Source organism: Siphateles boraxobius, unplaced genomic scaffold, assembly GCF_051911475.1.
Source record: "Siphateles boraxobius isolate OS27281-9 unplaced genomic scaffold, OSU_SipBor_1 130, whole genome shotgun sequence".
NCBI lineage: Eukaryota > Metazoa > Chordata > Actinopteri > Cypriniformes > Leuciscidae > Siphateles > Siphateles boraxobius.
In genome coordinates, this window is record NW_027508734.1 from 33,876,964 (window position 1) to 34,021,142 (window position 144,179).

At 42.8% G+C, this 144,179-nt stretch overlaps 1 long non-coding RNA gene across 1 annotated transcript; it reads left to right on the forward strand.

The window, feature by feature from the left end:
- The first annotated feature begins 88,779 nt into the window (after window positions 1-88,779).
- LOC143736637 (uncharacterized) lies at window positions 88,780-89,795 on the forward strand. The gene is made up of 3 exons (XR_013203522.1): window positions 88,780-88,901; window positions 88,980-89,107; window positions 89,418-89,795. It is a non-coding gene; the product is annotated as an uncharacterized LOC143736637 (long non-coding RNA).
- Window positions 89,796-144,179: the final 54,384 nt, after the last annotated feature.

Here is a 144,179-nt window from a genome sequence, read left to right on the forward strand (position 1 = left end):
TAAACCAACTCCCATGCCTCGGTGACATTTAGAATGGAAGATATCCTTCTTTGAATTTTGGTTGCTCAGGTGCTCAACAATGGTTGCTAGGGAGGGGCAAGGAAGTGTTGACATGATTCATGATTGGCTGTTTTCTGCCCAGAGTCAAACTTGTGTTAACCCCATCTCTATATGATGTTCTGATACAGACACATAGGTCTTGCAAAATGGTTGCTGGGGTGCTCTGTTTGGTTGCTAGGGAGTGGCTTGGCAGCTGCCAGTCATGAAACTGAAAAGGCTGATTGTCAGTGTGAATGATATAAACCAACTCCCATGCCTCTGTGACATTCAGAATGGAAGATATCCCTCTATGGATTTTGGTTGCTAAGGTGCTCGACAATGGTTGCTAGGGAGGGGCTACGTAGTGTTGAGGTGATTCATTATTGGTTGTTTACTGCCCCGAGTCAAACGAGTCCACCCTTGTGTTTCTATGACACTTCTATCCGGAGATATTCTTTTGACCTCTTTCAATGGAAGTCTATGGGACTTGTTGCTAACGTGCTCTAAATGGTTGCTAGGGCGTGGCTTGATAGCTTCACAATGATCCTGAGAGACTGATTGGTCATCTGAGTAAAATGATGTCCCCTTGTCTCTATGACACTGTGATCCAGAGCTATGTTCAATACAAAATCCCTATGCAATGTGTAGAACGGCCCATTTCATGGGCCGTCCTACACCATAGTAAGTCAATGGGGCAACTTTGAGCAGCTCCTGACCCCCAGGGGTAAAACTTTTACCCCATTGTGAGGAATGTTCTTACAGAGCCTGTCAGCCTCTTCAAATGTGGCAAATCACACGTTTCTGTGAAATCTGATTTCTGAGCAATGACTCGTCAAAGTTTGTTGCAATGTTAAGTCTATGGGATTTTATTGGGCGCTTTTTTGCCCCTGGGGCAATTACCGTACCCCCGATCTCTTAGAAAAGATGTAGCACACCTCTCCTCAATAAGCCGCACGATTTGACGCCTTTCTCAGGGGTCTGTGATGTCAGCATGTATTTTTTATAACATAGTAAAAGATAGTTACTATAGAGTTATTATAGAGTTCTTAAAATCTTTATTAAAAAGTGCCTTTGGTATGGCCTACGGTTGCTAGGGTGCTGTAATTGGTTGCTAGATTGAGGCTATGAAGATTTTAGACCATTACTTATTGGCTGCTTGATAATATAAATCCTCTGAGGGAGAGAGAGAGGGAGAGAAATGCAGGGGTGTCAGGCCCTTTGTGTCTGTGTGTGTGAAAAGGTCGGTTGGGATTTGAAATTCTGAACATTCCGCAATGTTAAGTCAATGGGATTTTTTTGGCCGCTTTTTCGTCCGCTGTGCGAACATCGTACACCCGATCGCTTATAAAAGTCATAGCACACCTCTCCTCAATGAGCCGCATGATTTGACGCCTCACTCGGGGGTCTGTGACAAAATTTGCGGGACGAGGTACGCGCCAGACTTTGTCCAGAATAATAATAAGAAGAATAATAAGTATGCACAATAACAATAGTGATGCCTTGCCTTTGGCAAGCACCACTAATAATAAGTATGCACAATAACAATTGTGATGCCTTGCCTTTGGCAAGCACCACTAATTACACTGCACGACTCGGCGACAGTCAAATTAACCTGATTCACTATGGCAGAATGCCGACTTATATAGAGGAATAGCCTACCCATTTCGGCGGGCTCTGGTGGGCTTTCACCCCATAGGTTCATGCAGCTCCACTGCTCAGCCATTGGTTCTAATCTTTAGTAATCTGAAAAAAGGAGATTTTCATTGTGTCTAGCAAAGCAGTACTCGTTCCCGTTATCTCAACTTACGTTATAAGTTGTAAAATACACAGGGAAACCATAAGATCGAAACCATTTTTACAAAATTTTTTTACTGTGAATTCCTGGCAACTACAGCTGATTTATTAACAATAATTTAACAGGATATATTTTTATCATTTGCAGTTCAAAGGGCAGCAGTTAACGTTTTTATTTTATAACTGTTCCCCATATTGGAACAGAGGAGGATATATGTGTGAAAGTGTGAGTCAGTTGATTTCTATTCCACATGCTCTTCAGCAAAGCTAATCACCTCAGCGGCTAGTCCCTTCACCTCAGCTCTATCGCGCTCAATCAAGACTTCCAGGTGCGGACTGATAACTTTTGTGAGAAAGATGAAGTGTAGCAGCTCATTCCAATTATCACTTAATTTCTCTTCCTTTCTCCTCATTGTCAGATTTTGACTCATGCCTCTATTAGTTCTGTGAATTATATCAGTTGTTCCCCTCTACAGTGTGTGTGTGTGTGTGTGTGTGCGTGTGTGTGTGTGTGTGTGTGTCTGTGTGTGTGTGTGTGTGTGTGTGTGTGTGTGTGTGTGTATACAAGAATACTTTTTGTGTGCAAAAACAAACCAAAAAAACAACTTTATTCAGCTATTCTTTTGCTTCTGTGTGGGCCTCTGAGTGAGTTCATGGTGTATTCTCGTCGCTTGATAAACTTAAGATTGAGCCACTGTAGTCACTTGGACGATTTTAACGATGTCTTTAATATCTTTCTGGGATGGCAGATATCGATTACTTAGAAGCCTATGGAGGAGTGATCCAGCTCTCAGATTTAATCAAAAATATCTCAATTCGTTTTCCAAAGATGAACGAAGGTCTTACGGGGTTGAAACAACATGAGGGTGAGTATGACAGCATTTTCATTTTTGGGTGAACTATCCCTTTAAATCGATTTGAGTTTAAGGCTTATTTATAAAGTCGTCTTTGTTTTTTACAATAATTGTTAAAAACTAAATTTTGTTGGGGCGTCAGTTCTGGGACCCTAATTCCATTGCCTACCACGGAATGTTTTCCACATGTTTTTTTGTTTGTTTGTTTTTGCAATTGGGATGCTGTGTTATAATAAATGGTGCTTGGTGCTACAGCAATAAAACCGATCTTGTGAATTCAGAAGTGGATCTGTACTTTACGTAACAGGTTGCTCTTTGCTTCTATGATAAATAAATTTAGTTTTAGTGAGTGTCTGGAGAAGCACTATTACTGCAAAACTAATTTTTTAGTGGGTGGTTTATTTCAGCATGTTTAGAAATGAAAGCGTAGCGTAAGTTCCGCCAGGAAGACTCAATTGTTACGTCATGTATTACCTTCTCATCTATCCAATCGCGTTCTAATACGTGAAGTATAAAATATCCTTACTTACACTCGTCTGAGTTCGCAGATGCTGACGCTTCACTTTCCACCATCCTCCCCACCTCCACCAAGACGGTCTTCGCTCCATCCTTTCACCACCACCAGGTCGGTCCCTTCCATAACGCCAGGGGGGTCGGCTGCGCCCCTGCCTTCATCTTCAGGCAGGATATGCAGAATCCGTACCCTCGGATCGCGAGTTATGGACGGGACCTACGCCAAAGAACTTTATTGTATATATGGCTTGCTGGGCTGTTAATAAAATGCATCATTGTACAGTATCTTATCTCCGAGTCTTTCTGGTAGAACTAAGAAATGCAGATTAAATGGACAGCTTGCAATGGCCGCTGTGAAAGGTGTTTGTTTTATTGACTTGTCTCACGTCAAACTCTACTTCACAGCAAGGGTTAAAACATTTTTTTTTTAATCAGTATGATTATTTTGTTCTTAACTCACTCACTGTTCACTATTTGGCCAATATGTAGGTATGATTTAGACATCAGTGTATGTGTGTGTAGCTCAGGACTCACTTTTCAACTTGGTCCCAATATGTTGGTATGATCTAGACATCAGTGTATGTGTTTATATGTCCTGAAAGGTGATGAAATTAATATTTGTCCTCATATGTATGTAAAAAATCAGGTTGTGCAAAATATGCTTTAAAGTAAAATCTCAACAGATGACTGTCATAACGAGGCCATTGGCAACCTAAAACTGTTTTCAGCTAGGCTCCAGCAGCTTTAGAAAGGCATGTCCCCAAATGTGACGTATTTTTCATACCTGCCAGTTTTTCACAAAAACGCGCGTGTGTGTGTGTGTGTGTGAGTGTGTGTGTGTGTGTGTGTGTGTGTGTGCGTGCGTGCGTGCTTGCGTGCGCGTGTGTGTGTGTGTGTTTCGATTTTCTTCAAATCTCCTTTTAAGCAGGAATTGTTAAAAACTCCTGTTGACAATGTATGAGAAATTTTCCTTTCTTTAGCAGTTTTTATTTGAGAAGGATAAATTAAGTACATGCTGCGTATCTTGTCACACAATATAAAGTTATATATCAGGTATCTTAATTGGCTTGGTGAATAAAGATCAGATGTGGAAACAACCAATGTGACATTCAATTGCTCTATTTTTACCCCCAGATTATATATAGTGCCTTTGTAATCTGTTGGATATGTATCTGTCTGGCTGTATAGCAAATGTCAAGGTCACTGTTGATATTGTCAAGACATAGATGAAATTGAGATATGCAAATGAGAAAGCATTTGCAAAAGATTAACATCTTTATATGTATATCTTCCAAAGAAATGTGTGGAAGCGGATGGTGAAAACATAAAAACAAGCATAGATGAGACTATAAATGCCCCTCAATTGACAGTCGGTTGTGATATTTGGCATTAAATTAGGAGGAAATAGTGAAAAAGCTAAAAACCCATCCCTGTAGCCAAACAAAGTGCACATTCTATTTCCTGTCATTTTGCAATTGTTTTAGGGCATGGTGGGATATTGAGCTGCTTTAAATGTCTTCATTTATTTGGCTGATTTCTACCAGTCCAGAGCAATGGAGCTCCATGAGCAGCCAAAAAAAAAAAAAACAACAACAACAAAATCCATTGAAAATGCTCCCATGTGACAGAACAACAAATGTGCTCTGCTTTTGGGTAATTGCCTCTATATTGATAAATGAACAAGTGGCAACCTCTCTAAACCATTCTCAAATTAAATATTAAAACTTTTACTGAGGTCAATTATGCAACCATGAATGCCACATCTGCTCCATTTTGAAAACAAAAAAAAATCCTGAAATCATGTCAATGCTTCATTCTCTAATGGTGCTTTTCCCAGATAAATCGTCTTGCATTTCCTCCTTGTGCTTAACTGATTCTGATTTTTCTCCAATTACATTTCTCCAAAAAAATAAACAAATGTCATTTGCATGTGCTCTTTACTGGGGGTGGTGGGGGAAGAGTGAGAAAATGTAAGCTGGGTGTTATCTACATATTGAGGAGAAACACTCTTTATTGGAAGGACACCACATTTGGACCTTATAATAAGTGCAGAGGACAGAAAATATTTGAGGAAGCACACTAACTAAATGTCACAGCACTGACAATCAGTTGCCACAGGGCCTGTTTACAAAGTGTGAGCTAAAGTCACCTTTGGCTGACATGTTGCTTGCCATGTTAACTTCTTTTGACACATTTGAATGTTTATGAGTTACCTGCTTCATTGTTATGTTTCCTTCTGTGGAGCATGTTGTGTAATCCATCTTGATTTCTCCACATTATTTAGTGCATGTTTAGTTTCACTGTTAGACCACATCTCAAAATAGCTTATATTAAGGGATGGCATTTGGCTTAATGCTGTCCCACTTTTCTTGTATTATTTCTACCTGCGTAGCTTCCATTGGGGATGTGTGCACTACAATTAAAAAACTTTAATTGAGGGTTATTTCATGTATTAGCTTGTGTCCCGTAGAGACAAATAAGCTAAAAAAAATGTTGCAGGAAAAAAAGGGAGAGATTTGAAAAGAAAAGAGTGTGCTGTGACAGAATCCTATAGGCTATAGATCACTCTGACACATCCTGATATGGAGCCTAGTCTACCGGCTTCATTAAATATTCAGTTACCCTTCAATTACACAAGGGCCAGCATGATTTATGCTTTTACGTTTTAATTTCAATTAAGCAACCTGTTTAGCCAATGTCCCGTTGTATGCTCGCGTAACAGGCAGGGGGAAAAACTCAATTACGCCCTACAACATGTTGATTCGCTATATCAGAAATTGGCTAATACATTTCTTGTCTAGACAAATACAGCTCTGGTTCTCGCTTCCACTTCCTCCAAAATTGACTTTCAGTGTCCACTGGGCTTTGTGCACACATCAAACAAACATGGAACAAAAACAATTAGATTAACCCTGAAATCAGAGGTTTTAAAACACACCATATATTGATAGTGGATAGGAATGAGCCCGTAGTAGAAAGATAACACAATTTTATCCTACAGGTGTTATCTTCAGGGCAGAAGTTAAAGAGCGGCAGATTTACTACCACAGCAGATGTCAACAGGTAAGAGAGAATGGACCTTACACATAGGCGACTTTTCTTTTTTCATATGGACAGTTCTTGGGCAGCAAATCAGCATATTAGAATGATTTCTGAATGATCACGTGACACTAAAGACAGACATGAGTATGGCTGTTGAAAATTCAGCTTTGCCATCACAGGAATTCATTCATTTTAAAAATATATTAAACTATAACTGAGTTACAAATTATACAATTATTTCACAATGTTACTGTTTATTACGGTATCTTTGATTAAATAAATGCAGCCTTGGTGAGCACAGGATATTTCTTTCTTTTATTTCTTTCATTTGAATGGTATATCAGGATTGTCACTGTAGTAAGAGGATAAAAAATAAATCGGATGAATCAAACATTTACTTGTTGACCACATAGTATTCATCAAAAAATATTTTAATCCGTTTTCAAATTATTGTAATGTGTAGATAAACTGTTTAATAATTTGCTGCAAATAAAATGTTCACAAACACAATATCCATAAGCTGCATTTAATTACAAATAACCAAAAACCACACATCAGTTCATATTTTAATACCAGGCATTCATCTGTTTCTGTTTATTGTTGCAACAGTAAACTGTAACCCTAGAATGTATATGTATGCCATAGTAAATAATCTCATAAATCATTTTAAATCATGTCTTATCCATGATATCAGCCACCCCTGACGGTGGAGACTCATACCACATCTAGCAGGGTGTCTCACTATTTAATACGATTCAGCAAATCAGCAAGAGGTAGGACAGAGTCCATCCTACCGTGTGTGTGTAGCATGTTTGGCTGAGTGCTCTTTCAAACACAAATGTTCTTGCACATAGGCTGCGCAAAATGCAGTGCAGAGGGTGTTGAGTCTTGAAAAAGCTATTTTTGTGGTGCAGATTGTGCAGGCAGGGTGGCAGATGATGAAATGCCAAAAGCTGTGGGAAAGAAAATAGGTCATATACGTCAGGTTCTTGGCATCATTCTCTGACGTGTCATCACCTAAGGTGCAAAATGAAGAAAAATTGCACATAAGACACATGCCTAAGGAGCTGATTGTTTTCCGGGGTTTTGGTTTGGGGCGTATTTCGTATTTCTACAATCCAGAAATGGCTTAACTTAATGGCTTGATGACTCCTAAGCTTATTGTGTACAAAGGGCTGCTTTAAATTTTAATCTTCTTGGGGGGAGAGGTCAGAAGTGCATTACATAATGATGTATAAGTTTCTATGAGAGCCTCACTTGGGTTTCCTCCTGCTTCTCTAAATTTTGATTTACACAATTAAAGGAGGTGCCAGACAAACGGTCTGCTGCCTCTGAGCCAGGTTACCCCAGACTTCCCTGGGTCAGGAGAATGCTCTGTATTTTTCTCCTTCACACACATGCAAAAGCCTTGTTGTTACTAAAAATGTTACTCAGCATGGCCATGAGCCAGCTTTGTAAGTCTGTTATCATATCTGCATACCAATTGAGCGTCAGCGTCAGTTCTGGCAGGCCAAGTAGAAAAGATGCTGCTAAGGCCATTGGCCAACAACACGGTCTCATCAGCGATCTGCTCAGCTGAGCTGCATCAGCGCATCAGCTGTTCATCTCCCCTCGCTGCTAATGGCTACGCTCAAAGCAGGGCGCCTTATTTAAACAGATTCAGTTCGCTCCTAACTGCTTGCTGCTCGCTCTCTGCAACCCACCAACTCCCCAGCTCCTCCTTGTCGTGTATAACGTGGCATTTGCTATTCTGTCATCGTTGCTGCTCTGTTCATATGGGGGAATAGTTCTGCTCTCCAAGTGCTAAACTGTGAGCATTCCCTAATGGTGCTGCTGTCCTCTGACTCTCTGCTATTTCATGGTACTCATGAAAGGTCAGAGGACTCCCTGAACAGAGCCATACTGCAAATTTTAATTATCAGCCGAATTGCAATTTATTCAATACAAATTTCCTAATCATTTCTATTGTCTTGTGTGTTCTTGACTTAAATGGACCTGACAGAAATGTCTTTTCTGTAAGTGATTTTCTGTAAGTGATCCCCAAAAGACTAGTTCAGGTTCTGCAGTTAGCAAAGTCATTGACTTCCAAGCTTGTGTCTGTGGCTGGAGCAAGGCGACAACGGTCAGGGGGTTGTTGATTCATCAAGGGAAAATGAAATGCTTGAGGGAGAAGGGACAAGGGCCTCGCATTGATCGGTACTTCTTACAAAGTCAGTCAAGTCAGTCGAATGAAATCCAGCGACAGGAAGCAAACCACAGTTCGCAGGATATCAGTACCCCTGTCATAGAGGAGATGAGGGTTTGCACAGTTAGTGATGAACAAATTGATACTTCTGAACCCGGTCAGACTAACCAGCATAAGAGAGAAAAGAACCTCAACGGGCATAGGCCTGGAGTTAGATGGCCAAGAGCTTGTGAGAAAACTGCATGGGACACAGTAAACACATATCTATGTTTTGCATTGGAAAGATTAACTGGTACAGTTGAAAAGAAGCTGGAAAATTTGGGGACATCATTTACGCATATGGAAGTGAGAGGTTTGGTGTGGGAAAAAGGAAGGAAAAAGTACAAACTACTCCTGCTGTATCTAGACGGCAGCAGAAAATTGAAGGGTTAGTTAGAGAAAGGAGACAGCTGAGGAAGCAATGGAAAAAAGCAGAACAAAGTCAGAAGGAGGGACTCAATCTCTTACAAAGAGATCATAAAGGATAAGCTTGCAACATTACGCAGAGCTGAGCGCCTACGGAAACGCTACAAAAAGAAGGAGCGTGCGAGGGCTAATTTCTATAAAGACCCATTCAAATTCGTAAAGAAGTTATTCACTAGTGAGAAGAATGGCACTTTAAAAGCATCAAGGGTTGAGCTACAGAGATATTTGGAGGAAACACATACAGATGCAAAAAGGCATGAGCCTATGTCAATTCCGTCAGATATCCCACCTATCAATCCACCAGAATACCAAATGGAGGTCTGTGCACCTAAGTGGAAAGAGATAGAGCAGGTTGTGAGAAAGGCAAAGGCTTCATCATCTCCAGGGCCTAATTGAGTTCCGTACAGAGTGTACAAGAGTGCCTGAGGAGTTCTACGAATTCTGTGTAAATTGATAAAAGTGGCATGGGAAAAGCAGGTTGTACGGGACAGTGGTCGGCAGGCGTCAGGGCGTGTCCACACGCCGGTATTGTAAAGATGCCACAAGCATCAGTCAGTTTCGTCCTATTTCACTATTAAACGTCAAAGGTAAGACTTTCTTCAGCATTATTGCGCAGAGATTGTCAACCTAACTATTAAGGAATGGCTTCATTGACACTTCTGTTCAAAAAGCGGGCATTCCAGGGTTCTCAGGATGCTTAGAACACATCAATGTTATCTGGCAACGAATTCAAACAGATAAAAAGGAGGGGAAGGAGCTCGATGTGACATTCCTGCATTTGGCTAATTCATATGGTTCAGTGCCACATGAGCTTCTTTGGGCAGCATTTGATTTTTTTAGAGTACCATTGTCAATAAAAAATTTAGTGAAAGCCTATTTTGGAGATTTGCAATTTAGTTTCTCTACTCCAAAATTCAGCACCGCATGGCAATGCTTAGAGGTTGGAATAATGGCAGGATGCACCATTTCTCCACTGGCCTTTACCATGGCAATGGAAGTAATCATTAGGGCATCAAGATGGGTAGTAGGAGGAGAGCGCTTGGCTTCTGGGATGCGACTACCACCAATCAGAGCATACATGGATGACATGACAACCATGACTACAACAGTAGCCTGCACTAATCGGTTATTGGGGAAGTTAACAGATAATATCGAATGGGCACGAATGCAATTTAAGCCCTCTAAATCAAGGAGCATCTCGATAGTTAAAGGAAAGGTTGTAGATAAAACATTCTTCATTAATGGTGAGGCAATACCAACAGTTTCTGAGAAGCCAGTGAAGAGTCTTGGGAGATGGTACGATGAGGATCTAAAGGACACACTTCGAGTGGGAGAAGTTAGACGACAAGCAGTGGAAGGGTTGAAGAGCATAACAAGCTGTGCTCTACCAGGCAAACAAAAACTCTGGTGCTTTCAGTTTTGTCTACTGCCAAGGTTGCTGTGGCCACTGGCTGTGTACGAGGTTTCTTTGACAACAGTGGATAAGCTGGAAGCGTTAATAAGTTCATACATCAGGAAATGGTTGGGAGTTCCATGCTGCCTCAGCAGAGTAGGCCTTTATAGTACAGGAGTATTGCAGCTGCCTGTCTCTGCTTTAACCGAGGAGTTTAAGTGTGCCAAGGTCAGACTGGAAATGACTTTAGCAGAGTCACGCGACAAATGTGTAAGGGAGGCAGCCCTGTGGTAAAAACTGGTAGAAAGTGGTCAGCAAAGAAATCTGTAGTAGAGGCAAAGGCTGACCTTCAAATTGGGGATATCGTGGTACAGGTACAGCATGGAAGAGGGGGTTTTGGGCTCAATTTAGCTCCTCCTAAATGGCACAAGGCAGGCCCAGCTCAAAAGAGGAAGCTGGTAGTCAACGAGGTGCGAAAGCAGGAGGAGAGGATGAGATGTATAAAGGCCATTTCCCAGGCCAAGCAGGGAGAGTGGATGAGATGGGAGAGTGTGGAACAACGCAAAATGGGCTGGCAAGACCTTTGGTCAATGGAAGAGAGTAGGATCAGTTTCCTTATTAGGTCAACATATGATGTTCTCCCATCACCGCAGAACCTAAACCTCTGGGTAGGAGAGGATCCCTCTTGTCCTTTGTGTTCATCACCTGCCACATTAAGGCACATTTTGACAGGATGTAAGGTGGCTCTTAGCCAAGGTCGGTTTACTTGGCGCCATGACCAAGTATGGCGATGTTTGGCTTTAGCATTGGAAGCAAAGCATAGTATGACCAATAAGTTGCCACCTGTTCTAGCAAAACATTATACGCAGAAGACAATATTCCTCCGCCCAGGCGAGCAACCACCAAGAAAAGGTGCTAACACCAATTCTCGCCCAGGACAACTGGAAGCTGCTAGGGACTGGAAGATGTTGGCTGATCTTGATCAACGGCTTATTTTTCCACCTGAGATTGCCACCATTAACCTACAACCAGATATTGGTTTGTGGTCTGGATCAGCACGCATTGTTCAACTGATAGAGTTAACAGTGCCATGGGAGGATGCGGTAGATGAGGCTTATGAGAGGAAGAAACTGCGGTATGCTCATCTGGCCACTGAAGCAGAACAGCGAGGATGGAGAATCCAGGTTTATCCAGTGGAAGTGGGTTGTCGAGGTTTTGTGGCACACTCTACAACCCGGTTCCTCAGAGATGTCGGATTCAGTGGCCAAGAGTTGCGTCGCACAGTAAAGAACTTATCTGAGGCAGCAGAGGGGAGCAGCAACTGGCTGTGTCATGGTACTATAGATCACAGGAAGCAAATGCGAGTGAAGATTTCTTTATTGTAACTCAGTCCAAAGCAGTAGCCAGAAGACACGGTGACGCAGGGACTTCAATGGTCAACCCGATGAGTGAAGACAAACGGTGTGAAGAATCCCAGGTGAACGAAGAACACACTCCAAACACGATTACACTCCACGGAACACGAGACGATCAGGAACAGGATAACCAGACAGGGACACACCAAACAAAGATCTGACAAGGATGAGAGAACAGCAGTGAGTATAAATAGTTTGGTGGTGATCGACTGCAGCTGGTGATGTGATGATGAACAGCTGGAGCGGATCAGGTAATGCCATACAGACACGCCCCTCACACACGTGCGTTCATACAACAACATAAACACGAGACAAGAAGGGACAGAGAAAACGTCTACCGTGACAGTACCCCTCCTCCTAAGAACGCCTCCTGGCGTTCTCAGACTCCCTTACCTGTCGATTGTAATCATCGATAAGAGAGTGATCCAGAATGTCTCTAGCAGGAACCCATTTTCTCTCCTCCGGACCGTAACCTTCCCAGTCCACCAAGTACTGGAATCCGCGCCCCCTCCGTCTAGAGTCCAGAATCCGATTGACCGAATAGGATGGTTCCCCATCAACAAGTCGCGGCGGTGGGGGAACCGGGACTGGCGGATTAATGCGAGCATAAAACACGGGCTTGACTTTGGATACATGGAACACGGGATGAATTCTCTTGTACGCAAGAGGAAGTTTGAGGCGGACTGCCACCGGACTAACAATCTTGGTAACAGCAAACGGGCCAATAAATTTGGGAGCAAGTTTATTCGAGACGGATCGGAGAGGAATGTTCTTGGTAGAAAGCCACACTTTGGAACCGACGACGTATACGGGAGGCCTCCGCCGGTGGCGATCGGCCTTGGCCTTGGTGCGAGCTCCCACTTGGAGTAGAGTCTCACGGGCTCTAGTCCAAGTGCGCTGACACCTCTGGATGAAGGCGTGAGCGGAGGGGACCGCGACTTCGGATTCCAGACTAGGAAAAATTGGTGGCTGGTAACCTACACTACACTCAAACGGAGATAGGCCCGTAGATGACACTGGTAACGTATTGTGGGCGTACTCCACCATTGACAGTTGCTGACTCCAAGAGGAAGGGTTCTTGGAAACCATACATCGCAACGTTCTTTCCAAATCTTGGTTGGCTCTCTCAGTTTGACCATTGCTCTGAGGGTGAAACCCAGAGGACAAACAAACCGTCGCCCCCAGTAATTTACAAAATTCTCGCCAAAATTTGGACACAAATTGGGGACCCCTGTCGGAAACCACGTCTATCGGGAGGCCATGTAACCGAAAGACGTGGTCTACGATAGTTACCGCTGTCTGCTTAGCTGAAGGTAATTTGGGTAAGGGGATGAAATGTGCTGCCTTCGAGAATCGGTCCACCACAGTTAAAACCACTGTGTTACCCTGAGAGGGTGGGAGGGCGGTAATGAAATCTAGAGTGATATGGGACCAGGGTCTCGAAGGCACCGGCAGCGGCTGAAGTAACCCATCTGGAGGTCGATTGGAAGACTTACCAATGGCACAAACTGAGCAAGCCAAAACAAAATCGTTAATGTCGCGAGCCATACGTGGCCACCAAAACCGTTGCTTGACTGAAAAACCAGTGCGATTAACTCCTGGATGACAAGCTACGTTGGAACTGTGACCCCACTGAATAACGTCCGACCGTAATCCCTCCGGCACAAACAAACGATTCGGTGGACAACCGGGCGGAGGCGTTACCCCTTCTAAGGCCCTCTTGACCTTCGCTTCGATCTCCCATGTGAGTGTTGAAACAAATATGGTCTCGGGTAAAATACACTCGGGAGTAGACGGGCGTTCGGAAAAATCAAATATGCGAGATAAAGAGTCCGGCTTGATGTTCTTAGAACCCGGACGGTAAGATAGAGTAAAATCAAATCGACCGAAAAAAAGTGCCCACCGAGCCTGCCTGGAGTTCAATCTTTTGACGCGATGTTTTTGACACGATGTAGCCTAAAAAAGGAACAGACTGTTCATGAAAATCGCATTTCTCCGCCTTGACAAAAAGCCCATTCTCTAGCAACCTCTGAAGCACTCGTCGGACGTGCTGCACATGCTCCTGGAGAGACGAAGAAAAAATCTAAATGTCATCCAGGTAGACATATATGAACTGATCGATCATGTCTCGCAGCACGTCATTAACCAGTGCCTGGAAAACTGCTGGGGAGTTGGACAGCCCGAACGGCATAACCAAATATTCAAAATGCCCCCTAGGGGTGTTAAAAGCAGTTTTCCATTCATCTCCCTCCCTAATGCGAACCAAATGATAAGCGTTACGTAAGTCCAATTTTGTGAAGATAGATGCTCCCTGCAACCTCTCGAAGGCTGAAGACATTAACGGCAAAGGATAAGTATTCTTTACCGTGATGTTATTCAACCCTCGGTAGTCAATGCAAGGTCGCAAAGATCCATCCTTCTTCCCCACAAAAAAGAATCCTGCCCCCGCTGGAGAAGAGGAAGGGCGAATGAATTTGGCTACTAGAGAATCAGAAATATATTTCTCCATAGCCTCTCTTTCAGGAATCGAAAGTGAATATAACTTGCCTTTAGGCGGAGACTTACCTGGCAGTAAATCTATAGCACAGTCATAGGGACGATGCGGAGGGAGAGAAGCAGCACGAGACTTACTGAACACTTCCTTCAGATCCAGATACTCCGCAGGCACGTTAGACAAATCCCCTGTTTCCTCCTGCAACACAGAAACAGGTACAGACGGACAAGCAGACACAAGACAAGACTTATGACATTCCTTATTCCACTCCAGCACAGCTTTATGAATCCAGTCCACACGGGGGTTGTGTTTGATCAGCCAAGGATGTCCGAGAACAACGGGTGCCACAGGTGAGTCCAAAATAAAAAAAGAAATAGTCTCGGTGCCACTGGATCGCCGGCCGTCGAAATCTCCGAGAGGGCGGGTGGAAGTTGCTCTGCGCTCGACTCTGGACAGTTGAGCGTCCACCCGCAGGGCAAGGTCGATCAAGCCATTGAGATTGGTGGGGAGATCCAGGGCATAGATCTCCTTCTGGACGTGGTCAGCCAGCCCATGCAGGAACATGTCCCACTGCGCCTCCTCGTTCCAGCCACACTCCGCCGCCAGGGTCCTGAACTCGATCGAGTAATCCGATACTGAACGTTCTCCTTGACGGAGTTCAGCCAATGTCCTGGCCGCTTCTCTTCCTGATACTGCTCGATCAAACACCTTCTTCATCTCCTCCGCGAGGGACTGGAACGAGGAACAGCATGGGTTCTGTTTCTCCCACACCGCCGTTCCCCAGAGTGCCGCTCTCCCAGTCAGCAGTGTCAGCACGAATGCCACTTTCGTTTGTTCATTGAAAAAAGTGCGTGGCTGTAAGGCAAAGTGCATGGAACAACGGGTTAAGAATGCTCTGCAATGTGAAGGCTCACCCGAATAGGCTTCTGGAACCGGTAACCGAGGCTCCGACTGGGAGGGGCTTCCAGGTGGTGCGGAGGGAACGGCAGGTGTGGGGGGCGCAGCGGGGACACGTAGGCGCTGGATCTGCTGGGTGAGCTCAGACACCTGCGTCACCAAGGCTTGAACTGCGCGACTCGTGTCGCCGATCTCTTTCTCTTGGGAATTCATTCTTTGAATGCTGTGATGTACAAAATCTTCAATGGACGGTGACGCACTCGCTGCTCCCATTTCATGGTCAGATCTTTCTGTCATGGTACTATAGATCACAGGAAGCAAATGCGAGTGAAGATTTCTTTATTGTAACTCAGTCCAAAGCAGTAGCCAGAAGACACGGTGACGCAGGGACTTCAATGGTCAACCCGATGAGTGAAGACAAATGGTGTGAAGAATCCCAGGTGAACGAAGAACACACTCCAAACACGATTACACTCCACGGAACACGAGACGATCAGGAACAGGATAACCAGACAGGGACACACCAAACAAAGATCTGACAAGGATGAGAGAACAGCAGTGAGTATAAATAGTGTGGTGGTGATCGACTGCAGCTGGTGATGTGATGATGAACAGCTGGAGCGGATCAGGTAATGCCATACAGACACGCCCCTCACACACGTGCGTTCATACAACAACATAAACACGAGACAAGAAGGGACAGAGAAAACGTCTACCGTGACAGGCTGTGGTTGAGACAGAATGATTCTAGCTGGCAGTGTACAGGCCGCCATGCTATGGTTTCGTAGAATTCTTGAAAACTTGAAGAGTCTGTTGGTTTATTTGTATAGGTTGTATAGTATTTACGGTCAGTATGTTCCTGTGTATAGCCGAGTACAAATCAGAAAGCCGAGTACAAATCAGCATGAAGTTTTAACATCTACTCTCGTGTAATGGAAATCTTGTCTTATTAGGGTTGAGTAAAGGCTTGATTTTCTGATTGATCTCAATATTGATTTTTTAAATCCCAAGATCAAACATCCTTGCACCACTTTCACTGGCAGCTCACCCCTGAAATGATTCATTAATTTCACTCCTAAACTAATCAGTGATTGTGAACGAATCAGTTGAATTAATTATTTAATGACTTGTCACTTGTTTCTTTTCTGAATGAATCATTGTTTTTGATTGAAACTGAAAAATTTTGAACAAATCAGTTGAATGATTGGTAAATTCAATGACTCAAAGACAGTCTGTGTTTCTCAATCAGAAGATTTTACGCATATCCCCTCATCAATCTCCTCCGCTGCCCTGTCATCAAGTGACGTCGAAGTTCGTCTCAATTTGAAGCATCCTTTAAAGGCAGCCTTCATTTTGTGTCCTTCATTTGGCATATTTTGAAGGATCCATCAAGTGTATCTTTCCCGTCCTTAAGTTTATCATGAAAAGCAAGACAAAAAAATAATTTCTGAGGTAATTGCATTGTTTTCTTTTGTTATATCTTAAATCAATCACATAATACTAAACTGCCCATCATGTAATTCACTGGGAGACCACAGACGGTGATCATTCATTGTAGAGCGTTAAGTGTTAAGAGAAAGCGGTAGGAGAAAAAATCCATTCTTTGTTATCAACAACATAGTTTCCCAGACTGGGGTTCATGATGGAACTGCAGGGCTTTTATGAGTTTAATGAAAACCCATTACGTAATTAAGACATAAAATAAAACTAATCAAAATAAAACAAGGTTTTCTAAAAAAAGATTTAAAAAAAAGTTTACCCGCACGTCATGTGACCATTAACCGACATCAGATTCATTTTATTATTGACCTAAATTATTAACTTAAAATCTATAGGCATACTTCAAGTAAATATATTAGGTCAAATAATTTCAGCTGACAAAAAAGTTGGGGAATCTTTGCATTGCATGTAAATATGAAATTATGTGAATTTGTACGTGTTTGAAAGACAGAAGCCTTCCAAAGACAGTAATACATGGTTAAATGTGTCATTGAGTACAATAAGTGAGTTTGTCAGGAGCTGATTAGATATGAAATGTTGCAATCTTGATGTAACAAGGTAAAAGTGGCATGGCACCTTTAAGAGCGTTTTTTCGTGGGCGGAGTGGTGCACGCGATCAGATTTCCGTGTGCTTTGTAAGACCGGAAGAGCAGATGTTTGCATGGGCTACGGCCAGAGAATGTCTAATAAGGGGAGAAATTTCAAAAGCAGTAAACTTCCGGCTTCTGAACTGGTTGCAGTTCCACTCTGGCTCCATATGAGGCCGCTCACAGGACGAGTGCAGAATGAATGGAGGTCTATGGAGCTATACCCCTCAAAATCCACTTTTCTCAGGATAAAATTTTTGAATGTTGTATTCGAAAGGAGATGCAAAGAAATTACTCATTGCTGGGTGTTAGATTTTTTAGAGTCACTTATTTGCTTTAAAAAGTATTTTAAAATGTCAATGACGTCATACACATCGTACCACCAGAGATACTGCTTTACAGCAATCCTTCAGTCACTTTGGTGCTTTCACGCTCTGCACTTTCTTTTCTCTCGAGGCATCGACAACACAGCTGACACAGGTAAATACACGTGCTAGAAGAGTTTTTGTTTTGTTGTTTTTAAACACCATGCCGAAAATACACACACACATTCTGGTCCCGCTTCGGATGCCACGAGGCCATCAAGCGGTATTTCTGGTAGTAATCAGTCCTTCACTGACCAATCAGCGTTCATTAGCAGAATGCTAGCGTGTAATGGGCAACAATAACTCAACCTGTACGAAATCGAAAGGACATAAGTACTCGTTCATTCAACATTCGACCTATAACCCATGTTGAACTTGCAAAACCTACAATCAAATCTGAGATTTCTCAACGTCAATCGGGTGAAAGAGACAAATTTAGCCGTCTAGCTCCATAGACTCCCATTCATTTTGCACTCAGGGTGATCGCCCCCTAGTGGAACTCTGGTGGAACTACAACCAAAATTCGGTACAATAGGGCTTAATAGGGAGTGAACAGACAGCCTAGACAGGCTCTGCTACAGGCTTTGTTCGCCAGTCAAGACTTCAAAGGTAATCATTGTTGCTACTTTCACTCATTCTGTATTTGTTGCCCCTAAAGTGAAGTGCACATAGGCCTTGTTTACACGAGAATGCTTGCGGGTGAAAACGTAAAAATATTTTATCAGATGTGCCTTTTTTTTTCGTGTAAACGTTTATACGACGATGGCGTTTTTGGGGCTTAAAAACGCAAAAAAGTGAAACCACCCTCTAGAGTGGAAATCTTAAAAATGCTCCACCGTCGTGTTCCCGTCTAAAGGGTGAAAACACAAATCTGCTCACGGTAGCTCTCGTCGCGTACGCATTTACGTCACAGGCAGAGATGGTCCTCACTGCAGAGCACGAAATCGAGGGGGAGGAGAACCTCCCACCTTACATATACCTAAACCTTACATATACCTAAACCTACCCATCTCCACCCCCTGATCCCTAATCTTACCCATCTCCACCCCCTGATCCCTAAACCCAGCCCTAATCCTACCCATCTCCACCCCTTAGATCTGGATCCAACTACGCCCCCCGGGATCTCGTGTACTGCAATGAGGTGCTACTGCACAGACATGCGCCAGTACAGGAAAATAACAACCAACATGTCCGATTATTTCCATACGTCGGACTAAATGCCCTAGCAGCTCTGATAAATGTACAAGAGTCTTTTTGCTGTTCGCTTCGCCATGTTTTGATTTCGCGCTACTAGGGAGGGATTTAGAAGGAAGGTTGGACTTGGTGTTGTTGTGTGGCAGTGCTTCACATTGCCACCTAGCCACCTGGAGTGCACACTACATCGAATTTCATACACTTTTGCATCACCATATGCATGCACAGATTTTCTCCCCATAACACTCGTCTAAATGCAGAATAAAAAGTGATAACACAACGCCACTTTTGCGTTTTCTATTCAGATCGTTTCCATGTAAACATAGACTTATTAACATCTTTTAAGGGGTTCTTGTTTGCAGGCTGTTTCCCCTATGCTCGTGTATAGGCTCTGTATATTGAGTGAGAGGTAGGTCAGAATGACATATTTCGTTTGAAGGTTGTGACTTGTTTAACCATGTTTACGGATTTGTTTTAGGCTGATTAGATCTCCCTGATGGTCGTGGGGCTGGTGGATGTATGTTAGTGACCATTGAAAGTGGTGCTGTTCAACCCATCAGAGCATTGGTAGGGTTTTATGTGTTTTTGGAGTGATTTAGCTGTGTCACGGTATACTAATCCAATGTTTCCTTCTCGTCTCGTGTTTAGGTTGTGGTATGAAAGCACGTGTGCAGTGGGCGTGATTGTGTTGTCATTCCTTGATCCGCTCCAGCTGATCATCATCATTCATCACCAGCTGCAGTCAATCTCCCTCACTGCTTAAATACTCACCGTTATCTCATTCCCTTTGTCAGATCGTTGTCTGATGTCCTGGGTGTTGGTGTTGAGTCTTGTTTCCTGGTTTTCCCGTCATCGTGTTCCTGTGGATTTGTCGTCTTGGTGTTGGATTGTTTCGTCTCGTCTTGGCACTTCACTTCACGAGGATTCACCGCACTCTGACCATCGAAGTCCCTGTGTTACCTGTCCACACCCGTGTCTTATCCTGAGCCTGTATTTGTTCTAATACATTCTGAGTACTGCATTTGCTTCCTGTTCTCTTTGCCGATCATGACAAGCTGGGGGAGTGGCAATATTTATTTGTGTAGTCGATGATGCTTATTTGATTTTTATATTTATTGATGTAACATTTGTCTATTTTGTTTTCTTTAGGATTTCCAGTTTCTTTGCAACTGCAGTCTTTCCTCCCCCTTGTATTTTTTTTTTTCCTTTTTGGGGGATGTAATCCTTCTCTTTTTTTTGGTTTTGCTGGTTAAGGTCGGTATATTAATTTCATATATATTGTGGCACGTCTTGTACGGCAGGGTATTGCTGCTGTTATTAGTCCGCATCGGGGCTGTTTAAACTATAATGGTCAGTTTCCTGAGCATCATTTTTACTCTGAGACCAAACAAATTGGTTTAATTCTTTTTTTTTTTTTTTTTTTTTTAAGCGGATCACTGAGGGGTGCTGGTTGGAAAGCGGGTGTGGTCTCTTTTGGGGGATACTCTCCGGGGATGCTGCATGTACACTGTGTTGTGCACATTGTGTGTGTGTGTGTGTGTGTGTGTGTGTGTGTGTATATGTGGGTGGTGTATGTATTTTCTTTTTTAGGCATTTGTACTGGTGAATGTCACGGGTAATAGTATGGGCTCACGCCAGTGGCCGGTCAGTCCTCCTCAAGTGCTTGGTGGGTTTCTTTTGGTTCAGAACAGACAGATTATATTGGGTGGGATAGGGTGGGAGGCAGTACCTCCATATCCAGGTTAATCAGCCAGTCCTCAGTGTCCACTTTTACCCATATGCCCACAGCCACTGGTCTCACAGGTTCACAACCCTGGCCAGACTGACTCTGGGACACCAGCTCCAGGGCAATGGTTGGTGCTGTCCATTCCTCTTCTGGATCTGGCTCATTGTGGTGGGCGGTCACACTCTGACTGTCTGCGAAGTCTCCACGGTCGAGGGTGGTGGTGGACTGGGCTCTGGGTCTGGCTGTAGTCTGGAAGCTCTCCAGACACCGGATAATGCCCTCCATCCAGTCTAGTTCCTGGGTGTTTGGGAAGTCCATTGGCTGGTGGTAGTTGGCCCCGATCCAAAACAACGATTTTAGGGTCTCGTCGTTGAAGGGCACACAAACGGCGAGACGACAAAACTGTTCAGTGTAACTAAAAAAATCAAGTCCCTTCTGGGCAAATCACAAAACGAATTTCGCGGCATAATCCATTACTTTGGCCTGTCGTTCTGTGACAAAGATGAAGAAGATGAATATGAGAGTCCACAGGTTCCAATACGAAATGTCTTTGATAATAAAGTAAACTCAGGCAAATACGTACGGTGTGTACATAAAACAAATGCAAACAAGTATAATGGCGACAACTGATAGTGAACAGGGAGGAACTTAAATACAAGGCAAATTAATGAAATGCTGATAAACACCCATGCAAATGCAAAGGAATCACTATGACAACTGATAGAGTGGCAGGAAACTGAACTAAGGAACACATATGACTGAAAACAACAAACGAAAAGACAATGAAAATGAAACTAAGATTAAACACAACTCAATATGTGTAACACTCTGAGGATGCAGTCACATTTGGATGCAGCCTTCCAATTGAGGCCTGTCCAAAATGTCACGCTTCACATGCACTCTCAGACTTGTGGACTTACAATGGCAGCAGACTTCTTCCCGACAGTCAAACCAGCGTTACGTCACGAAATTGCGGGCCCAAAAGAACACACGCGGACCCCGTTTTAGGGTGCCATTTGGGAATGGGTACTCATCTAGTTTGTTCCTAAATGAATCGTTTTTGAATGAATCGGCTGAATGAATCACTTAATGATTCACTCATAAAGACAGTCACTTGTCGCCACCTACTGATGTAACCAGCATCAGAATAACTGAAATATCTTCACCACTAAAAGTTTATTTGAAACATACTAATATATTGTATACTATTGTCAGGGTTTATCTGTGTTTGCTTTGGTTTTGGGTGGGTTTTGTTCATATTTTAGGGTATGTTTACACGACAACAATATGGATAAAACAGAGAAGTTTTTCCTTTTCTTTTTCCACGTAAAAGACGACTCATTGTCAAAATGATCCCCATTCACACGGATCCACAAAAAAAAAGGAATAAAAATCCCATGTATTCTGCTGCCAGGCCATTAGATGGCGATGCAACACTAGAGACTGAACACGTAATACGCAAGTGCAAGATGTCATCGTTTTCAGAGATTAGCATTTTTGTTGTTTATACAGAGACCGTTTTCAAAAACTTGCACATTGAAACCTGTTTTCAAAACGATACTCGGTTACTAACGTAACCTCGGTTCTCTCTAGAGAGGGAACGAGTATTGCGTAAGTTTAGCTTACGCTACGGGAAAGATTCATCTTCTCGAGATACTGAAGCCAAAAAATTATCCTTAATTTTGTATAACTTGTCAACGCAGTGCAGCAGCTAGCAGACCTAGAGCAGGCCATCTCGCGTGCTCATTGGCTGCCCTGCGGGCAACTGCTGCAGCCTACCAGTGCGCCCGGCGTGACGTCACGCCCAATGAAGGGCGCCCGCGCCTTTATAGCGTCACAGCCCACCAGATAGGCGTGGCTTAGCGTATAAAATAGGGGCTGTAGGCTGAATTCTCTGGTTTTTTGACGACTGAAGCGAAGTCGCTCGTGGCGTGAGCACGGCCGGTTACGCAATACTCGTTCCCTCTCTAGAGAGAACCGAGGTTACGTTAGTAACCGAGTATCGTTCTCTTACGAGAGGTTCTCTCGTATTGCATAAGTTTAGCTTACGCTACGGGAACACTTTGTCAACGCCGTGCGCGGCAAGCATCCACATGAGACCCCGAGCTTGAGGGGAACCCCATAAGTGGAAAAAATAAGGTGGCCAGCCACGCGGGCCATCACTTGTACATAAGCACACATAGGGAATACAGAGCAGCGCGCCGGTCTGTATAGTCATATGGCACATACCCTACTTAGTGCAGCTCAACCAGGAGAGCTGAGTCATGAACGTGATCTGAGCAGGAGATCTGGGCAGAATACACCTCTTTTCAGACTGACAACAGTTTAGCCTGCAAGGCAGGAACTTCTAGGTTATAAAACCTGACAAAGGTAGACGGGGAGCTCCAGCCCGCCGCTACACATATGTCATGGATAGAAATTCCACTGGACCATGCCCACGACGAGGCCACACCTCTCGTGGAATGAGCCCTGATGCCCAGAGGGCATTGCAGGCCTTTTGACGCGTAAGCTGCCGCTATAGCGTCCACTATCCATCTGGACAGGCTCTGTTTCGAGGAGGCAAGCCCCTTGGCGCGCCCACCAAACGAAACGAAAAGCTGTTCCGAACGCCTGAAGGAGGCGGAGCGCGTAATGTAAAACCTCAGCGCTCTGACAGGGCAGAGGAGATTCACATCACTTTCGCTGTCAGATGCTGGGAGAGCTGACAGCGAAATAACTTGCGCTCTGAATGGAGTGCCCATCACTTTAGGGACATAACCATGTCTAGGTCTGAGGATGACTTTAGAGTCATTCGGTCCGAACTCAAGACACGACACGCTGACAGACAGCGCGTGCAGATCCCCTACACGTTTTACTGACGACAGTGCAGTCAGAAAAACGGCTTTTAGTGATAGATATTTCAACTCCACGGAGTCTAGTGGTTCAAATGGAAAAGCTTTCAGGGCCTCGAGGACCAGTGAAAGATCCCACATGGGAACCGACGGGGGGCGCGGCGGATTCATCCTTCTAGCTCCTCTAAGGAAGCGGATGACCAACTCATGTCTTCCCAGTGACTGGCCGTGCGTCGATTCCGCGAATGCTGCTACGGCCGCCACGTAAACTTTGAGCGTGGATGGGGATCTTCCCTTATCCAACAGCTCTTGTAGGAAAGTGAGCAGATGCGCCACCCCGCATGTCCGCGGGTCCAGACCTCTGTCGGTTCACCATCCAGAGAACACCGACCATTTAGACGCGTAGAGCCTTCTCGTGGAAGGGGCTCTAGACTGCGTGATTGTGTTCATCACTCCTTCTGGCAGGGCAACGAGTACCCGTTGATCAACCATGCATGCAGAGACCAGCGCTCTGGATGGGGATGCCAGATCGTGCCGCGAGCTTGAGAGAGGAGATCTGCCCTCACCGGAATCGGCCACGGAGCTGTATGTGACAGCCGTGCCAGTTCCGGGAACCAAGTCTGATTCTCCCAACGCGGGGCTATGAGGAGCACCGAGTGGCGCGTTTCCCTGATCCTCTTGATCACCTGTGGCAACAGAGAGACCGGAGGGAAAGCATATAGCGGGAGGCTGGGCCAAACCTGGGCCAGCGCGTCCTCGTCCTTCGAGAATAACATCGGGCATTGAGCTTTGTCTTTTGACGCAAACAGGTCGACTTCCGCTCTGCCGAATAGGCGCCACAGTTTCTGGACCGTTTGGGGGTGCAGGGACCATTCCCCTGGGGGAACATTGTCCCTGGACAGTCTGTCTGGGCCGTCGTTCAAATGGCCAGGCACATGCGCCGCCCTCAGCGAGCGCAGGTTCGTCTGTGACCAAATAAGGAGGCGTTCCGTCAGATTGCAGAGATTTCTGGATCTGACACCGCCCTGACGGTTTACATAGGATACCACAGATGTGTTGTCCGAGCGGACAAGAACATGCTGGTCCTGTATAAACGGGAGGAAGCACTTCAGCGCGTTCTCGACCGCTATCATTTCCAGACAGTTTATGTGAAAACCCTTCTCCTGGTCTGACCACTGGCCAAAGGCCGGTCTGCCCTCGAACAGCGCGCCCCAACCCGAGTTGGACGCGTCTGTCGAGATGACCTTCCGATAAGAGATGGTTCCCATCATTACTCCATGCTGGTACCAATCGGCCACTAACCAGGGCTGCAGAGCTGTTATGCAGGTCTGAGTCACTCTGATTTTCTGGCCGCCAGACACCCAGGCTCGGCGAGGCGCGCGAGCGTTCAACCAGCGTTGGAGCGGGCGCATGCGCAGTAGGCCCAGCTGGAGCACCGCTGCAGCTGATGCCATACAGCCCAACATCCTTTGAAATGTTTTCAAAGGGAGAAAGCTGCCCTTCTGGAAAGATGCGGCTAGGTGGCGAACACGGCGCGCGCGCTGTGTCGATAAACGAGCCGTCATGGTCACCGAGTCCAGTTCTATTCCTAAAAAGGAAATTGACTGGCTGGGCAGTAATGAGCTCTTGGTCCAGTTGACCGTGAGACCCAAGCTTTCCAGATGACTGAGAAGCACTGTTCTGTGAGATAGTAGTTCTGTCTCTGACTGTGCCAATATCAGCCAATCGTCCAGATAGTTCATTATGCGCAGCCCCTGACTTCTCAGGGGGGCGAGCGCCGCGTCCATGCACTTTGTAAATGTACGGGGTGCTAGGGACAGGCCGAACGGCAGGACGGTGTATTGATATGCCTGACCGTCGAAGGCGAATCTCAAAAATTGCCTGTGACGGGGTACTATCTGAATCTGAAAATAGGCATCCTTCAGATCTAGAGAAATAAACCAGTCCCTCGGGCGAACGTGCGCGAGGATTTTTCTGGTCGTAAGCATTTTGAACGGTCTTTTTACAAGCACTTTGTTCAAATATCTCAGATCTAGGATAGGTCTGAAGGCTCCGTCCTTCTTGGGTACGAGAAAATATCGGCTGTAAAAGCCTGACTCGCTCAGAGAAGGCGGCACCTTTTCTATAGCCCCTTTGCACAGCAGCTTTGCTATTTCTGCGTGAAGTAGGTGTGCTACTTCCGCATTCACTATCGTCGCGGTCCGGGCTTGAAAGCGCGGAGGACGGCGAACGAATTGAAGTGCATAGCCCTGCTTTATTGTGCTCAACACCCATTCTGAAATCCCTGGGATAGTTTCCCACGCAGCTATGTGAGCCGCCCGGGGGCGAATGGCCTCCGGGTTCAGACCGCCGCCATTTGCGGGCTTGTGAAACTGAACCGGAGCCGAGAGCGCGGCGCGCGCGCTCTCGGTTCTGGGCAATGGCCGCTCGCTGACAGCCGAGACCGGCTGACTTATGTGAGATGTCCCGATCATAAGGGATGGGGAACATACTTTTGCCACACTTTGACGCGCGAGCAGCGCTCTGGGCGGGAGAGCTCTCTCTAAGCGTGAGCGCGCGCACGCGGACACGAGACTTACAACTGTATCTGACGCCCCGATCATAGTAGATGGGGAGCGTTTTATTAACGCCCTGTGTTTCATGATAACACTTAAACGCACAGACGGGACCCGGGGGAAGGTTTGTGTTAGCAAGCGTGAGCGCTCTCTGGCGGGCACGAGACTTACGTTCATAAGCTTCTTTGATCGTGTAACAGAGCGGGCAGATAGTGGGCACAGACCTGTGGACACATTTCTTACATTCAACACTCGAGCGGCTTTTCTGCGCTTTATGAGAGTGTGCTCTGTGAGTGACACGGGATTTTGAGTGCTTATGTGTAGGGGTGAACACTGGGGCGTGGGCACATTCACTACACTTAAAACACTGACGGCGTGAGCCGGACCAGACATTATACTCTTTTTGAGATTTCTCTGGGTCGCCGTGAAAACGGCGTTTGTGTGCAGGCGAGAGGGTGAATAAACCGGCTCGTTGGCTGCTAGTTGAACCACTGCAGTAGCCTGTTCGAAGGGGACTGACAGGGAAATGAACTTTGACGGCGGTCCGGCCGCAGCGGGACACGCGCGTCTTTTCTCTCCCGCTGTCCGCTGGAGGGCTTCGCGTGCTCAGACTTCAGCGTGAGCCTTTGCCGAGGCCCTCTGGGGGGCGGCGGTCTGCGACGGCTGTCTGAGCGCGATCTAGGGCGGCCGCCCTGACGTCGCTGCGAAGGCTGATGCTGAGGCTGTGCTGGACGCTGGGTGCTGGTTCGCACAGGAGGCTGGCTTTGTCTCTCGCGAGAGCGGCCTGTGGCGGAACTCGAGCGTCGCGGCAGGAAGAGGTTCATGGCCTGCGTGGTCTTTTGCACCATAGAGAAGCGTTCAACAATCCCGTTCACCGCTGGGCCGAAGAGACCAGTGGGGGAAAGCGGCGCGTTCAGAAAGGTAGCTCTCTCAGTTTCCCTCATATCCGCGAGCGTTAACCAGAGGTGCCTCTCCGTCACGGTTAACGCGGCCATGGCTCGGCCGATGGCCTGGGCTGCAGCTTTGGTGGCGCGGAGAGAAAGATCCGTCGCGCTTCTCAAATCCGTAACCGCAGCTGGGTCCCGACCCTTCTCATCCCATTCACGGAGGAGGTCGGCTTGCAGGATCTGAAGCACAGCCATCGAGTGTAGAGCAGACGCGGCCTGGCCGGAGGCGGCATAAGCGCGGCCGACCAAGGCGGAAGTGGCTCTGCAGGCTTTAGACGGGAGGGCTGACCGTGACCGCCATCTCGCGGAGGGCGGGCAAAGGTGCGCTGCGACCGCCTCTTCCACAGGGGGAATCGCTGTGTACCCTTTCTCGGCGGCGCCGTCCACTCGGGAGAGCGACGCGGAGGCCTGTGACTGAAGTCTAGCAGAAAAAGGTGAATTCCACGACTTCGTCAGCTCCGCATGAAGTTCCGGCAGGAATGGAGCGGGCCTGGTTTCTAAAACTGCGCGGCGGCGACTTTGAAGGAAGCAGCCGTCGAGCCTGTTCGGCGCGGGTTCCTTCGGCAGCGACCACTCGAGCCTGAGACGGTCGACAGTTTGCGTCAGCAGGCGCATAAGTTCCGCGTCAGCTCCAGCGCGGGTACGGGCGGATTCCTGGATTGACGAGGAGGCGGAGTGAAGCGACCATTCCTCGCTGTCTGATGCCAGGATAGAGCAGCAGTCTTTTGTGGCATGTCCCACGGACTCATCCTCCGAAGTGACGGCAGTGAGGCTCGCAAGCGGCAGCTGCGCGTCAGTGAGGAGAGGTGGGGAAGGCGAGAGCGAGGCTCGAGGGAGGTTCTCCGGCGAGCGCGTCGCTGTGGCCACAGGTTCCGGCTGTCTCAGGGAACGGCGCTTCTTTCTGCGCGGTCCCACAGGGGGCGGAGTGACTGCTGTGGTGTTGAACGCTTCGAGTCGAGCCCGCAGGGTCGACAGCGGAAGCTCCTCACAGAGCTCGCAGCCCCCGGACGCGAGGGCGAGCTCTGCATGTTCCAGGCCCAGGCAGAGAGCGCAGATCAGGTGGCGGTCTCCGGCGCTGAGCGGGGCTTTACACGAGCCGCAGGAAGTGCGAGGCATCTTTAAAAAGACGCTCGCTGCTCTTTTAGAATGATTTGCAAAAAGGATACGTCGCCGGATAGCGTAGCTCGCACGGATGGCTGAAGGTGGCGAAGACGGCCGGCTTCCTCAGCGCTGTCCTAGGCTGGCTGTTCGCTGTTCGACGGCGGCGGTGGCTTCTCTCAAATCCAGCGATGCGAAGAGCTCGCTGAAGAGTCGAAAAATCAGAGAATTCAGCCTACAGCCCCTATTTTATACGCTAAGCCACGCCTATCTGGTGGGCTGTGACGCTATAAAGGCGCGGGCGCCCTTCATTGGGCGTGACGTCACGCCGGGCGCACTGGTAGGCTGCAGCAGTTGCCCGCAGGGCAGCCAATGAGCACGCGAGATGGCCTGCTCTAGGTCTGCTAGCTGCTGCACTGCGTTGACAAGTTATACAAAATTAAGGATAATTTTTTGGCTTCAGTATCTCGAGAAGATGAATCTTTCCCGTAGCGTAAGCTAAACTTACGCAATACGAGAGAACCTCTCGTAAGAGAACTTTGCGTTTTCAGGCACCCAAAACACCGTTGTTGTTTTACTTTTAAAGTTTTACGTTTTTAGTTGAAAAAAGGTGTAGTGCAAACAGCCCCTTAATTAAGTTCCCATGGTTTTCATCTGTTTCTACGGTTATTCATTGTTTGATTAGTGAATGCACCTGTGATTAATTTCATTAATTGGTTTGGGTTGAGTAATTAAGCCCTGTGTTTGTTCTTTTTATTGTTCGTTCATTGTCCATTCTCATCACATTTTAGTGCAGTTGTTCTGTTCGTGTCTTGATTCCTGAGTACTTTGTTAAATCAACATCACTGCTGCGATTAGATCCTTTCTCCGTCATTATTTCAACCCGCTGTGACAAATATATAGTATTAATAATAATAATAATTTCATAATAATTCATTCATAATAATTTTACACACTGGTATAATAACAGTTTTACACAAGAGATGCTATTTAAATTTATTTATATCCAGCCCTACAAAGCAGCATAAAAGATAAAGTGCTCTTAACAAACTGCTCCCACTCCCCATTTTACCAGAGTCCAACTTCAATGTACTTTCTCATTCATTCCCCTCCAAACTCTAAATAAGAAAGTGGGTGAGTTCAGATGACTTAGGGCTTTGTGTTTTCTTTTTTTCTTTTCTTTTTTTTTTTTTTTTTGGTGCCAAGTACCCTTTCTTTCTCTCTGTATTTGCAGCCTTGCCTGGAATTTCATTTACCAGCTATATATTAAACTTATGAGCTCCACCATATTGAGGGAGCTTCTTCACAGGCCCATGTTGACCACTCAGAATTGCCTAAGCAGAAGGGCCCAAACTCAACAATTCAATTGAGAATTTACAAAGGGACCTGTCAGCGCAAGAGGATGGGAGGGTGTCAAAGAGAAATGCACAGTCACTAATTGGGACATGTCTCCCATCCCATATGGATCGCTCTGCAGTGACAGTTGGGTTGGGACCTCAGGTACCATGTGCTGTTTGAGATACACTGAAGCACTCTCAGTTCAAACAGACAAGCAGGAGATCCCTCACTGAATAGTGTCACACATGAGATGAATGCATATAACGTAGATTTAGAAGTTTCTCTAACGAGAATCCCATAGTGATTATGCTGGACAGTAGAAAATGCTTTGGGATTGTAGTATTACTTGAAAAACATTATGAATTGTATTAGCCTGGCTCATAAATATTAATTAGGAGCATTTATAAATATTAATTATATAGTTAGTGTTTGCCCTAGCCAGCCTATTTTTGACGTAAGAGCAGGCTTTTTGTATTTTGAATGTGAAAGGATTCTGGTGTCATCAGCTTCCAGTTAATTTTAGCTGTACAAAACAGCCCGTTATGCTGCATAATTTTGCAAACTGGTATTTTATTTCATATTATGTTAATGTATTTAATCCCACTGGTTTGTAGCGCAAATAGTGTTACCGTTTACTACACCGTGAACTTGTAGCTGTTTACATATAGTGGTTAATGAATCAGAAATCTCACAAATTTAAAGAAAATAGCTTACTTCCACATTGCAAAATAAGGTGAAGGGAATTAAATTAATTGATGAAAAGGTACAGTGGGTGGGCACTAGCCATTGCAGGGAGCTGTTAACGGCTGGAATGCAGGTGTTTTGCATCACATTTTTAATGGATTGTGTAATTTTTAGCTTGACACAGTGTCTTAAAAACATGGTGGTTATGTTAAAACTTTAAAAAAAAACTGCAAGACAGAAAAGGCCATAGGGCCCTATCATACACTTGTGCGACACAAGTGTTTTTTTCTGGTTTCAGCACGATGCAGTTCTGCAGCACGTTGTTTAAATAGCAAATGTATTTGCGCCCATTTGTGCGCCCATGGGTTTGCTGGTCTGAAAAAGAGATGTGTTCAGGCACATTGTTGGCGCTTTGTTCTTTTGAGGCATTGTTATTTTGAGGCAACTGAAATAGACTGCACCATTGACCAACTCAAACCTGGTCTAGAGTCAATGGCGATTTAGTCAATTTAAAGAGCGCATTAGTAATGTGCGCCTATAGGCGGGTCCACAACGTACGTACACTTTGTTCCATAGATGATCCATTTCCTCGCTAGAGAAGCATTCAGTTTTTCCGATTGAAAATTCCTCCATGTAAATCGCGAATCCACTATGATGCGAGCGCAACTGGCTTTTAAAGGGAATGGGAGATGAGACTCTGATTGGTTTATTGCACGTTACGCCCCAAAATACACCCATTACTCTTTAAGAGAATGGGGACAACCCTTTTAGACCATGAGCCAGGTGCACCAACCATTTTCCCTGTCGTTAAACTAGCAAAAGTGGATTCGGACATGCCCCAAGTGCACTTGCACCATGCGCTTTAGATCATGCACTTAGATTGTTAAAATAGGGCCCTTAATGTTGTTGTTGTTGTTGTTGTTGTAGTATGTGGCCAGCAAAAAAATAAATAAAAATAATTCTAGTACCATAGACAAGCAAAACTAAAATATAATAATTATCTCTGAAAAAGTGGGGCGGACTGCTAACCCCCTGCTCTATAACCGCTTGAAGAAAAACAGGTAGACTTGTTACTGCATATTGAAGCTACAATTTGAGAAATGGGTCAGTGGAGTTTGGATTCAGGGTTCAGCCCATTCCCTCTGGCTATGTCTGGGTCAGTCAGTGGCAGTGCAAATCAGACATGGCTTAATACATAACAAGGCTCAGTACATTTGTCACACTTCAAACCTCTAAAACTCATTTACTGTGTAGTGGATTTTGTAGCAAAGCAACAGTAAAGATATAGACAGTGGACAAGTTTGATGTTAATCTTTACATCACAGTACATACCACCAGAGCTACAATAACTAACATTTGAATTTAATATTATATAATTTGTGTCAGATGCAGAGTCTTGCACAACATATGCCCATCAGTACAGGAACCATATAACCAGTCTGTTTTCCAAAATTAGGCATATTGGAATACTTTGAATTCATAATAATCATACTGCCATATTTTAGTCAACAGCACATATGAACCAGGGCTAATGGATTAAGTATATTTTCAAAAGTAAAAAAAAAAAAAAAAAAAAAACATTTCATTACACTTAAGCCAGGCTCACTTAGAATTTCCATTTCAATGTTCAGTTTCAATGCCTCAATGTTGACTGTTTCTAAAATTTGAGCCTGAAAATGAGTAGAGAAGGTCATGATGATTACACATTCATTACACAAATTATGCATGGATTAAGTAATTTTACAGAGAAAGTTTCAGAGTGAAATTGTTTATTTTATTTGTGATATGTTTCAGTTTTCTGTAGCAACAGAGAACATGTTGTTTGATTTTGTTGTTTAGAAAAATCACCTTCCACCACCCAACCTTTGGCAACAATCGTCTGCTAATATTCAATTGCTATTCGTAATTGAGGTGCCTCATCCCCATATCTGCTCACCTCAGACATTTTACAGGAAAAAGAAAATTGCCTAACTGGCTTACATGTCTTTCATAATATTGAGTCAGAAATAGCAGTTTTTGTAGTTAAAGCCATACTGGGAGGAAAGCAAATTGAATGTCACCACATGCAATAGTTCCATAGTGTGACACATGAAACACCTGCAATTTGTTTGAACAGATCAGTTTGGCAAGGTGCACAGTTAGATCTCAACCACACTGAATAAGCTGTCAATAATAACTTGTACCTAATGATATACTGTGTAGCCAGCTTTACAACACAGCAGTCAAGAGGCTTATTTTGGTTAGAGGCTAAAAAGAGAGCAAAGCAAGATGGTAAAACCAACTAGTGAGTCTTAAAATAATTTTATTTCTTTTTTATTTTGTGCTTTTTCATACAATTAATGTGGACACTAGGGTTATGGGTGAATTGCACCCCACATGTGTATTTGATAAAGAATATAATGTTATCAGTACAATGACATTTAGACTTATTATGAATCATCATAGGTTTTGCCATCTCCTCAGGTATTTAGGCAATGCAAGCTTCCATTTTTGTTTCTGTCGACTTTGGTCATGTTTTGAGACCACAGAATATGCAACGTATACTATACAGTAAGGTACTGTATCTTACAATGAAGACTTTACGTATAGGCTAATATGATTTAAATTAATATGAAAATTACATAAAAACTGAAATTATTTTATCATGACTGCAGAAGCAACAGGCCCTTATAAACTACAGTAGCTGTTTGTGATGCTTTAGGCAAAATGCTAAACAGATTTAGGGATCTGGCAATTAAATATTAAAAGCTAAACTCAAGCCAGATTTGAACTGGGGTCACATTTTAAATATAATTGAGTGAACGTTTAATTAACTTATCAAACGGATACACCGAGTATGGATAGAAAAAATAATGATTGTGTTTAGGAGCACCTGTCTTGATAGATCATTATCCATTTATGCTTCAGACATGAAAGGAAAAAAAAAACAAAGAACCAAATCTCCTGACTCCCTTCCTGTCCCCTTGTAGTATCGAGAAAAGCTGTTCACAGATTCAGCAAATCATTCCACAAGCCATCTCAGTAAAAGGATATGAAACGTAAACAAACTATAAAACCGCAAACTCAACTGTGGTTTATGCAGATATAAAAAGAAAGAAGGCTGTTCCAATTAGAAAAGACATTTCTTGACCTTAAAATGATGAAGGATTTCACCAGTAAAGTTAAGTGTAAAGAAAAAAAAAAAAAAGAAGATTAATCAGCAAGTCATCTATGGCCGGCTAGTTGAGCCTATATGTGGCTTTGCCTGAACACTTATCAAATTATTCAAGTTTGAAGTTATGTACTGCATGTTTTGTTCCAAAGAATATAGAACATACTTTTTTAAAGGTTGCAATGTAATTAACATATTTAACTCTTAACCGCATACCTCCGGATGTCATTCACTACCCTCCTCCTCAATTATTTTTTAAAGTTAGACATTAACCTTTTTAATATGTATCTATCAATTCATTATAAACAATATAACTAGAAAAAATGTATAGGGTCTCTAACGACCCGAGGTGTAAACATATTTGTTTTCTGTACAACAATAATTGAATCTTTGAAAACTGAATAAGTGCGTTTCACCTTGATTCCACAAGGTGGAAATGTCTGATACACAATGATGAAGCGATGTTTCACTCATAGTTATCGCAGGCAGAAAGCAAAAGAATAGGAAGAATCAACAGCAAAACTTGAAATGGCTCAGTGATTTACTGCAGAGCAAGTACTGAACGCAATCAGATATTAGTATCACAGTCACTTGATGGTGGATCTGGTGAAGAAGCTGTCAGCAATCAAAATATTGATTTTGAAAATGTTGAAAATTATGATGTTTGAGATCACAAATGTGAGCCAGATGCTGAATGTATTGGGAAATGAGATTTGACGAGGACAGTGATGATGGTATAAAACATCTGCTTAAACGGAAGCCTTCCAAGCTTCAAAAGGTGACCAAATGAGCATAATTTATTATTCTGTAATTGTTACTTTAATATCAGGAGAATTTTATGTTATTGTGACAGGTATGTATCCATTTGTATTATATATATATATATATATATATATATATATATATATATATATATATATATATATATATATATATAGATCCGGGTTGGTAAAGATCCGGATAATGATTGGCAAACCATTCATCCATTTAAGGGTTAAAAGTAGGGCTGGGCGATATGGACCAAAAGTCATATCCCGATATATTTTGGCTGAATATCGATATACGATATATATCCCGATATTTTTTCCGCAAAGTGAGAGCAAATGTTCAGTCAAAGTCAAAGCCAAATATAGTAGATAGTTCTCCCAAAAATTTTAATTGTCATCATTTACTCTCTCAAGTTGTTTTAAACCTGAATAAGTTTCTTTGTTCTGTTGAAGTTAATTGGAAGAATGTGGGTAACCAAACAGTTGATGTACCCCAGTGATTTCCATAGTATATTTTCCCTATGGAAGTCAATGGGGACCCACATTCTTCAAAATATCTTATTTTGTGTTCAGCACAAGAAATAAATTAATACAGGTTTGGAACAACATTACAGTGAATAAATAATGACAGAATTTTTATTTTTGGGCGAACTATACCTTTAAGGACAAGCAGCTGCATGTTTACTACTAGGGCTACTGTCTCTTTAAGACCTGTACGCGACGCGTCTATACACGCATTTGGCAAGCAGATTTCTCAATTTTCTCGGTTTGCTTTCAGTTTAGACATAACCAAATTTCCTTATGTAAACTTGTGTGTTTTTGAGAGTATTAGCAAAATAAGACTCGAAATATAACTTAGTCCAGTAACCAGGCGCTGTTTGTTAGACAGGCTTTTAGTGCATGTGCGGGTGCATGTGGGTGTTCACGCTCAGTAAAGCGCATGTTAGAACAGCGCATAAGCAGTGAATGACATGTTTAACCGGCAAGGCTTTAAAGCAAATGCAAATAATGAACTTTTGTGAACTCACTGAGCTGATGTGTCCCTGTTCCTCTGTGTTAATATTTGATGTGAGTATTTGTCGCGTTGTACACTAATGCTGTTGAGACGGAGGCGTCAGAACTGTTACTGATAGAATGCACAATAGGCCTACACTATATATTTCTACAAAAGCAGTCAGCAGCTTGCTTGGAGCAAGGATCATAGCGCAAATTTGAACTATATCGATATATGCGACATGGTCTAATTCCATATCACATTTAAAAATATATAGATATATTTTTTTATATCGATATATCGCCCAGCCCTAGTTAAAAGTACTTACATAAGCCCCTTTCACACAGAGATTACGGAAAATACACAGATAACGTGTCCCAGGATTTGTCCTGGGATCGTTTGATTTTGGTTAATTCACACTGCCAGTGATTTCCCGGAATCTGTGAGTGCGTTCACACACATCCCGTTAAGATCCCGTAAAGACACGTGACGTGTAACGTACGCATCGAAAACGTTTTGTGGTACAACAGCGGAAATGTTTGCATTGCTTTGAACAACATGGCAGATGATCAGGCATTAGTTGTTGATGTTCAAACTTTTTTGTTTATGTACAACATGTTTCGTAGTCAAATCCCAACCTTTTTTTCAATTAAAATTTCAATTTATTTTCAACATGTTAATTTGATAAGCCGTCATTACGTTGTGCGTCAAGTTATCACTACCACACACCCCTTACAGCATTGGTCCTGGCTTTTGTTCACACAGTGTTCACTGATCCCGGCAATGTTACTAGGTCCCCATCGTGGCACCGATCCCGGCATCAATCCCAGGACGTGTTTGCGTTTACACAGAAGGCACTTTAGCAATTTTACGGCAATTTCCAGGGATCAACGCGCTGTGTGAAAGGGGTTATAGAGAGTTTGATATTTCAAATGTAGCCATACTCTTAATGAGTGTGTCAGTGAGTCATTCACTCAACAACACTTGCAAATCAATTCATTCATTTGCAAAACAAGTGGCTCATTGACTGATTAACAAAACCGATTTGTCCAAAAACACTGATTCATTCAGGAACACCTATTGTGTGTTGCCTAGAGAAGGTTTTTTTTGTTGTTTTTTTTTTTTAAGTCACTTAATGATTTGTTTAAAAATTATTGTAATTGGGCTAGTAGCTGAGTTGGAAAATAAAAAAAAGTTACATGCAACCATGTCAGTCAGAATAAATTAGCCAAAACTGGGTGGTTTAAACTGGCACTGATCCCAGCAATGTTACTAGGTCCCCATCGTGGCATCGATCCCGTTATCAATCCCAGGACGTGTTTGCGTTTACACAGAAGGCACTCTAGCAATTTTACGGCAATTTCCAGGGATCAAAGCGCTGTGTGAAAGGGGTTATAGAAAGTTTGATATTTCAAATGTAGCCATACTCTTAATGAGTGTGTCAGTGAGTCATTCACTCAACAACACTTGCAAAACAATTCATTCATTTGCAAAACAAGTGGCTCATCGTCTGATTAACAAAACCGATTTGTCCAAAAACACTGATTCATTCAGGAACACCATATTGTGTGTTGCTTAGAGAAGGTTATTTATTTTTTTATTTTTTTATTTTTTTTAAGTCACTTAATGATTTTTTAAAAAATGATTGTAATTGGGCTAGTAGCTCAGTTATTGGAAAATAAAAAAGTTACATGTAACCATGTCAGTCAGAATGAATTAGCCAAACTGGGTGGTTTAAACTGTAATGTTACAAATTTATTAAATGTTTTAATTTAGGTTCCAATACAATAGTATTTTAACTGAGAAAGTTCTCCACACTGTTTTCCATTTTGAGGCATAGGACATTAACCTTTTGTTTCTTCTCAAGAACAGCTGGACTTTAGTCTCTATGATAATGTTAAGGTTTGAGTGATCTAATCAGGCTGATTGGATTAGCATCTGATGTCACAAACCTGCCTGTTCCTGTCTGTCCAGAAGCTCTCAATTGTAAGTTAAATTGATCTGAGCACTGAGAATATCACCTTTTGTCTTTATGCACTGCCTGACCATTAAGCTCTATGATAATGTGAAGGTAGGTGATACAATCAGGCTGATTGGATACATGACACTGTTATGCTGATTGGATTAGAACCGGTAACGGGGTGACTTCTGTACTACATTTACATGCTTTGTTCACCTCTATGTAACTCCTCCCCCTTTAAAGTTATAAACACTGTGTTTTTAGCTATTGAGTGAGACTTGGGTAAGATTTTGGATGAACCAGACTACAGAAAATAAAGAATCCTGCCTTAAAGATACAACCCCGAGTCTCCTGGTCTTCACTTCTGAGTTCCTAAACTTTAGAAGAAAATAGTTCACAAAAAAACCTATAAATTGTAAACACTTGATTGGATTAAAAAATGAAACTGGAATGTTCTGCTTATATGCAATGACGTAGAAATGCCGTAATGACTGTGTCAATCTAAAATTATCCTTCCACTTATCATTTGTGAAGTGGTGCAGAACAACATTGTCACACCACCATTTGCTGTGGTCATCCACAGTTTCGTTGTTTTGGGTGCAGGAAGGGACATTATTACTGCTTGAAAAAAATAAGCAGCACGGCACGAAGCTGTATGTGCTTGTTGTCTACAGTTTGTATGTTTCTCAGACAAGCACAATGGTTAATGCTGCTGCGTTTTTGTTTGGAACTATTTTTTTGTTGTCAGAAGGAAAACAGAAAAATGAACTGACAATATTGTTTCTAAAATGGAAGTTAATGTACTTATTTTATAGAACTCTTGTTTGAAATCCATATCCGACTTTCAATCATGCTGTTTTTCTTTATACAGTCAAATATTACTGTAATCTTGATATTTAAAAGGGACAATTAGATTATACGCAGCTGGCTCTGGAGAAAGCTAACCTGAAATATGCTCTTTATGTTCAGTTTTAGTGACATTTCTGCCACGATTATTACGATTATTCGCAATGCATTATACATTTTGTATTATTTATGGCCCATAAAAGCAGACTGATTCTAAGGTCTATATAGTGCAGTAACCTTGCAATCCACTGAGGACGGGCAGGATGAGGCGGTTTAAATGCTGCTCCAGCTAAATCCCTGCCATCATCTGCTGATGCAGGTTGCCAAATGCAGTTTGAGTGTTGAGCTTGTAGGGGTCAGCATTCAGAGCTGTACATGCTCAGGTCAGGCTTTAGACCTCAGATGACATCTACTATATGATGAACTTCCTCTGGTCCTCAATGACAAGGGCAAAGTGGACACTGTGAAATCCTCATGCTTCTGTGAGGCTGTATAGGGCATTTGGTTTATTTGAAGTACAAGTGTAACTGAGCTCTGTATGTGTACAAACGATGTATCTGTTTATTATATCTTAATATCTAACACATTTTACATATTAGTAGCTTATACATGGATGTCCATGTTGGCCATATGTTTGTGTTTAATTTTGTATATTTAAAATTGAATCACAAAATATCCATAAAAAGTTAAAAAGTTTAATTTCAGTTTTCGTCTTGCAGATCGTCTGTCCTGATCAGAATGTCAATGACACATTTTAATTTAATTGATTAAAACTGATTCATATTTATTTCTTGATTGAAATGAGACATACAGTAAAAAAGTATTATTTGGTAAAAACATATATGACAGCCAGATAAACACATCAATATTGAATATGATATGTAATAAGTTGATCATAAATGCAACTTTAAAAGTGTTTTTGAAGTGTGTTTTACCCGAAGAATCCCTTGGATGAGACCTTCATCTGTTTCAAATATTTGTAAAATATTTAAAATTTAAAATCTAATGTTTTAAAACCAGTTACTTGAATCAAATGAGTTGCCACAAGCTGCACACATGAGCAGCATCAACATATTAAATTAATTACTGTTAACATTGCCTTAGAATCAGTGAAGTTATCCTTTAATTTGTTAATTTTTAAGCATATTATAGTTTATAAACAAAGGCTTGTGCATTACATTCACTGTCACAAAGACAAACTAAATGATGAGCAGCTGTGATAATTAACCAAGATAGATTTGATATCGGTCCACACTAGTGTTTAAGCATTTTGCAAAAAATCTCTAGAGACATCGGATGAAGGCCTCATTCATTTATTCATTTTTTATTCATTTAGATGACGCTTTTATCCAAAGCGACTTACAATTGCTATGTATGTCAGAGGTCGCACGCGTCTGGAGCAATTAGAGGTTAAGTGTCTTGCTCAGGGTGGATTCAAACCTGGGTCTCTCACACCAAAGGCATGTGTCTTATCCACTGCGCTCATTCTAGTCTAGTCCCTGGGTGTCTGGGAGGTCTACTGGCTGGTGGTAGTTGGCCCTATGAAGACAACAGAAGTTTTCGGTGAAAACGAAAAAAAATCCAGGCTCGCACGAGACAAAACAGCAAATCGTGCTGCATAATCCATATTAGGTCGGTTGATCTGTCACAAAGATGAAGAAGATGAGGATGATAACAAGTTTCAATACGAATAATAATTTTTAATAATTAAATAAGCTCAGGTACAGACAGATGGTGTAACAGTATATGCGTTCAACAACGTAAACACAAACAACAACCAACAAACACAGAGTGAACAGGGAGGGATTAAGTCCATGAAAATGAAACTAACAAACACAACCGAATACGTGTGACACTAAGCCCCCATTAAAACAAACACAATGGCATAAGTTATACCAGACAAATGCTAAAAGAATAAATTAGATGTTTTAAAAGAAAGATTCATGAGGAAAAACAAATTCTTTGAAAAGACATTACATTGCACACCAGGTGTTTTGTGTTTTTCCTTGAAACTGAATATATCTGCGGTTGAGAGGGAAACATTTGGCCCAGCCCGGGGCATGTGGTGAGACATTAACAACACCTCAAAGTGACCTTTCTTCTTAACGCCGACTTCGGTTTGGAGGGCAGCACAGTTTGAGGCCAGCTCACTAATAGAATCAGATCCAAAGTATGAACAAGTATTTCACCCACCCACATAGCACAAAACAAAACAAGGTTAAACTGAAAAGTAAAATTGACTATAAAGGTCTCTGAACTGCAGAGACAGATATCAGCAATTATCTGTCTATGAAGTAGCCAAACACTGCAGATGCAATAATAAAAAAGTAGCTATTAATAAGCCAATAGGGTCTGGCTGCAAACATGCACAGATGCACTCAGACATGTAATCACTACAGACAGGTATCAGATGAATGGCTTACACGTAATATTTTGATCTCTATGATCGTGCGGGAATGCTGTGAGTATGATATTTGTTTTATTGCTATTCATTTTCACAATTGTTCTTATGATAATGTTCCTGTGTTCATTAACAATGGTAGCCTTTCGTTACTAATTACTTAACTACACTTCAGATGAGGGATTAGTGAGCAATTTATATAAATTGCTCACGAATCCCAGATCAGGCAGGTGATCTGCTTCAGCACCAGGCCCTGAGGGAATACCGTAAAATCTGTATAAGAACTGCCCAGGAGTGGTGAAGCTACTATGGACCCTGATGAGAATCACCTGGACTAAGCAGACCATACCATCTGAGTGGCAGACGGGCAGTGGCAGTCTCTATTCCCAAACAACAGAACGCTAAGAACATCAAGCAGTTCAGGAGCATAGCTCTACTGAAGGTGGAGGGGAAAATCTTCTTCTCCATGATGGCGAGAAGAAGGACCACCTACCTCAATACCAGCTGCCAGAAAGCCGAGATTCCAGGTCTCCCTGGCTGTGTAGAGCATTCTTCCATGATCTGGGAACAGATCCAGACCACTAAGAGGGAGAAGAAAGATCTGCATGTCATATAGCTAGACCTAGCCAATGCCTATGGGTCAGTCCCACACCTGCTAATAGCCTATGCTTTGGAATTCTTCTACATCCCAGACAACATCAGGACCATTATCATGAACTACTTCCAGGACATACACATGTGCTTTGCACTGAAGAAAGTCACCACTGGCTGGCAACAACTGGAAGTAGGGATCGCAATGGGATGCTCCATTTCCCTAACCCATCCTGATCGGGGCAAGGCAGGTGGTGGGTGGGGTCCGGCTGCCTGCAGGCCAGAGGCTCCTGCCCCTGAGGAGCTATATGGACGACATCACCTGCCAGCTACGAACCACCCCATGCACATCCAGGCAACTTAAGAAACTGGATGAGCTGATCACTTGGACCAGGATGAAGTTCAAGCCACAGAAGTCAAGGAGCCTCTCATTGCGAAAGGGGAAGAGAAATGACCGAGTCACCTTCATCATCAGTGGGAAAGACATCCCCCGCATTGTGGATCAGCTCATCTGAAGCCTGGGAAGACTTTATGCATCTGGTCTCTCAGACAAGGATATGGGGAAAATCATCCTTCGGCAGCTGTCAGAAGGCCTGTTCAAGACCGACACAAGCCAGCTACCTGGAAAGTACAAGGTGTGGTGTTATCCTGTACTCAAGGGTGATGTGGCCTCTGAAGCTGTGCAAAGTCACCTCATAAGCCGTGAGCCGGATTGGAGGCAAAAGCGAACTCCTTCATCCGCAATGGCTCGGCCTACCACGCTGCTTCTCAGCTGCTTGTCTGTATGGATGGAACTCGCTCCAGCTTCCCCTGAAATCCATCACCCTGGGCTACAGAAAGTAGAAGGCAAGGCTGGTGATTGAATTAAGGGACTCCTCCGACAGGGTAGTGGCTGATGCAAATGCCAGAGTTGAGACTGGAAGGAAATGGAGGGCTAAGGAGGAGGTGCAAAAGGTGATGAGAAGACTGCAGCATCAACAAGTCGTGGCCATGGTCCAGACAGAGCGTGCAGGCCTTGAATGGAGCAAGCCACCCATCCTATGGTCCAAGGCAAGCAGGAAGGAGAGGAAGGACCTTGTTTTTGTAGAGGTCAACAGGATTGAGCAGGAGGAGCTCAGAGTGAGGTCTGTGGAACAGGGGCAGCAGGGGCGGTGGACATCTTGGGAGGGTGTTGCGAGCAGAGAAATCAGCTGGACAGAGTTCTGGAAACTGCCAGAGGCTTGGCTCAGTTTCCTCATTAGGGCAACATACGACACCCTCCCGAGCCCTAAAAACCTCCACCAATGGCTTGAAATAGAGGAATCCTGTGACCTCTGTGGGACCATCAATGCCTCACTCCAGCATGCTCTGTCGGGCTGTAAAACAGCACTGACACAGGGTCGGCTCAGATGGCGGCATGACCAAGTGCTCAGAAAATTAGCAGAGGTGCTGGAAAAAGTCGGTAGGAGGCAAACAGCCAGAATCCATCAGAGAGCCGATACAGGATCCGCTTCCTCAGGCAGGGGGAACCTGCAATGCATACCAGCAAGAGACCACCTGCCAAGCGGTTAACACCAGGGGCGGTGTGGAAGATGGAAGTAGACCTGGGAAGGCAGCTCTAGTTCCCACAGGAGATATTCAGCACCACCTTAAGACCCGACGTGGTGCTGTGGTCTGCAGCTGTGAAATCAGCGATACTGATCGAGCTGACAGTGCCATGGAAGGAGGGACTGTAAGCTGCCTACGAGAGAAAGAAGGCGAAGTATTGAGACCTGGTCGTGGAGTGCAGAGAAAGTGGATGAAGTGTGAGGCTGTACCCGGTGGAGGTTGGAGCCAGAAGCTTTGTGAGCAAGATCAACATCACGCCTGCAAAAGAACCTGGGCCTGCAGGGAGCCACACTGAGTAGATCCACCAAAGAGCTATCTGAGGAAGCTGAGAAAGCAAGCCACTGGCTCTCGCTGAAACGACGAGACAAGGCTTGGGGAGGAACATCCCGCCACCAGGAGATGTTCTGGGTTAAGGGGTGAAACGTCAATGAGCGGTGGTCCCCAGCTGAAGACCCTGCACCAAAACCGTGCGGTATGTGGTCAGGTTTAAGCCTGCCTCAGGGAAGAGGACGCCCCTGCCATGCACAGTCCACCACAGGCACCGTTGGAGGTGCGACAGTCCTAAGGCCCAGCAGAAAGACCACCTTGCTGTAATGAATAAAGCTATAATAAGTTTTTAATATCGTTTAAGCGATAAAACTGGTTTACTGGCATGTTGTTTATAGACTATTGCTACGAAAAGTGGTAGGGAATGTTTTAGGACATGTACTGTCTGTAGTCAACATTGAATGCGACATAGAGAGAACACTCTTTACATTAATGTAAATTATTATACTTTTAATATCATATTTTTGATAATTTTTAAAATGGATTTCTTAGCAGTGTTTGTTATTTTGATAACACGTTAGTATGGGGAACACACATTCACTGTTAATGCTGCCTTCACATGCTAACAAAATTATCGTAAATACTAGTTTTCTAGTAAAAAAAATGGGACATGAATGCCCTCTCAAGTCAAAAACTGAATAATATGAGCTCGAAATCACAACTTCAGAAGTGGGAGGAAGAAAATGTCCGATAGCATGTGAAGGCAGCATAATTACAACTTTTGCCTCAATAAATTCCTAATTTGCTGCTTATTAATAGTTAATAGGTACTTGTTATAGAGGTTAAGTTTAGGTATGGGGTAGAATTAGGGGATGTAGCATATGCATGATAAGGTATTAATATGTCCTTTATAAGTACCAATAAACATCCAATATGCAAGCTAATCAGCAACAAGTTAAAAATGAGAATTGTTCCCCACTCTTAAGTGTTATCATTATTTGTTTTAGTATAGATGCATCACCAATAGCAGTAGTGTATTGCCAACCAAACTATTTAATGATAACATCGATCTTTTAAAACAAAATCAAGGTCACTGTTAAAAAAACAGTTTGATCTTGAAGTCTGCATTGGAGAAGGCAGTAATAAGTTTTATTTTAGGTGTATCAATTAGCAGGCCAAAGTAATAGATTAAATATTATTTTTATTTATTCTCATTTGTGTATTGTTATTTTTTGATTTATTCTCATTAGGTGCATGTCATGGCATGACGACTGAAGAGTGTTGTGTGCATTCAGGGGACTTGAGTAAAGGTGCTAACACATTTCATTCAATGCAAAAAAAAGTGATACTCTAATTTAACACTCTTTGCTAAAACCGATAACAAGTTGACAGAAGGAAAATGCTCTCTCTCTCTCTCTCTCTCTCTCTCTCTCTCTCTCTCTCTCTCTCTCTCTCTCTCTCTCTCTCTCTCTCTCTCTTCTCTGTCATCTATCTGTATAGTTACTGGATTTACGGCATCATAAAGATCTAGTATATAAGAAACTGTTTAATGTTAATTTGGTTGAAAGAAAATCTGATTTTAACAGCTTATTAGCCTGTATAGGTGCAAACAATGCTGTTGCAGTGTATGTAATGCTGTCAATTTACACTAGAATGGAATGCTAACAAGCCTCATGCAGGCATAGTTAGTGTGCAATAATCTTGAAGGACTCAATCCTCTGTAGGACTGTATTTGTACATTTTCTTAGTGGCCTGCTGGAATACAGAGATTAATAAAATGTATACCCCCGGTTTCACAGACAAGGCTTAAGCCTAGTCCCAGACTAAAATACATGTTTGAGCAAAGCAACTTGCACTGACATATCTTAAAATATGTCAGTGATATTAGCTGCCTTAAGATGTACACCAGTAATGTTGATTTTTTTCTAAGGCACATTTATAAAAGCTACATAAATTTCCTAATTGAACTAATGCCTGATCCTGGCTTAATCTAAGCCTTGTCTGTGAAACCAGGCTATAATGTTTAACTGCACTGGGAGCTGACAGTAAGCCAGGCAAGAGGTGTGGAAGCTGAAAGCACTATGACTCTCCACCACCATTTATTTCCAGACACTCCACCAGCACTCTCTAATCAATCACATCTTTCTACCTAACAGCTTAACCACCAGTGCCTTCTTTGTCTTCGCGAAACCACAGTACAGTACTCTGAAGCACTGTAGAATGCAAACTTTTTTTTCCACATTGAATGGAGAAACTATTTCTTGCCCTTTAGAAAGACCACATAAACAGATGTTGTTTAAGTTAAGTATAGGATAAACTACAAAGTAAAAACTTGAACACGAGGCATAGTAACTTCTTGTTCACTCTGACAGAACATATTGTATAACGAATACTTTATGTGGTTGTGTGTAATTCAGAATTACATTTAGTGTAGCATGTATTTTAATTTCTGAAATAAGTCAATTTAAATTGAATTCAGGAAGCAAGCAGTATGCTAAACTGTGATTCAAATTTGAATGTGATGAATTCAAATTTAAATTCAAAGAAATTAATTTGACTTTAGTTCAATATTGTTTTTCTGGTTAAAATTAATAGTTTAACAGACAGACACAAAACTGTAGACTGTATTTCTTATCAAATTTTAATTCAGAAATTAATTCTGGGAAATAAATTGTACATCTAAATTGAATTTCTTGGAATTACAATTCAGTCTTTTTTTTTTCTTCTTATCATTAAAATTCAGTTTAAATTCCAATTCAAATATCAATTTCCTGTGTGGTGTGGCCAATTCAATTCAATTTCACACTCATGACTTGAAAGGTTATCAATACTTTTTTAACCAACCCTGATGATGATGGATTTGCATGCAAATTCTGTCATTATCTTTATGAATTGTCATCATATCATTTACTGTTTGTAACCAAGTTTTGACCATTACAGAGTAAATGGCTCTAGTGAGGTGGATTTTCTTGCCCTGATTCTTGTGTGAACAGCCTGCAGAAATTGGCAGCCATTTCAAGTATTATTTACATCCATGATTCTAAAAATTGCTTTTCAGCCATCTGCAATATCCTTTGATCCTAAACATTTGCTAACAACATGTAATCTTTACCTTAATGAGCTCATTGTTTCTGCCTTAAATGAATACATTAGCTAACTGCTATATATATATATATATATATATATATATATATATATATATATATATATATATATATATATATATATATATTTATATATATATATATATATATATATATACATATGTATATATATATATATATATATATATATATATATATATATATATATATATATATATATGTATATATATATATATATATATATATATATATATATATATATATTTCTAAAATACATAACAATTTCACCACTGATAACTTTAAATTGCACTCTAGACACATGATTTTCTTTAAAGCTGCTTTGAAACAATATGTATTGTGAAAAGCACTGTATAAATAAATTTGAATTGAACTGAACAAATCATTCATTGCACTTTTCCTTTTTGTCCTACACCTATCCCCCAAGTTCATGAATACGTGTAAAATTGATGATGACAGCATCAGACAAAACCGCAGGTATTTTGTTACAAATTCAGAACCAATATAAACCAAAAACCCAAAATAAACTATAATTATTCCTACATCAAACCATAGACCATGCTTAATCAAGATATAGATGTTTATTTTAACTTTATGAGGCCCAGCCCCATCCATTTTGCTCCAAGATGAAACGGATACTGTAAAGGCAATGTAACATCTCTGGATATGTTTATACGCATCATGCTTATATAATGTGGTCAAATGAACAAGATTATGATCATAGATGAAGTTTTTACAAGAATACATGTGTTCAATGACTTAACTAACCTAATCAATAAAGTCTGTGTGTGTGTGTTTGTGTGTATGCGTGCGTGCGTGCGTGTTTGTTTGTGTGTGTGTGTGTTTGTGTGATTTATTTCAGTGGCTTCCCTGTGTTTTTGGGTTTTGTTGAAGCACTGGGAAATGCAGCTGATCTTGCAGTTTCAGTAAGTCTATCTGGATGGATAAGAGTGGCCTTCAGACCCTTGATGAAAGCCATCCCATCATCCTGACATTCACTCTCAAATCACCAACTATTCTGCTGACTCCACTGAAGTGGTGACGGGGCACACCAGGGGGCCATCGGTGCACCTTTCCCTCCCTTCAGAGGGAAAAGATTTTTAACACCCTTATGAGGGTGAGAGTGAAGATTTTTATTTTAATGTATATATTGTTTTTTTTATTACTTACTATTTATATTATTAATTGGAATTAATTCATATTTACATTGGTAAATTGCATATTGTGGCCACAATAAAATTTATGGTGAATTGAGGAAAAGAGGTTGTATGATATACCATGTATTTTTGCCTCTTATCATTATGATAATTTGAGATGACAGTCAACTTGTCAGATTAATACCACCTGCTGAATGTTAGGCACAGATGTCTTGTTAATTTACCAGCATCTCTTCATCCTTGGCAATTATATTTTATCGCCGGCGGTGAAATCCCAACTCCTGCTATACTTGAGTTACTAGAGTGTTTGATCAACTGGCAAAAATCCAGCTGTAAGATCAACAATGATACTTCAACATTGTTACCTACACACAAGAACGAGTAATAAATGTGATAATCCCTCAACCACACATGCTTCCCTTTTCAACCCTCTAGCAGCAGATTACTAGACTGTTCCTACTATCAAGATTTGCTCTCTTTATCGTGTGAAAGACATTCTAGCCCATCTGATTGGAAACACTCACAGACAGCCATCTGTAAAATGTGTGCTATAAAATTTCATAAGCATAAATCATAGTGCCTCGCTCAATGGTTTTATGTATATTGAATTGTCTTTGTCTAAATCGATCACCATATGAGGTTCTGCTCAGGACAACAACTTGCATTATAGCTGCAGCTGTTTATACAATGGCTTCAATTTATCAGTGCTGTTTACCCCAGAATGCAATTTATAGCCGTTTAGTCAAATGAAGACACATGAGTGATGTAGCAAGTGAAAAACATTTTAGGTGAGCTGCTAAATTAACAGTTCAAGGGACTACAACTACAGTAACTCTCCTATATTTAATTGCAATGCTTGATTTTTGGTATGAAATATCTTTTAAGCTTACATTATGAATATGTTATATGATTTGCATCCACGCTTCTCATTGTCTGCTACATAACCTTTTCCAGTGATGTGAGCCATTGTCTATGTTTGGATAAAACCTTTGTATTCCATTTATGTAGTTTTACATGCCTTTTATATTTAATGCAATTGCATTTTTATTTTATTTTACAAATTTTAGCTTTATCCATGTGCTTGTTGGATAAGTCTAAAGGATATTGTTGTCACACTACTGCAAGGATGAAGACACAGAGAATGGCGTTAACAGGTTTTATTTTAGACACTGTATGCAACTCCTGAATACAGGAATGAGCTTCGAGATCCACACAGGGAACACAGGGAGAAGACTTGAACTTGAGTCCGTCTTGTAGATACTGGAAATAGCTGACCACTGGAATCCTGATAGAGATCCGCGAATTCCACTGTAGAACACAGAGAGGCGGTTTGGAGAATCCCGGGGAACCACCGCACACAGAGGCTGCTTGGAATATACACACACACTGGGAGGTTAGTGTAGAAGGACCATACTTGCGTAGATATATTGAGGATACTGGAACCAGACCGAAGGGTTTAGGAACCGGAGAGTCACTGGCATCAAAAGACGAGACCTGACAATGAGCTGTAGACTGACTGGGGTTTATATGCAGAGCTGGTGTGGTGAGTGAAGTGATGAGGGTGCAGGTGAGGTGAATCAGAATTCCGGTGATTGCGATCGGGACCAGGTGTGTTGGGTTGAAGCTGGCTGGGGTGTGTCGTTGGGTGAATCCGTGACAGTACCCCCCCCCCTCCACGGCCAGCTCCTGAGGGCCGTAGACCCCGACGACGAGGGCGACCTCGTGGACGGGGGCCTGGACGATCCGGGTGGTCATGGTGGAAGTCCTGGAGGAGCATGGGGTCCAAGATGTCGTCCCGATGGACCCAACAGTGTTCCTCAGGTCCAAACCCCTCCCAGTCCACGAGATACTGCAGCTGCCCCCCCCCCCCCCCCCGTCGTTGAGAATCCAAGATGGTGCGGACCTGGTATACGGCTTCGTCTGTGGGGTCCACTGGAGGAGGAGGGGGTACTTCAGCTTCAGCTTCTGTGGAAGGGGAAGAGAGAGGTGCAGTGTAGGGTTTTAATAAGGAAACATGGAAGGTGGGTGCAATCCGGTAGTGATGGGGTAGTGCAAGTCGATACGTGACGTCATTGACCTGCCTCAGCACCGCGAATGGACCTATGAACCTGGGACTCAGTTTACGGGAGGGTAGTCAGAGGCGGATATCCCTGGTGGAGAGCCACACCAGCTGACCCGGAGTGTAGTGGGGTGTGGGTCCTCGACGTACATCGGCCTGTTGTTGTAACCTCCGTACTGCCCCTTGTAGGTGGACGTGGGAGAGTCCCAGACCCTCTCACTCTCGGTGAACCAGTGCTGGACCGCTGGAACGTCCGATGGTTCGCCTGTCCATGGGAACAGAGGTGGTTGGTATCCCAGAACGCATTGGAATGGCGTCAAGCCTGTAGATGTTTGGCGTAGAGAGTTCTGGGCATACTCTGCCCATGGGAGGTACTGGTCCCAGCGGTCCTGTGCGTCATGGCAGTAGGTTCTCAGGTATCTCCCGATCTCCTGGATCTTACGCTCCGCTTGGCCGTTGGATTGAGGGTGGTACCCCGACGTCAGGCTGACCGATACTCCTAGGAGCTTAAAGAACGATTTCCAGACTCTTGATATGAACTGTGGTCCCCGATCCGATACTATGTCCTCTGGGATTCCGAAGTGGCGGAAAATCTCGGTGAATAACATCTCTGCTGTCTTGAAGGCTGTGGGGAGTCCGGAGAGGGATATCAATTTACAGGACTTGGAAAATCTGTCAACGACCACTAGAATGCAGGTCTTGGAGTTGGACGATGGTAGATCGGTAACAAAATCCACGGCGAGATGGGACCAGGGTCTGTTCGGAATTGGTAGGGGCATGAGCTTCCCTTCTGGGAGACGTCGAGGTACCTTGCCCATAGCACAAGCGGTGCACCCCTGCACGTATCGGGAGATATCCTGGGCCATGCCGGGCCACCAGTAGCGCTGTTGGAGAAGTGAGAGGGTTTGCTGGCTGCCTGGGTGTCCAGAGCCCGGAGAGGTGTGTACAGAGTCCATGAGGTGAAGGCGGAAGTTGGTAGGTACGAAAACCTTCCCCTCAGGACCCCCCGGCGGAGCAGGTTCGGTAAGGGTGGCGTCGGCAATGAGTTTGTCGATGTTCCAATGGATGGGACTGACAAACATGGCTGGAGGGAGTATGGTTTCGTTGATTTCTGTGGAGGTTTCGGATTGATAGAGGCGTGATAGAGCGTCTGCTTTGAGATTCTTGGAACCCGGGCGGTAGGTAACTGTGAAATTAAAGCGTGTGAAAAAGAGAGCCCACCGAGCCTGGCGAGGATTTAATCTTCTGGCCTCCTGGAGATACTCAAGGTTGCGGTGGTCTGTAATTACTTGAAATGGGTGGTTGGCTCCCTCCAACCAGTGTCTCCACTCCTCTAAAGCTAATTTAATAGCCAAGAGTTCTCGATTACCGACATCATAATTCTGCTCTGCCGGGGACATCTTGCGTGAAAAGAAGGCGCATGGATGGAGTCGTGGAGGGGTCCCCTGCCGCTGTGAAAGAACAGCTCCAACTCCGTTGGTGGACGCATCCACTTCCACTACGAACGGGAGATCAGGGTTGGGATGACACAGCGTAGGAGCAGAACAGAAGGCTTTCTTCAAACCCTCAAAGGCCTCGGAAGCTTCAGCAGACCAGGTTAACCGTGTGGTACCCTTCTTCAGCATGGAAGTTACTGGAGCGCAGATCTTACTATAATCGCGGATGAATCGACGATAGAAATTGGCAAAGCCAAGAAAACGTTGCAGCTCCTTCAGGGACTGGGGTTTAGGCCAGTTGATCGCCGCTTCTACCTTATTTAGATCCATAGAAATGCCGTCTGGCTGAATCACGTACCCCAGGTAGTGCATGGATTCTTGATGGAACTCGCATTTCTCTAACTTCAGGTACAGTTGGTACTCACGGAGGCGTTTAAGGACTTGCTTCACCTGTAGTACATGTTCATCGAGGTTGGAGGAGTAGATTAGGATGTCATCAATGTAGATGACCACAAACCGATGGAGCATGTCTCGGAATATCTCGTTCATGAAGCCCTGGAAGACTGCTGGACTATTCGACAGCCCGAACGGCATAACCCGATATTCATATTGCCCAGCAGGAGTGATAAATGCAGTCTTCCACTCATCGCCTTCACGTACACGAACCAGGTTGTAAGCACTTCTCAAATCGAGTTTGGTGAAGACCCGAGCTGAACGTAGCTGTTCCAGAGCCGAAGGTACCAAGGGCAGTGGATATCTGTACTTGATGCTAGAAGCATTAAGGATTCAGTAATCAATGCATGGGCGCAGTCCTCCGTCCTTTTTCCCGACAAAGAAGAAGCTCGAGGCGGCAGGGGACGTAGAAGGTCGAATGTATCCTTGGCGTAAGGCTTCCTCCACATACTCCTCCATGGCCTTCTGCTCCGGGATGGACAACGGGTAGATCTTCCCATGCGGTAGAGTGGCCCCAGGCAGCAGGTCAATAGCACAGTCCCATGGCCGGTGAGGTGGTAGAGTGGTGGCGAGTTGTTTACTAAACACGTCCTGGAAGGCCCGGTATTCCGGAGGGATCTGGCGGGAAGACTCGGTGACTGGACTTTCGACGGAGGTTGAACCCAGGACTGCTGAGACAGCGGATATGGCGGATGAGGATTGTTTCTTGACAGGACGTAGACAATGCTTTTTACAGTGATCACTCCAACGACTTACTTCTCCAGAAGTCCAGCAGATGTCAGGCGAGTGTTGAGTAAGCCACGGGCGTCCCAGGACGATATCTGCAGTGGAGCCCTCCAGTACCAGTAAAGAGCATCTTTCTTGGTGAAGACAACCGATGGACAGGTGTAATTCGGGACTGCAGTGCTGAATACTTCTTTTACAAAGGGGTTTTCCAAGGATGGAGTGTATATTCAGTGGTTGATTTAATCGTCAACGGGGGGTTTGCAAACGGTTGAGTAGAGAAGCTGAAATGAAGTTCCCCGCCGCGCCGGAGTCAATCAGAGCTTTCGCTGGAATAGAGTGTTTCAGATATGTTATTAAGACTGGAGTTTGTTTTAGGTTTAACACTGGAAATGGTAGATCTACAGTACTCACCGCCGAACGGCTGGGACGGACGGGACATTCGACACGATAATGTCCAGAAGCACCACAGTAGAGACATAGATTATTAGTTCGACGTCGGTTACGTTCAGATGTAGTTAAACGTCCTGTATCGACTTCCATTGGCTCAGGTACTGGAGGGCTTAAGGACGAGGAGATGCGAGTACGAGCAGGGAGATTAGACAAACATGCAGTGCGACGTTGGTCTATGAGGATTGAGCGTTGGATGAGTTTTTCAATCCCAATGGTGTCATCATAGATGGCCAATTGTAGCCCGACATCTGGGTTGAGTCCTTGACGATAAGCGCTCAAAGCGATTTCGTTCCATCCGCTGCTTGCCGCGATCGTCCGAAACTTCAAAGCGTATTCTGAAACAGAGGAGGTGCCTTGTCGTAGGCGAAACAGCTGATCATGAACGGAGATGGCACTAGAAGTTTGAGCGAATACAGTGTGAAAATGTTCAAAGAATCCATTTAAAGTCTGTAATGCGGGTGCATTGGATTCCCAGAGAGCTTGAGCCCAGTTTAATGCGCGACCCGAGAGTAGAGAAATTATAAAAGCAATTTTGGCTCTTTCAGAAATAAACTGAGCAGCGTTTACCTCCAAGTAGAGTTTGCATTGAAGAAGAAATCCGTTGCAATCCTCCCCGCCTGCATATGAAGCTGGTTTGGCCATGGGACTTACTGAGGCAGGTCGGTAGTTCTGAAGAGCGTGACGGAATTCAATGAGGGTTTCTTGAAGTGATTGTTGCGGAGCGACGGCTGCATTAGCAGAGGCATCCATCAGCAGCTGGGGTGCGGCGGCACCCCGAGGGGCTTCGGTGGATGCAGCGTGGATCTCAGAAGCAGAGGAAGCTTGCATGGTGTGTGGTCAGGTCTTCTGTCACACTACTGCAAGGATGAAGACACAGAGAATGGCGTTAACAGGTTTTATTTTAGACACTGTATGCAACTCCTGAATACAGGAATGAGCTTCGAGATCCACACAGGGAACACAGGGAGAAGACTTGAACTTGAGTCCGTCTTGTAGATACTGGAAATAGCTGACCACTGGAATCCTGATAGAGATCAGCGAATTCCACTGTAGAACACAGAGAGGCGGTTTGGAGAATCCCGGGGAACCACCGTACACAGAGGCTGCTTGGAATATACACACACACTGGTGTAGAAGGACCATACTTGCGTAGATATATTGAGGATACTGGAACTAGACCGAAGGGTTTAGGAACCGGAGAGTCACTGGCATCAAAAGACGAGACCTGACAATGAGCTGTAGACTGACTGGGGTTTATATGCAGAGCTGGCGTGGTGAGTGAAGTGATGAAGGTGCAGGTGAGGTGAATCAGAATTCCGGTGATTGCAATCGGGACCAGGTGTGTTGGGTTGAAGCTGGCTGGGGTGTGTCGTTGGGTGAATCCGTGACAATTGTTTAATGAAAAAATTAATTAATAACATAATACAACATGGTTGATTACTTATAAAATTCACAATTGTTGTAATTAGCTACTTTGGTCATCAAAATTTGAACATTTTTTAAACATATGTCAAATGCCTAGTTTGGAAAAATCACAGCACTAGTAAGAAGTAGAAAAGCATAATGAGAAAGTTCTCATGTATCTTATAAATCTCAGTGTGTGGTTTTAGGTTTAATTTTATAATATTATAGTATGCATTAATATTTTGAATAAGCTTTTCCTATATTTTCACTTTTTATGTAAGTTTTAGTCATTTTTACTAGAATTTTTTTTCAAATATGTATTTTTAGCTTTTATTTTATTTTATTTATGTTTTAGTAATTTCAGTACTTCAAGTTAAACATTTTATAGTTCATTTCAGATTTTTTATCAATTAATTAAAACAATTTCAATAGTTTTAATCTTAGTTAACAATAACTGCATTAATATGTGAACTGCTGCACTTCTCACAGTCTGTTTTGCATGTACACAGTATTTATACACGAGACCCCTGGTGATCATGTACATGTACGGGACTTGACATTAAAATAACTATGCGGGGGTGGCCTGTGTTTGGTCGTATAGACAGTTATGTGTAGTGGGAAGCATAGTAAGTGCTTCACAGTCCATCTGGGCCCAATCATGATTGTGAGAAGAGCTTGTCGCTAGGGAGATCTGAAGCAGCCCTCTCAAGCTGCCTCCCAATTACCTGATCCAATTTGCATTCAGTGCATGAGAGCAGCAATGTGTAAAACCGTGATAGCCCGACAGCCTTAGGTCCCTCTCTATCCTCTGCTCTTTGTAGACTGCTTCTCTAGAAAAAAACGAAAAAAGCATTGAACAAACAACTTGACCACTGTGGCATGCTGAAGACATAATCATGCATCATATTCAGCACTCAGAGACTCTTTAACCCTTAATATGAGAATGATGCGTGGTGCAGACTATCTAACGCACGTGTGTAATATAACCTTTGTCGCAAAGAACGATGACACACAGCTACCAAAAGCCATTTTATGTCTGCAGGAGCATAATTTAGAGAAAGCTTTTTACAGGCCTTCAAAATGAATCATTGTGAAATAAATAAATATTATAATAAATGTGCACGGATAAAATCTCCTCCATTAAGCTTTTAGCTAACTGCTGTCCCCCGTGCCCCATGTGGGTGACCTGAGAATTTGACAGGGGTCTGCCTCTCCTCCACTCTCAATACATCACTCATTCTGTGGCCGAGTGGACTCTATGCTGGCAGGAGTCGGCAAAGATTCAGCATTCGTGTGGATTAATTAATTACACCTGAAATGTTAACAAGGTCATTGCGCTGCTCTCCCTGGAAAAGTTAATGAGGTCAGGGCTCATCATCTGAATACTTTGGTCAGTTGAGTCTTTTCATTTCTAATATGTAACATTTAGACACAAGACAACAACAAAAGCTGAATACAAACTGTTACGTGGAGACGAGTTAGATGGAAAAAAGAGCAGAGGGTGGGGAGAGAGAAAAAAAACTTTTTTTGAAGCGTCAAGTTACAAAAAATTGTCCATCTTGGCAGGAAAACTATGCTGTGGTTCAGTTAACTTAATATGTGCATATACTGTACATTTAATCTCAGTATTGATTGTTGCTGAATCTCTTTAAATTAAAATGTTCTGAGTGTGTAACATTTTGTTTAGGTCCTGACAACTTGATATCTTCACTTCATTTGGAACTATTTCTTTGGCTCAGAATAATGCACAAACTAACTAATTGGCCATTTTTTTCTGAAATTTTAATTTCTCAATATTAACTTTTTTTTAATATTGTTATTGAACTTTTGTATAACAGCAATATCACACTTGCCTAACATCCAGTTTGCACTGAATTAGGAATGTGTGTCATTTAAAACTTAATAGAGAATGTCTTATGAACTCCAGTTCAATATATGAATTTAAATTGAGCAATTCAGATCTGCAATCAAGACAGACATCAAGACAGACAGACAGACATCAACATACATCAAGAGACAGACATACATCAAGACAGACATCAAGACAGACAGACATACATCAACATACATCAAGAGACAGACAGACATCAAGACAGACAGACAGATATACATCAAGACAGACATCAAGACAGACAGACAGACATCAAGACCGACAGACAGACATCAACATACATCAAGAGAGAGACAGACATCAAGACAGACAGACAGACAGAGCTACATAAAGACAGACAGACAGACAGACAGACAGATAGACAGACAGATAGATAGATAGATAGATAGATAGATAGATAGATAGATAGATAGATAGATAGATAGATAGATAGATAGATAGATAGATAGATAGATAGATATATGCTGATACCCACAACTAAAGCGCAGACAAATAGCTTTTGTACTCAAAAATGCTTTTTAAAAAAAGGAAGGAAGTAAGAAAAAGAAAAAAAGGATGAAGAGATCCCAAAGCGATCCACAAAGTGTGCATGGAGCTCCAGGTCAATAAAAAGTTAGGTCTCTTTTGGGGGCCATGTCAGCAGTAAAGCATTTTAGAATACACAAGGGAGCAGTACATATGAGCACATTCCATAGACATAGACAAAGACAAAGGAAGAAAAACAGAGGGAGCTTCGTATTTGGAGGCCAAGCTCTCCGGCTGGAGGTTGGGAAAAGCAAGCTCTTAGAAAACATCTGGCCTCTGCATGTGTGGCAGATACGGCAGCCCCTCTCCGCGCAACCCACGGCCTCCGCTTAGCAGCCAGAAAAGCCCAGAGAGAGCGTTAATTCTTCCCACACTGATATGGCTGCTAGGATGCCTTAAGAATACACAGCATGAGGAGTGTGGGGAGGAGCGTGTGTTTGAGGGAATCATTTAATTTAAGAGGGTTTTTCTAGGACAAAGTGTTGTTGCATAAAAGCATGGTGTGAGACTCTGAAAACTGTTCCATCTGTCTGCGCTTTCCATTCAAAAAAGCTGTTTTCACATGGCAGGTCAGAGATGGTTGATGGGTGTGAAAGAATGAGATCTTGGTGCTGAGCTGATTCTAATAAGTGTGTGTGTGTGTGTGTGTGTGTGTGTGTGTGTGTGTGTGTGTGTGTGTGTGTGTGTGTGTGTGTGTGTGTGTGTGTGTGTGTGTGTGTGTGTGTGTGTGTGTTTGCATGCTTAATGTGTAGCTGAGGGACTATTCCCCCTCCACCCTCCTGCTGTGGCAAGCAGAGCGTTTTAACGTCCGTATTCGCCTGATGTGAGCTCAACTGAGTGAAAGGAAAACAGCAATGGTATCTGCGCTTTTCTTCGGTCTAGTGTGAGGTCAGCTACCAGAGGGTCTTCTCGCTGTGACAAGGTCACATGTTTAAACACAACCAGGGAATATGCAAGGCTGAGAATAATGGGACTTAAAAATGAGCTAGACACACCTCTACAGAAAGTCTATCAACCGTATACAGAACTGCAATGTGGACATAATCATTATCAAAAAAGTAAAACAGTAATTGTGTACTAATTTACGTATATGCTATCTGTGTAAAATAAATGGGATATGTTTCCCTATAATATGAATAAAATGCATCCCCCACACCTTTTCATCAGGAAAAAAAAATGTTTGCATTGTGTATCAGTTACAGTAAATGTTGATAAATACAGAAATTACACCATTCACTCACCCCTGTGTCATTGCTTTCCTTTGTTGTGTTGCATAGCTCACATCTTAAAGTGCTAAAATCTTTGGCAGAAATAAATGAATAAATTCTAGAACATACATTACTGTTCATCCATTTGGGGTTGGCAAGATTTTTTGAAAGAAGCTGAACAAGGCTGCATTTATTTTATCAAAACTTTCTTATTTAATATATTTCACATGCAATTTATGCTAAAGCTGATTTTTCAGCAGCCAGTTCTCCAGTCTTCAGCATCACACGATCTTTCCAGAATCATTTCTTATTATTATCAATGTTAAAAAAAGGTTGTGCGGCTTAATACAAAGTCCTGCCATAAAACTCTACATGGTACAGGCTAATTGGTCCTTAACTAAATGTGCGTGCAATCTCATCATTCTCTATAGGGCACAGCCTATTGGTTCCTGCTGTATCAGTAGCCAATGAGGTCGCTGCTTAACCCTCAAATACTTGGTTAGTATTTTCCCCATTGTCATATCCACTACCATGCAAAACACTCCGAGAGTTGATGACAGAAACATTTTTATGGTACTGTGAATTTTTTAGTGAATAGATGAATAGAAAATTCAAAAGCATTTATTTGAAATATAAATCTTTTGTAACATTATAAATGCCTTTACTGTGACTTGATCAATTCAATGCATCACTGCTTAGTTAAAAGTATATATTTCTTTTTAAAATTCTTCAAAGAAAAAAAAATCCTTACAATTTTGAACGGAACTGCATATCCTACAAGCACGTGGGTACAACAAGGTTTAGCAAATATTAAACAGTCCCACTTAGAACATGTTTAGTTGTGAGGGTCCCGAGGAGACGTTCCTTTTCAAAAGGTACACTTTTGTTCCTTTTAGGTACTAATATGCAAGAAAAAAGGTACACTCACCACCCCAGTGACAGCTTTTGTACAGCCGCCCCAGTGACAGCTTTTGTACCTTTTTTTTTTTTTTACTGACAGCCGCCCCAGTGACAACTTTTGTACCTTTTTTTTACTGACACTGTACTGTGGCTCCTGTTCACTCTCACCCTCATGAGGGTGTTCAATCCTCAACCTCCCTAACAAGGTGAAAAACAGTTATTTTTTTTTTCTGAGTTGGGACCAATGGTTCTGTCCCCTGGTGCAGAGGGGCCCTATACCAGACCTGATGCCCTTGACCTGTCCTGCACCAACTCCTCTTGACAGTAGTGCCTTGAATCTTGAAATGTGCCCCTCCGCCCAGGAACCACTGGAGAGACGGCCTAAAGATTATTGCTTTTTCTTGGTAACATGAAGGTCACTTGAAGTGACACAGGCTCTTGTGGGAAAGCAAGGAGGAATGGGACTCCAAGTTCCCCTGTCATTTTCATTCCCAAAATCAATCCTGGACATGTGCCTTGGAATCTGGTGCTCCCCAGTGGCGTCATGCCCATTCAAAGTGAGGGGGCACGTGCCCCCTCAGATTTGTCCCCCCTGATAATTTTTTTTGTCACAACTTTATTCCTATTATGCTCCATAATTACCAGAGCCTATAAAGACTCAAATGTATTCTCAGGGATGTGATTTTTCCGGATTAATTGGATTAAAATACATGAATTGGTTATGTCTAAACTGAAAGCAAACTGAGAAAATTGAGAGAAATCTGCTTGTCAAATGCGTGTATATTAGACACGTCCGTACAGGTCTTAAAGAGACAGTAGCCCTAATAATAAACATGCAGCCGCTTTTCCTTAAAGGGGTAGTAATAAAAATTAAATTCCAAAAATAAAAATTCTGTCATTATTTATTCACTGTAATGTTGTTCCAAACCTATATTAATTTATTTCTTGTGCTGAACACAAAAGAAGATATTTTGAAGAATGTGAGTAACCAGACAGTTGCTGGTCCCCATTGACTTCCATAGCGAAAAATATACTATGGAAATCACTGGGGTACATCAACTGTTTGGTTACCCACATTCTTCCAAATAACTTCAACAGAAGAAAGAAACTTATTCAGGTTTAAAACAACTTGAGAGAGTAAATGATGACAATTACATTTTTTGGGAGAACTATCTATTTAATGTTAATAAAACAAGAAAATCTGTATATTTTCCTGCTTTTTTGTCCTTAGCCAATCACATGGCTGATTCTTCTGGATGTGTAATAAATCGGTCAGCATCAGCCCGCCCCTTTTTCCTAATATGGTGTCTGTGTATATCAAATCAGCGCTCTAGAATCTTTGCTGTGTATGTTCAAGCAACTCACTCGTCTCGCACGTTGAGCTGGCAATGTTTTACAGATGGTCTTGAAGTGGTAAGTGGGCAAAGCAACAAATCGGCATTGAATTAATTATCGGATGATATTAAAAGGTAGTGGGATTATTTGTGGTTGACCTGGAAATTTGAACTTGATCAAAAAGTTATGGATTGGATATTAGCTGCGAATTCAGAGCATTAACTTCAGTTGTGTTAGTGTAACGTTATCGATAGCTAGCCTAGTCTAACCTTCAGAAAACAATTACCTCAGATTGTGCCCCCCCAGAATTTTGGCTTGCATGACGCCCCTGGTGCTCCCCTCTCAGGGACTCACTTCTCTTCAACTCCTAGACCTCTTTGTAGTGCTGTTTATTTAGTTGCCCACAAAATAATAATAATAAATCAATCTGATATTGGTCAAGGGAAAACTAAGTGAGGTTTAGATCATCTGAAACAGATGAGATGTGGAAAAGACAGAAAATATGCTAAATAACAGAATTTTGTGTTTACAATTAATGAACTGTAATGTATTTATTACACACATATTTCAAGTTAACGTTATGCAGGGGTAAAATAAAATAAATATAGTTAGACATTATCTTTTTTTTTTTAAGAATGCTATTCACTCTCTGCTATATATGCCATTTCTTTGATACAGTGACAACTTTTAAATAACATGGCATCAGCTGTGGGCATGAAATCACTGTGGCAACAAATGGCTTCTCAGCTGCCTGCAGACCACCACAGATTGTTTGTTTGGAAGAAAGACCCTCTGTACAGTTCACATAAATATTTAATTCTATTAATCACGGTTTACGTGAGTACTGAGAAAAAAATGTTTTGAAATAAGAGAGCATATGGGATGCTGCGAACATATGGGATTAAAAATATAGAGAAGATAAGAGGGCACAGGACTATTATAGAGAACATTTGAGTCACTGATCCTATTTTAATACATGCGTCAGATTTTTGCTTTGGTCCATTTCTTTCAACAAGAATATGTGAAACAAATCTAAAAGTGCTGAGTATTTCAGGTCCAGCTAATATTTCATGCTCACCCTGCATAACAAGCAGGAAATTATTTGTTAGACATTTTGCACAAACAGTGTAGACAACAGAGCATTCTTTCTTTCTTTGTTATGTATGGCCATTGAAAGTAGGTGCTTAACATTCAGAGAATGCTGATTGTCAACCTCAAGAGGTCAAACTAAATGGTAAAATATAGCTTTTATAAGGAGCAGTTTATTTTTTCATTCTTATCTATTTTTGTATTTCTTTTATTTTGCTATTTTCTTGAAATTACAAAAAAAAAACATCAAAATGATTCCAACAAAATGTATAAAATGAAAAATAAATTCTTGAAAATTATAAAAAGTATAAATATTACATAAATAAATAAATAATGACTTAAATTTAGGGTAACACTTTGGTTTAGGGTCCAATTCTTACTATTAACTAGTTGCTTATTAGCATGCATGTGCATATTAGGCTGTCTATAAGCAGTAATTAGGAGTTTGTTGAGGCAAAAGTCATAGTTAGTTAATGGTGACAATTGGGCCCTAATCTAAAGTGGGACCAAATATAGATATGTCAACATACATAATCTTAATTAAGAATGTTTCAAAGAAAGATAAAAAAAAATAGCTTAAAGATGTACAACATTACACTGACATCATGTTCTCTGATATGAGTATGAGCTAAGATGCAAATATTGTTTAGGACAAAGCAGAGCCCTGAAGTCAAAAAGGTTGAGAACCACTTCTTTAGAGTGAGTTATCAAGTCAAGTCAAGTCACCTTTATTTATATAGCGCTTTTTACAATACAGATTGTATCAAAGCAGCTTCACAGTGATAACATGAAAATAATATAACAGAGTTTGTTTCTAAAAGAAAATTGAGTCAACGTCCACCTTAAGTAAGGCAGATCAATAATATTATTGAATATTAAATATCCCCAACTAAGCAAGCCAAAAGCCAAGGCAACAGTGGCAACAGTTATGTGGTAATAAATATAACTATTGTGTTTTCATTCAATAATATGTGTTCATATTTAAAGTTTTTTTCATATTAAAGTGATCTGAATATAGGTCAACAGATTATGTTTTATATTGTCTTTTTACAATATATATATATATATATATATATATATATATATATATATATATATATATATATATATGTTGTCTGTTTACTGTTGGATACGTTGGAAAAGGTCAAGAAAAGGTGAGAGATAAAAAACACCACATAAGTATGGTGCTTTGTAGGTTATTTTGATAGTATCTAACAACAAAACCATGGCATTTGTGCTGCTAAAGCTTAAAAAATGCCAGTTAATTTCAGCTTCTTTTTTTTTTAATTTGCTCCATTTCACATTCATTTGAAAGTGCTGCCCTTGACAATCTTACATAACATCATCTTGTATGCTAAAATTACTAATTTTAATAATATCATGTTTTTTTTATTTTAAAAAAGGTCTCCAAAATATTGTTGGAAGTGTAAAACAATAATTTCACATGAGCAAGTAGCCTAAATAGTACTTAACTTGCCAAGTAATAGTACTGGCAATAATCAACAGAGAAGAGAAGGGCAGCCCTTTTCAAATGAGAATGAATAAATCCTTTTATGGGGGAACAAAATGCCACCAAATTAATTAAACATGGACGGGTCAGAACGTACTGCAGTCTGTCCCTTGTCTCACCATCCTGTTGGAGAGACATTTGGAAGTCTTCGAGCATGAAATTAAACATTGAGGAGACCCCTTATTGAATATCTTCTATTCTCTAGGAAAATCAAGAAGACTAAAGCACAGACAAGCCAAAAGATTTAACTGTCACAGTCAGCTCGTCGCTTTGGAAATGAACACATTGGTTACACTGATTAAAAACATATTCGGGTTCTATCAGAAATGCAAAAAAGTCTTGTTTTGGACAGTTGCTGAACATTACACACTACAATATGTGCTTTGCATTTAGAGGTTTCCTGTCTTGCCAAATTATGTGCACTCAGTTTTTTTATTCTCTGTTCTTGGAGCATGTTTTACAACTGATAATTAAACTTTGAAAGCTGCCTCGCAAAGTCTCATGCAGAAATGTCACCGTCTCCATCTGCTGGCTCTTCTACAATGAGGAGTTTACAAATGCGAGAGGAAAGGGGCTTTGGCATGAGTTTTAGGGCTTTATTTTTGTTTAAAATATAAACAGCAGTTAAAATATGTAGAGTAATTGGACTCTGAAGCCCTGAGACATATAATTTAAAGGGGAAAGAAAATATTTTCCATATGTCTTCGGTTAGGGTTATTTTCCTCTCTCTCTCTCTTTTCCAGCCGCAGTGTTCAGGCTGTTATTAATGTGTTAACTTAAACCACTGGAATTCGCAGTCATATATCATCCACTTCCTGATTGGAGGCTGACCAGACCGAACCTCCAGTTGCCCGACCGTTGACACGAAGGAGCGGAGAGTTTTCAAACATTCACAGAGAATGCAGTTCTCTTTCAAATGGGACCTTGGGGTCCAATATCCTTTGTATTTGGATTTCGGGATTTTGGCCCGCCGCTCGAGTTTCCCTGAGAACAAGCCTATTCTGAGTGAGAACCGTGAATTATGATGCACTTCATATTGTTTTGTTATTTGACTTTGGTCATTGATCACCGCCTCTTGTCTTCCTTCAACTTTTTTTGACAGCTGTTGTCTTTAGTCCACATTTGAAATATTTACACACTCCCTCAGTCATTTAACCAGCCTAGCCTCCTCCATCCATCACAGTTTGCATTCGTCTATCTCCCACACACTGATCTGAGGGCACGGAGTGTGGGTAAGTATGACAGATATATCATAGTCACTTTATAAAACACACCTGGAGGCTCTCCAGCATTGCGATTAGTGGTGCCAGCGAGGAGGAGTCCGTCCTTTGGAGATCAAGGTCATGTCAGAGTGCGCCATGGGGGGATCTCATCAAAATGCACATCATCACAATCATCTTATTTAACCTTGATTAAAAATTCAGAAAAAGCCAATGTGCTGCTCTCTAGAGGAAGGTGATGCTTTCCTTCCCTTCAAGGACTTATAAAAACACGCGATCTTCCATGGTCCTTCTTGGTAAAAAAAACTACAAAGAAAACAAAAAATCATAGCCACGAATATGAACGGAATGAATTAAAACTAGCATTTGTACAACCTTGAAAGTCCATCCCTGTTTGTTTACAAAGCATATGGTTGTAGTGCACTTCAGTTTTAATCATTAAGTATCTTCCACATTTTCCTATGTCGGTGCATTGACTAAATTTCCTAGGTTCACACTGCACATAGTATTATAGCTTCACAATTTGACTGTTAACAAAGACACCTTTCTTGACAAAATAACCCATCTGATTCATCTTTTAAGTACATTACCAATGATAAATGTACCCTTTACTTTTACACACCAGCTGTGCTACGCTTCCTGACTCTGATTTCTGAGATAAGAGTATGTGAGGCTTAATAAGCTAGGGTTAAAATGGATTTGAACTGCCAGAATCCGAGGTGTACAGACTGTAAATGAGAACGTGAGGGCGGTGTATATGCAAGTGCGTACATGACTATTAATTTTGCCAGAGATCATGGCTTATGTCTAAATAAAACATGCTAGATCCAGGTGCCGTTCGGCAGGATTTAACCTCCAAAATGAGAATGACGGCATTGAGGTCGAGGGTAACTTTCCTTTTTCCTGCCCTGCATTTTAGACGCAATGGAAAAGCAATCAGGCCCCACACACTCTTTCAGGTCTACTACACAGAAAAGGAGAGTGGCCTAATGTTTGGGAGGCATTTAGAGATAGAACAGCGATTATTACACAAAGAGAAGGCAAGATACTTTAATCAGCTGTACAAATCATTGCAGTGCAGCTAATTAAAATCTAATGTTCATCAGGAGCACTGGGAAGATCAGTTTGATAATGGATAGAGGGCACCATTAAAGCAGAGCAGACAAGTTCTATTATACTGTTAGTAAAAAAACACATTACTGTGGCTTTTCAACAAATTATGAAAGAAGTGTGCAAAGACTTGGATTTTCCCTCAGTGGAAAGATTTCAGCAGAGTTAGACATTATAGTTGCATTGCTCTAAGGTTTGTTTGAAAAACTATGGGGGTAGAATTGTTGCATTATTCCAAATAAATAGATTATGATCCACAAATAAATGTAAAGAAATTCATAAAAATATATCAAATTCACAAATAAATAGATTAAGATCCACAAATAAATGTAAAGAGTTTCACAAAGAATTATAAAACTCACGAATAAATAGAATGAGATTTGCAAATAAAAAATATATTTACAATGTTGTTTATACCACAAACACAACTCTGCCTGGCATTTATTTGTGAACCGTTTGTTGTGCATTTGTAAACCCCCTCACGCATTTGTGAATCGGTTCCTGTGCATTTATAGATCCCCTCACGCATTTGGGAATCGGTTCCTGTGCATTTGTAAATCCCCTCACACATTTGTGGATTTTGAAACACTTCTAGCGTCGACATGCAGACTAATCCACAAATAAATGGACTACACCCACCCTTTACCTAAGCCAATCAGATAACGGCCACATTGACCTGACCAATCGTAGCACGTTCTCGCTACAACCAATCACGTTAGGCTTTAAAATCAGAGTGGTCTTGCCCTGAAATAACTTTGCTCGTTCATCTGCATTGGCTCAAATAGTAAGGCTATAAGGCCCATAATATTGCTTCAGTAAAATATGTTTAAAATTTGGATTTCGTTAGAGTTAGACCATTAGTTATTCACGTTATTCATCATAAAACAGAAAAGCATCAATGCGTTGCTGACTAATGAATAACTGGATTCAACCTTGTGATAAATACGTGAGTTTGTGTAATATTGGGGAAATTACTGTCTCAACAGCTTTTCCCACTTCTTCATTCAAGTTTTAAATAGCAGGTCCGTGGATCTAATGATTAAATATATACAATGCATTTAAAAGTGAAATTCCCAGCAGACAAGCGATTTTAATGTATCCGTTAAAACGCTTGATCACACAAATAATATTTCATATGAATCAGACTTAATAATATTGTATTGTAAAAGTTACTTACAGCATCCAAAATAAAATAAAATATGTATTTTTTCAGAATTGCATTATCTACTCAAAACCCCATTAGCCTACAAGCTGTTACATCTTCAATGATGGTATTTTGGGCTGATATTTTGTATTCTACATAATATTTATGTCCTATAGCTAGCTATTTGTCACAACGATTGTGCTTTAAAAGACAAAATCATCCGTTTTGTAATTTATTACATCGTGTCTACCCCGTGCAAGGCTTTCTACATTGGACAAAGGAGCAAATGTGCAAATGATGTGTCCTCCGTAGTTGCGTGTAGTAGCCGCTACTTCAGAAGAAGAACGGGCATCCGTTTACTATCAATGAATCATTGTCTCGGGCTGCGCTGCGTTCAGTAGACACTATCACGAATTTTTAATTTTCATGTAGCCAGCATTGTAAATAAAGAAGATTATACCTCATATGTCTTCAGGTAAGAAAACAGACGTCATGGGCAAAATGTGTTAACATTGCAAACATGTTAGTTCTCTTTCGAGAGGTTCTCTCTTATTGCGTAAGTTTAGCTTACGCTACGGGAAAGATTCATCTTCTCGAGATACTGAAGCCAAAAAATGATCCTTAATTTTGTATACCTTGTCAACGCAGTGCAGCAGCTAGCAGACCTAGAGCAGGCCATCTCGCGTGCTCATTGGCTGCCCTGCGGGCAACTGCTGCAGCCTACCAGTGAGCCCAATGAAGGGCGCCCGCGCCTTTATAGCGTCACAGCCCGCCAGATAGGCGTGGCTTAGCGTATAAAATAGGGGCTGTAGGCTGAATTCTCTGATTTTTCGACTCTTCAGCGAGCTCTTCGCATCGCTGGATTTGAGAGAAGCCACCGCCGCCGTCGAACAGCGAACAGCCAGCCTAGGACAGCGCTGAGGAAGCCGGCCGTCTTCGCCACCTTCAGCCATCCGTGCGAGCTACGCTATCCGGCGACGTATCCTTTTTTGCTTATTATTGTAAAAGAGCAGCGAGCTTCTTTTTAAAGATGCCTCGCACTTCCTGTGGCTCGTGTAAAGCCCCGCTCAGCGCCGGAGACCGCCACCTGATCTGCGCTCTCTGCCTGGACCTGGAACATGCAGAGCTCGCCCTCGCGTCCGGGGGCTGCGAGCTCTGTGAGGAGCTTCCGCTGTCGACCCTCCGGGCTCGACTCGAAGCTTTCAACACCACAGCAGTCACTCCGCCCCCTGTGGGACCGCGCAGAAAGAAGCGCCGTTCCCTGAGACAGCCGGAACCTGAGGCCACAGCGACGCGCTCGCCGGAGAACCTCCCTCGAGCCTCGCTCTCGCCTTCCCCACCTCTCCTCACCGACGCGCAGCTGCCGCTTGCGAGCCTCACTGCCGTCGCTTCGGAGGATGAGTCCGAGGGACACGTCACAAGAGACTGCTGCTCTATCCTGGCATCAGACAGCGAGGAATGGTCGCTTCACTCCGCCTCCTCGTCAATCCAGGAATCCACCCGTACCGGCGCTGGAGCTGACGCGGAACTTATGCGCCTGCTGAACGCAAGCTGTTGACCGTCTCGGGCTCGAGTGGTCGCTGCCGAAGGAACCCGCGCCGAACAGGCTCGACGGCTGCTTCCTTCAAAGTCGCCGCCGTGCAATTTCAGAAACTAGGCCCGCTCCATTCCTGCCGGAACTTCATGCGGAGCTGACGAAGTCATGGAATACAACGTTTTCTGCTAGACTTCAGTCACAGGCCTCCGCGTCGCTCTCCCGAGTGGACGGCGCCGCCGAGAAAGGGTACACAGCGATTCCCCCTGTGGAAGAGGCGGTCGCAGCGCACCTTTGCCCGCCCTCCGCGAGATGGCGGTCACGGTCAGCCCTCCCGTCTAAAGCCTGCAGAGCCACTTCCGCCTTGGTCGGCCGCGCTTATGCCGCCTCCGGCCAGGCCGCGTCTGCTCTACACTCGATGGCTGTGCTTCAGCCGTGAATGGGATGAGAAGGGCCGGGATCCAGCTGCGGTTACGGATTTGAGAAGCGCGACGGATCTCTCTCTCCGCGCCACCAAAGCCGCAGCCCAAGCCTTTGGACGAGCCGTTGACCGTGACGGAGAGGCACCTCTGGTTAACGCTTGCGGATATGAGGGAAACTGAGCGAGCCACCTTTCTGAACGCGCCACTTTCCCCCACTGGTCTCTTCGGCCCAGTGGTGAACGGGATTGTTGACCGCTTCTCTGTGGTACAAAAGACCACGCAGGCCATGAACCTCTTCCTGCCGCGACGCTCGAGTTCCGCCACAGGCCGCTCTCGCGAAAGACAAAGCAAGCCTCCTGTGCGAACCAGCACCCAGCGTCCAGCACAGCCTCAGCCTCAGCCTTCGCAGCGACGTCAGGGCGGCCGCCCTAGATCGCGCTCAGACAGCCGTCACAGACCGCCGCCCCCCAGAGGGCCTCGGCAAAGAATCACGCTGAAGTCCGAGCACGCGAAGCCCTCCTAAGCGGCGAGAGAGAAAAGACGCGCGTGTCCCGCTGCGGCCGGACCGCCGTCAAAGTTCATTTCCCTGTCAGTCCCCTTCGAACAGGCTACTGCAGTGGTTCAACTAGCAGCCAACGAGCCGGTTTATTCACCCTCTCGCCTGCACACAAACGCCGTTTTCACGGCGACCCAGAGAAATCTCAAAAAGAGTATAATGTCTGGTCCGGCTCACGCCGTCAGTGTTTTAAGTGTAGTGAATGTGCCCACGCCCCAGTGTTCACCCCTACACATAAGCACCCCAAATCCCGTGTCACTCATAGAGCACACTCTCATAAAGCGCAGAAAAGCCGCTCGAGTGTTGAATGTAAGAAATGTGTCCACAGGTCTGTGCCCACTATCTGCCCGCTCTGTTACACGATCAAAGAAGCAGGTTATGAACGTAAGTCTCGTGCCCGCCAGAGAGCTCTCACGCTTGCTAACACAAACCTCCGCCCGGGCCCCACCTGCGCGTTTAAGTGTTATCACAAAACACAGGGCGTTAATAAAGCGCTCCCCATCTATTATGATCGAGGCGTCAGATACAGTTGTAAGTCTCGTGCCCGCGTGCGCGCGCTCACGCTTACAGAGAGCTCTTCCGCCCAGAGCGCTGCTCGCGCGTCAAAGTGTGGTAAAAGTATGTTCCCCATCCCTTATGATCGGGACATCTCACATAAGTCAGCCGGTTTCGGCTGTCAGCGAGCGGCCATTGCCCAGAACCGAGAGCGCGCGCGCCACGCTCTCGGCTCCGGTTCAGTTTCACAAGCCCGCAAATGGCGGCGGTCTGAACCCGGAGGCCATTCGCCCCCAAGCGGCTCACATAGCTGCGTGGGAAACTATCCCAGGGATTTCAGAATGGGTGTTGAGCACAATAAAGCAGGGCTATACACTTCAATTCATTCGCCGTCCCCCGCGCTTTCAAGCCCGGACCGCGACGATAGTGAATGCGAAAGTAGCACACCTACTTCACGCAGAAATAGCAAAGCTGCTGTGCAAAGGGGCTATAGAAAAGGTACCGCCTTCTCTGAGCGAGTCAGGCTTTTACAGCCGATATTTTCTCGTACCCAAGAAGGACGGAGCCTTCAGACCTATCCTAGATCTGAGATATTTGAACAAAGTACTTGCAAAAAGACCGTTCAAAATGCTTACGACCAGGAAAATCCTCTCGCACGTTCGCCCGAGGGACTGGTTTATTTCTCTAGATCTGATGGATGCCTATTTTCAGATTCAGATAGTACCCCGTCACAGGCAATTTTTGAGATTCGCCTTCGACGGTCAGGCATATCAATACACCGTCCTGCCGTTCGGCCTGTCCCTGGCACCCCGTACATTTACAAAGTGCATGGACGCGGCGCTCGCCCCCCTGAGAAGTCAGGGGCTGCGCATAATGAACTATCTGGACGATTGGCTGATATTGGCACAGTCAGAGACAGAACTACTATCTCACAGAACAGTGCTTCTCAGTCATCTGGAAAGCTTGGGTCTCACGGTCAACTGGACCAAGAGCTCATTACTGCCCAGCCAGTCAATTTCCTTTTTAGGAATAGAACTGGACTCGGTGACCATGACGGCTCGTTTATCGACACAGCACGCGCGCCGTGTTCACCACCTAGCCGCATCTTTCCAGAAGGGCAGCTTTCTCCCTTTGAAAACATTTCAAAGGATGTTGGGCTGTATGGCATCAGCTGCAGCGGTGCTCCAGCTGGGCCTACTGCGCATGCGCCCGCTCCAACGCTGGTTGAACGCTCGCGCGCCTCGCCGAGCCTGGGTGTCTGGCGGCCAGAAAATCAGAGTGACTCAGACCTGCATAACAGCTCTGCAGCCCTGGTTAGTGGCCGACTGGTACCAGCAGGGAGTAATGATGGGAACCATCTCTTATCGGAAGGTCATCTCGACAGACGCGTCCAACTCGGCTTGGGGCGCGCTGTTCGAGGGCAGACCGGCCTTTGGCCAGTGGTCAGACCAGGAGAAGGGTTTTCACATAAACTGTCTGGAAATGATAGCGGTCGAGAACGCGCTGAAGTGCTTCCTCCCGTTCATACAGGACCAGCATGTTCTTGTCTGCTCGGACAACACATCTGTGGTATCCTATGTAAACCGTCAGGGCGGTGTCAGATCCAGAAATCTCTGCAATCTGACGGAACGCCTCCTTATTTGGTCAAAGATGAACCTGCGCTCGCTGAGGGCGGCGCATGTGCCTGGCCATTTGAACGACGGCCCAGACAAACTGTCCAGGGACAATGTTCCCCCAGGGGAATGGTCCCTGCACCCCCAAACGGCCCAGAAACTGTGGCGCCTATTCGGCAGAGCGGAAGTCGACCTGTTTGCGTCAAAAGACAACGCTCAATGCCCGACGTTCTTCTCGAAGGACGAGGACGCGCTGGCCCAGGTTTGGCCCAGCCTCCCGCTATATGCTTTCCCTCCGGTCTCTCTGTTGCCACAGGTGATCAAGAGGATCAGGGAAACGCGCCACTCGGTGCTCCTCATAGCCCCGCGTTGGGAGAATCAGACTTGGTTCCCGGAACTGGCACGGCTGTCACATACAGCTCCGTGGCCGATTCCGGTGAGGGCAGATCTCCTCTCTCAGGCTCGCGGCACGATCTGGCATCCCCATCCAAAGCGCTGGTCTCTGCATGCATGGTGGATCAACGGGTACTCGTTGCCCTGCCAGAAGGAGTGATGAACACGATCACGCAGTCTAGAGCCCCTTCCACGAGAAGGCTCTACGCGTCTAAATGGTCGGTGTTCTCTGGATGGTGCACCGACAGAGGTCTGGACCCGCGGACATGCGGGGTGGCGCAGCTGCTCACCTTCCTACAAGAGCTGTTGGATAAGGGAAGGTCCCCATCCACGCTCAAAGTATACGTGGCGGCCGTGGCAGCGTTCGCGGAATCGACGCACGGCCAGTCACTGGGAAGACATGAGTTGGTCATCCGCTTCCTTAGAGGAGCTAGAAGGATGAATCCGCCGCGCCCGCCGTCGGTTCCCATGTGGGATCTTTCATTGGTCCTCGAGGCCCTGAAAGCTTTTCCATTTGAACCACTAGACTCCGTGGGGTTGAAATATCTATCACTAAAAACCGTTTTTCTGACTGCACTGTCGTCAGTAAAACGTGTAGGGGATCTGCACGTGCTCTCTGTCAGCGCGTCGTGTCTTGAGTTCGGACCAAATGACTCTAAAGTCATCCTCAGACCTAGACATGGTTATGTCCCTAAAATGATGGGCACTCCATTCAGAGCGCAAGTTATTTCGCTGTCAGCTCTCCCAGCATCTGACAGCGAAAGTGATGTGAATCTCCTCTGCCCTGTCAGAGCGCTGAGATTTTACATTACGCGCTCCGCCTCCTTCAGGCGTTCGGAACAGCTTTTCGTTTCGTTTGGTGGGCGCGGCAAGGGGCTCGCCTCCTCGAAACAGAGCCTGTCCAGATGGATAGTGGACGATATAGCTGCAGCTTACGCGTCAAAAGGTCTGCAAAGACCTCTGGGCATCAGGGCTCATTCCACGAGAGGCGTGGCCTCGTCGTGGGCATGGTCCAGTGGAATTTCTATCCATGACATATGTGTAGCGGCGGGCTGGAGCTCCCCGTCTACCTTTGTCAGGTTTTATAACCTAGAAGTTCCTGCCTTGCAGGCTAAACTGTTGTCAGTCTGAAAAAGAGGTGTATTCTGCCCAGATCTCCTGCTCAGATCACTTTCATGACTCAGCTCTCCTGGTTGAGCTGCACTAAGTAGGGTATGTGCCATATGACTATACAGACCGGCGCGCTGCTCTGTATTCCCTATGTGTGCTTATGTACAAGTGATGGCCCGCGCGGCTGGCCACCTTATTTTTTCCACTTATGGGGTTCCCCTCAAGCTCGGGGTCTCATGTGGATGCTTGGCGCGCACGGCGTTGACAAAGTGTTCCCGTAGCGTAAGCTAAACTTACGCAATACGAGAGAACCTCTCGTAAGAGAACGATACTCGGTTACTAACGTAACCTCGGTTCTCTCTAGAGAGGGAACGAGTATTGCGTAACCGGCCGTGCTCGCGCCACGAGCGACTTCGCTTCAGTCGTCAAAAAACCAGAGAATTCAGCCTACAGCCCCTATTTTATACGCTAAGCCACGCCTATCTGGCGGGCTGTGACGCTATAAAGGTGCGGGCGCCCTTCATTGGGCGTGACGTCACGCCGGGCTCACTGGTAGGCTGCAGCAGTTGCCCGCAGGGCAGCCAATGAGCACACGAGATGGCCTGCTCTAGGTCTGCTAGCTGCTGCACTGCGTTGACAAGGTATAAAAAATTAAGGATAATATTTTGGCTTCAGTATCTCGAGAAGATGAATCTTTCCCGTAGCGTAAGCTAAACTTACGCAATACTCGTTCCCTCTCTAGAGAGAACCGAGGTTACGTTAGTAACCGAGTATCGTTTTACATGATTTGAAACTGCTACGGCAGGGAAGATAATCGGCTATTTGCTTTTGACGTGCCGCTTGACTCCGGTAGAGAGGGTGTTATGATGCTCGGGATCTGTGATGATCATTTGTGTGTAATCCTGAGTTAATAATAAAGAATAATAAATATAAAGAAGTCTTAAACTCCAACAATCTTTTGGAAACTGGGTGTTTTAATCACACTAACAGCTAATTTGAATGAAGCTCCCATTACAGATGCTTTCAGGGGTGTCAATATCTGCAAAATTAATCAGATCCAGTTCTCGCCCCAAGTGTAAAGCCTAACGTGATTGGATGTAGCAAGAACGTGCTACGATTGGTCAGCTCAATGTGGCCGTTATCTGACTGGCTTAGGTAAAGGGTGGGTGGAGTCCACTTATTTGTGGATTTGTCTGACAAATAAACAAACTACAGCTAGTTCAAAACGTAGCCGCTAGAGTTCTTACCAGAACCAGGAAGTACGACCATATTAGCCCGGTTCTGTCAACACTGCATTGGCTCCCTATTAAACATCGTATAAATTTTAAAATATTGCTGATTACTTACAAAGCACTAAATGGTTTAGCTCCCCAGTACTTGAGCGAGCTCTTAACGCATTATAGTCCTTCACGTCTGTTGCGATCTCAAAGTTCTGGCCAGTTGATAATACCTAGAATATCTAAATCGACTGCTGGCGGTAGATCCTTTTCCTATTTAGCACCAAAACGTTGGAACAATCTTCCTAACATTGTCTGGGAAGCAGACACAGTCTGTCAGTTCAAAGCTAGACTAAAAACACATCTCTTTGACCTAGCATTCACATAACACTCTATAGACTTCTATAATTCAATATTAGGCTGCTTATGGCTCGTTTCCACTGAGCAGTACGGTACGGTACAGTACGGTTCGGGTCGGGTCGGGTCAGTAAACCATGATCCAGCTAGCGTTTCCACCGCCAACAGTACCCTACTTGATAGGCGTGGTGTTTGCCGGAAAGAAGCGATCAACGTCATTTTCGCGCGAAGAAGAAAGCGACAAAGTAAACACCAATGGATGGCATACAGCAGATCTTGTCCTTGCTTCTCGGCATGTTTGTCACAAGAAGACAAGCGCCGACATTACGCATTTCTCAATACCAAGTATGTAAAGTTCTCAGCAGAAGGACTCCCGAGGACGCGAGTCCGGTAATTCTCCAAATGGAACAGTGCGTTCTTGAAAGCGTCAGTCAGCTCACTCTGCATGTACATTTTAGGCAACAATAAAACGAAATATGTTATAAAACACCACTCTGCCTCTTTTCGTTTTCATTTAAATAAATTTTAAACATTATAGGCACACAAACGTGGTTCAGGCAATGTATAGACCTGATTATATACATGTTTAACGTTAGCCTATTTATAACAAAACGAAATATAAAACACAACCCTGCATCTTTTCGTTTAAATTTAAAAAAATATTAAACATATTCCAGGCAATATGTGCATTTGTACAAATGTTGCAATAAACAACATTACAGTGATAAACTTGTAATAAAAAATGACAAAACTCAACCCTATCTCTTTTTGTTAAATTTCAGTTCTATCAATAATAGCCATTATAAAAGTATAAATAAAAGGTAACGTTACAAGAAGCTATACAATAAGAAATAAAGCAAACAATTCAGTCAAATATACAAATTCAGCGCTAGTCTAACGTTAACTTTACAACGGAAAAGTTATAGCCTAAATATATGAAACTTCACTTAGCCCTCAGCCAAAACGATTGGCCAGGGAACGAATTATCGATTCACGAGACCAGAGATCACCCGTTAGATATACACAAGACGAATTACCACTACAGAGTCAGCGGCAAACGTCAGAACGACTAGCCGAGGAAAGGCTGTTCCAGGTGGGGAACATGAGCGCCGAGCGCCCGGTGATCGCCTGGAATGGATCAAATTATCATAAATCATTATAAATAAACCGCAGATTTGAGCTTTAAACAACTACATTCTCGCCTCAAAAACTCTTAAAACTACATTTCGTGAAAGAATAACCATAGTATTATATTCCAACTGTATATTAAAAAATGGCGCTTCTTATGTTGCCGTTCCCCTTGTAGCTCGCGCAAGTGACGATACTCTGTCAACCAATCAGCGTTCTGCAGTGAGTCTAGCTCCTCCCTTTAGTACCGTACCACTGTGCTAGGTACCCCAACGGAAGGGTACCCAAAAAGTGGTACGGTACGGTTCGGCTTTTCGGTACCATTCACAACTTTTGACAGTGGAAACGCAAATAATTGTGTACCGTACCGAACTGTACCGTACCGTACCGCTCAGTGGAAACGAGCCATTAGATTAGGTCAGCCGGAACTGGGAACACTTCCCTTAAATCCTGATGTACTCGTTACATCATAAGAAGAATGGCATCTACGCTAATTTTAGTGTCTTTGTTTATCCCGAGGTTTTCCCGCAGCCTGCCGGATCCAGGCCGTTTCCAGATCTGACGAAGGACTTTCGACTGGACCTGATGATAATGCAGTGCTGAAGTGCCAACTAGCCTCTCCCTATGGAGGATCCCTATACCACTCTACAGATAAAGCGTTGTGGAATTTTTCGGTTCGCGTACCTACCCAAAGTGATAAGATAAAATAAAATTCTGCATCAAAATTTATAGACAAGACAAGTAGTTTGTTTAGGCATGGTTTGTAAGGAATTACAAACCTGCGCACATATATTCAAACGCACATAATTATAGAATAAATTCTTAATGCGCATGTGAACGCCATCAGCATCTATCACAGGTTCACGTTTAAAGTCTGTTTAGAGAGAACGGTGTCGTCTTAGCGGCCCCTAATTTAATAACAAATGATCATTTAGACGGAAGTGAATCAATCAAAACTAACTTTAGCTGGAAAAAACATTTTTCAAGAACCACTATAAAACCAAACCAATCTCTGTTACCTTAAATTATATGTTTATCTCTGTAAAGCTGCTTTGAAACAATCTACATTGTTAAAAGAGCTATATAAATGAGGATGACTTGACTTGACTTGACTGCACGTCGACTCTAGAAGTGTTTCAAAATCCACAAATGCGTGAGGGGATCTATAAATGCACAGGAACCGATTCACAAATGCACAAAAAATGGTTCACAAATAAATAACAGGCAGAGTTGTGTTTGTGGTATAAACAACATTGTAAATATATTTTTTATTTGCAAATCTCATTCTATTTATTTGTGAGTTTTATAATTCTTTGTGAAACTCTTTACATTTAATTGTGGATCTTAATCTATTTATTTGTGAATTTGATATATTTTTTGTGAATCTTTTTACATTTATTTGTGGATCATAATCTATTTATTTGGAATAATGCAACAATTCTACCCCCATAAAAAAACAGCTGCAATTACTTGGAATAAATGACTGGTGGATGTTAAACCTGATTACATAATCCACATTCAGCTACAGAACAATTGTCAGAGCAAATTAATCAAATAAAACATTGTGTCTGTGTCACTGGGTGTATGCAGGAATAAAGACGAAGGCAGAAGTTCCAACTATGTTAAATACTAATATTCCACAAGACAGGCAAACAGTCGTTAGCAAAACACCACTAATGCCCCGTTACCATGACGCAGATATTTCCCTGCGGTTTTTGGCCTCTCATTTACACGAAAACCACGTTTTTATCACAGAGAACGATTATTTCTAAAAATTCCGAACAAAGTGGAGATTTCTGATAATGACGGTTATGTGTTGCCGTGTCAACTGGGAGAAAAGGGGTTTTAGGTTCTCAAACGTCACATTATGCGCCAGAAAATGCTTAACGTCATGTGAGTGCACAGTTTGGCATAGTTATGACATAGTTATATTGGTGCTCGATGGCGTATTTATGCGGGTTGATGTAAATGACAACTTTTTTGAAAACGTTGTTGTGTGCACAATGTTAGTATTGAAAATATTTGTTTCTCTAAATACCATTATGCGTAAATGTGGCCTAAATATGAACGAGATCAGACAAAGTGTGAAGACAGGGGTACAACTATATAGCAAACTAAACAAGGTAATTAATAGACCACAGCTGGAACAAATGAACTAATAATGACGTGACCATGGTAACTAAAGAATGGCGGGAAACCAAACAAAGACAGACATTAACAGAGGAAATACAAACTATATGTCCTTGAACTGAATAAAACTGAACATAATGGTGACACTCTGCATATACATTTCAGTACAAATTAACATTTTTATTCAAAATGTGGTATTAAAATGGTTGACGACTGGATAGTAACTGTTCAATATTGTTTAAAAAGTATCCAGGATACACCTCATGATGTAAAGAGGAAGTCAAAAATTATAATAAATGCATAATTCAAAATGACCAGAACGTTCCTAGAACTTTCCCTTAACGTTAGGGGAACGTTCCCGGAACGTTTTCCTTACGTTATAAAAATGGAACCTAAAAATAACCTACATGGAACGTTCCTATAACGTTCTTGTTTGGTTCCCAAAAAAATAACCTCATGGGACCATTCGGGAACGTTAGGGGAACGTTCTGTGTTTGCTGGGTAGTAGGTATGTCAAAACATTTGATTGGGAGCGTATTGACATCAATACGATACTTCAGAGTTCAAGTTGATTTAGCATAGTAAATGTTTATCAGAATGAAAACACCAGGCAAGAGAAGAGAGCGCCAAACAAGACGAAATTCACTCAAAGTCTGATTCAAAGAGATGTTCTTCACAGCTGAATACACCTGCTAAAGAAAAAATCCTACTGACAATGCAACCACAAGCAGACCGCCACGCAAGGACAGAAACGCTGTATACAAGTACTCAGCCAATGTCTGTCAGAATGAAAAAGTCAATTTCTGACAGAGAAACAGAATGGAGATTTTTTTTTTTATCTAGTGAAGCAATGCACCATCCATTAAGTATCTGATGAGTATTTTGACAAACATTAAATATATTCAAAATGACATTGCACCCTGCCATGAATGAAAATTCTATATTAATAGAAGATAAATAAATTATAATATGTTAGCATACAAGACCAGTTCTTTCTTTTGTGAATTTAAACAGGAACTCTTTCTGGATCAGATGTGAAGGTCTCAATTAACGTTGAGCAACAGAGCCACACCCTGTAATTTGAATTATACATGTCCTTATTGCCATTTTTAAATGAGATTTGTTCACCATTCGCATCAGACCCTTAATCTCTCTCTCTCTCTCTCTCTCTCTCTCTCTCTCTCTCTCTCTCTCTCTCTCTCTCTCTCTCTCTCTCTCTCTCTCTCTCTCTCTCTCTAGTCAGTGCATTAAATCAGTTTGCTGGCTTACATTCGAAATAGAAGAATGAATTTGTTTTAACTAGTTTTATTGTATGTCTAAAGGAGACATTCTGTCACATTTATGCTAGAGGCTTCCAGGTAGCCACTTCTTTTCTCCCACACATTGAACGGTGCCCTGACCAAGGCACATTGTTAAATATAAAATTAATAGGGAGAGACAGAATAGGATTATGCAACTAGAGCTGTGAAAAGTGAAAGCATTATGTTTTCTTCCTCCCCCTGTTCTTGGTGAATTTGGAAAACTTGATCAGATTTGTTGACGCCTGAGGAGATCTCAAAGGAAAGGGGACTATGCATTTTCCTTGTTTGTTTGGGGAAATGATGTAGTTGGATGGAACGATTCCATAAACACAAAGGACAATGATGTAACATAGTCCTATTACTGTAATGATGATATTCCTTTAATATATTACAGGGCAAAACACAAGCAGTGAACAGAAATGTGAGTATTTTATGGAACAAATATAAATGCTTAATATTCCTTTTTCATATTCCAATATGTTGCAGTGGCACCACAATATAGCAATTTACATAAATCAGTCTTGTAAAGATTGGCTGTGGTGAAATATCCCTGGTTAACTCTGGCTCATGGGTTATTCAAATTGCAAAACAGTCTCTGATTCATCCTGAATTCACAGTCAGTTTGAACTTCATGCTTGTTTCTGTTTGGCAGATGAGGAATTTCATTAGTTTACTGCATCTCCTTAACAAGCTGGAGAATGCTGTGTTTAGCTTGTGTGTTCAGGTTAAAGGATGTGATTATTCACACATTTCCACCGTTAAACCTTATGTCCATGACTCATGCAAAATGAGTTTGTAGATAAAACAATATCACATGGTTTTCAGGAACACTTGATTCTGATTGGTCAATTGCATCATTACCAAATAATGACCGATGACCATTGCAGAGCTCTAACTAACCATTTTAGGGAAAACATGTACTGTCAGCACTTTTCCACCATGGGCCAAATGGTTCTATCTACATTTCCACTTGAGCACGGTTCAGCACATAACAATTACAAACCGTTCCCAGCCTGGATTTCTCTGCACTGTTGGCTAACTGCTGTTGAAACGCCTGTAGTGACGTGATGATTTTAAAGTATTTCAGTATTTTTCACATGCTGTTCCCCAGAAAGTTACATTACACTCCAGGTGTGGGGTGGGGGGGGGGGGTACATTAAAAATCTTTATTCTGACTTGTACCTGGCCTTATGAAAAAGCAACAGTTCTTGAAATTGTTTAACTGTAGCATTATTTACATTAAAGATATAAAGGTAAGACCATTGATGCATGGCCCCTCATTTACCATAATGAAAAATAGCTACCTACATATTTAGAAAATATAGCTACAACTGTCAGGAAACAGACTCATAGAAGTAGTATCTTTATTTGAACAGGTAGAAGGGAAACATATTGCAGGCAGAAAACAACCATGAAGACAATGATGATGAAGCTTGGGTGCATCCTAGTTGAGACAAGACAATGATAGAGTGGGAGCCAGGGAGGATGATGGGAAGTGTAGTGCAGAGGTGACATGTGAATTGTGACAACAACATGCCACAGTTGTACTATAAATCTTTTGTGAAAAATCTATAAATTGTACACGTTAGTCAAAATGTACCACAATAAATACAAAAGTACAATAGAATGTGATAAATTATAATGTGGTCATGAATAGTTTAAAAAGCTTTCTAATTTATGTTAAAGCAGGATGATGTTTTACCCTCTTTCCATCAGTCATTTTAGTTTATGTGGCTGTTTTAGATCCTGTTTGACTTTCTCCATAGTGTCTTAAAGCGGTAAATCCTCAAAAGAATTCAAATGGGTTGCACATTTTATTATCAGTGATAAGAACAGCTCGCGCAAATCTTATCACACGTTTGGAGCGCGCTGGACAACGCCACCCATACAAAAGTAAACAATTGGTCCATTCAGTTCGTACGCCTTATAAAAACTCAGAATGCGTGATGTATATAATTATAATTAATTAATAGCCTGATTATATGTTTTGCGTGTGCGGTCAGAGTACCAGCAACAAGTGAGAAGTGTCGGTGTTGTGCAGAATTCTGACCCTGTCAGAATAATACCCAACTGAGTCCCCAGTAGGTTTAGGATTAGGTGTGGGGGTGATTAGGATTAGGTAACCAGGTAGCGGTCTTAACGGGGATAATAATTTGGCAGGGAGTTACAATTTGGCACTAGTACACAAGAAAAAGTGAGGGTATGCAACAGCTTAACCCTTTAAGGTAGCGGTCCCCAACCTTTTTTGCGCCACGGACCGGTTTAATATCAGACCATAATTTCACGGACCGGCCTTTAAGTTGTGGTGGATAAATACAACAAAATAAAATGACACGACCGGCATAAAAACTGGGGTATATTTTAAATATATATAATAAACGTGAATTCAATGTGTAGGCCTACTTGCAACTTTATTAGCAGCGTCTTTGTAACATCGCGCCAACAACACAACATGAGTAACATCCTCTCTGCCCCCTAACGCTCTCTTGTCGCTATGGTAACGTTTGTACATGCCTTCAAAATAAGATACACCACAAAAACAAATATAAAGAGCATGAAAAATACAACTCACTATAACGCTGAATCAGTGGGAGCCCTGAGCCTGTTTGTCTCTAACGAGACGGTCCCATCTAGGGCTAATGGGAGACAAGGACACCCGAAGTGTGTTGCTTATGTCCAGTCTACTCCGTAGTTTGGTTTTGGTTGCTGTCACTGCCGAAAACCCCGCTTAACACAGATAGGATGTCGGAAATGGCAACAGGGTTTGAGTGCTGTTGTGGCGATCTCAGGGTATTCTGCCATGACTTTTATCCAGAACACCGGCAGAGTTGTTGTCTCGAACATACTTTTAAGGCCGCCGTCACTTGCGATCTCCAGCAGTTGATCTTCTTCTTGCACAGACATGCTGGATTCACCTGGTTTGTTGACAAATGGGTCGCGAATCCATTCCTTGGCAGTTCGTGGGTCTTTTGTGGTTGGGAAGTAGCGCTCAAACTCTTTTAAAAGCGAAGACAGGTGATCGTGCACCAGCTGGGAGAATGAAGGCTCGGGCTCAGTCTCTTTCAAAATCCCCGCCAATGTTGGAAACATGTCAAATATACCTCTGTTCACGCGCCGTCCCCATAAATCAAGTTTGGCTTTAAATGCAGCTACTTTATCTGCCAACTTGAAGACTGTTGTCATTTTCCCCTGAAGTGACAGTTTGAGTTCATTGAGCAGGTTGAATATGTCGCATAAGTAAGCGAGTTTTACGACCCATTCCTCGTCACTGAAATGTGCTGCCAGCGGTGACTTTTTTTCTGAGAGAAATTTCTGCAGCGGCTCTCGTAATTCAAACACTCTGGCCAGCGATCTCAGTCGTGATAACCATCTTATTTCTGTATATAAGAGAAGGCGTCTGTGCTCCGCGTCCATCTCCTCACAAAGCTGCTCGAACAGACGCGAGTTAAGGGCGTGTGCTTTGATGTGGTTAATAACTTTAACAGCATCATTCAATACACCGTTAAGTTCCGGTGGCATTTTTCGGCTAGCCAGCATTTCCCTGTGAATGACACAATGCGTAGACTCACATTCAGGTGCAACCTCTTTAATCCGAGCAGTTATACCAGACAGCCGTCCAGTCATGGCAGCAGCTCCGTCTGTGCATATGTCAACACAAAAAGACCATTTCAGTTTTCCTGATATATAGTCATCCAGCGACTTGAATAGTTCTGCGGCTGTGGTTTTGGTTGGCAACGATAGTGCACATAACATATCCTCATGCACATCCTCCTGATAAAGATATCGCACATAAACAAGCAGTATTGCCTTGTTGTCAATATCTGTAGACTCGTCAACCTGGAGTGCATACCACGGTGATGTATTTATCCTCTCCAACAATTGTGTTTCAATGTCATCTGCTATTTCGTCAATGCGCCGAGTGACGGTGCTAGCCGAAAGAGGCACCTGTGCTATCTTTTTAACCGCAGCGTCTCCTAGAAGTTCACGGCAAATGTCTTTTGTGGCGGGGAGGATCAATTCTTCACCAATAGTGAATGGTTTCTTAGCCTTAGCAATACGGTTAGCCACCAAGTATGATGCTCTCAGTGCACTCGCATTTATTGATGTGGTGGCCCTCAGTAATTGCTTCTGGCCTTCTTGTTCCATTTTTTTTCTTTCAAAATACTCAAAAGGCTTGTCTTTTAATGCGGGGTGCTTGGTCTCCAAGTGGCGAAGCAGTTTTGAAGGCTTCATTGCCTCATTAGAGAGCTGGTTGCCACATATTATGCAGAGCGGGCTTGGTGCGTGTAAATCACCTGTTGCGATAAATCCATATTTCAAGTAGGACTCCTGGTATTGTCTGTTAAATGCAGCTTTCTTTTTCTTGGAAGTCGTAGGCTCTTCTTCTGTCTCCTCAATGGGCCGTTTCCCCTTCGCAAAGAAACTTTCCAGAGACGTTTGTTTTTTACTCATTTTGCTAGCTTGTGGGTTTATTTTTTAGCGGTAACGTATCACGTGACCGAGACAAGCGTTGCTATCATAGGGTTGCTATGCGCCAAGAGTGAGTCATAGACAGATGTAACGGAGAGATTTTATTATTTTAAAATGTATTATTTTTCAAAATAACACATCGTTCAGACTCAGATAATAAATAAAACTGTAATGAAAGATAATGAAAAAAATAATGTAAGTTATTTATTCTTTCTGTGCGGCCCGGTATCAAATGACCCACGGACCGGTACCGGTCCGCAGCCCGGGGGTTGGGGACCGTTGCTTTAAGGTACTACTCAACCATTTGGTAGACCACACTTTTTGGTAGACCACTCAGTGCTGGTACTGAGTATCGGTGCGTACCGGCCCACTTTGATGCTGCTCATATTATAATATTAGGTCAGTAAATGTCATTTTTTGCTAGTCTGAATACTTTTACCTTTTTGTATTTTATGTGATGATCCTCAATGGTGCACCTGATTCAGTGTTTACAACTGTTTTCTACATTCATGATTGTGTAGCACCACAGTGGAGAACAAAAGAATAAATAAACAAACAAACATAATTGTGCCTTGAAACTAGTTCGGATCAGCATGGTTTCATAATAAGAACAGTTAGATGGTGGAAAAGAGTTTATACATTTTGTACATAGTTGTGCTCAGAGGTGTCAAGTCCAGGTTCAGAAAGTAAAATTCATCCTCAGTATGTTGTTCCAATCACCTGGATTTGCTAATTAGCACAGTTTTTCAGCCAGGAGATAGAACTAATTAGTGAAATCAGCTGGCTGAGTTAATGGGTGGGATAATCATATGGCAGGACTTTTACTTTCTGACCCCTGGAATTGACACCTCTGGTTGTGCTTAAGTTCTGTCTTTCCACAGTGTCTACAAGTAAGGTAATAAAATAATTGCAACTTAAAAGTTCACCAAAAATTGAAAATCCTGTCATTATTTACTCACCCCCATATTGTTGTATGAGTTTATTTCTTCTGAAGAACACAAATAAATATATTTTGTAGAATGTTGGTAACCAAAACACTTTTGGTCATAATTGACCAATTAAAAAATAGACAGAAAGTCATACAGGACTTTCTGGACATAAGGGTACGTAAATGATGACAGAATATTCATCAATTTCAATTCAATATTTCATGTTGATGTATTTATTTATTTGTTAAACAGCCATGTAATTATCTGGATAATGTACAGTCAGCCTGTCATTAACACATAGTAGACCCAGGCGGGGTCTCGTATTGTCCCAAAGGGGTTTATTTTGCAATAATGACCTACTGACTGTACATTATCCCTTACTCTCTCTTCTGTAGGGCCAAAATACATTTCCTGTGCCTTCTAAAATTGCTCAGCTGGTTCAACCAAAATAAAGAAATGCAATTCCCTCCAAAAATAACAGCACAACTGCTCAGAATCAGGTGGGTGGTGCAGCGTCTGGTTTTGAAGAGTTTGGTTTCAGAGAGTCTGGCACAGAGGAGTCTTTCATTTTGTTCCCATTAATCCTCCCTGTGGGCACTTCTGGCTTTCTGGAAGAAACACACTTTTTAAAACTGTCAACCATTCAACTCCCACCGTGATTCCTCTGGTCTCACCATTGTGTACTCATTCTCAAAAATCTCATGTCACTGTGGCTGTATCCAATGCTTAACTATCAGTATCCTTGAGGACAGTCAGCCATTTAAAAAAAAAAAAGTATTCCTAAAGTGTAGGAAACATTCACGGTGGCAGCAGGGTCTGTAGGGTTATTTTTAAGGGCACATACAGTCATATGAATAGCCTGCTCAAGCACTGACAGGTCCACGTAATGTGATGTTACACCATTGCTGTATGGCAGGTAAAGATACACTTACATCTGTGGTATAGGAGTGGAAGAGCTTCTACATTGTGCAGCTGTCTATCAGTGAGCTTGAATGCAAAGGTTGGAGTGAGAGAAACATGGCCTGGTTGCTTGGTTATTGAAATTCATGTTTTGAGCTGTCAGATACAGCAAACTAATATTTACAGTTTTCACCTCAACTCATTTTGACAGCTGAGAGCACCAAGCGCTACAAACAATCCTTAGACAACAAATTCTTTTGACGGCCTTTCCACTGCAGACCAAAGTAAAAGTGTGTGCCTGCAAATGCAATCTACTGTTGCCGTCGAAATGGGACTGCGAAGAACTCTCCATTGGACTTTCTTTTTTTTTTTTTTGGCAGAGGACATTGAAACCAGCCCAAGCAGCCCATCTTGAGAAAAATCAAACCTTATCAGTCTGCCATCCCTGTACTTTTTTCTGCGTGCCATTGAAAGGTCAACCACACTTTCCAATTTCATTGCTGTCACTTTATGCTGTCATCACTGGATTATTCAGCATGTGCGCTGACCTCTCTAGTGGAGAAATGGGTTCAAAAGGCACTGAGGTTAGTGAGTAGAGGCAGATATTACTCCCTTACACACTTCTCCTGTGTCTTTCTTTCACTCTTTCACTCATACATCATACACAGCCACTCACCTTCCTACATGCCTCAGCTGACCAATCTTACTGAAATCAAGTCAAGTTTTCAAGTCAAGTCACCTTTATTTCTGTAGAGCGCAGGGCTCTCAAGTCTCACTTCATTCACCGTGAGACACAAGCATTTCAACCAGTTCACACGCTCACACGCCACACCTTGAATTTCTCTTGCTGAGGAGTAAGGGATGACTTGTCCTGCAATTCAATTAATGGACGAGGTGCAGGCAAACGGAGGGAAGTTCTCTGCCGAGTTCATAGCAGCTGTCTTGAGTTATACAGAGTTAAATGCCAGCTACAAGCCAATCAGAAATTAGAATTAGTTGTTTCCGGTAAATTACATATTACCGATGCAAGCACTTTCGTTACTAGGCAACACGCGCACACATGGTGTGGAAGTTGGAAGAGCAAGATCTGATGAATGCGGTTTGCGGTAGGAACCCCTTCATTTTTTTTTGTTTTTTTTTTGCATTTTGACTTTACGTTCCCTGGACAAAATCTCTTCCCAGTGATAAAAAACAGTGAGAGCTGATGTTGAGGAATATAGCCAAACTCGTGTTCAATTATTTTTGATCCAGTCAAAAACTCTCCAACTGCTTTTAAAGGGGTCATCGGATGCAAAATTCACTTTTATAAGGTGTTTGCAAATAAATGTGTCTTTGCAGTGTGTGGACACAACCACCATACAATGAAAAAAAAAACATTCACTTTTTTTTAATCCTCAAAAAGCCACAAAGAAGGTGAACAGTTGCTCATTATCATTTAAAGAGACATGCATCCAAAACCGGTCAATGTGAACAGAGCTGATTTTGAGGAGGTAAAAAGGTACATTGAGCACTGCTGTTCAGTTGGCTCGTTTGGGGCCAGATTTATTTTCTATTTTTTGATAATTATTTATTATTATAATTATATTATAACTATTTATTTTATTTGGATGAATTTGTCTTTCATTTATTATATTTACCATTTGTTATCATTTCCATTTTTGCTAGTCAATTGACCATTCGCAAAAGCCACACCCCCTAGTTATTGTTACTACACCCGTCAAACAAATGGTCAAACACGACCAGCGCCACAGATTGCCATGACAGGAGGAGGTATACCCGTGCGTGTCAGTGACCTTTTTTGGAGCAATACCTTCGCGATATCCTCCAGATCGAGGCAAAAGGGGTTACAGTATGCAGTGGAGGGATATATTAAAAATATAAAAATACGCAATGAAGGAGACAAGACTACTATCGAGGCTAATGCTTATACCGGTCTCAAGCGAAATCTGAGAAACCCCATGACCTGTACCTCAAATGCATCCAGCACAGCCTTGAAGAAGATTTTATAAGCTGGTTCAGTGGCTAATTGTTTGGTGTTAGAAATACTGTATATAACTTGCGCTGCATATTTAGTAATTTTGGCTCGGATACAGGATTATACATTTGCTTTAAGCAAGTTGTTTATTACAATGGCAACCGCTTGGGTGTCATGCTGAATGCGATTTTCATGTTTAAAAAGTAACTATACATAAGATATGGAAAGATTCAGATAACCATACATTTTTTAAGGTTATTTCTATTTGTTACGATATTGATATATGAACTGTTCATGATTTCCCCGTTGTGAACGTGCACTCCTCTAAACTGTAGCCTACTAGTGCACTGAAAGTGCAAAAAACCGGGCCGAATTATATTGACTCCGCCCCTCGATGACTGCTGCCTCGCAAGACGACAACGCCATTTTATCTTCATGCGACCGAGACGGTAGGTTGAATTGCTTTTCTCTTTCTAAAATTAAATAGTAAATGCATTTATTAACATTTTTAGTAAACTATGGTGGTGAACACATTTAGAAATGAGTAATTGCGCGTTTTTGTATGGATTAAGGAAGCTCGTCAAGTTCATGAGATGCAGAGATGTACAGAAGAAAAAAGAAGAAAACATTTCTCATGCCGATTTAATTCAAACTTTTAAAATACATTTGTTGGAATGTGCTTACAATTTGTTATGTATATATATTTAGCTTCTTTCATGTTGGTTTGTTGACAGCCTTCATGAAAGTAAGCATTCCCGCCTCCAGTCGCGCCGAGGCCTGGGTTTACGACGAGCCTGGCACTGAAACTGATGAGGAGGTCTGAAGCAGCACTATTTGGGCTTTTTTTCTGCGCAGATGTGAGAATTCTTAAAATGGTAATACATTTTATATATTTGTTTTGTGTGTATAAAAGTTGCTGTGTTATACATTAAAACGTTAACCGTTCCGTTTTCGTGACGCATGCGCATTATTAACGCAGTCTATGTTTAACGTTAAGTGTGAATGACAAAGGGTGCTTCTCAATATCCCTCCTTGTCTCCTCGCTCCTCTGTCCTCCATCCTATGACCCGGAAACCAATCAAGCACAGCCATCTTGAAGGACATCTCAATTCTCTAATTGCACCGTGAGGAGTCGAGGATCGAGGAGTGAGGAGGCTTTTAGAGGAGTCATGAGCGAGGATACACAGCTGTATCCTATGCGGAAGTGTTTTATTGACTAAACGTGACGCACGTATACATTCTCCTCCCCCTTCACATCGGTGACAATAATTTGAATTTGTACTTTACCCTTGCTGTTTTTATAAACCACACATCTCACATATTTCAACAGGGTATCTTGCTTTATTATTATTCATTATGAATTTCTTAAATAAACAAACTTCAACAACATAAGGGCAGATCCTTTGAGCGCTGCTGATGACGCTATGAAGTGACGCTCAAGTGATCAAGTATACCAATGTATAAAAAAGCTTTCATTCGATTCCTCCGTCCTCATTTTCTTTCCTTGCGTCCTTCCCTCACAACCTATAGGGGGAGGAGCTGAGACGCTAGGAAAGGAAGCGAGGAAAGGAAACAAGGATGCACAAATAAGAAATGAGAAGCACCCATAATCTGTAGCCTATGTTGCTTGTTCTTAGCAGCACTGAATATCATGTCGTCATATCTGCGTCAAGACACAAACTTCCTACCATCAAGTTTTATTTTATTTTATGACAGTTAAATTCAAACATTGTGAAAGTGAGTTAAAGCTAATCTATAAATCCGTCTGTCTTCCAGTTCAGTTTACAGGTATTTGCGTGAGCACTGGCAGAGCATACAGGTACTTTAGCTTGAAATCAGTCTTTATCAATTCATACTGTATGTTATTATAAATTATGTACTAACTATTTATCTGTCTGTATTTTATTAATATGAATCTGTATTTTCTGTTCACATTATAAATAACATTAACAAATTATGGGTCAAATAAATTCTAAACAACATGTCTTTAAATCGAATGAAGGAAGCTCCTCTTATGAGATTGCAACAGAAGTGAAGAAAGCAACAGAATGCTGAAGATTAATCCATAATTTTGAGTGTCATTATATTTTATTCTATGTGCAGTACAAATTTTTATACATGACAAATGAACATGAAAAATCTAAACCTAACTGGGCAACCACACAATGCCTTTGTTCAGACCTGGAATTTACATGTGTTGTTGGTGATTGATTTGTCTTGATTGTCAAAATGGCATAGTGATTGATGTGTCATCATGAATTGTGTAAATTCAAGATATTAAACTGCAAAAAGTTAAAGGGTTAGTTGACCCAAAAGTGTAAAATTGTCTTTTCTCGCCCTCATGTCATTCCAAACCCGGAAAGACTTTCGTTCATCGTCGAAACTCAAATGAATGTATTTTAAATCTGAGTGATTTCTGTCCCTCCATTGACAGTCCACGCAACTACCATTTTGACGCTTCAAAAAGGTCATAAAGGGTTCATAAAACTATCCTATATGAATTGAGCGGTTTAGTCCAATTTTTCTGAAGAGACTCAATCGCTTTGTGATAAATAGATTGAATTTAGAGTTTTATTCACATATAAACATTAATCAAAAAACATAAACAGAAGAAAAATAAAATTTGGACTAAACTGCTTGGTTCATATGGATTAGTTCTAAGATGTCTTTATGAACTTTTAAAAGCGTCAAAGTGGTATTTGCGTAGCAACTCTCAGATTTCATCAAAAAGATCTTCATTTGTGTTTCAAAGACAAAAGAAAGTCTTGCGGGTTTGGAACGACATGAGGGTGAGTAAATTACAGAATTAAATTTTTTGGGTGAACTAACCCTCTATCAAAAGAATGTGGCCTAGACCTCATCAGAACAATCGAATCTCAATGCGTCTTGGGGGCGTTTACACCTGTACTTCGAGTTGTTCACTTGTGCGTCATCCAAGACGCACAATGCCAGGTGTGAACGGCATTACTCTGCCCGGCACTGAGAGAGATTGGGTTGTCATTATGCTATGTAACTGTTGATGTTTTTTTTGTTTTTTGATTTTTGGTTAGAAGACCTCAACTAAGTTCCTGGAAAGGCTTCTCCCAAGAGCTTCAAGGACCTGATTGACTCTGCAGAATCTGTTGTGAAAGATGATGAAACTGATGATTCAGGTTAGACTATAATTCAGAATAAGATTATCTATATGCACACATGCATTTTTTGCTGAAGTTGTCACATCTGTAATTTAGAATGGGGCAGTGATCTTGCATCAATTTGTCTCCTCCTTGATTTGATTCCACCATCACCACAAGGCTGCAAGAGACCTGGAAAGATGTGCTCATATCAAGCTGAAAAACACCTGGTTGTCTTGAAAAAGGTAAATTTGGGCATTTCTGTCACTATTTACATTACATTTATTCATTTAGCAGACGCTTTTATCCAAAGCGACTTACAAATGAGAACAATAGAAGCAGTTGAACTAAAAGTAGGACAGCAATACGTAAGTGCTATAACCCCTCTCAGTTTAATTTTAGTGCATTTTTTTTAATTTTTTTAAATAGAATAGAAGAGAAGAGAATTTATTGTCTGCCTCAAAATATTGCCATTTGGGTTGACTGTATTGTGGAAAACTATAAAGACGGCCAATTGGAGAGCTGACTTTGATTTGTTATTTTTGTCTTTGGCAGAGACCAGCATACAAAAACACCTTGATTGCATTGAATCTACCACACAGCATACCTGCTCGCTGCCGGTGGCAATAAACTCAAATACTACTACTACTACCTGCTCGCTGATGGGACAAAGAGGAACTGCATTCATGGATGGTACACAACTGTCGACAAGTAGTTTTCTGCAATCTTGTTCAAATCTACCTGTCATATTTGTTCATGTCTTGGCAAATTGGATGATGTTATGCATTTTTAATTCTTTTTTTTTTTCTCCTTTTTTCTTTTTTGCTTTTTCTTTGCAACTCCTCATGAATGTGATAATTTGACCTTTTCACATCTGGCATATGTTTTAAAGGAGCCACTTTGCCCATTTGTTGAATAAACTTTGGATTTGTACATCTGTCTGAAGACTCTTTATTTTATGTCTGATCTTGTACATTAACACTATAATAATGTAAATTGTTTTTGCACTGAACATAATACTTTATAAATGACACTTATAGTGTAATCCAATGGATTAAAATCAACACCAGGGATGTTAAAACCCCATAGTGTAAAAATTGTAAGTGTAACACTTGACACTCGCAGTGTATTTTTTCTACAATTTAAGGTGCTAATTAACACTGTAAATTCAACACTACAAACAGTGTACTTTTTACTCTAGATAGAGTGGGACCATATATGATCCGGAGTATGTTAAAATTAACACTTTAAGTGTTAATTTGACACTGCGTTTTTTACTGTGTTGTTATAGGTCTGCGTGACTCTCGATGTCGTAGGCCTAATTGAACGGAGGAATTATGGTATGCTTCTGTAGCTTGACGAGTAATTTAACCCATGTTCAAGTGAACTCAAGGACAGCCTATGTAGCTATAGACTATGGGGATGGCTGTTTGCTGTTTGACTTATCAATTTGTGTCGATAAAGTATAATAGGGTGAATCCTGTATATAGTGCTTGCATAGTGCATATACTTGTAGCTGTTATGTTTGTTTGGAAGTCCTTGAAATGAATGGGTTTCAAAGCGCAGCGCCCGCGCATTCTGCCCGATCTCATGAAAGTGCGTATCTATACAACGAATGTTATTTCTCGTGCCATTTATACGGTAAAAATAGTTTTTGCGTGCATATGCTACACAGTTTTCGCGTGCATATGGTACGCATTTTGTGGTGTGTAATATGCACGCACTCCCCACCCTAAACCTACCCATGGGGTTTTCAGTGCGTAGCATATAGTACACGCTAAAACCATTTCTGGCATATAATTAGCTCGAGAAATAACATTTGTGGTATAGATACGCACTTTCATGAGATTGTGTTGCAGAGGCGCTTCAGTCACGAACTTTTATTTATATAGTGCCTTTGCAACATCTAAGGGTGATATACGTGAGGTGACAGAGGTACGCGAACAAAATGCTGAATTTTGCCGTTCATTCAAGTCTACTCCACGTTAAAATAACATTAAAACTTATCATGTATTTTTAGCAGGTAAAATGCCATAAATAGGCTACGTGACATCCGATCAAATTACCTAATTTTTTTGGGTCAAAACTGACTACATTCACTCAAGCAGCGTGTAACTATGTTTTGAAGTACTTCTTCGACAAGCCGGATGCTTATGAACAAGCGTTCACTGATTCTGAAGACGATCTGAGCGACGATGAAAGTGGCATGATAAGACTGAATAATATCCCTAATCTACAACTGAGCGAAGATGAAGACGAGGAAGAATGTATCGGACTGGCGTCAGACGAGTTGGACCGTAAGATATCAGAGGCTATATCGATAGTAACATTTGATGGGGATATAGATAGAGAAATGGGGAAAATCCGTAACTTTGACTGTAAATGTTACACGAGGAGAAAAGAGAACTCTCTGCATGGGAGACAGTCTTGTAGCCAGAAGCTTTCTCCAGACATTATGTACAACATACGGCTGGATTCTTTAGCTGCGGAAAAAGAGTGGCAGGACATGCGAATTATTGGACATTTAGAGGCAAACAGACGCACAGTGCAAACTTCGGAGATGGTTACATCCACAAAGAAGACCCCGACAAAGAGAAAGTGTGCCCGAACGACTTATTTCATTGGAGGCAACGAGATCTGCAAGAATCTGCAAGAATACTTTTCTGTTTCTTATGGGGTGAGTTTCCATAAACATTAAAGTTTGTCGTTTTAAGTTCATTCTAAGTTCAGCTCATGTTTAGTCCATGTTTAGACCTTCCAATACCTACCTATTGTTTTTAGCTAGCTCAGGACTGTCTATTAGTTGTAACGTTAGCTGCTAATCGTTAGCACCATATCACTTGCCAAAACCCCCATTACTATAATGAGCTTTAAGATGGTAATGTGAGCTTCTGCTATTAATTTGAATAATGCTTCAATTGCTTGAATTGACTGGTGTTAATGACTTAACTTATCCCAGGTAAACCTGCCTGTTAGCATTCTTGAATTGATTGTGATGCTAATAATTTTACCCAGTGGTGGAGGAAGTACTACTTAATATTCTTACCAAGGATTTACTAACGTAATCGTAAATGTATCAGATGGTATTCCTACTTAAGTAAAAGTATAAAGTATACGTAGCCGTAAAATGTGCATTATAAGTCAAAAGTAAAAGTATTTATGAAGAGTTTAATGTACAGGATTTTTTTAATCCTTTGACTCGAACCAGGTCTAACCACTAACTGTGAGGTCTAAACCAGGACTAAAACAAGACTAAACCAGGAAGTACAGATACAAGCTCTAAAGTAAGTAAAAGTAAAAAGTATTCATCATAAAATTTACTTCAGTAAAGTAAAAGTACCTATAATTTGTACAATACATTTTGATATAGGTGACAAGATGCCTGTTAGCAAGACCATGATGTTAAACGTTTTTTCTTTTTTCCCCCCTTTTTTCAGCATTGGCAGAGACACCCTGGCTGATATAGTCAAACACTATGAGGGGAATGGGGCAAGACCACGTTTGAGGAAGAAGCACTCACTGCCACGTCCACCAGCCAGGTTCATCAGCCCTGAGGATATCAACAGAGTTGTGGACTTCATAAAAAACTATGCAGAAGACAATGCCATCATGCTGCCTGGCCGACAGCCTGGGCATAAGGATTGGCATGTGAAGTTGCTGCCAACTCATGTGTCCAAGGCCTCAGTGTGGCGTCTCTACGTGAAGTCTGCTAAGGAGCTTGGTATGTGTAAACATTGATTTAAAATTGAGTGCTTATAAAGTGAAATAATGCGGAGCACTATTAGCAATTACAATACAATTAACCATAAGCAATATCTGTTTTTCAGGTGAGCGTGCAGTTTGTAAAACCAGCTTCAAAGCACTGTGGAACCGACTTCTCCCACACATCAAAAGTTGCCGGCCACGCACAGATCTCTGCTGGCAGTGCCAAAGCAATAACGAGCAGCTGATACGAAGTGCAAACCTCCCAGATGATAGAAAGTCTGAAGCAGTAAAGAAGCAACAAGATCAGCTTTCCCTTGTGCAGAAAGAGAGGGCTGTGTACAACGACATGACTGCTGCCTACAGAAAGATTTGCTCTGGCTCTAACCTGTCTTTTGGACCATCCCTACCAGCAAGCAAGAAGATTAGGATGCATTACAGTTTTGATTTTGCTCAGCAGGTAATATTTCACACACATTTACTTCACTTTACTTCATTAATGTCCCTTAAAGGGCGATTTGGTGCATGAGAATAAATAGTGCAAATGCAGAATAGCATCAATATAGTAAGGTTTATCTTTATTAGACAATTATGAATAGATGCAAATTTAATTTAATCTAATCCAAGTTCCCTCTCTCCCTCTGTCTCCTACAGTTACACTTTCCCTCAAACCCTCTCCAGCCAGGACCAATGTACTTCCTGACCCCACGGAAATGTGGCCTATTTGGTGTTTCATGTGAAGGGCTGCAGAAACAGGTGAATTACCTGATTGATGAAGGCATGTCATCTACTAAGGGAAGCAATGAAGTCATCAGCTACATGCATCATTTCTTCTGCAACTTTGGAGTTGGAGAAACAGAGGTGGATCTTCATTGTGACAACTGCAGTGGGCAGAACAAGAACAACTTCATGCTCTGGTACCTTGCCTGGCGGGTTGGACACAAGCTTCACGATAAAATTGAAATCCACTTCCTTATTGCTGGCCACACCAAGTTTTCCCCTGACTGTGGCTTTGGACTCATCAAGCAAGCCTACATGAAGACAAGAGTCAACACTTTGGCAGACATCGCTGAGGTACTTTAACTTTACTTTGCTTTAATGACTTCAGTGCTGTTTTCTGTTCTGCTTCAATGAAACATTTAACTGAAGATTTTTTTTTTCTTCCTCTCTTCTCTTTTTTGTCATCAGGTTGTGGAAAACAGCTCTCCTGTGAGTCGCCTCAATATCCCACAGCTTGTTGGAACGGCAGAGGGCAAAGTTTTAGTCCAGACCTTCGACTGGCAGCAGCATCTGACTCGCCACTTCCCGAGACTCCCACAGATCAAGAGTTATCAGCACTTCAGGTAATTGAAACTTTCACATTGTGTACATACAATATAACATAGCAACAACATACACATGACAGTTTTTTTATAAGAAAATACTTTGCCATGTTTAAAATGTCTTATGTGCTTTTTCTGTCACAGCTTTGAAGCCAAGAGACCAGGTGTGGTGCTTGCAAAAAGTCACCGTGATGCACAACCTGTCGAATATCAGCTACTGCGCGACGGAGCAGATCTGCCCCCTGTCGACGGTCTTCCTGTCCTGGCCCCACCTGGACTGAAAATTGACAGGCAGAACTATCTATATGAAAAAATCAGGCCATTCTGTGCTGACGAGGCAAGAGACATCACATGCCCAGCGCCAAGGGTCACAACACAGAAGAGTCCACAGAAGAGGATGCGAATGTAATTTCTTTGGACTGTGTCACAAAGACCTTTTTTCTTGTTTACAACACCTGCAATGTCACTTTATCAACCAACCACCTGAATTTAGTTTTACATTCTTGTATGAAAAGCACTCTAAACAATGTTTGATTGATTTGCTTATGGAAAATAAAAAAAGAATATATCAATCAACCAGTTTATTGCTTATTTTTTATCATTAGCAAAAGTTTGTGTTTCATGTTGCATGAGTACACCGAAGAAAATTCCTAGTCTGTAAAACCTTTCATTGACAATGGCAATAAAATCTATTCTGATGCATACTCCTATACTGTATGTAGGGACGGACGGGGACTAAAAAACAGCCCTGGACTTTGACTAGGCCCGGCCCAAAGCAATCGGCGCGCAGAAACTCGACAACAACAACAATAACGCCTGCCATGAGTGTCACAAGACTTTAATTGTGGCTCATGGTACTATACCATCCAAATTATAGCTAACAGCATATTCTACAATCTATTCCATGCTGTCTTAAAATGAATTTATTACTTAATAATCTTAATTAATTTATGCAGTAATTAATCATAGCTACTGCACAAATAATAATACCACATCTAAATGAAAATACACCATTACAAATGTAACTTCTGTATTCAAAATCTTCAATGTTTGTAAGCATTAACTGTAACGTTACCAACATTTTTAAAAGTAAAAGCACAACATATTTCTTAATATTAGCTACTGCCCAGCATATATATATATATATATATATATATATATATATATATATATATATATATATATATATATATATATAAAATCACATAGCACATCCTGTTTCTGATTTTAACATTCTCTAGAGTTTATCTTATTTTTTATTCAGTGTAGGCCTACATAAGAGTTGCCTATACAGTTTTATCGGTAGATGCTAAGAGACATTTATTTATTACCTGTTTGCAAACTTTTTTTTTTCTTTGATGGCACATTTTCCTGACCTTTTTGCTCCCCCCTGTGCTTTACAGCTTTACAGCGGGGAGCTTTACAGGGGGTATGGCTTATCTAAATGAGATGTAAATGAGCCCTATTGTCACTCCCAGCAGCAGAGAGAGGTGAGAACTGCACAATCTTTTGAGGCTGTTTTCTCCCCTTTTAGCTTTTTTGTGTGCCTACCTTCAAATGGCCACAACATCTCCAAATATTATCAGATTTCCATGTGTTAAACATCGTTGGAAAGCTTTGAGACTACACTTTCAGAATCTGTGAATAACTCAAAATGCCCCAAAACCGACTTGTGTCCCTACTTTCCGTGATCGGTCACATATGGTAGCCTATGTTGATTATGCTGCCATGGCAAATATGTCGTCCTCGACAATGAACCTTTGTAAAAGTGGGGATTTAGCACTAGCTCAAAGAACAAATATATAGAAACAGACACAGATCTCTGTGCATCGAGATTGATTTTAGTTTAAAACTATCTTCGATACAATAACATATACCCTGTAAGTTCCTGTGTTTAATGTTGATCACATTATACGAATATCCACACGATTTCAAATGTGACAATGATTTTATTCAACAGTTCAACAAACGATAGGTATTAAAATTGAGTGATGTTCATTTTAAACACAGTATTGTCCGTATTTTTTGCAACAAAATAATAGCTCCAACGAGAGCCACAGCAGTGTTTGTGAACGAATCTGCAGCTTTGAACAAATCGTGAGAGTCAATAGCTGCGTCCGAAATCGCATACTTCCTTACTAAAAATAGTATGTGACAAAGGCAGTATGTCCAAATTCACAGTACTGATAAAAGAGTAGACTAAAAAGTACCTGGATAACCTTCTACTTCTAGCAAGACTCCGGTGTGCATATGATACTATATAGAACATACTTTTTTAACAGCCCTGAAGTAATTACTCAAATTCAAAAGAAGTACCTACTCAGGAGAGTATGCGATTTCGGACGCAGCCAATGATTCATTCATAATTACAGCAACTTGCTTGATGAATGAATGACTCGATGACTCACTCATAAAGAGAGTGAGTTGCCGCCACCTACTGGGGGATTGGATTGAATTTAATATTTAAATGCGTCACTTCGTTTTTACAATCATTGCATATTTCTCTATTGAAATGTTTTATTTATTTAAAGCATTATTTATTTTATAAAGGTAAAAAATGCGCTGGAGTTATTGATTTAAGGGGGCAAATATTGTCCCTCACTGAAAAAGGAGAGAGAGGGTACGCAGGAGGATGTTAACCCCTTAGCTGTCATCCCCCTTTTGATAATTGACATTAAAATGCAGTATACAAACCTAAATGGTTGTAATTCAAGAATGCTTTGGAATATAGACCTAAGTTTGGTCTTGTTTTAAAGAAAACAATCGGCAGATTATTACTGAAGTGAAAGCACTTCAAAAAATTAAAGTATGAAAAAGTTATGGAAGTTAAAATTTACAGTAAATCAAATATACTTTATTAATATATTTTTTTAATATAAAATAAATATTTTACAAAATATTTTTTACTATAAAATTACTATAAAATGAAAGCTATATATCTAACCAAGTTGTGTTCCAAATTTAAAGTTGATATCACAAAAATTGAAGTTCCCATGAGATTTTGTTTAGGCGTTATACCAAAAATAGCCACCGGGTGCCATTGCATTCCATTGAATTTAATTGTATGCATTCTGCCATAACAAATTAATACATTTCTATCCAAATATCACTTCTGTCACTAAATATGGAACCTTGAGACTCAGACCTTTCTGACAATATGTGTTTTGTCAAGATTAGAACATTTTTGATAATAAATTATGAAAGATGATGCCCAAAAGGGGAGGGGCCTAATAAAAAATACCGTTTCTATGGTAACGCAACGTCCAATTTCAAAACGGCTTTTACAGGATGAATTCTGAGTTCGTAAGCTTTCAAATGATACCTAATTTATGATAACTACTAAAATATGTGATATAATAATAATAAAAAATTCTATAAATATATATATATAATATATAATATACTTTTTAGAGGACTTTTTACTTTACTTTTTAAAATATAATTTTATCTTTTTTTATTGACAAATACTAGATTATGTTTTATTATGAACTTTTAGCATTAAAAAAACCAAAGTTTCAGTTATTAAAAGTGTGTACGTCGACTTTTTGTGACAAAGGTCAGAAACTCCTGTAATGACGTCGATTTTTTGAGGTGCACTCTTGTCATAAATTCATATATTACTGTTCATACAAAATTTGTAAGAAAAAAAACAGCGCTAAAATATCTATTCAGGAGTCTTAGACCATTCCAACGATATATAGTTTGTCATGATTAAATTAGGATTTAATAGTAATATTTTGAAGTAAATTTCGGTTGCCCGTATACGGGCAAGTGACAGTTAAGCCTCACTCTAAAAAGTTTGAGAACACTGGGTTAAGTCATAGAACAAAATCAACATCAAAGCACAATACACCCACCAAGGGCAGAAAGTAATATAGAATATGTCTATATTATAAAGATACAAACAACATCTTTACAAGAATATTGTAAAGATACAAACCAAGAGGGATTCAAACAAACAACATATAATAAGGTAGAATTTACAGACTGTGAGCTTAATAGTAATATTCAGAGAGAAAAAAAAAGTTTTTATGAGGTTTTTGAATGAGAGAATGGTGGATGCTTGATGGATGTCTTGGGAAGAGCCACAAAAGACGCTAAAAGACCTGATGGCTCCTATTATTACCAGACTATTGACACTGACCAAATATGGCACAGCCCCACCTAAGATATTTTTCACCAGCCGCCACTGTATTGTTGTCTCTTTTATTTAGCTGTCATATAGTTCAGAGATCATATTTTTACTGAATTAACATTTGTTGATCATCACCATGTTTGAGATTATTGCTGTGTTGAGGTATAGGTGCATCTCACTACAACCTTTGTATACAAATTAATTGCTTATGAGAGTAAAATGTTTCCCTCTTGTTTTAAGAGGCAAATAATGTTCATATCATGTTAGTTTGACAATCAAACAGAATAAAAGAAGAGGAAAGAACAAGGATTGTAGCCCCATTTTTTATTTGTCTTGACAATAATGTCAATAAGTTCAATAAATACTAATCATTAGATGAATACAAGTATTTAAGTTGACTTAAATTGCTGCAAATCATTAGAGATAACTTAACAAGTTGAATGCGATAGGTTGCCTTATTTTTTCAAGTGAGGTCAACATTTTTTTAGAGATTATTTATTGCTTCTGATTTCCATTTTAGTTCGTTCATTTTTTCAAACTCTGTTCGAACTGCTAACTTTTAGTTTATTTTGTTTCAGTTTACAAACATGGTTTTATATCCACAATACATCTGGATCAGAACACAGATGGGGTAGATCGAGTCCATCAGCACCCCAAAGGTTTACAGTCCTAACCAATTTCTAAGTCGACATTTCATTCAGTAACACTTTTGATCTATATGCTGTTTATTGTTGATGGTTGTATTAATTTTCATATGCATGTGTTTACATATGCGATCGGTCATTTCTGCTTCTTTTTTGCCTGTTTTGATCTGGAGATACTCTACTTGTACAGGAGATGTGTAATAGCGCCCCCTACCATATAATAGTGATAACACAGAAAAGCCGTAAAAACTTGTCAATGGCAGGAAAGCGTTTTCTCATAAAAGACGAGATAACTCGTCACTGGCAGGGAAATAGTTAATATTCAATCTTGAAAAGAAGTCTGTCCAGTAAACAGATTTACAGATAACCAGCTTCATAAAGCACATCATCATGTCCTTTGGATCAAAATGTATTTTCTCTCTTTTTGTACATTCAGTTAGAGTTTGCAGAGTGGCCTGAATACTGAATACAGCTGCTGCTCAGTACTGCATGATACATCACACTACCTGACCCCTCTGCTAGGGGTATAATAAACTCTGCAAAGACTCTGTGAGGATCATTAATGGAATTACTCCAGACATTAACTTTTTCTAAAGACTCTGCAAGTAAAAGATGAGCTTTAGGAGTCAAATGGACACAGAGTCACACGCTGACTACAAGAAGTATGTGTTTTTGTGGCCATTCAGTTTGGAAAGAGCACAGCCACTTCTAAAAATGGGAATCGATGACTGCACACTCTGTTATCCTTTCCTTTGCACGGCTCTGCTTGTGCTCTTTTGAAAAGGTCTTGAAGTCTTTTTGGCTCACGCGCACACATATTGCGAGCACATTCGCCTAACAAGCTAAAATCAGTCGCTTTTTTGTCGTGTGAGAAAAGCCGTTTCATAATGCTCACTCACGCCAGATGCATGCCAGACACAAAACGGTTCCTTTAGACACGCACACTCTCAAGGCTCCATGACAACAGCAGCGAAGGCCAAACACAAAAGAGCTCGCATACAGAGACTGAAAATCCACACGTCTCTGTGCTTAGGATCTATAATAATCTGATGAGGTAATTGCAGTCTCTTGTAGTAACCTTGACCCCCTGACTCATAAGTTTGATCAGGGGTCCCCTCCTCCAGATCAATTATATACCATATAATTGATGTGTATACCAAGAACGTGTATACCAAGAACGATAACTAGAAGGAAAACTATAAAAAATATTTTCCAAACATTCTGGAGGGCCACTGTAGAGATTAGCTCCAATTTGCCTCAACACACCTGCCTGGAAGTTGCTAGTGTGCCTTGTAAGACTGTGATTAGCTGGTTCAGGTGTGTTTAATTGGGGTTAAATCTTAACTCTACAGAACAGTGGCCTTCCAGGAGCAGGATTGGACACACTAGGATTTTTCGCCACCAGGGGTCGCTAACCTCTTACAATAACAAAGTCGTATATTGATGACGTATATTCCACATTAAGCTGAATTATGGATCTTGTCGTCAAGCTGATGGATATTTTATGGATGAGTGAATACATTGATGTTTTTAACATGACTGTGGTGTGAAGCAGGGTGCGATTTGCTAGACGTATATCAGCGCCACACACAACGCGAGTCCCGCGGATATAAAGGAATAAGGACATTTCATTCTACCGAACTACATGCAAGTGCTGAATTAATACTCACACAGGTCAGTTTATTAGACAAATTAAACTCGAGGTAACGAAGCGCTGTTTCACTTGCTCTAACAGTTACACTATCATACTAAACTGCATTTCAGTGTGTTGAATGTTGTTAGGTTGTGTGTTGGCTGTATGAGACTAAGTACATTAAGCTAGATCAACATTAGAATACAGATATTATAACATTTCATCATGTTGAACTAAATAACATTGATTCGTTTTATGTACATTTGATCACCTGTCTAAAAGTACATGCAACACTCGCGTCTCTGTCAAGTCGAAGTTAGTCGAGGATGTGGAGCTCTCGGCATCTCGAAAGATGCTGATCTTCGTTTTTGTCCTCTTTTTGTCTCAAAGTCTGCTTGCCATGGTCCATAATGTTTGAACAAAACAACAACAGCGTGAGCGTCCTGCTAGGCATAACGGGCATAACCCAGTTGTCAACGTCTGTCGCCATGGTTACTATGGCAGTACGAGGTCAAACCTGGCGGAAACTGAGGCAAACACGGATATGACTCCTCACCCCTGCTCACTGTTTCCTTGGTTAAAATCGCAATTTTCTCACGATTTACAAATAGTTTGAAACATTTGGGATATTGTACGTAATCAACTAAACAGAATATATAACATTGGCCTAGTGGTTTTTGGATATTTTACTGCAAAAATCCTACATATTGTACCTTTAAGCTCTTTAAAGTCAAGCGGAATCTGAATGGCTGTCAATGTTTTGTATTGTTCATCAGCTGTTATAGTTATCGTCCTTGATAAACGTCCCACCTTCACACCGTAGCCAAAGACAAGCAGATGTCTTCTCCTTAAAACAAATGCCCTCACTATAACATCCAAAGCCAAAAACCTTAAAGTCAATGTGCTGAAATGGCTCATTGATGTATGAGGTTCCGCTTAAACCAACGCAATGTGCTCTGCCCAGATGTGTGCAGGCAGGCTTTTTGTATTTTATTTGGCTCCCATTTAAACCTCTTTCATTCTATCGTCGTTGCACTTTTTCACTTCATGCACACCTATAGTATAATTCAAAACAACCCTGTTTGACTGTAGTTTGCCCATTGCTTCAGGGTCAATCTCTTTAAACATCTCATCTCCTTTCACACGTGCTAAAACGAATAAAAATGTCAGTGCAGAAGATATGGGGCATTGGCTTCAATTGCTAACACATTTCTTTTTTGGATTTTGCCACACTAGCTTCAAGCAGGAGGCATCTGGACGTGTGTACATCTATCTGCAGATTTCCGACAGAATCCGGTAGAACAGACCCTCTGTTTTGAATTTTGGGAGGAATTTACCCCTCTATTAAGTCAAAGCAGAGGAAGCAATCATTTATTGTAAAAGGAAATGTTCAACGCAACATCTGCCTCGTCTTTTATGAGGATCAGGAGAACATACAGCAACCCCCATCTTGGCATGCGCTGCTGAGAAATCAGTGAGACAATTTCAATGTGCAATGCCATCTATTTTGCTCTCCTAATGAAGTCTCATTTATTTCAATAAGGCACACATTGGCTCAGGCTGATAGCTTTCTCAGTTTACATTTAGACAGGAATGCTGTGGGAATTCTGATTGGAGTGTGACCTTATACAGATTCATTTTCAAGGCAGATATAAATTTAGGGAGGGAGGAGGAAAACAAACTGGGTTCTCCCACCATCTCGCCTCACAAGCTAAATGTGATATGCTTGTGTCCTGTTGATCTTGGCCTGACCAATTTTTACTTTTCAGGGGGAGCTATGAAAATATTCTCACATTCGAATATTTGAAGATGTGGGTCACAAGAATACTTGCCAAAACTAAATGGAAAAGATAATGATGAAGATGTTTTGGTATGTGTTCACTTAATATGTGTCTGTCTGAGTCTGTGTGTGTGCGTTTATGTACACATACTCTCCCTATCCAGACACCCTGAAGGTTATTCCTTAAGTCTTTTAACCATCTATCATCAGGGTCTTTGTTTAATCTCCTTGCCTTTTTATACTGAACAGCTTTATTTACAACTCACTGTCTAATGGATGGATGGTTAGACATTTAGAATAATTAGACTATTTATTATTAAAGTTTGTGAAACGTTCGCTGGTTCTGACCAACATTTCTTGTTACAGATGCTTTCTCACTAAAGCTTGTGGACCAAAGTCTATTTGTCGTGTTGCATTGTCTTCTGCAAATCAAGGTCAAAATCTGGAGGATTAAATTCAAAGCTTTATGCATATTTTTTTTAATTTTTTTTTTCATATATTTTCATATATTTTATAATTTTATACAATATCCAAAGCACATGGAGCTGCATTTAGCTCTCAGTCCTGTTGACTCTTTATGTCTGTGTGATGTTATAGGGAGGAGCGCTGAAAGGTGAGATGAGCCAACAGCAGCCACAGCTGTGCTAGCACTCATCACCTCTAGTAGGTCATTAACCAAGGTCAGATCGGCCCCTCCACACATATGTGCATACGGTTCTAATCAATAGTCTCCACACGCTGCCCCCTGCACCTTTGTCTGGACTTGCCCCTCAGCTAAAAATAAACAGGTCTGTATGTGCTAACAGCTACTCTAATGAGACCTTGATATGGGGTTTCAGCTTGCTATAATTGCTAGTGACTGGTAATCACATTAATTTTTGGATAGATCTCGCTTGATGTTCAGCATTTTGGTGGTAACTTCAATCAACACATTCCAACACATTCTGTTGGTTTTGGATGTTAGTTCAGAAAATATTCAATAGAATCAAGTGAAAAACAATCTGCCAGTGCAGTTAAACAAAACATAATTTTATTAATGATCCATTCTCTGACAAATAAATACAAATAAAATGTTTTTTGTTTTTTTTTATAATCCACATAAACCCCATCCCTTTCTTACAATCGACTGCAAGTTCATATTCAGATCAGCTTCAATCCAATTAACAACTGATGGATTGGATCAAGTCTCATTTTATTTATTTATTTTTTGATAATCAGTTTATGGGGAAAAAAAGATCTGTTGCTACTTTGTGTTTGTAATTGCAAATCTGTCATTGTATATGTGGACTTTTTCATGTAGGCAGAACATAAATTATCCTATTCGTAGATTCCTGTGTTAAAGGCTTTACCTGCTCAGCATATAAACATTATTTATTCTAGTAAAAAAAAAAGAAAAGAAAAAAGAGACCACACAGAGAATACTGAAAAAATCCCAGTGTCATAATTGTCCATTTACTGGACTTATATTTTATCTGTCAAAGTGTGTCTAGCTGTGCTCTGTTAAGCTGTATGAATGAAATTATTCAAATTCTTCTATTAAAGGCGCAGTAAGCAATTTCTGAGAAACGCTTTTGAAGGTGGATCGGACCGAGCAGCACAACACACTTGTAGCCAATCAGCAGTAGGAGGCGTATACACTCATGATGGGGGAGGAGAGAGAGTGAACAAGAGAGAGTTTTGAAGAAAATCTGTAGAAAGAGAGATGGCTGAGAGACATTACAAAAGAGAAAAGGTCAGATGACTCTTTTTTTTTCTTCCTTGTCATTCGTCATCTTCGCTTTATTTTTCGCAAAACATTATTTTCCTTCAGCTATGATAAAGAGACATCCACTCTTGCATTGCATATTTGTGCATTTTGGGGGCAAAGAACTTAAGGGAGGGTTTTGTTTGTTTGAGTAGATTTCAAATAACAGTGTTTCTCAGAAATTACTTAAATCCTGTCCTGTCAGCATCAGTCTTACATAGGTGCAGCATGCAACTATTTTGTACGGGAAGACATGGCGGAAGGCAGATTTTTTAAGTGTTAGGTAGTGAAGTTTGCAGACTCACTCCTGCACTGTGATTCATGCAACTGAATTGGCTCTAAAAAGCACTAAAATCTAAGTCTGCTCTTATTCCTGGTTATAATGCCTTTCTCCCTCATCTGATCACCATCTCATGTATTGTTGCTGTCATGATCACAAGAAAATGTACACAAACATCTATCTTAATCAAAATTCTGTTTACTATCCATGGAATAGTATTTTAATGATGGCTAGCAAACGGCAGGATTTATTGACTATGGCTCAGTTTAGAATCTATAAAAAAATTAAAAATCTATATTTTAAAGAATATTGGGGTCTTCAAAAAATGTTCTTTTGTGTTCCATAAGAAACAATGTCATACAGATTGTATGAAATGAGGGTGAGTAAATGATGACATAATTTTTGCGTGAACTATCTTTTTAATTTACAAAGATAAATAAATCGGATCAAGTAGTTAGCTCGACAGCTAACTTTAGCTGGACAATAAGTTTATTCTAGAGCTGCTGTAAATCCAAAACAATCTTTGTTACTTTAATTTCCTATTATCACTGTGACTTGACTTGTTAGTGAATAAGAAAGGTTTTTACACTGAAATAAAAAAGTGGCACAAATGTAGCAATTGTGAATTCGCTGTTTGTTCTCTAGCTCCATGTTCACATTAAAGATCATGTGTATATGACAACCAGCATCATTGTTTCAACAAGAGAGCAATAATGCAGCCTTTACTCGGTACATCATGACTGTTGTGGGTGTATCACAACGGAAATCAATTGTTCTTAACCAAGATGGTAGACACCAATATGGATATTAAACTTTACTTCTCTAGCAGTTCCTCACTTTGCTCACACATACCCTATGAAAACAGTGTGCATCCTCTTAAAATGAAAATTTCACAGAGATGAAGCTTCAAACAATTCAACATTAAAAAGCATTTCTCCAGAGAAACACCTCCAGCCAATGATGTTTTTGTTTTACTGCACTTCAAATGGAATCGCACTGAAAAGATGCAAAGCGCTGTGCACCGTGGGCCTTTGAATAAGACAGTGTGAGGTAAGGATGACGTTATATAGTGACTTCAAACTGACTTTCAAACCGGTTTCAAACATTTTGAAGTATTTTTCTCTGTATTTTTCTAAGAAAAATTGGGGGAGGGGGACCACCTGAGGATTGTTTGTCAAGGAAACAAATTGTTCTTTGCTGTAATCATTGGTGGCAATTTTGTGCCAGTGTACTACGTGCACACACTATATTCTGTAGCACAAATGTATGTAGGTTTGTGGTAACAAAAGAAGAAAAATGGCAATGGTCACCATTCCCTGGTAATCAAAAGACTTCCTGAAAGTGAGTCACAGGTTATGAACATTTGCAGAATCAATCAGCAGTTGTTTACTTACAGAATTCACCCTGGATCCAGTGTGTGCACAGCGATGCTGAGTAAATAAAATGGCATCTCCATTACAACAGGATTATTGTTGCTCAAAATGAAGGTTAATGGTTTGGTTGTGACAGTCTCTGTCATGGTGAGCCTGTGACTGGGATGCCCTCAAATGGGAGAGAGGGGATCTGACAAAGAAAAGCCTGCCGGTGAGTCAACGCCCAACTGCATTGTACTCACATACTTGTTAGTCCCAACACATCCTCAGCGCATCTCCGGCTCACGGCCCCAGAGAGGAAGATCATCATACACAGAACAAGGACTGATGAGCTGTGGCACATGGTTGGACCTGTCACAAAGCCAGTAGATGAAACACTTCTCTATGTATGCAGCACTAAACAGATAGGAGTGAGTCATTCACTCGCTCAATTCGTGAGTTCGTCCTATCTACACACACTTGCTCACACAGCTCACGGTGCTACTGAACAAAGATATGGTGGAAATGCAAAAGGAGGTGGAGACAATCTGCTTTTATGAGACACATAAACAGTACACCAGATAGATTTATGACACCCAAACAGATGAAGATCAATATTTTTCCAGTCTCCAATTCGAGTCTCAATCCAGTTTGGGTCTTTTGCATAATTCAATTCAGTGCTCCTGCACTCTTAGAGAGGCAATCCACTTTGGTGGACTGTGCAATGCATATTCAAATGAGGCCTAGTACTTATGATCCATAATGCATGGCCAAGTTTCAGTCTCAATTACGGAGCACTCAAACATCCAATCTTCAGAAGTACTGGTGGAGATGAGAAATGAAAACATACTGTTGAGAAACAACTCATGGCCTAATAAGAGTGGACAGCAGTCAAAAGCCTATAAAAAAAACTTGTTTAAATACTAGAAGAGTTAAATCAGCATAGAAGTCCACCATCAGGGTCAAGTGTCCACCACAGAGAAAATAGAGCACAATAACAGCATTTTAATTACATTCATATGTCCACCCACATACACAGCCGAGATTTTTTTGCGTGGCAAAAGGTTTGCAAGACTGGTTAAAACAATATTTGGATTGGAGTGGATAGATTTGAAAAGTGGAGAGGGCTTGTGAAAGATCTTGAAAAGATTGAGCTGCTTTCCCATAAGCCTCCAGTCCTGATTGAAGACATTTGTAGCACTGGGCATGAAGAGGAAAGGGGAAAAAATCTGTGACCCTTAGAGGCCTAACATCACATTTCAATTTGACCTCTGGTCCTATATAATTACGCATTTAGGCGATCTATCCCTATGACTCATTCTGACCTCATAATCAGCCATGTCACTAAAGGTGATGGATTCAACTTTGACCTTGTCTTAATAAAAAGGCGCTTGTGATGGAGCTGGACATTAGATAATTAAGAGTGAAAATATGGGGGAACAGGAGAGATGACTTTACCCCTTGTAAACTTTTGTGCTATTTTTGATTCTGCTCTTAAGTTTGATAAACAGATAAATGCTGTAGTTAAATCTATTTTTTTTTTCAATTAAGATTATTATCTAAGGATAAAAGTTTTTTTTTTTTTTTTTTACATTTGCAGAGTTTGAGAGAGTGATTCATTTGTTCATTTCATCCTGACTTGACAATTGTAATTCTCTTTATATTGGAATGAGTAAATCCAATATTAGTTGTCTTCAGATGGTTCAGAATGCAGCAGCCAGACTTTTGACTGGCACAAGGAAGTTTGATCATGTTTACCCAATACTACGTTCATTGCACTGGCTGCCAATTTGTTACAGAATTCATTTTAAAATTCTGCTTTTTGTTTTTAAAGCCTTGAACGGATTAGCTCCAAACTATCTCTCTGATCTTTTGAAATTAAATAACTCTGCTAGATCATTGAGGTCATCTCAACAAAGACTGTTGATGGTCCCGAGATCTAGACTTAAGACGAGAGGTGACCTTTCTGTTGTTGGTCCAAAATTGTGGAATAATCTTCCTCTATCCTTAAGACTAGTATCCACAGAGTCTGTTTTTAAATCTAAGTTAAAAACCTACCTCTTTTCACAGGCTTACAACTGTCCTTGATTTTAATGTTGAATTTTCAAATGTAAGGTGGTTCCAATGTAAACTCCCTTTATTATTTATATTGCGGTCTTTCTTGTTTTTTAGATATTTATCCTGTTGTACAGCACAATGGCCAACTACTGTTGATTGTATTGTGCTATATAAATAAAAGTTGATTGATCGTAAACGTCACATCAACAAAATAATACAAACCATATGCAAATGCTCTGTTCTAAAACCTAGTGAGCTGCCTACAGCGGGAGCAAATAATGGCATATTAGGTGCAGACACCTAATACACCACACTGTGGCGGAATTTGAAGACAGCTTTACATACTTTGCATAAAAGGCATTGTATATATGTCTCCTAATATGTGATCAAATGTAAGGCAGCTTCACTGCACTTTTTGGAGGAGGCAATCCCATAATGCATAGGCTCCGAAAAAAAAATCCTTGGTGGCGGACAAGCAAGACAATTTATCAATTTTGAATTTTTTGAATAATAAATGACACACTTATTTTAATAAGCATTTGATAAAACTGAAATGTAGCCTAATGAAAGGCTTCAAGGCAGAGATCACTAGGTTTTGGAACAGAGCTAAAGAGTCCATTTAACATATCCAATTTCATACAACTTGGTAAAATTATGTAATTTCAGCATCCAGTAAAGGTTATCACAGTGAGAAACTTCATCTTAGTTCATACACGAAAAGATTAACTGAATTAATATGAAGAACCGAAGTAAGTGGTGGCTGAAAAAGCCCTCTGCTTCATCAGCCACAACACAATAACAAGCCTCAGCTTGCCTAATTTTCCACAGACATTGGTTGCATGCAGCTGCTAGAGAGCTTGGGTCTTTAAACATATCATCCTTTGAGAAAACAACAGCAGACACCTTTCTTATAATCACTGCTTGCAACATTTCATTTCGCACCGCGAAAACAACACAGTGGTGCACTTATTTACAACTGTAGGATACTATTCCCCAAATTCCTCCTGCCATATTTTTTGTCACAACTCACAGCAGACACTGCTTGAGTGGCTATTTTTAGTGGACACCTCATAGGCCGTATTTGGCTTTTAATTGGTTCCTTTCCTTTCACCGCTGAGCTGAAGTCACAGAGTAATTACAAGCTGTGTGAGTTGCAGGTACAATTGATCCCCAACTGTTTTGCAAATTTTACTCTATCCACTCGAGCTTTGAAACACAAGAGGATGTTTACTTTAAATACAACAGAAGCCTCCAAAGATGACGTTCCTCTCAGAACAAGCATGGGGCTTCTAACAATGCACACACCCAATAGTGAAACGTGCGCAGAGATGTCTGATACTGGGCTTATCCTTCAGGCTGTCAGTCTAGTGTCTCTTTGCTGTTTTTTGTCGGTATATATGTAGACCTCCTTTTCTCTATAATTTACCTCACATCTCGTTCTGTATTTGTGTTCAGCATTACCAGGGGAAGGTCTTTGGAGACTAACACAAAGTAATTGATACCCTTACAATGGTTCCCACAATAGCTGCATTTGATTGACTTCTCTCTCCCTTCCATTCCCCTTTCTTTTCCTTTCATTCTTCCCCGTGTCTCGCATGATTGTGAGTATCAGAGATTTGTTCTTTGCAGGCAGCGCTGCAAGCTTTGGCCGTGACTCCATAAAGCTATCACCCAATGCAATCCATCCAAAGACAAATTGCTTGGGCTGACAAACACTCAGGTAGAGAGCAGGTTTCTCAGCAGCTGTTGAAATTATACAGAGCTGAGTTAGGATAGAAGATCAACGCCATTTCATTTTATTTGACAAGACAGGAGAGGAGAGGATTTGGGGGCCTGCCGTGGTGACGGTGGTGGTGAAAATGAGCAATTGTCTGTCTGCTCTGAACGTGCTCAAATAACATGTATGTTTAACTCTAAAATAAGAACGTACCATCACATTTAAATTATATTTTCCACGGTTTGTTTTTGAGGCTTTCTTTATTGAGCACATTTCGACACCGTATGATTTTGACCCTAGTATTAAACCTTTTATCGTAACACATTTATTACGTTCCAGGTCTTTAAATGCCAGTGTTCTGCAGCAGATAGGAAAAGAGCATTGTGACCTCTACTGAAGCTAATCGGGGATCATCATCGGCCCATTTGTCAGGATAAGCACATTGTGGAAGGTGATTTCCTGCTCCTTTTTTCGTTTTTTGGAAAGGGGAGGGCATCTTCACAGAGTGTTGCTTATCCCTGGAGAGTTCGAGGGCAAAAACTTCTCACCAGTCTTACTGTTATTGCTCCCAGAACTGCTCATAGCTAAGTGGCATCGTCTTCTACAGGGAGGCCTAGAGCAATGCTTAGAGTGGAGGAAGAAAGAGGAAAATAAAGTGCCGGTGCAACGAAATGGCCAAAGGCAAATAGGTAAATCATTAGCACATCCTACTTCTCCCTCTAGTGTTTCCTGTTCTTACTGACCCTCTTTCTCTTCTCCTCAGGATGTGGAATGTGGTTGGGAGGAGGCTCTTCAGAGGAGGCCGGAAATTTGACGACTGCTGGGCGGCTCAGACAAGACAGGATGCTCAATGTCCAGCATATGCTCAGAGATTTGGTTAATAAATAATTCAATTAACCGAGACCCATCTGTTCCTGATGCACTAGCGGAGATGCAAAGATACGGAGCAAAACCATCAGCACACAGCTGTGTCTCTGGATCCTGAACTATTCCCTCTTTTCCCATTTTTTTACTCTCTCCAAATGTGCCATCTTAGCAGCGCCGTTGAAATCCAGTTGAGGGGACATAGAGGCCACAGTAATATGTGACAACCGGAAATAAATCGTTTTATGAATTATTCATTCATAACCTTTAGATGACCACATTAGATTCCTCTCTTAACACCCCTCTATGTTGCTACCGCTGCTCTTTGTGTGTCTGGGGTTAATTTGCACATTAATGAATTAAAGCTAATGAACACAGCACAACAGGAGTCATTTTATATTGTCCTCTTGAAAGATTTTAATCCACATTTTCTTTCCTTCATTCATAGACTAGGCTTTGACATTGGTAGAGGCACCAAGTAATTATAAGAGAGCATGTGGCTTTTGAACAACTCTAGTCCAGAAAGCCTCAAACCACGTAATGAAACAAGCAGCTAGGCTTGTTATGGGGAAAAGATAATTTTATAAAAATAAAATAAAAATAAAAACGCTCTGGATTATTTAATTACAAACTGTCAAATGCAATATTGAAAAAATGTTTTTTTTAATATAAATAACATTTAACCATTGCCCATGGCAAAATACACACAGTACCATGGCGTTCCGTATCACCCCACAACCACTGTTCTCATATCAACTCAAGCAGCTAATTGGTGCTATTCTATGACTGAAAATGGTTACCATGACAACCTACTGTAACACAAATTGAGGAGAGGATTTTTTTTAATATATGAGAATAAAATCTTTGATAGAAAGACAATAAAACATTAGTTGGTAAGTAGTTCAGAAAAGAATAAGCTGGTAATTATCACAAAATAAACCCATTCATTGAGATACAAGATCATTGCCATCTCGATTGGAGACGAGCCACGTTTTGACAGAGTTTCTTTGAAATGTGTCTTGATGCATTGCTGTAGCAATACTAGATTGACTGCATGTCAGTTTTGCCTCTTTTGCTGGGCACTGGTGTCATTTAGCTCAATGTCATTTCAGTGCCTTCTATCTGGTTGCACTTGAAGTGAAAGGCTAGAAATTGGTGTCAAGTCATGTTGTATGAATTGTTTGCAATTGGCTTACTTGATTCATCCTTGGCAGCGAAAACATCCCTTGTCGAAAATGGTTATTATAGTTTGATGTAAAATTTGAGAAGAACTAAGATTCTTTGATGACTTTACACAAATGGGGCACTTGTATGGATAGAAAACCTCAGTTGTCATTGATTTGTACTCGACTCTATATTGCTGATCTACACTTGGGGCACTCAAACACATGTCATTTCTTATATGAGAGGTTCAGCACACAGTATGTGGAAATTACTAGTTGTGATTGCCACTCAGGTTTAAAATATATGGCTCCAAACTGTAAGCACACAAGTAAGTGTGACCGGGTTAGAAACTAGAAAAACAACTGCAATCTAATTTAAAAAGAACAAACTTTGGCAAGGTCAATGTCAACTGTATCCACTATATATATATATATATAACTGTATATACTATATATCTGCTTGTTAGAATAGAGTCGGCATTTACACTAACATCCCTTAAGAGCTTTTGTCAACGTTAAGTTAGAAGGAACAGAGGTGGGACCATTGGAACTCCCATATGTTTACATTCATCACACAATGCTCCACTCTGTAGCCTAGAGTTTCAATGGTGGCTCTCTCACCCAATCAGACCTTTAGCCTGATTGGCTAAGCTGACTGTTGCCACCCCTCCCTTAGCAGCGCTACAGCATCATAGTGTGAAATTAACTATTTTTTGGGTGACCTTGCAAGAAATCCAAGGTAGAATGAAACATATAACACTGAACAATGTGCAATGACTTCAGAAACCCAGCCCCTCAGCTGTTGACTAGTCCTACTGTACGTGAACACATTATGGTTGACTTTGTTGAAGAATGGGAACTGATTTCTGCTCAAGATCCACACCTGAATGGAGACAGATATAACGGCCTGTTCACACACAAGACAAGTACAGATCCCATTTTCTTGTTCAAACCAACAACTATTTTTCATTCTGCAACATATCTGATTCAGGTTATAAAAAAATGTCCATAAAGCTACAAAGTCTACCAGTGTATATCTGAATATTTACAGTACATTCATTTTAAAACAGTGTACGTATATTGTTTGTCTCTTGCACTTTTAAAAATGACTAAATATCTCTCTTAAGGCGGGCATACACTGTGCGAATTTCGTCCGATTTTAGCCGAATTCTGACTCGTGCGACTCTTTTTCAGGTCGGGCCGATTTTCAGCTTTGTCGTGCGTCGTTTGTCGTGCAGTGTTCGTGCATTATACAAGGGGAAACGAGAGGCGATTAACCTCTCCCGATCGGCAATCGGGTGGTCGGATGATTTTCTGGCATGTCAGAAATTTTGGTCGCTCCTCGTGACTATATCGCACAGTTGAAGCAGAGCTACGAACCGATTGCCCTAAACTCAGTGCTTTATCCCTCACTGCGCCTGCGCGAAAACAGATTTTAACCATTTCAATCTGCAGAAAAAAAAAAACGAAAAGAGGGAACTCTTTAAGTTCTGTAGTTCAAACTAGCTACAAATTACTGTTGCTTACCTCCAGTTTGTCCAGTTATTACCCACGTCTTCCAAGCTGCGATGTAGCACCGTGCCTCTTTTATTAATTTGTTAAACAATGTTTTTGAAATAAACCTGTTTTTAATTTTCATTGATGACTAATTATTGCAGTGTTCGGACATATTATAGACTGTTAATATAATTATATGCCTATAATTCATTGTAGCCTAATCGATCTAAATGTTTTAGACAATTTTCAAAGAGGATCCTCATTGAAAATTGTCTAAAACATTTAGGTCGATTATAATGAATTATAGGCATATAATTATATTATTATTATTCCTCGAGGAGTAAGCTTCTATGTAATATTTTATTATCCTCACAGCGCATTGTGGCGATGTGCTGTGAAATTATTGCCTGGCAAATTAATTATAATAGCAGATCAATTTAATAATAAAATTAGCCTTCCCTAATACAATAATACTAATAATAATTTAATACATAAATTGGAAGTGCTAAATCATCTTGATATTGATAACTGATGCTTGTTTTGACAATATCTCTGGATACATGATATCGTCTACCAACCCAGCACGGGGGTTTATCGCACATATTTCACACTTATATTGTGAGCAGTCAAGTCGCAGTTCGACGTTCGGACCGTATAGTGTGAGCACATAAATCCTGAGCTTTGGCTTTATATCGCATGCGATCTACTCGTTCAGTGTGAGTAGATACCTTGCTGAAATCGCACAGACATCGCACAGTGTATGGCCGCCTTTAGGTGCCAACTCTTTGCCTCCCCACACTCCTTCCTTCTCTCAGGCACTCTTTCTGCAGTATTGATTTAAACAAAGGTGACTTGCCACTGAGGCAGCAATGCCACCTGAGAAAATGAGAAAAAAGCAGTTCCCATTTCCAGCAGAGATGGAAAGACCACAGACCAATTGCTATCCATTTTTACACAGAAATCGAGCTGCTTTTCTTTCTCCTGAGAAATTTGGGTGTTTAGCTTGAGGGTATTTTACATTCCAAGCTTCCTTCTGATAAACTAACAGATTGCATATCACTTTAATTAGTTTTGAATTAGCATGCTATGTGTAACACAACAATAATCTGTTGCTTGTATTGAAAAACATAATACACATAACAAGAATTGTTGTGGGGCTATTTTTTGGTACAGGTGTGCTCTTGCAGTAATCAAGCAATCTGGTGCATCCTTTAGAAAGCCTCATAACATGTAATGGATTCATTATGATTGACATTTAATTAATGCAAGAAAGACTAATTACATTTTTATTGTGTTTAAGGCTCATTCGCCGCATACTCTTAGCAGAGTTATTGAGATGAAAGTCAGGTGTGCTTTAATCAGGAACTCCCTTTAATCAGCTGCCTGTTTTAGCTTTCAGAGGTCATGCGAACCAACCAAGTAAAGGAGTAAAGGAATGGTTGGCATTTTCAAGAATGCTGTCAGGCAGGTGATAAGTTAAAGACGTCATGACTGCTGGTGACGATACAGACCGTGTCTTATTCCACACATCATTAGAGGCTTCCAGCCATTTTGGCAGCCAACATTAATGGCAGCCAAGAACAAGAACAGCTGCATTTTAAACATTCACACTTCTGCTTCTATGATTCCTTTCTCTTGCCCCATCGACCTGGCACGCTGATTGTCTGGAGATGAAGAGCCTTGTGCACAGCAAGAAAATAACAAAGTCGGTGTGATTTGAAAGTCTAATTCAGCTGCACGTACTCAATGGGCACACTATAGTGAGTGAATAGAACTGACTTCTCCAATATGATACCGCACTTATCATTTCTACAAAGGCTTGGGAAAAGATATTCTTTATCATTTTCTTGCCTTTTTTACTCTTTTTATCAAACACCACAAATACTTTTTCTTTCTTTCTTGTTTTTTTGAGTGACAGCTTTTTCATTCCAACATTCACTGCAACTGTAGTTAAAGCCTATTTGAACTTCTTCTCACCTGAGATAATTTCTCTTGCATATCACATTAGAAAAACATAGCTACAATGAGATGAGATAAATCAATGATGTTACATGTACAACACTGAAGGCAACAGAAACCAGCTGGGCAACTATGGTGACAGAATTGCTATTTCAGTCTCAGCTCTCAACAAAGTGATTGCTCACATCCATTTCCTCCAAAAGCAAACAAAATAAATGGGATGGCTGACAGGCTGGCCGGTCGGTTGGAAAGATGGACTGAGGATGGAACGATGGACAGATGGATGGAAGATGTGGCCAGACTGTTGATATGTACTGGATTAACCACACAGGATGGCTGTGGAAATCGTTGTTGGCAGGCCTGTAAATAGCTGTTTTCCTGCTTGACAAAAGTGTGGGAAAGAAAACACCTATACCGGAGCAGATAAGCTGCCTGACAGGGCATGAGTGCTTGTGCGAGGGGCTATCTAAGCTATTGAAAGAAAAAAAAACTTAATTTTGACATCTGGGAGAGGGGCTACTGTCTGTCATATGCATGATGAGTCCAGTGACAAGTCTTGGGTGGTGATATGTAGCCATTTTGAGTAGAGATGAATGGATCGACCGACCAAGGACTGGAATAAGATGATTTTCCACATTTGGCCCCGGACTGGTAACCGGCCAGTCAGCCTCATGTCTTTCCGATTCCGAGCTGATCCATTTTGTTATCAGCCACACAGACAATAATGTCAAACTTGCCCATATTCAAGTGTTGATAAGAAAAGAATACAAAAAGCATGAAAACAATTGATTTTTTTAAAGCAGAGGGTCTGTTTTTTTATTTTATTTTGATATATGGCATGTTTAGATATTCATACAACCAAAAATGCTGGTGGCTGGCAACTATTTTACAAAACACTGGTGGGGAAAGAGTTAACAGATCTGCCACTATTTTACAAAACACTGGTTTGGGAAAGAGTTAACAGATCTTCCCCTATATTTATCCTGAACAAAAACATAAAATAACACTTAATTTCAACATTTACTCTCCTTATACAGTCTGACACAAAGCATGCTCAGAACTAGAAACATTAACTTCTCCACCCCCTTGCAATGACATCTCTCTCTGATGACAAGTGCACTGGCACAATAATACCTCCTCTCAACGACCTGTCACTCACATGAAATTGCAGCAATTAACAACAATGATCCAACAAGCAAATCAATTCCCGATGGACAAAATCAAGTCCCAACCCGTCAAATAAAAAAAAAAAAAAAAGATTCTCAACTTCCGTTTCATGCCAATTCTAAGTGCAAAGAATCTCCAGTATTTTTTATATGAAATTAACTGTTCTCATTTAGTAAATTATACATAGTCACATTTATTAATTTACAACTATCTATTCAAAGTAATTAACAAATGCAGAAATGCAACGTGATCCATCCCAAGTAGGCAGTAACAAAATAAAATGCTGCAGAATAAAGCTTGCAGAAAAGAGAATATAATATTTAGAGTAAACAGATAAACATAAATAAGTAATTACAATTTTAAATAAATGATAATTAAATGCATTTCAGAAATATTGTGGGTATCACATTTGCTGTCATTTAATTGTTTTATGTATTTTTCTGCATATTGTGCAAACAATCTCCCTGCTCTAAGATACTGATATACATGTAACCGTTTCCCAAGGCCGAGGGTCAATAACCACACTCTGGAGGAGCCGACACAAAAGACACCAATCAGGCGAGGCAACAGATAATATAAAATCTCCTTTTTATTTATATATTTTTAGCACTTAAAACAGCATCGGAATGACTCCGGGTTCTTTACTTCACTCCAGGAAGTCCCGCATGGGCCTCCGACAAGGGGAACTCTGGCCAGCGGGAGGTCAAGAGGGTCTGTGATGGCTGACAGCGAAAGGTAAGAAGCAGAGAATGGGTTTTGGCTCGTAACGTTGGCACAGCCGTGCACTCCCTTTCCTTGCAGAACGGCGGAGGTGAAACACCGTCTCGGAGGACCAGATCTCTCCCGTCCACCGGAGGACAACAGGTGGGTAACAGTAGCAATCTTTCTCAGCTCCTCAAACAGTAATAGATCAAACGCAGCAGTCAGCAGTCTCTCCTTCAGAGCAATGGTTCACAGGGTCTCTCAGCTCGTAGAACGGCAGCAGATCGGACGCAGCAGTCAGCAGACTCTCCTTCAGAGCAATGGTTCACAGGAGCTCTCAGCTCGCAAAACGGCAGCAGATCGAACGCAGCAGTCAGCAGACTCTCCTTCAGAGCAATGGTTCACAGGGTCTCTCAGCTCATAGAACGGCAGCAGATCGGATGCAGCAGTCAGCAGACTCTCCTTCAGAGCAATGGTTCACAGAGTCTCTCAGCTCATAGAACAGCAGCAGATCAAACACAGCAGTCAGCAGACTCTCCTTCGGAGCAATTGTTCACAGGATCTCTCAGCTCGTAGAACGGCAGCAGATCGAACGCAGCAGTCAGCAGACTCTATGCACACGGAACACAATCATGAGTATGAAATCCAACCGCTACTAACCGGCGCTTTCTCCTCTCAGGACAGACGGTGAGGGCGCGGTAGTCAGCACACGAGGCCGAGCTTCTCCTTTCTCCAATGTAGCATCAGGTGGTTGAAAACCTGGACACAACTTTACTATCGACAGATCAGATTAGATTTTTTTGATGCCCCACTGGTTTGGCTTCCCCAAACAAAGATCATAAAATGATGGTAATGATTTGGTCTCCCACACTCATGCATGCATCAATACTATAACTCTTTACACGTGCTCACTCCACACTTTCAGACACTACAATGCCAAATCACCTCTCATGAACAACAGGCCTTCACTCCATCTTTGCAGGGTCAGATAATCCACCAATGGCTTTCTACACGGGGGTATCAGGTTTCAAGAGCAATCCTATAAAGCCCAATTCCTTTATAGGTCTCTAAGACTCACAACGAGAGAGACAACACACACTACCAGCCAGCACAAATCAGTATTCAGAATGTTCTTGGTAAATCCTCATAACATCACCCTTTCGTACGTTGATGAAAAAAAGTGTACTTAACTTCTCTCCTTGGTAACAGCATGGATCTTCAGCGCTGACCTTAATCACTCTGTTCTCTCAGTTCCATATGTCGGGCACTCACCCGTCTTCAATGTGTAAACATTCCCGCACTTGTATGCACTGCGGTTGCTGCTTGCTGCTTGCTGGCTGCTGCTGTCTGCTGTCTGCTGTCTGCTGACAAAACCGCCAAGGGAACCCAACGTGGAAACCCAAGCACCAAGAACCACACCTATGACTTCAAACTTCTCCTTATATATGCCTCTTCCTGCATGTGCTCACCGATAACGGCCTGATTGGTGTCCACAGCTGGCGCTCGTCAACACTGGCGGTCATGACATGCCACCGGAACCGGCCCAGTGTTACACCGGAAGTCGCTCCCCCGTGCAACAAGTCCCGGTTTTAAGGTTCCTATTTGTCTCACCCGGTGACATATACATCAGTCCTATAACCCACTGATAACAAAAACCTGTATAAACCATTCCATCTAGCAGTTTTCTAAAAATAAAGAGAAATCGTCTCGGTTACGTATGTAACCCTCGTTCCCTGAGTAGGGAACGGAGACGTTACGTCGGATGACGACGAATGGGGTTTCGCTTAGAAAGCCTATCAACTTCGAGTATTACAAAACGAGCCAATGGCAAAGAAATGCCATGGGTCTGCGGAATTTGCATGACGTAACTCCACCCCACCTCGTGGGTATAAAAGGAGGACGCCGGAAAGTGGCAGGCAGACGTAACGTCTCCGTTCCCTACTCAGGGAACGAGGGTTACATACGTAACCGAGACGTTCCCTTTCGTTGTCACTCCGAGTTACGTCGGATGACGACGAATGGGGTTACCAGTCTAATCCCGCCACCTTCTCAGCTGTCTTCCAGTGCCCTGCGTAAATCTGAGATCCCTGTCGTGAGACTGGCACGGACGAAGGACTCCTATTTAGCACAGGAATACCAAGGTACACTGGGGAGCATATCCCAAGTTCAGGGGAAATATGCAATTACTGCCAACCCAGAGGGGGGGACTTAGAGAATACACATGTGACCCGAAGGAGACATGGAGAACACTGGGGTGTCCAGCCGCTGGTGGAATATTTCAACCCCAGGGGTGGCAAGGTGGCTTGCCAAGGGAAAGACACATGCTCAAGAGGCTTACAGTAGAAATACACATGTGGGGGTCGCTCAGGGGAGGGACCATGCACACGGGAGCCACCTAGTCGACGCACAGGCAATAGACACTGGCGCCAACGTCAGGAGTGCTGGAGGAACTCGGGGCTTTCGGGGAAGCTCACCTGAGGAGAATATTGCACGTATCCAGTCCGTGGAGTGGAATGGCGAGCAAACGAAGACACCTGAGCAGGTCCAGTACTAGCTGGTTGAAGCGAGTACATGAGAGGACACTGGCTCCACTCGGAGATTGTAGAATCTGGCGAATGTGTTAGGTGTCGCCCAGCCTGCAGCTCCCCAGATGTCTGTTACGTGGCGCCATGCGCTAGAGCCCAAGAGTATGCCACACTCCGGGTGGAGTGGGCAGTCACACCAAGGGGGCACGGTCGACCTTGCTGCTGGTATGCCAAAGCAATGGCGTCCACTATCCAGTGAGACAACCTTAGCTTGGAGAGAGCCTTTCCCTTCAGCTTCCCACCATAACAGACAAAGAGCTGGTCTGAGGTCCTGAAACACTGCGTCCTGTCTACATAGGCGCGGAGGGCGCGTACTGGACAGAGCAGTGCCAAGGCTGGGTCTGCCTCCTCCGGGGGCAGCGCTTGCAGGTTCACCACCTGGTCCCGGAAGGGAGTGGTAGGAACCTTGGGGACATATCCAGGCCGGGGTCTCAGGATCACGTGAGAGTAAGCCGGCCCAAATTCCAGGCAAGCTTCGTCAACGGAGAATGCGTGCAGGTCCCCCACCCTCTTGATGGAGGCCAATGCAACCAGGACCGCTGTCTTCATAGACAGGAACTTAAGCTCCACTGATTGCAACGGATCAAAGGGAGCACTCCGCAGGGCAGTTAGAACCACTGAGAGGTCCCAAGAGGGAACGAGAGGAGGACGAGGAGGATTCAGTCTCCTCGCTCCTCTCAGGAACCTGATGATCAGGTCGTGCCTTCCAACAGACTTACATTCGACCGGGTCATGGTGTGCGGCAATAGCGGCAACATAGACTTTCAGGGTGGAGGGAGACAGCCTTCACTCCAGCCTATCTTGAAGGAAGGAAAGCACGACACTAATCGAACATCTCCGGGGGTCTTCTCGGTGAGAAGAGCACCAGTTGACGAAGAGGTTCCACTTCAACGCATAGACGTGTCTCGTGGAAGACGCTCTAGCGGAAGTGATGGTAGCCGCCACCGCTGGTGGTAGGGTACTCAAACCTGCCTCGTCCCGTCCAGGAGCCACACGTGGAGGTTCCAAAGATCGGGACGAGGGTGCCATAGGGTGCCCCGTCCCTGAGAAAGGAGGTCCTTCCTCAGGGGAATCGGCCAAGGAGGTGCTGTCGCGAGGAGTACTAGTTCGGAGAACCAGGTCCGGGCGGGCCAGTATGGCGCGACCAGAATGACCTGCTCCTCGTCCTCCCTGACCTTGCGCAGGGTCTGCGCAAGAAGGCTCACTGGGGGAAACGCATATTTGCGGCCCCGCGGCCAGCTGTGCGCCAGTGCATCCGTGCCGAGCGTGCCCTCGGTCAGGGAATAATACAGGTCGCAATGGGTCGAGTCGTGAGAGGCAAACAGATCTATCTGTGCGTCCCCGAACTGGTCCCAAATCAGCTGAACCGACTGGGGATGGAGTCGCCAATCTCCCGGGAGGGGCTGAAGCCGTGAGAGCTCGTCGGCTGCACAGTTCAGGGCTCCGGGGATATAAATGGCATGAAGCGACCTCAGATGCTTCTGACTCCATATGAGGAGGTGGCGGGCGAGTTGCGACATACGGCGGGACCGTTGACCACCTTGATGGTTGATGTACGCTACAGTGGCGGTATTGTCTGAACGGACTAGTACGTGTTGGTTCTTGAACACGGCCCGGAAGCGGCGCAAAGCAAGACGTACGGCCAGCAACTCGAGGCAATTGACGTGCCAGAGGCGGCGGGGTCCTGTCCAGGAGCCCGCGGCAGCACGTCCATTGCACATGGCACCCCAACCCGTGGAGGAGGCATCTGTCGTGTTGCCATGCCCACATCGGGACTCGGTCGCGAAGCCAAAGCTGAAGCAGTCTCATATGAAGCAATCCGAGCGGCGTTGCCGCGGCTGCAGATACCATATGCCCCAGGAGCCTCTGAAAGAGTTTCAGTGGAACCGTACTCTTGCCCTCGAACTGTCTCAGGCAAGTCAGCAGTGACTGCGCGCGCGCGCTCGCTCGTAAGCTGCGCGGACATGGCGACCGAGTCGATATCCATCCCGAGAAAAGAGATCCTCTGCACGGGGCAAAGTTTGCTCTTTTCCCAGTTGACCCGAAGGCCCAGACGAGCTAGGTGCCGGAGCACTAGGTCCCTGTGTTCGCATACCTGGTCTTGAGAGTGAGCTAGGATCAGCCAGTCGTCGATGTAGTTCAGGATGCGAACCCCGTGTTCCCGAAGGGGAACAAGGGCTGCCTCGACGACCTTCGTGAAGACGCGAGGAGACAGGGCTAGCCCGAAAGGGAGAACCGCGTACTGGTATGCCTGCCCCTCGAAGGCAAACCGAAGGAACGGTCTGTGTCGAGGGAGAATGGAGACATGAAAGTAGGCGTCCTTCAGGTCGATTGCTGCAGACCAATCCTGGGGCCGCACACATTCGAAAATGCGTTTGGCAGTGAGCATCTTGAACGGCAGCCTGCGAAGGGAACGGTTCAGCACACGCAGGTCCAGGATTGGCCGTAACCCACCGGTTTTCTTGGGGACAATGAAGTACGGGCTGTAGAAGCCGGTCCTGATCTCGGCCGGAGGGACGGTCTCGATCGCACCCTTCGCCAGCAGGGTGGCGATCTCTGCTCTCATGATAGGGGCGTTGCCACCGACCAAAGTGGAGCGGACTCCCCTGAAGCGGGGAGGAGACCGCGCGAACTGAATCGCGTAGCCGAGCCTGATCGTCCGTGCGACCCATCGGGACAGGAGGGGAAGCTCTAGCCAGGCTCCCAAGAACTGTACCAGCGGGGTCATACGGACCACAGACTTCCCACTGATGGTGCAGCAGGGCGGAATGACTGGCCTGGACGTGGACGGCATAGCGGCCCGGTGTGGGGGCACAGTCATTAACCGCGCCCTGACAGAGGAGACCAGGGAAGGAAGAACGTTCCACGGGGGTCTGCTCTGCCAGAGGGCTGGCGACAGAGGCGGAAGAGAGCGGCACGGTCCGGGGACGGCGCGCACTGTCAACCGGCTCTGGGACATAGGGGGACGAGGGGTGCACGGCTCGGGGGCGGCGCAGAGTGTCGTCCGAGAACTCTGTGTGCTCAGGGATGGAAATGTTACTTCTTTCTTTAACCACATTAGGGTGCTGCCCGGCCGTGGGTGAGCAGCGGGGAGTGGAGAACAAAAGATTCTCCCCCGGCCCTCCACCGGGGGAAGGAGTGGTCCTGCTACCATCTCCTGAGAAGTAACCTTCAACGTCCCTGAGCAGCCCGTCTCAGGAGCGCCGCTTGGCCCGGCGTTTAGCGGGGGGCGGGGCTTGAGAGGGCTGGGGCGCCTTCTTACGGCTTCCTCCGCGACCGGGCCCGGGTGGAGGCTGCTGCTTGGGCCGGGCGGGAGGGGCGGGAGCCGCAGGAGGGCGCCCTCGGCGGCGAACAGACTGAGGGATCTGCCCGGTCGGCTGGGTGGAGGCAGCAGCGGGCCGTCGGGGCAGAATGTGCTTGATGGCCTCAGTCTGTTTCTGGGCGGTGGAGAACTGTTGGGCGAAGTCCTCCACCGCACCGCCGAATAGGCCGGCCTGGGACATGGGGGAGTCGAGCAGGCGAGAGCGCTCAGCATCCCGCATGTCAGCCAGGTTCAGCCATAAGTGTCTCTCCTGGACCACAGCTGTGGACATCACCAGACCCAGGGAGCGTGTGGTCACCTTCGTCGGTCGGTGGCGGCGCGCAGCTCATCGAAGAGCCCTGGTTCCGTCCTACCCTCGTGCATGTCCCTTAGCATTTGGGCCTGATAGACCTGCAGAGTGGCCATGGCATGCAAAGAGGCAGCCGCCTGTCCCGCCGCTTTATAGGACTTCGCCACAAGGGTAGACGAGAACCTACAGGCCTTGGATGGGTGCTTAGGCTCGCTGCGAGAAGAAGCACTCTGAGGACAAAGCTGCATCGCAACAGAGCGCTCAACCGGGGGGAGCCCAGTGTACCCACGGGCGGCTGCCCCATCGAGGGGAGGAAAGGCGGATGAAATCAACGAGCGGTCGCGGGAAGACATGGGAGTCTTCCAGGACTTTGAGATTTCATCATGCACGTCCGGGAAGAAAGGTATTGGGGCAGGCTGAGGACAGGAAGCCGCAGCTGCACCCAAAAACCAATCGTCCAGCCGCGAGCGCTCAGGACAGGGTGGAGGGTTCCACTCCAAACCAATGCTCGTGGCCGCCCGGGAAAGCATGGCCGTCATCTCTGGATCGGACTGAGCCACAGCCGTATTCACACCCGAGGGTGGCAGCTGTGACGAGTCGTCACTTCCAGACGAATCAGACCCGCCTTGTGATGCTGCGATTGACATCGCATCTTCCTCTGGAGCGCCAAAGGACGGTCCCGCGGGGATCCCCTGAACGCTCGCGGGTTGCAACACGAGAGAAGGTGCTGCGGGGCACAGACGAATATTCGGCGCTTTGTTCCACACAGTCACCCTCAGATCACCCTGGCCACCAGCCGAAGTAGAGCCTCTAGAGGAGGCGCTAGATCGGGGTGTGGATGAGGGGACTCTCACTCTTGCGAGATCATTGAGTCTCGATCTAAGTGTTGCGATGGTCATGTTCCCACAGAAAGAACATGACTCATCCTCGAGCGCTGCTTGGTGTGTTTGGGCTTTAATCACAGAGTGATTAATCAGAGTCAGACACCAGCCGACCGCAACCAGAAGTGCACGGGGGAGGCATCTTTAAAAAGACGTGCCGCGTGCAAGCTCTTTTTGTGAGAGAAACTCAGTGCTGAAGCGCCCGCGGAGAACACACTCGCTGGCAAACCACGCTCAGATAAGCAGGAAGTGTGCACTCGCCGGGAGATCGCCGTCACACCAACACCGGAGAGTTGCTCGTCTCGTAAGAAGCTGACAATCAGAGATAGCTTAAGGAGTGAAGAATTACACTTGGCTCCGAAGCGAAAACATATCTGCCTGTTGCCAGCGTCCTCCTTTTATACCCACGAGGTGGGGCGGAGTTACGTCATGCAAATTCCGCAGACCCATGGCATTTCTTTGCCATTGGCTCGTTTTGTAATACTCGAAGTTGATAGGCTTTCTAAGCGAAACCCCATTCGTCGTCATCCGAAGTAACTCGGAGTGACAACGAAAGGGAACATCTTTTTCCAAATGACAACACACCATCAGCACCAGGTACTTCCGCTCCACCCACTCGTTCCCAGTCACCCGAATATTAACCCGCGACATCTGTCACACCCTCATCAAGCACCTTATATAAGCATCCAGCACACACACACATATTCATTGTCTGGTCTCGTCAGTCTCTACACTTAGAGACTGACGTGTTACACAAGAGTGTAACTTAGTGACTACTCACCGGCCTATGCCTACCTTCAACGTCCTCTTCCAGATACGCGTTTACTCTGACTAATTATCATCATTGTGTTTGTCTTCAACTGAAGGTAGAAAGATGCGTCAGTTAGGTGTGACTGGCATTTGAACTGTTTATGCTCATCATTCAGCTGTCTAAAGATCTTTTAGATCACCACCAAACATTTGTTGCAAACATTCACTCTTTTCGTATATATATCTAATATTAGAAAAATGCTAAATGTTTCTGATCTCATCATATCCAGTTTATGTAAACTTAAAATTGACATGAATCATGAAAACAATAGCACAGTAGGGGAGTAACAATATATCATGTCACAACATATTGCCATACAAACATGCAACAATATGCATCAGGATAGTGACAATATGTATTGTGTATAGTTCACCCAAAATAAAAATTACTGTGCAAGAAAGTTTTCAGAGTTTTAGTGTCAGTACTACATTAAACTATATAACTTGTAATGTTGAATATAATGTATAATAATGCAGTGGGGAAGTATTTGTGGGCCCTAATAATGTCAAATGTCTTATGTTACCAGTAAAAAGTGGCTTACATTATTTGAAATATATCTAGTCAGTGCAAGCATATTTGTCTAAAATAATTGTGTATTTTCACCTTCAGAATCATGAATATTTTTATTCTGGTGTCACTATTGGGTTTCCAGCACCAAGGCCAAGCCTATTCATTTCCAACCACAATGTAATATCAAATTCAGTATTTTAATCAGCAGTACATTTTTTTGTTAACCTTTTAACAAGTCTTTGAGTATCGCAATAATATCGTATCGTGAGTTCAGTATTGTGATATGTATCGAATCATGACATGAAGGTATCATTACACCCCTATAGCATAGGCCTATTTTTAATTAAAAATGGTGATATTTCATAAAGTTGAGTAGTTTGCATCACTAGATAGTCGCTGAACATTTTTCACATTTGACAAATAATAAATGTTTAGCTACTTAAAGTCCCCATGAATTCAAAATTGACCATACTTACTTTGTTTGCCTAAATTGATCGTTTTGTGGTGAACAATTCATCCATGCAAGTCAATCCACACAAAAAAATTTTTTGGCTTCGTAATCTTTAATCAAAATCTGAAATTTCCCCTCCCCTCTGCATTGGAGGACATTCCCTGATGACGTAGGTTTGACGGTTTGGGTGTCTGCTTAACATCCGTAACCACGCCCCTCCAACTGACAGTACACAGGCTGCCTGTGTGTTTGAATGAAACACCTACTTTTCTAGATCCAATCAGGTGCTAGTTGGAAAAAAAGCCACGCACACTATTTTGCCTCATTTAGTATTCCGTTTCTCTCGGAAATACGTCACAACACTGGAGAAAAGTCGTTTGCAACTTCCGGTTCACGGGGACTTTAAATTTTACAACGCACACTTTCACTTTCACTTGGACTTGTCTCCATCAATATTTATAGTTGTTACAGCCCTGGTATACAGAGGAAGTGCTGAGCCAGAGTTTGTCGCCTGAAAGAGCACATTAAGTATGGTAAATGGACTGCATTTATATAGCGCTTTCACAGACCGAATGGCCACCAAAGCGCTTTACATATTTGCCTCACATTCACCCATTCATACACACATTCATACACCGACGGCGGTGTCAGCCATGCAAGGCGCCACCCCGCTCGTCGGGAGCAGTTGGGGTTAGGTGTCTTGCTCATGGTTAGGTGTCTTGCTCACACTTGGTCAGGTGGAACCGGGGATTGAACCACCAACCTTTCACTTTGTAGACAACCTACATGAACCACTGAACCACTGCCGCCCATATAGTATATAGTATATAGTATATACTATATAGTATAAGTATACATATAGAAAGCACTCTTCAAACATGCATCCATACTGTGCACCCACACAAAAACATATCTTTCGCAACCTACATGATGATTAAATTGGATAAATCCATACACCCACTGTAACTGATGGAAAGCAGACAAGTATAGACACACACACACTGTCTCTCTCTCTCTCTCTCAGCCAGGTAAAGCTTTCTTCACTCCAGGTTGTTTCTTTCCTCTCATTGCAGTAAGTCTCTGCAGGGAAGCAAGTGTGTGGGAGTGCTTTCAACGTGATCTCCACGCTTTCTCAGTGAAACGAGCAAAACCTGCCCTTCTTTTCCTCACTCGCTCAGTTCACCCTCACACTCTTTTAGAGCCGTCTGTTGTCTCTGCCATACCTACGTTCCCATTCATCAAACCCAGAGCAGGATATCTAAGCTTGACATTTGGCCCTGTCTGACATGTCTCAAGTGACAGTATGGGCAGAATGCTGAGAGACTGAACCTCACTGTAACCTCTACCCTACCACCACTCAAAGCACCAGCAGATAAGCTGTTGTCACTGCATGCAGGCTGCCGATGAGCAGAGACTGAGCAGCGCTGGAAGCCAGAAACAGTGAGCTCACCATGGTTGGTGCAATTATCTCTAATTGAAATCTTACATCAAAAAGATGCTGTGGCTCCGTGGTGGCTGTCACCCGCTTGTTCTGTAGAATTACATACTTAAGCGACATATTTCACCCATATGTAGTTTCAACACTTACTTGTACACACACTGCATGTTGTCATGCATAAGCTGATAAGCTATGCATGTGAGAGCATGTGTATGTGCACATTTTATAGATCACACACACTCCTTGGCAAACAAAAAAGGACAAGCCCAAAATGGCTAAACATTAAACTATCTTACCTGAGACCTCATACCCTGTGTTTTGATTGGATCCTACCCCTGCTTTCTGGTGGCTCTGTGGTATTACCACCTAGCTCTTACACCAGCTCTTACACTCTTACTACATACAATTGGAGTGAGTTTCATGCATATTTGTAACCCAGAGTACTCCCCTAAAAAGCCAGATAAGCGTAGGAGAGCAATCGTGAAATTAACCCCCCAAAAAAGTGAAGGGCACGAGAAGGTATTTGTAAATTTTCAAGCTTAACAGTTCGACCGGGAGCGCTCTCGTAGCATCGGACGGGAGCTTGGATGCTCGTGGCATCGGACGGGTAAGCCCCGCCAGCAGTCGAATGGAGGACGCCCGCTAAACTCGGTCTAGGCGCTCCCAGCGCTTCGAAGGGGGCTGGGACACGGGAATAGACCCCTTGCGGCCCAACGAACGGGGAGCCCACGCGGCGACAATAGCGCGGCCGTCCGATGACGACTAACTCAGGCAGGCTCTCACTGCTATTCGAACGGGAGGGCTCGACCAGCGTTTCGGAAGGGGGACTGAGCCTGGCCTACAAACGGGAACCAATTACTGCGTGCGAATGGGGGAGCCTGTAATTGTTTGTAAAAATATACTAAATTGTATATATACTTTTGTAGTGGGTGTGGATACGGCGAGCCAAAATGGTTTTGGAAAGTGGGTTGGAGAGTGACAATGAATGCAGCGCACCAGTTGATGAACGATTTAATTAGTTAGGGCTTGATGTGCGTTTCTGATGTGGAAGCGGCTGGATCTGATGTGGGTTTTGAAAGCTTCTGATGACCAGCGACCAAGGGTTTGAATTTGTTGGGAAAGTTGGGAAAGACCTTTTTGGGTTGCTGTGGAGGCTGCTCCGATACGAAAGGAATGACTTGAAAATTGGTTTGCTGCGATACCGGACTGGATGAGAACTGCTTTAAAATGTTTTTGGAACCAGAATCTTGTGGGTGGATGAATTGAGTCATCAGCGAAGAGTGAATCGAGTGGGGATTTGACAATGGAATGTCTATGGTGCAAGTAGTTTACAAGAGAATGATACGGTTGAATGGGAGTTGGCAGATTGAACATGTAAACGAAGTGACATTTCTTTACTCAATCAGTTTTACTTTGTTTAATGAAGAAAGATAACGTTTCCTTATCTACAATCTGTAAATCTGAAATTGTAGGGTGGATATTCGTGTCGAAGTTAGATGTGATTGTTAATTCGGTGCAACGAAGAAAACCGAAGAAAGCTAGGATGAACATTGCTTCAAGTGTGCGGGCGGTGTTGGTGGAATGGTATCCGAGACTGAGTGTTGAAATACATTTGGTGAGTATGTCAATTGTAATAGGTTATCTGGTATCCGGGCGAGAGGGATGAGTTCTTTGAATTCCTTTAATGAGAAGGGACGTTTGAGAGTTATTTATTGCAGGGGCGGCTTACCCTAGCCTAATTTATGGAAAAATTGAATGCCGCTTATATAGCTTTTTATGTACCCGGCTTGGAGACCTTTAACTCTGTTAAGGTGAGATATGAAGGACGTAACGGCTAAAAGAGACAAATCGGGAAACGGCAGGTTGTGAGAGAGGTGAAATGTTTTGAAATGTTGAATGTAGTTGGACCCATTGTTTTCTCCTGAGCTAACGGGATCCCTAGCTCTGCGAAAACATTTTGCACCGTGAGGAGGTGTGCCGCAGGGATGGTGTCGTGTGGTGAAATGATTAAGAAGTCATCAAGCAACTGGAGAAGTTAAGGAATTGCGTAAATATTGGAATGAATCCAACATTTGGCTTTGGATAGGGTGTCGAATTTTTTCAGCCGGATGTTAAACGCACAGGAAAATAAAAGTTTATCCGCCAGTTCAGGCCGAATAAATGCCATGAATCCGGGTGGATTGGCATTACTTTGAAAGCCAAAGTGATGTCTACTTTTGCCAACCATGCGCCGTGTCCAGCGATTTTGATTATTTTATGGCTTGTTCGATATCATGATAATGAAAAGAATATTCTTCGAGTGGGATAAGACTATTGGTGCTTGGAAACGGGGAGTTGTGAGGGTCTGAGAGATCAATTATCATGCGCTTTTTTCCTGAAAATGTTGTTAGCCACGCCTATGGGGCTAATATGAAATTTATCAAACGGGGGTGATTCGAAGGGGCCAATCATAAAACCTGATTCGATTCGAAGGGGCCAATCATAAAACCTGATTCGATTTCTTTTTTGAATAATTCGTCTACTACTTCGGGCTCTGCTAGGGAGGATTGAAGATTATTGCAGATGAGGTTTTGAGTGGGCTGACGTTCTATGCCGGGTTTGAAACCTTGTTTGGGACCAGACAGCAGATAATTTGTAAAGTTAACATTGGGGTGATGAGATAATTCGTCGGCTAGACGAAGAATATTCACAGGAGTCGAGAGATAGTTTTTTGCACTTTTATTAACAGACTTCTGCACTGCAGATACAACTCGGGCATGTGCACCTCCGCAGTAGTTACAGACGTGAGGAAAGCGAAAGTGTTGTCTTGGGCATTTCCCGTCGTTGAAATGATTGCATACTTGCCTGTTAGATGCAACATGTGAGGTTCTGCTTTAAAAATCTCTACTGAAAAAGTGATCCTCTCTGGTGGGTCAGGGAACGTAGCTGGTAGATTTAAAGTGGTTCTGTTCTGGGCGGGGAGGAATTGAGGGGTTAATTTGAGGGCATGCCGTGGTGGCATGGTTGACGGATCTGCAAATTGCACATTAAATGTTTAGGCACCCGAGAAAAACTCTGTTATGGAGATCAGTATCCAAAGCTCCCCAATAAGGACACTGATTCCATTGAGAGATAAGTACGGCGCATTTAGCGGAAAACAGTTTGTGGTACGTGTAGAAATGGCTACCCCCGTAGGACAGCACGAGTTCCGCTATGATGGAAATATAATCGTTCAGCTTCGCGCCATCTATGGGGAAAAACAGAACATATAATTTCGGTGTAGCGGTTGAACTCAACTCAACTTTATTTATGTAGTACCACTAAAAACAACAGTTGTTGACCAAGGTGCTGTACATTATATCAGACGTAAACAGCATTTAGCACCAAATGGACTGCATTTATATAGCGCTTTCACAGACCGAATGGCCACCAAAGCGCTTTACATAGTTGCCTCACATTCACCCATTCATACACACATTCATACACCGACGGCGGTGTCAGCCATGCAAGGCGCCACCCAGCTCGTCGGGAGCAGCTAGGGTTAGGTGTCTTGCTCATGGACACCTCGACACTTGGTCAGGTGGAACCGGGGATCGAACCACCAACCTTTCGGTTTGTAGACAACCTACATGAACCACTGAGCCACTGCCGCCCCTAGTACCAACACAAGACCAAGTACAACAAGATTACAAAACAAAACACAGAACAGACCAGACACAGCATATATCAACTACAATTATAAGCCAAAGACAAAAAAATACATTTTGAGTTTTGCTTTAAACTTGTGCAGTTCTAATAAGGACAGGGAGGCTGTTCCAAAGTTTTGGTGCAGCAACGGCAAAAGCTCAATCTCTTCTCGTTTTTAATCTAGTCCGAGGAACAGTTAACAGTCTCTGATTGGATGACCTAAGAGACCTTCCAGAATTGTGATTGGATAATAGATCAGTCATATATACAGGAGCCAATTCATTCAGGGATTTAAAAAAAAAGCATTAAGACTTTAAAATCAATTCTGTAACGGATTGGGAACCAGTGCAGAGATTTCAGAATTGGGGTAATGTGATTTCGTTTGCGCACACCAGTAAGGAGCCTAGCAGCTGCATTCGGTACCATTTGCAAACGGTTGATTGGTTCTACCAGAAAGACTCGGGAGATAAATTGAAAAGCTGTATACATTTATTGTCAGCTCAGCAAGCATAAATTTATGAGTTCTTTGGCGTAGGCCCCGTCCTTAGTGAGCAAAGCGAGGTTAGCCGAATCTGCATGTCCCGCCTGAGATGAAGGCGGGGGCGCAGCCAACCCCCTGGAGGTAAGGAAGGGACCATCCTGGTGGTGGTGATGGGGAGGATGGAGGGGAAGGTACCATCTTGGTGGTGGTTGGGGAAGATGGAGGTGAATGGCAGCGTCAGCATCTGCGAACTCAGACAGGTGTAAGTACCAATCTTTTATACTGTGACTGTTAACACCTGATTGGATAAGAATGAGGTAATATGTGACGCGCTGATTGAGTCTTCCTAACAGAACTTAAGCTAAAGCTTTCAATTCTACCAGAAAGACTCGGGAGATAAATTGAAAAACACGAGGTCAGCCTGACCACAGGCCATGATAGGCCACATAAACACAAGGTCAGCTTGACCACAGGCCATGATAGACCACATAAATACGAGGTCAGCTTGACTGCAGGCCATGATAGACCACATAAACACAAGGTCAGCTTGACCACAGGCCATGATAGACCACATAAACACAAGGTCAGCTTGACCACAGGCCGTGATAGACCACATAAACACGAGGTCAGCTTGACCACAGGTCGTGATAGACCACATAAACGCAGGGTCAGCTTGACCGCAGGCCATGATAGACCACGTAAACACAAGGTCAGCTTGACCACAGGCCATGATAGACCACATTAACACGAGGTCAGCTTGACCGCAGGCCTTGATAGCCACATATAGAAAAAAGCCATGGTAGGCCACACGGCCATGAGAGACCAGAGAGACGAGGCCGCTTAGGAGCCACACCGGCTGCTAATGCCACATGAAGACAACCTATAAGACAGATCTGCTAAGCCACACAGAAGGTCGCGATGGACCACAGACCACGTATGGCCACATGTAGGACAGGCTTCAATAGGCCACACATAACGAGCTAATCATAGACACAGCAATAAAGCTACATGAACCAAGACCTCTAGAGGTCACTAGGCCACGATGGACCTTGGAGGACAAGGCCACGGTAGGCCACACGGCCCAGGGAGACCACAGAGACAAGACCGCTTAAGAGCCACACCGGCCGCTAATGCCACATGAAGACAAACCTATAAGACAGAGCTGCTAATCCACACAGAAGGTCGCAATGGACCACAGACCACGGATGGCCACAAGTAGGACAGGCTTCAATATGCCACGCATAACGAGCTAATCATAGACACGGCCATAGAGACACATAAAACCAAGACCCCTAGAGGTCACTAGGCCACGATGGACCTTAGAGGACAAGGCCACGATAGGCCACACGGCCATGGGAGACCACAGAGACGAGACCGCTTAGGAGCCACACCGTCCGCTAATGCCACATGAAAGACAATATTCACAAAACAAGGCCACTAGACCAGACAGACCAGGCCGCGATGGACCGTAAGAACAAAGCTATGATAGCCTGCATGGACCACGGCTAAACTAGTGGCCGAGGAGGATCACATAAAGACAGAAGACGAGCGGATACACCGCGGGACAAAACACAAACACAGAGAAGACTACAGAGGGGCGTTATCAGATAGTGCAAATTGAACTGCGCTCAAGTGGATAACGTAGTACCACCACCACCAGTAGTTGCGAGAGCATTTACCTGGATTATTAATGGAGAGCTTGCTGAGCTTCAATGATAATTTTTGAATCGGTTCTTATGTAGGATTCGAAAGCTGAGGAAGACCATCTTCCCATTATTTTGATAGCTGATGTAGACACTCCTCGTTCGGCTGCTGTGGTGGCTGCCCCAATCCGGAACGAATGACCGGTATAAAGGGAGGGGGGTAAACAGCAGCTTTTGAGGGCAGAAACTAAATGAGTCCTAAACCAGGTTTTGGAGAGAGGTGCTCCGTTAGTAAGAATGAATAAAGAGGCGTGACTGGGAGTAGAGGGACGAATTTTAAGAAATTAAATCATGGAGAGAAAGGGACAGAAAGTGTTATTAATCTTTGAAATAGTTATTGTGACACCCGAGCCTTGAGAGTCGGTCTTAGAGTGTTTAAGAAAGAGAGTGAAGAAATCGGGTGAAAAGCGAAGGTCGGAAAAAGAAATACCACGGGCGGGATCGAAATTTTTGGTTTCTGAGGTGAATTCACCTGCACGCATGAAACCATAGAAAGCTGATAGAAAAACAGCCTCGAGCAGAATGTTTGAATAGGTAGAAAATAGACCGTTCCGAAGAGAAGTAATAAGCCTGTGCAGTAAAGGCAATGTAATTGGCAAGCGTTTGTCTGGTGTTTTAGTAGAGGATTTAGCTATGCCTTTAAGTAATATTCGGACGGAATATGCCGACAAGAGACTTGGAAAATTAGGATCAAAGTATTTAGCATGGAATTGAATACCAGCGAGCAATCTACGTAAAGAAGAAATTTTAAGGTTATGATTTTCAAAATTGAAAACTAAAAAAGAGCAAACGGTCGAAATCAAAATGGGAAATAACGGAATATGCATGGAAAAACAAAACATAACGAAAGCGGACCATGCTGAAATGTAAGCTTTAAGTGTGGAGGGAGCGACACCCAGTGAGATAAAGCGTCTAGCCGAGCTGAGCAACTCTCCTAATTTAGCATTATGGCTGCTAGGGGACGGCATGGTGTTGGATCGGTATTGGCTGAAGGGCAGAGCTGTCTGAAAGCCTGAAAACTAAAACGAGATAGCGCATCAGCAATAGTGTTATGGTGACCAGGAATGTGAGCCGCTTTAATTATGAAATTAAAGACGACAGATTGCCATACTAGGCGTCTCAGGAAAGGCATGATCTTAGGGCAAGAAGATTTGCCTTTATTAATGATAGCAACGGTCGCTTCGGTATCGCAAAACAACAAGATGCGTTTGCGCGTCCATGCCGAACCCCAGATGACGCTGGCGACGACGAGAGGATAAATCTCATAGAGCGCGGAAGAGTTTGAGCCAGAATCAGATTTAGGAAAATCTTTTGGCCATTTTTCGGCGACCCATTGGCCTTGAAAAAAGACGCCGACCCAATGGAAGAGGCAGCGTCGGAGAAAAATTGTAAATCAGCGGAAGATTCGAGAGCGTCATTATAGAAAAAGGAAATCCCGTTCCAGTTATTCAGCAAGCGAGTCCAAAATTTGAGATCGGACAGACAGCCTTCGTCGAGTAAAATCAAATCACTTAAATTTGGGACAGAGTGAGCCAATGTTAATAATCGAGAAATGAAAGTCCTGCCTTGGGGAATAATACTCATAGCGAAATTTAAATGCCCGAGCAGAGACAGCATGTCGCGCTTCGATACGACTCGTAGAAAAGAGAAAGATTCCAAGAGAGACCTAATTCTTAGAAGCTTTTCGAGAGGGAGAGAAGCTTGCATGTTGATCGTGTCGAGTGTAATGCCTAGAAATTCTAGCTAAGTAGAAGGGCCCATGGTTTTTTCAGCGGAGAGGGGAACGCCGACATCGCTGAAGACCCGTTTAATGATGTCTCGAATAGAGGAATGGTTAGATGGAAAATCAATTAGCAGAAAGTCATCGAGCAGATGTGTAAATGAATGGCATTGTCAACTGACGCGTAGTGAAGAGAAAAAGGTGGAAAAGGAATACATCCGTTTACGCTTGCTGTGTAAGAGGAATGCGGTGAAGACATGTCAAAAATGAGGCGTTTTTTACCGGAGTATTTGCGTGTGGCTACACCGATAGAATTGATCCGGAAAGGAGAAAAAGGGGGAGAAGCAAAAGGGCCAATAACATATCCTTTATTAACTTATCTCTCTAGCAAGACGGAGACCACGTCTGGTTCATTTGTGGCTGATTGCAAATTTTTTGCTAGGAAAATAGAAGTGAGTTGGGAAAGGATGCCCACCCGAATCCATTGGGACAGACCGGAGATTAGGTAATCAACGAAAGTCGAATCGGGGTGAGAAGAGAGGTAGCGTGATAGAACTGCAACATTAATAGGAGTAGAAGGATGTGCGTTAATCAGATTTTTTTCCGATTTGGGGCTTTCCCACGGGGAGTTTGTCTGTACCGGCGTTGGCAGACGGATTTCGGGTGCGGATCCTTGCAGAAGCTACAAATATGAGTAAATCGACAGTTAGGAAATGAGCATACAGATTCATTAAAGTTCACACAAATAGGAACTCCGTTGGAATCAACGGCTGATCAATTGCGGCCATCATGAAAGGGCCTTACTTTTTCAGCACCACGGACAGCGTCCGTCGTGTCCCTGGTGAAAGCTTTAGGGCAAAATGGAGCAGAATGTCCGTGAGAGCTACAAATAGAGCAAGCCAGAGTTTTTTGACCGCCGAAATGGCGAATGAGCAGTTCGGACTCAGTGACAGACCAGTCTAGTTTGGAATTGTACAGCGGTTGTGGTATTCATAGAACAGGGTGCCCCCGTACCTTTGGTTAAAATCAGCCATCATAGCTAAATAAAGGTCGAGCTCTTCCCTTATATCGGGAAATGTTTGACACAGAATGTCTCTGAAGATGCTAAAAGCGATAACGAATTCAGAAAAAGAAAGATTGCGTTGCAATCTGGGATCGAATGTCTTGAGAAAGACTGCCACGTCACCGCAGTCAACCATTTTCCTGTCTGCTGCAGGCGAAGGAAGTAGTAGAGAAGCCAAATGAATGTCCTTACCTTGAATGATATTGGTTCTGACATTAGAAGACACAGTGGCGGCGGCTGGTGAAACAAATCGCCTACCAAATGATTGAGCTGGTGATGCCGTAGCGAGATTAAAAGCTGGAGTTGAGAGAGGAGCGGGAACATCCAGAAATGGATTTTGGTTCGTTGAAGGAAGGGCTTGCTGGTGAGAAGAAGGCACACTCAATGGATCGCTGGATCCGGCAAAAGAAGGACCGGCCTGAGGAATGACTGAAACGTTTATGGCGGGGCTCAGGCTGATGAGAGGATTAACGAAAGTATTTTTAAACTTCGCCATCTTTGATTCTAATCCTTTGACGGTTTGTGAGAGGCTTTGTACTGCTTGGATGAGGAGATCGTTTGGATCTGCACAATCAGCGGTGTCAACAAGAACAAGAAGCCCGGGCTTGCTGCGAGGATCTTTTTGCTGGAGGGGTTGAAGAAGATTTTGCTGTTCTCTTCCGGCCTGTTTGTTTTGGCTAAATTGACGGAGTACTTGTAGAAGAAGATTGATCCGTTGGATTAGGAGGATTGCCCAGAGTATTCTGGGCCAAGAGAACCAGATCCTCCCTGGACAAGTCGTGGTTAAAGGGAATACCAGCTGCTTTGAGGGAGTTGGTTATGTTGTCCGAAGACGAGAGTGTCCATAGAGAGTCACGGCGCTGAATACGTGTACTGCGCCGTGCAGTAGTAGACGGTGGCTGGACGAATTCGTCATCAGATTCGGAATAGTCATAGACAATTTGAGTTACCTGAGACATGGCGGTACGCAACTGATCGCGAGCAAATGAATGGCACCGTCAGCATCTGCAAACTCAGACAGGTGTAAGTACCAATCTTTTATACTGTGACTGTTAACACCTGATTGGATAAGAATGAGGTAATACGTGACGCGCTGATTGAGTCTTCCTGACAGAACTTAAGCTAAAGCTTTCATTGCTTGGTTAATGCCCAAAGAGCACTATCGAATGACACGCCCAAATTCTCCACTAATGATTTCACACATGCAGACAGAGGGCCAAAATTTAAGCAGCGAGAACTAGCAGCTTCTGATGATTCAAAGACTATAATCTCAGTTTTGTCTTCATTAAGGTGAAGAAAATGTAGGGACATCTAAGTCTTTACCTCCACTAGACAAGTGAACGGAGTATCCAAACCCATGTTGTTTGCTCCCAGGGGTAAATAAATGTGGGTATCGTCAGCATAACTGCAGAAAAGTTAGTTCATGCATTTATGACCTCGAGACTAGATTACTGTAATGCTTTATTAGCTTGCTGTCCTGCATCCTCAATAAACAAGCTACAGTTAGTGCAAAATTCAGCTGCTAGAGTTCTTACTAGGTCAAGAAAATATGATCATATAACACCTATTTTATCATCTCTACACTGGTTACCTATTAAGTTCCGTATCAATTACAAAGTATTACTACTGACCTATAAAGCCCTAAATGGTTTAGCTCCTGTGTATGTAATGGACCTTCTTTCACCCTACAATCCATCGCGTTCTTTAAGATCACTAAATTCGAGGCTTCTGGTCATTCTTAGGATATCTAAGTCCACTAAAGGAGGGAAGGCGTTCTCACATTTGCTCCTAAACTCTGGAATAGCCTTTCTGATATTGTTTGAGGCTCAGACTCGCTGTCCCAGTTTAAAACTAGATTAAAAACGCATCTCTTTAGCCAAGCATGCACATAATGCATACCTTTTATACTACTGTTGAATCAGATCGAATGCATTAATATTATGAACAGCAGCTATGCTAATTATTTCCCATAAAAAAAGGGGCGGGCTATACACTTTCGCCGTGGCCGGCCAAAGACCCACGGAGGCCTGAAAAAAGACCACCACGGCCGCCCGAAGGGTCCTCACCGCCACGGCGTGGCCACCCCCACGTCCTGCTCCGCCCTGGCCGCCTGCTCGTCCTGCTCCGCCCAGGCCGCCTGGACCATCCTGGAGTCCGTCCAGTTGCACCCGGTCCACCTTCCCGTCACGGACTCCAGGATGCCCACCCCCTCCCGTTTTCTGCCTTGTACGGCGCGGGTCGCGCCTAGCAGGAGGGGGGAGTTATGTCACATTCACCTCCTTCATCTGTGTCTTCACTACACTTCCCAGCATTCCCGGTCATCATCACCTGCACCTCATCATCCTCATCATTATCACCGTCACCTGTGTCCCATCACCCACATGCACTATAAAGCACTCACCTTCACTGCAGTCACTGGTCTGGTCTGGTCTATACATGACTCACAGACTCTCCTTCAACCAACCTGCTACTTACCAGCTTCCCGATCCTTCCGTATCCATCCATCTCCAATGTGACTGCTTCCTACCCATCTGCAAAAGAGAAAAGGACATTATCATTCAGCTAAGCCTGTTTAACGTTTCTAAGTCATTTGATCCTTACCTGTTATCTCTGACTGAGTTTCCATCTGCACAAATAAACGTTTAAAGCTTACCATCCAGTCTGTTCCTTCTGTGAGCCCTGACAGCGCCAGGGCTCTGATTTTAATTTGTGTTGTTTGGCTTTTATGGGAGCCAAAGAGTTTAAAATATTAACCTAGATGGTATTGAAGTAATTAAGAGACTCCACACCACGACACCACCACACACTTCAGTTATCACAAAATAGATCAGATGATTGAGACACCTCATTAAAAGGGTCAATGACAAATAAGATTTTCAAGATGAAAAAAATATATATTTTAAGATAAAAAGTTTTAAAATGCATTTTTATGTCCAAAAAAATGTATGGTGTTGATTCATATTGGTTTTACAGTGTTTTGGGCAGCATTAATTCATTATAAAACAAGATTTCTATTAAATGAAAAGGGTTTCTTATAAAGGAGATATTGTAGATCCATTTGATATATGACATGTATTTATTCAAATTCTTTTTAGGAAAATAATGAATTTGGACACAAAAAATACATGTCATGTCATTGACCCAAAAACAGCTGAAAATTCAGTACAGGTAGTCTGTGTGATTTTACGAGACCATCGAACAGCCCTAGTGGTTCTTGTAATATTAAAACAAGTGGGGACTCTAAAAGTAATAGGCTTATGATCAGAAATAACATCATCTATTGCAAGGTCGCTGACTGTCAGGTCATGTGAAAGCACCAGATCAAGAGTGTGGCCCTGAATATGGGTGGGAGCATTTACAATCTGTACCAGAACAAAATAGTCAATAAGGCTCAAATTCTTTGGCTAATAAGTTAGCTGAACAACACACATGTATGTTAAAATCCCTGAGAATTAACATTCTATCAAAAAAGACTGAAAACTTTTCAAAACTTTGAAAAGTCTCTGTGAGGTTTAGGTGGATGATAAATGACTGAAATCGCCACTGGATTATCCAATTCCAAGACAAATAATTGAAGTTCAAAACTCGAATAGGCATCAGGCACTAACATTCTACAGCAATAGTTCTGTTTAAAAATAGATCGGCCCACAGGCGAGGAGAGTTTAAAAATGTACAGTCGTTTGGCACCAATTCAGTAAAAGGGTTCCGTCCCCTGGAGAATGCCACGTTTCCGTGATGAACAGAAAGTCTAGGCTGCGTGAAGTAAAAAAAATCATTGATAACTGTCTTGTTAACCACTGACCTGGCATTGATCAAAGACATCCTTATCTGCCGCGAATCAACAGTCAGCTGTGAGGTGACTAGCGCAGACGCCGCCTCGGTGCAGACGTGGTGAGCGACTCTTTGGAAGATGATACGGTGGATCGCCTACGATCGGTATATTCCATGCATGTAATCATTCCAGCGAGCGCCCCACAATGAAGCGGCCGCACCCTGCCACGTAAGCGTGCAGGCCAACGCGAGGTGGGAAATCCGATTCAGCCATCAGGAGAAGCTTAAACTTCACCGCAACACCTCCGCATCTTCCCCGTCTTTTTTCGACACTTTCTTCGTGTCAAAGGACAAGGCAGGCAGCACAGATAATCAGGTATAGTCACCAAGGTGGAGGCAAACTGAGTACCAGACTGGACATCATGAAATAGCTCTTCAGTGATGTCTTTAATGCCAAGCTTCATTTGACGATCATATGTTAAAAATGATGAAACATTTTGTAAAATAGCTAACATAAAACATGTTAAAACAAAAAAATGGGCAGGTATAATATACAACAGACGGCAGGCCATACACACCGGTGCCATCTTTCAACGTTTATTTTTCAAGTATATAATATATCTTCAATATTTGTATTGAAGGCAATACAAAATTCAGCCAATGACAATGTGCGTGATGAAACCTGCGTTTTGTTTTTTAAGGTAACGGATGCCGCAGTCCACTTGGCGATTGGACTCTGATGGGGGAAACAAGGATAATAAAGAGACCAAATCCACGTCCACACCTGCAAGGATTTGTGCTCTGATATTGTTCGTCACTGGAGGAGGTTCTGAAGCGACGGCCTTTGGAGGAGCTGGTTGAGGTGTTGCTGAGAAGAGAGAGAAGCGAGATTCAGCATGGAGAGGGTTAATAGGAGGGAGGGTCGGGGCTGAGGCCTTTTGCGGAGGCATCCTCACACAAAAATCGCCCCTGGGACCAGTGGAGGAGCGAGAAAAGAAGCAAAGTGAGGAACGGGAAAGGGAAGAAATGACGACGGCACTTGTCCAGTTAGCGGAGACATCCTCACGCTAGGCTGAGCCCCTGGAGCTAGAAAATACTGATAGGGGAAAGGGTATGAGGTAGGAAGAAAAGGAAACGTTTGAGGAGTTGATGGATAGATGGTGTTGCAGGCGGCTGAAGCTTGCTGTGCGGTGGTGGGAAGCTGCTGGATGCGAGATCGGGGCCCGGTGGGCCTTGCTCACTCGAGCAGATGAAGTGGAAGCTGTAGGAGAAGGGTGAGTCGATTGCAAGGAGACATATAGATTAAACAATTCTGCTTTATTTAATCTTCATGAGAATTTGACTTCGGAATTAATTATGGCTTGTCTCAGCCCTTTTACAGTCCATTTCCCTATATCAGTGATGGTTGGATGGACTGGAGTGGAGGTGGATGAGGAGGAAGATGATGAATTTCTTGCCGGCGGTGGTGAGGTCAGTCCTCAGCGTCTTGGCGAGCGTGGAGAGGATCGTGTGAGCCGGTGATGATGGCTCGATGATGTTGGTGGTAGGAGAAGAATTATTCCTTGGAGCGGCGGATTGCGACGGCGGCTCAGCTGTAATGAAAGAATCATCAAGGAAAGATATAATTAGGAAAGGAAGGAAGGAAAGAGCTTCAGCTCAGACATGACAGCAAAAGGGCGGGGCCTAATGCTGCTAAACTGTCAATTAATTGAGGTGAGACTGCTGAATATATATACCACTTATTGTTGATTGCTGAGTACTCTCCACTCATGTTAATTATCTGCGCGTGCTCCTCCCGAACTTTGTTAATAAAACATCATTTAAAAAATCCTACTGACCTCAAACATTTCAACCATATAGTGTGTGTGTGTGTGCGTGTGTGTTTGTTTGAGGGAAGGTTCCTGGTAAACCCTATACATTGTTGGGACCAAAATGTCCCCACAAAGATAGTACTTGCAGTAATTATGTGTATGTGTGTGAACTTGTACAACTATCTTTGTGAGGACGAGTTTGAGTTTTAGACCATCGGACAATGGGAGTAAACTGAGGACTTTCAGACCAATCCTCACTTTCTGAGATGCCTTTAAAGCCCAATTTGAGGGGTCAATACTTGGTTTTAAGTTATAATTAGGTTAAGAGTAGGGTTTATGGTTAGGCACTTTGTTCTGATGGTTAAGGTTAGGGTAGAGATTGCATTGTGTCAATGAATGTTATAGCGATAAACAGAGCTGCAAACATGTGTCTAACCTTCAAACATTTAAACACCAAAATAAATTTCATTTTTGTAAAATATATGTATATATGTTTATATATATATATATATATATATATATATATATATATATATATATATATATATGTGTGTGCAATGAAGGTTCAGTGTAGGGATGAAAGAAGACAAGGGTCGGTGTAACGTAGACTCGTATACCTTATTAAAAATGAAACAAAATAAAGAAAAGGTGCGCCACATGCACCTTCTCCTGGAGAGGAAGTCAGCCACAGCCATCTGCGCCCCCGCCCTGTGGACCACCTGAAATTTAAAAGGTTGTAATGCCAGATACCAACGGGTGATCCGCGCGTTGGTATCTTTCATGGGGTGGAGCCATTGGAGGTGAACATGGTCCGAACAGAGGGTGAATTCCCGTCCCAAGAGATAATAGCGGAGGGTGAGAACGGCCCATCTGATGGCAAGACATTCTTTCTCAATGGTGCTGTACTTAGCCTCTCTCTTAGAGAGCTTGCGAATAATGTACAGCGCCGGCCGCTCTTCACCCTCCATCTCCTGGGATAGGACTGCACCCATCCTTCTGTCCGACGCGTCAGTCTGCAGAATAAAAGGGAGAGAAAAGTTAGGAGCCTGTAAGAGCGGTCCGCCACACAGAGCAGCCTTTCTCTGGGTAAAGGCCTACTGACACCGCTCCGTCCACTGGACTGAATCTGGTGCATCCATTTTAGTTAGATCAGGCAGGGGCTAGCGAGGTCCGAATAATTAGGCACAAACCTTCTGTAATATCCCGCTAGCCCCAGGAACTGTCTAACCTCTTTTTTGGTCTTAAGTCTCGGACAGGTCGCAACTGCTGCAGTCTTATCAATTTGGGGACGCACCTGTCCATGACCCAAGTGGAAGCCCAGATACCTAACCTCCACACGCCCAACCGCACATTTCTTTGGGTTGGCCGTGAGCCCGGCTCCTCGCAACGCCCCGAGGACAGCCCGCAAATACTGCATATGACGCTGCCGTTCATTACATTAGATGATAATATCATCCAAGTAAGCAGCGGCATATGCAGCATGCGGCCGGATAATTCTGTCCATCAGGCGCTGAAAGGTCGTAGGAGCCCCGAACAAGCCGAAAGAAAGAGTGAAAAATTGGTTATCCAAACGGCGTTGTGAAGGCGTTTTTTCTCTGGACATTGGAGTTAAGGGGATCTGCCAATATCCCTTTGTTAAATCCAGTGTCGAATAAAATCGAGCAGTGGCGAGCCGATCAAGCAATTCGTCAACCTGAGGCATTTGATAAGCGTCGAATATCGACACGACATTCACCTTGCGATAATCCACACAGAACCGAACCGAGCCTTCGGGTTTTGGAACCAAAACGATCGGGCATGCCCAGTCACTGTTGGATTCTTCTTTTACCCCCATGTCCAGCATAGCCTTCAATTCATACTGAACTACTTTCTTTTTATGTTCAGGTAAGCGATATGGCCGGCTGCGTACTACTATACCCGGCTCAGTCTCAACGTGGTGGTGAATGAGGTTCATTTGGCCGGGCAGGGGCAAAAACACATCAGCAAACTCTGTTTGTAAATTACGTATATCAGTGAATTGATTTGTGATTTGAGCGAGTGATTGAGATTTTGAATTCGCTTCTGGACCAAGATCCTCCTCCCCACTCACTACCGTTGCCAACATCACTGATTCCACCTCATTCCATTTTTTAAGGAGATTGAGGTGGTAAATCTGATGTGCCCCTCCCCTGTCCGTACGAATAACCTCATAGTTGAGATCCCAGACTCGCCGTGTGACCTCAAAGGGTCCTTGCCACTTCGCGAGTAATTTATAACTGGATGTGGGGAGTAATACAAGTACTTTATCTCCCAGTGCAAATTCACGTAGTCTAGCCCCCCTGTTGTACAGCCGACTTTGTTTGTCGTGGGAATGTAACAAATTCTCCATAGAATGGCGCCCCAAAGTGTGGAGTTTTGTTCTCAGGTCCATGACTTATTGAATTTCATTTTTGCTATTCGAAGATCCATCCTCCCAAGTTTCCCTAAGCACATCCAGCACCCCGCGGGGCTGACGCCCATAAAGAAGCTCGAAGGGGGAAAACCCCGTGGAGGCTTGGGGGACCTCGCGTACAGCAAACAAGAGGGGTTCTAGCCACTTATCCCGATTTTTGGCGTCTTCCTGCACGAACTTCCGAATCATTGATTTCAACGTGCGATTAAAACATTCCACCAGTCCGTCTGTTTGTGGGTGATCGATAGTGCGAATCGATTTAATGCCCAATAATTCGTAAAGTTCGCGAATAGTACGTGACATAAACGCCGTGCCTTATTCGGTGAGAATCTCCTTTGGGATTCCCACCCGGGAGATTAATTGAAACAGCGCGCTCCCTACGCTCTTGGCAGAAATATTGCGAAGCGGCACTGCTTCTGGGTATCGCGTTGCATATTCCACTAGGACTAATGCAAAGCGATGCCCTCGTGCGGATCGTTCTAATGGCCCGATGAGGTCCATACCAATTCTCTCGAAGGGGACCTCCATTAAAGGAAGGGGGCACAACGGTGCTTTTGGGTTGGCCGGTGGGTTTACCAACTGACATTCACGACAAGACGCTCACCACTTGCGCACATTCTCGTGAATGCCCGGCCAAAGAAATCGGGTCATTAGACGATTTAGTG